General features: G+C 37.9%; 3 protein-coding genes and 2 long non-coding RNA genes across 7 annotated transcripts; 4 read left to right on the top strand and 1 right to left on the bottom strand.

Annotated features, from left to right (window-relative positions):
• Nucleotides 1-12,822: 12,822 nt before the first annotated feature.
• Nucleotides 12,823-19,668, bottom strand: LOC129454077 (uncharacterized). Of its 2 annotated transcripts, XM_073862146.1 has the most exons (4): nt 19,600-19,668; nt 13,973-14,082; nt 13,783-13,885; nt 12,823-13,603 (listed from the first exon to the last, which is right to left on the bottom strand). In XM_073862146.1, exons 1-4 carry the CDS (start codon nt 19,622-19,624, stop codon nt 13,497-13,499), a joined length of 345 nt encoding a protein of 114 aa, XP_073718247.1. In that variant the 5' UTR covers nt 19,625-19,668; the 3' UTR covers nt 12,823-13,496. The 2 variants fall into 2 exon arrangements, with proteins under 2 accessions (XP_073718247.1, XP_073718246.1); XM_073862145.1 differs by having other exon boundaries at nt 13,783-14,082.
• Nucleotides 14,182-15,927, top strand: LOC129445472 (uncharacterized). Its single transcript, XR_012366022.1, has 2 exons — nt 14,182-15,195; nt 15,632-15,927. It is a non-coding gene; the product is annotated as an uncharacterized lncRNA (long non-coding RNA).
• Nucleotides 19,669-26,154: 6,486 nt separating the features above from the next.
• Nucleotides 26,155-31,602, top strand: LOC141359531 (uncharacterized). Its single transcript, XR_012366023.1, has 5 exons — nt 26,155-26,212; nt 26,676-26,717; nt 26,805-26,844; nt 26,946-27,010; nt 30,848-31,602. It is a non-coding gene; the product is annotated as an uncharacterized lncRNA (long non-coding RNA).
• Nucleotides 31,603-37,677: 6,075 nt separating this feature from the next.
• Nucleotides 37,678-44,659, top strand: LOC129453017 (uncharacterized). The gene is made up of 9 exons (XM_073862132.1): nt 37,678-37,830; nt 38,359-38,685; nt 38,772-39,119; nt 39,308-39,430; nt 40,331-40,636; nt 40,804-41,118; nt 41,204-41,515; nt 43,345-43,650; nt 44,249-44,659. The coding sequence occupies exons 1-9, from the start codon at nt 37,791-37,793 to the stop codon at nt 44,338-44,340; spliced, it is 2,169 nt and encodes a 722-aa protein (XP_073718233.1). The 5' UTR covers nt 37,678-37,790; the 3' UTR covers nt 44,341-44,659.
• A 4,696-nt stretch (nt 44,660-49,355) lies between these two features.
• On the top strand, nt 49,356-102,622 carry LOC141359526 (uncharacterized). 2 transcript variants are annotated; one of them, XM_073862131.1, is made up of 12 exons: nt 49,356-49,524; nt 54,304-54,627; nt 54,718-55,062; nt 55,277-55,381; nt 65,742-66,050; nt 69,735-70,037; nt 70,356-70,652; nt 73,777-73,815; nt 94,044-94,349; nt 94,645-94,941; nt 101,336-101,368; nt 101,997-102,622. In XM_073862131.1, exons 1-12 carry the CDS (start codon nt 49,482-49,484, stop codon nt 102,071-102,073), a joined length of 2,478 nt encoding a protein of 825 aa, XP_073718232.1. In that variant the 5' UTR covers nt 49,356-49,481; the 3' UTR covers nt 102,074-102,622. The 2 variants fall into 2 exon arrangements, with proteins under 2 accessions (XP_073718232.1, XP_073718231.1); XM_073862130.1 differs by having other exon boundaries at nt 54,301-54,627.
• Nucleotides 102,623-131,069: the final 28,447 nt, after the last annotated feature.

Genomic DNA, 131,069 nt, shown 5'->3' with positions numbered 1-131,069 from the left:
ACTTCCCGCACTACGGTGTGTCGTTGTAATTGCCAGGTATGATTTGATTCTGTGATTTTATTATATTTACTATTGTTTTTAGGTCTTACATTTTATATGTGAATATTGATGTTTTGATTTGATGAATTTGAAAACTAAATGATTGATTTAAGTGTAACCTGCCTGGTATAATAAATTGTTATTATTGATTCATTTTAAAAAATGTATTGATTTATTTTAATTCTTTCAGAAATTATTATGACTAGTATATTAGAAGGAGTCTGATATTACCGCAAGATTATCCTGTCAGGATATGATACACTGGGGGTTTTGATGGTCGGATGGAGCATGGGGCACATTCATTAAAACTCTCAGATTTATGTCTATCACCTGCCTTAGCAAGTTGCATGAGAGCTAAACTAAAGTAACTATTTTTATGATCGGAGCAAGCATGGAGCGGCCAGACATAGAAATATTAGTTTTCCCGGCAACCTCTGACTAAGACCAGACTGACAATTTTGTGTCCGTGAGATATACGCAACGGCCGGCGTATACTCTGTGCGATATCAGGTCCCTAATGAACGAATAACTAAGATTATGGGAATTTGTAAATAATCAATATCTAAATTATGATCAACAGATAATTGGTATAATATACTAAATTATTACTGTATTAAATTTGAGTCAGATTATAATTTACCACAGAGGTCAAAGGAATAAATTAAATAAATGGAATTATTCTTCTAGAAGCGCTATGGAAGGAAAGAACACGTGTTACCTTCACCACACATTGGACTTCGACGTTGGGCCAATTGGGTGGCGTCTTACAGCTTGGTGATCCCGACGTGATACGTCATAGGCTGGGACGAGTGACGTGTACACCAGAAAGAGTGACGTGGTACTCCAGGAAGCTTTCCAGCGCGACATTTCAACCATAACAGAGGATTACATTCATCGCAAAACAGGAGGTTTAAACTTCTTCTTTTCTGTCTGCAGCTGTGTTGGTAAGTTGATTTTATTTGTCTATTAGAAATGTTGAGGGTGAGCATAAACGCACCCGCATATGTTGTAGAATGGGACGGTAAACTCAGTGGAAGTCCGGAGAAATCCGGTTAGACATAAAAATCAGAACACCGCTGTCAGGGATAATTGTGGCATTGCAGATAATTAAATAATATAATATATTCCCTCGCGCTCCGAATCAAACATCTTCTCCTGCATTTACACTCAGAAGGAGTGAATATTGCATGAACTAATGAACGTTAAATTTGAGTCTAAAAGTGGAAACATAGCCGTGGAGATTAGCCTATCTATTTGCTCGTTTGAACGATCTCGCAACTATATCGGAAACCCGTAAAGTATTAGCGAATATCCGTGAATAATAAAGTCATGTCGGATGAAATGAGAAAACTCCGTGTCCAAGTCGTTGCGTCGGTGTATGTAAACAAACCTGCACAAAACAGGCGATAATGGAAATAACGTTACACAGCATGACAGCAGTGTAGATGAGGATAAATTCCCTTTGTTAGCAAATCAAAGATCTTTTGTCTGTTAAAGCAACAAAAGGTAAACTTAAAATGGAGTAACATCCAAATTTTATTCTGGTTCTCAGCTAAGGGCAAATGTTAGAGATTAAATGTAACTCCTTTATATATGATTATTCATGTTGTCACATCACATGTGCAACACTTAAATAACAAGCTTCTCTAAGCAAGAATTAACAATTTAATAAAGGATGTTAGCTAAATGTAAATTACAGATTTGTATGTGAGAAGTGAAATTGGGAAAGCAGATTGATATAGCAATAGCACAAATAAAGAAACGGTTCATATTAGTCCTTTTTGAATCATTAAATGCTGCAAACATCAGTGTATTAACTATACCTGATGAGCTAAGGAGATACATGTAATTATGGAGAATGAAAGATAAATGGAAGTAAATAAATGATTGAAGGCAGCGTTGTTGGAGTTAGAGGTTCAGCGCATGCAGAGTGGAACTAAATGTTGAATATTAAGCATGTAAGGATTTAATAATGATTGTGAGTGAATCTCCTAAAGAACACTCAGGTTTGGATAAGTGTAGAATGGAAAAAGTAAATCTTAAAACTCCTAAATTATTGCAGGATTCCCTAAACGTTGATATGAGGCAGATTGAGCTAAAGCTTTAACTGATGCACAGAAAGATAATGATGAAACTGTTCTTACAATGGTCAATAAAACACATGTGATCTTATCTCACTGAGAAAGATTCACCACTGAGATTAAAAGGGCTTAACCCCCTCTCAAAAAATATGTGTGGTTCTCCTTGTTTCAAGTGAGATGTTTAGATAAGATTTAACAAATAAAATGCATCATTATTTTCTGTGAATCAATCAAAGTGCTATTTAAGTCTTTAATTAACATCATACATACAGTAGTACATACACACTGTATAGTCAGCACTGTTAAAAATGCTAGACTTAGTCTTTTCATTATGATGACTATTATTAATTGTTAAGAGCAATTTGTTGTCCAATTGTCTTAAGATAGTGAAATTCATAAAAATAAAGTGTATAGCCTAACCCTGAAATCATCACATGAATACAGAATTCCTGATTAAAGTGAATCGGTGGGAGCTAATAAAAGTATTTTACACCTCTATATGCCTTTAACTAAAATAAAGATAAAGCCTTTAAAATAGAAAACAGCATTTGTGTTTGCTCTGCTTAAATTCCTTAATTCCTTTTCCATATTAAAATAGAATAACATCTCAAGAACACTTAGTTAAATCTCAGCTAAAACCTGCGAAAATTGTGCCCAATTTCAAAAATTCCAGCTGAGGAAAGAGTTGAGTCTCTCAGTATGTGCTTGTGGTTTAAAACAACAGAGAGCTGTTGTTGTTAGTGAACATGTTAATGTAGCTGTTACCTTAGGGTCAATGTAGAGAAAAGTGTTCTTAATTTTGCAGATTTTAAAAAGTCCTACTAGAAGCCCTTGAGATCAGTTTAAAATTATTATTTTAATAAATATTATTTTAAGATAATGTAATTTATATTGTAATCACATTATGATATACATTATATTGTAATGGCCAGACAGGCCTCAGATTGTGAAAAGTGATAACACTTCATGCATTTCAAACTTATATGATTAAGACCCACAAAAAGGCCCGGGGAATATTTAGATTCAGATTTATTTTGGTCCACTATCTTGTGCCAAAACGGGGGTATGTGTATGCTTTTACTTGTTGCTTGTTTGTTTTGCTTTGTTTTTTGCTTTGCAGGAACACAGAAAATATTATGGCACAAAATAGTAAACCAAACAACTCTTTTATGAGTTTGAAACATCAACTTTAACTGAATCTGATTAGTCAATTTACTTTTATAGTTGGTTGAAACTGTGGGAAATGTTAAATCATCAGGAATTACAGTCCTACAGGTCACAAAGATGTGAAAAGTTTAAAAGTGTGTACCATAAACAGACATCACAGCAGTTAAACATATGAGCTGACTGTACTGAGAACAACTCAGAGTAAAGTCATTTAAATTTAAGATTAAATCTAAAATTAATCCAGAAAATTTCCCCAGCAAAAATGGGATTTTTTATGCTCACAGTTTAAATGCAAGTGCAGTTTATGGTGCTATACACACTCAGACTATACTGAAACAACATAGTCAAATATAACAGAAAATTCCCAATTTAATCTGGCCTCTGTAATTAATTTGCAGAAAGTAATACAAATCTTCTTAACAGGAAGAATTTACAACATAACGCTGTCATTGACAGCTGTGTGGTAGTGACATCATTGTAAACTAAAAATGATGCCATGTCTTAATGCAAATTGCTCAAAAGTTTAGAAATGAATGTTTCTTTGTCTGTTATCTTAACATCTTTCCTTTCAGTTGGATCTCTATGACTCCTTAAGAGTCCTGACACTAGAGACGTGTCTGAGCCCAAATACAGGCAGAAGCCTGAAATGCAGGAGGTGGGTGTGATAATGCTTTAAGGGGTCATACACATCTCACACTAATAAAATAATATATTCATTATATGACCTCCCGATGTAGCATCGGAACTAAAATTGTGCAACACAGATTACTTTAAGTTAGAATCCACCCACTCCCAGGCATGAACATTTAATGCACATATTTTCACCATTGCATCAACATAACACTGTTACCTGGTATAAGTTTTAAAACTATCCAGGCTGAAAACATCACACATATGTATGATTAATGACTAAGAATCCAAACTCTAAAGTTTGTCATACATGCAAAACCAACTAGCATCTCACACATAGGAAATCAAAGAACTACTCATGATGCTAATTTTATTTTTGGTATAAACACTATGTTTGCATTTTTCTTTTGAACTACGTAAAACGTTACAGTGTACGTAGGACATATACATGGTTATAGTCACAAATTAAGGTTTTTGTCTCTGATTGTATAAATAAAAGGTAAAAACTCTACTTGAAAACTCTAAATAAGACCTATTTGAGAATAAGATAAGTGAAGAATTAAGCCATTTGACGTGGTTGCAAACATGTCTAATGACATTCCAAACTTTCAAAATGGTTAGATCTGAAGTGCTGGCATTTCTATCGATCAACCACATGATTCTCAATCAGACACCTAACCATTGATTGTGACTTTGCCAATGTATATGTATAGAATTTGTGAACAATGGTTAAATAAGAAAGTCAAAATCTGTTTGTGTAAAGTTTTCTATGTATTTTTTATGTGCTTTACTGAAATTTTAGATTTACATGGTTAACTTGCATTTCAGTGTTCTGAACTTATAATATGGTTATTAAAACATAGTCATATATCATATAGATACGTCATATTATATATACCTTAGTATAAATATCTGTATTTTATATAAATATAAGTACATTTATTTGTATTATATTTGAATGCTATTGTTTTATATGCTTTAATGATGTATACCACTGGTAAATATGCCAGTTAAAAAACTTTTGCCACTCTTCCTTTGAAATACACAGATTATATCAAAATTCCACTCTATACAAGAGATGCATAGTAGAGAAGAAATTGGTATTTAAATGGGATCAATTTATTTGTCACTTTATGGGATAAATTACTTTGAAAAGAGAAATGAGACCTTTTACCATTCGCACCTACTATTATGAAACATCTAATAATGTCATATTTGTTTGTGTAATCTTTCACAACCATTTTCGTCCAATGAAGGTCAAGTTCTTCAGTGTTCAGCCATTGCATGATCATGTGTTTGATGTTCTTAAAATGTCCCACATACAGTGGTACACATTCTCAGTGTGAGGAATTCCTTCACCTATGGAGGTCTGACTATTCTACGAAAATCTACCTTCTGCCAATAGGTAACAGAGGACTTTTCAAAATGTCAGAGAAATATCCTGGGGAGGATCCCGCTAGACACATGTCTCTCCGTGGTGGGGAGACACTTTCAACGAACACAGCACACAGTCATTGACTGACACCATGAATTTGGTGCAACAGACGATTCAACAGACTGAGTATCATCTAAACCAGGCTCAGGTAGAAACAAACCTGGCCAAAGGAACAGCAAAAATTATGTCAAATTCATCTATTCACTCTGCACAGTATATGTACACTTGGTGGGACTGGATGTTTCGTGGGTGTGTGATTGGCAGTGGACTTGTGTTTATGCTTTCTTTGATTCAATGCTGCTATTTCAGGTCAACAATTCACTCTTTATGGACATCTGCCAACACTGCTTTCACCCTGAGTCCTCTACAAGTGCCCGCCATACAGAGACTGTTGCAATAAAAGAAAAAAAACGCACGAGGATTTGAATATGACCAGCAATGGCCTTTAGGGACTATTTTTCAATTGCCCCAAAAGGGCCAGGGGAGAAATTTGTAGTACAGCTGGTATATAATCAACTTTAAGTTTATTTATAAAGAGACACTATAAAACAATTAAACCTCAGGTGTTGTGGCTAACCCAAATTTGACTCTTAGGTGGAACTGGTTACAGACATGAAACTCTTGGTGCTCCTAATCTCTTCATCACAAAGGCTTTTGCACCGTTAGCCTTAAGGCTCATATCACTGAGTTTCTGCTGAAATATATGATGTATATAAATTATGTGGTTCTAAGATTGTAATTTTATATTCATGTTTGGTTTCTTTTTAAAGGTCATGGTGCGATGAGTAAAAAGGTCTCATTTCTATAAGTCTAAGATCAGATGGATTAAGGTTTTAGAACTTTGGATAGAAGATGCATTTCTTGTAGAGGTGGGGTTTTGCCATGATATTTCTGGCTAGTTTGACCAGTTGCCAAGATACTCCTGGCTAGTTTGACCAGGTGCTCTTTAGTATCAATTGGCACAGGTCAAACTGGATTTTGACCAGGTGTTCTTTAGTTTCACTTGGTACAGGTCAAACTAGATTTTGGTAGCTTTCTCAAGCTGTGTATAAAAGGTGGCCTGGCAAAATGTTCTGGGAGCCATTCTGTACTCAGAAGCTCCCACACGTTGTGTGAATTCAAACCTTATGGAGGCATCCTGTAACCAGGAGCTCCCACACTCTGTGTGTATTCAAACATCATGGAAGAAACCTTTAACAAGAATCTTCCTACACCATTTTATGTGTATTATATTCATGATGGAAGCATCTGTATTCAGACTTCCCGCACTACGGTGTGTCGTTGTAATTGCCAGGTATGATTTGATTCTGTGATTTTATTATATTTACTATTGTTTTTAGGTCTTACATTTTATATGTGAATATTGATGTTTTGATTTGATGAATTTGAAAACTAAATGATTGATTTAAGTGTAACCTGCCTGGTATAATAAATTGTTATTATTGATTCATTTTAAAAAATGTATTGATTTATTTTAATTCTTTCAGAAATTATTATGACTAGTATATTAGAAGGAGTCTGATATTACCGCAAGATTATCCTGTCAGGATATGATACACTGGGGGTTTTGATGGTCGGATGGAGCATGGGGCACATTCATTAAAACTCTCAGATTTATGTCTATCACCTGCCTTAGCAAGTTGCATGAGAGCTAAACTAAAGTAACTATTTTTATGATCGGAGCAAGCATGGAGCGGCCAGACATAGAAATATTAGTTTTCCCGGCAACCTCTGACTAAGACCAGACTGACAATTTTGTGTCCGTGAGATATACGCAACGGCCGGCGTATACTCTGTGCGATATCAGGTCCCTAATGAACGAATAACTAAGATTATGGGAATTTGTAAATAATCAATATCTAAATTATGATCAACAGATAATTGGTATAATATACTAAATTATTACTGTATTAAATTGGAGTCAGATTATAATTTACCACAGAGGTCAAAGGAATAAATTAAATAAATGGAATTATTCTTCTAGAAGCGCTATGGAAGGAAAGAACACGTGTTACCTTCACCACGCATTGGACTTCGACGTTGGGCCAATTGGGTGGCGTCTTACAAGCTGAAGAATAAATTACAAGAAATAATTAAATAGAATTAAAATCTTAAATCAGACAATAAATAATGTGAAATATTACTAAAGTTCTTCTTTACTCACCATAGACATTAATGTTGAATGATTTGAGTTGGGCGTTTGTGTTGGTGTTGATTAGTTGATAAAGTCCAGTGTGTGTGATGTTGGTGTTTGTGATGTTCAGAGATCCAGTGTGTTTGTTTAACTCTACAGTAGTCGGTTTTTAAATCTCCTATCAGGTTTATCATCAAATAATTTGACATTATTGTCCTCTCTCGTGACTCCCGCTATTCGAAACTCTTTTGAGTCCAAACTTCCAGGTGATTCCCTCTTTTATCTGTGATTCAGTGAGACTGACAGATAAAGTCACAGAATCTCCCTCCATCACTGACACAGATTCACTGCCAAACACACCTGGAAAATAAATAAAACAACACTTGCAAATGCACTTGATGTAAATGTGTTTAAGTTCCTGCAGTAGTTAATTTAAAAACAAACAGAGCTACAAATAGATCACGTGTCATGTTTCGCCCTGTCTCTGTATTTGAAAATGTGTTTTGGGGAGTGTATCCTGTACGTCCTGTATTGTGCTATATATAAATAAAACATTTAAATTTAGCTTAATTCAAATTTGCAAGCTTCACTTATCTGAAATTAACAGCACGTAAATATCTTTAGTTTAGTAGTTTTATTTTTTAGTGAAAGAACATCTCTGTTACATATGTAACCCTTATTCCCTTAAGTTAGGTAATGGAGACGTCATGTCATGACTGACGTATTGGGAACGTGCTTCGCGGGACCAATCAACTTTGAGAAACTTCTAAAAGACCAGTGAACTTGGCATGCAGGTATTTGCATCAAGCCCCTTACTGCTGATTGACTACAAGAGTGTTTAGGTACTCCGCCCGACTACCTTTTACAAAGTGTTTTCATGCACCCCACCTTTAAATCAGACTGTCAATAATGTTTAAGATTACAAAAGTTATTCAAAGTTCTTCTTTCTTCATCTTTCTGGTGATTAGTTGTTGATTGTATTGATGATGAACTTTGTGAAGAGTCTCTGCTGATAACAGCACCGGGCAGGCGAGCTGGAAAATAATACAGAATAAATTACATGAAATAATTAAATGGAATTAAAGTCTTATGCTGCGTTTACACCAGCCATGGTAGAGGCGTCAAGCGCGACTGATTTCAAATGTTAAGTCAATGTGAAGACGCGTTGACGCGCGTCTGGAGGTCAAGCGGCGCGGATGAGGCGTTTGGCGCGGTAGATGCAATTCCGTCTCGTTCGCACGAATGCGCGAATTGAGCGTATGGCACGGTATGCACGAATGGTGCTTTTTGTGCATTTTGCGTTTGACGCCCAAGTTGAAAAATTTCAACTTTGGCGGATTTCGCGCTGCATTAACCAATCAGGAGCCTGCTTGCTGCTGTGGCGGCAGCCCTGCCCGGAGTCACTCATTCAGCATGAAGGAACGCTTGATATTGTCCGTGAGCAGTCACCCGGATCCATACGACACAAGTTCTTATTTCTATAGAGAAAGGAATAAAAGGACCTCGCTTGGAAGAGTGTCAGTGAGGACATTGGGCAACATGGTAAGTTGTAAATACACATTTCACTTTTGAGTCACGTGAAGTTTATCCACCCTCGCCGTTTATTTTCCCCCTATAGTAAGGTGACTAAATACAAACCGGTAACTCTCTCGATAAATGCACAATCAACATCAGTCATCTTGCAAACAGACAATCGCATACCACTTGCCCCTCCCACAAGAAGCAGATTTTGCCTCTGACGCACGACAAATGCTTGCTTTTTCCCATGCCTACTTCGCTGTGAATGCAAGCAAACTGTTAAAAGCGGCAAACTAGGCGGGGTACACGTGATTTTGACGCCTGAAATGTGGTTGGTGTAAACGCAGCATTAAATCAGACAGTCAATAATGTGTAATATTACAAAAGTTATTTAAAGTTCTTCTTTACTCACCATAGACATTAATGTTGAATGATTTGAGTTGGGCGTTTGTGTTGGTGTTGATTAGTTGATAAAGTCCAGTGTGTGTGATGCTGGTGATGGTCAGAGATCCAGTGTGTTTGTTTAACTCTACGGTTTTTAAATCTCCTATCAGGTTTATCATCAAATAATTTGACATTATTGTCCTCTCTCGTGACTCCCGCTATTCGAAACTCTTTGAGTCCAAACTTCCAAGAGATTCCTTCTTTTATCTGTGATTCAGTGAGATTGACAGATAAAGTGACAGAATCTCCCTCCATCACTGACACAAACTCACCAAACACACCTGAAGAAATAAATAAAACGACAGTAGCAGATAGATATTCTCTAAAGACAGACCCTCTATGTTAAATTAAGAATAGGAGCTAAAATCTCATCTGAACTAACACAGACACTCATTCCTTCAGTTTATATATATGTGTAGTTTAGTTCAATTACTTGTTAGTTATAGTTTAATGTAAATGTGTGGTTAAGTTCATGCAATAGTTGTTAGGTTAAAAACAAGCAGACCCACAAATAGATCACATTGCATTTTTTAACCCTGTTTCTGTATTTTAAAAAGTTTTTTTGGGGGGAGGGGGGGTGTATCCTGTCTGTTTTCTGCTATCAATAAACTTTAAATTTCAGCTTAATTTATCTGAAATTAACTTCATGTGTATATCTTTAGTTTAGTAGTTTTATTCTTTAGTAAAGGAACTGATGTTATAAATTATTTAAAAAAAAAACATGAAATGCCAAATGCATATAGTCTCAAAACAAATATTATATACAATTTAACATGAAAATTGCAAATGCAAAATATAATGTAATTTTCCTGTTTTCTATAGTTTCCAACAAATGATAAGCACTTAAATAAAAAAAATATCCTATAACTTACCAGACAGACACCACAAGAGCCAACAGAAGAACGTCACAATAGTCATTTTCTACAACAGCTTGCAGAACAGATCCAGAAAATAACCGCAATACTGAAAGACTTTATAACAAAGCAAACAGTTAAACCGTTAAAACAATAGCGTACTTAGGGGCGGACGCAATCTGACAGCTTTTTTCAGCTGAGCACTTTGGTTGCTTCTGCTTTGTTTATCAGTCGTTGAATAATGCGCCGGTTGGTTGTTGAGATGTTTATCCTGTCCCTCCTCCACTGTGATTGGACGGCAGTGTGATAACTTACATTGACAAGCTGAGCTTTTCACGAAACGTTTAATATATATTTTTTTAAAAACCTGACCTCTGGCTCTCAGCGCGGAAAATAAACGACAGCTGCTGGCTTTAAAAAGTGCAAAGCTTCTATTGGAAACCATTGAAAACATATGCAGGCCTCCTGCAAAAAACGATTTGGTGTGCAGCTACCTTACACTCTTAAAAACTCTGATAAGTGTATTCTCCGCCCCCTTTACTCAACTGGTGGTAAAAAACTGATCTGATGTTGATAACAAATGAAAATTTGATAATCATAATCTCAATCTATCAGTGATATCTATCAGTCATTACTTAGAAGAGTGAAACATACAAGACGATTGTTTATATTTTGTGGTTAAGTATAGAGACAGCTGAGCATCTGATAAAACATACTGCAAGGCGTGTGAAAAAGAGAAAAGTTTGCACACTAAGGGATTAATAAATTATTACAAAATCTCATTTACAAGTGGTTTATATGGAAGAATTTAAACAGGATGATCACAACTGAGGTTGTTGAAACGATACTTAACTCTAGAGCTCCCTCCACCAGGAAACTGCATACATCATAGTGAAGAGTTTTCACTTCATGGTGTAGTGAAAGACATATTGACCCAGTTAACTGGCTTAAAATCTGGAATTTCTACAAGATTGATCATGCTATTTTGCTATCTTATGAGGTGTGCAGATTGCCTTCATATCTGCTAGTTACGGCACACTTTTCTAGAAGTATGGCATCTTCTCGGGCCTTTCTATAAAAGGGAACATCTCAATTATGCCTGTAACCAATGTTTTCTGAGAATGACGTTATTTCTGTTGGTTGATCATGTAAGATGCTAAGAATGAAATTAGTACAGTGGGGGTTAAAGGTGGTCTTCTGGTTGGTCAGATTGAATGTATTTTCAAATTAAAGGAACTTTATTGGCATGATTGCGGCATTATACATGGAGATCTCACCTTCACTGACAGCAAAACTCAACACACTGGAGTTTATAAGCTAAAAATCATCAGTAACAAACAGACCACCTTATACAAGACAGTGTTATTGTCAGGGGCGAGTATCTCAAATCTCAAATAATAAAGATTATAAATTAGCTGTTTAAATATTTCAGATCATAACATAAAAAGTGGCGATTACACAGAACGAGTTTATGGCATTTTAAGTTAATTTTTTATGGAAGTTAATTGTTTTCTATGGACAGTTTGTGCCCTCTTTTATACCTCATTTTGCCGCATACCACGCCACAAGTTATTGCAGGGGGGCTCGGAGTGCCCGAAGCTAAAAAAAGTCAACTCTGATTGGAAAAGTGCCCGATGTCCAATCAAATGAGGGGAGAGGCGGAGTGTCGTTTGTGGTCTGTCTCTAGTTTTCAAGCATTTACAACAGGTATACAGCAAAAAACTGATTTCTCTTTATGCTAAATACATTTTGTAGAAAGAAAAGATTATTTAAATATTTTTGAATTGGAAAATATATTTACCGTATTTTCCGGACTATAAGTCACTCCAGAGTATAAGTCGCATCAGCCAAAAAATGCATCATGAAGAGGAAAAAAACATATATAAGTAGCACTGGACTATAAGTCGCATTTATTTAGAAAATTATTATTCTTTTGGGGGGCATTTTGTTTGTCAAGTCTTTCTCCGTTATCTTTAAGTTAATGTTTCAGTTAACTGTTTATGTCAAGGGGTAGGCTACAGGAGCAACATATAGCGTCCTCTCGTTAGGAAGAATTAATTTTGACGTTTAAGTCGCACCTGACTATAAGTCGCAGAACCAGCCAAACTATGAAAAAATGTGACTTATAGTCTGGAAAATACGGTAGTTGTAGCCTTTATATATTAACATAAATTTAAAAAATGGATTTCAGGGGCAACCAACAACTTTCTAATTTCTGATATTGTTGTATGTATTTTAATTATTGTATTAACCCTTTGGTTTATCTTAGCGAAGCACTTTAGTCAGCCTAATTGCTATTGAAAATGTGCGATATAATTAAATAAAACTTGAAACTTAATTTTACAAACCATACAGCAAAAAGAATATATTTTTCTTTGCCAAAATATAAAAGTTTGTATAAAATGTATATACAATTACAAATACTAAGTAGAAAATTATAAGTATATATATATATTGCAATTTAATTTTTATTTAATTGTGTCGCCGCAGGGCTCCAACACAAGTTTAATCTCCAGAAAACACACCAATAAGAAACAAATATATTTATTTTATTAAAATGAGACTACTCTTAAAACAACAACTTTGTAGTTTGTTTGTAAGAGATATAGCGACCTCTGGGGGCCAGCACCTTATTACAACCTACAGGTTATGTTTCAATGTTGTTTGACTTGTGTCAGATGTGTAAAATAATTTTTTACATAAACATTGCAGTTAAGATGAATTTTCTAGACTAATGGAAAATAGTTAAATTTAAGATAATTTCTTTAAGGGTGCCACATTTTAGGCCATTAATTACAAGCATAAAGGTAAGATGCCTTGTTCTCTTTAAATGTCTTTTGAAAATTCAGTCCTGTCAATAAACCGCAGTACTGAGGTTAATTAACAGATTTATGCAAAAAATACCCATCTGATACATTTTTACAGCAGATTAATTCAGTGGATTTTTCATCCATGAACAACTTGAAAGGGTAGTAAATTAGCCTGTGGTGTATTGTTGGGTTTTTTATACATTTCAAAGCATTTTCTCAAATTGCCTGTTAACATAATATTTGTCAAAAGAAAGTTGTGAACAAATTAAGTCTCAACCCTCCAACATTATTTTCATATAATTCAACGGCACGTCGTCACTTATTCATTACATACATATCTTATGATAATAATACAAATTCATTTATTTTTTCAAATATCTGATCTCATTCGGTCCTGATGTCATAAACCAGAACAGCAACAGTAGCCACGCCCACCATTGCAGAGACAACCAATCGGATCACAGCTTCAGTAAAACCACAACAGCAGAAGTCTGTGTCAGAGACAAAATGCACAATAAAACTAAATTATCACCACCATTCAAACAAACTGCGTTAGTCATCCCAGATTAAGTTTAATGTTGTTTACGTGCATTTATATGTTAAATTTGATGTAGACATTTGACATAAACACAAACAAGGACATATACACAAACAATCCCTATAATCATACCTGAACACGACTGACAGACTTCATGGATGTTAAGATGTTGAGTCTGATTCCTGATGGTATTGTTGAGTACACAGTTGTATGTGTTGTTATCCTGATATTCAACCTCCAGAGGTAGAGAGAGTCTGATGTTGAGATCAGACACACTGATGATGGACAATAAACTGTTTCCTTTATACCAGGACAGACTCACATCTCTCACATCTTTCACTTTCAACACTGAACATAATAACACACAGTGATTTTTTCTTGATGATGAACTTTGTGAAGAATCTTTGCTGATAACAGGAGCGGGCAGACGAGCTGAAGAATAAATTACAAGAAATAATTAAATGGAATTCAATTCTGGTTTAAATCAGAAAATCAATAATGTGTCAGATTACAAAAGTTATTTAAACGCACCGGCCCGGCGGCGGGCCCTAGGGGGCGTTTTTACGTGTTTTTGTACTTTGTTTAACATCAAATATTCAATCAACAATCATAAACTTTGCATTATTTGAAAGTTTAAACACTCCAAATTCATGTTCTGAGCTTATTTTTGCAATCAATACACTGGTGTGGAAAAGATTAAATGAAATGCAGACGGAATGCATATAAAAAATTTTGTGGGTACTCACATGGCTTGCCATATGGTTCTGACAATTTCTGACAATTCCCAAAAACTTCAACGTACATTGCAAGGTAAGGGTCCACTCTTCAAAAAGCATCCCACGTTTTAATCCAAAACAATGAAAAATAGTGAGAAATCCAGCAATATCCTCCTTTGTTTACATCCGCGCGTCCGCTAAGTATGATCGATCATGTTTATTTTCTATCAAATATCGATTTTTATCAGTGAAAATCCATCTCTTCCTGCTTCGTTAGACTGTTCAGATAAATATCCCGCCCTATTTTTCTGTTTTGTCCAATCAGAAAAGGTTTGACAACTCAAAATCTCATGCGATCAATGATTTGCCTAGATAGATGTCTTTCAGCTTGCCATAGGCTTTTGACTGGATTACACCAAAACAAAGCCAGCCAATGCATAGTGAGCAAAGCTTTGATTGACAGAGGAAGTAACCAATCATGAAACGATTACAAGGATTCAACTTACGTCAGTAAAGTGTACTTCTGCGCAAATCTACAGAAGCGCATGGAGAGAAATGCCCACGCCCCCTCCGTGCGCGTTTGTTTGTTTGGGTAGCATAGCAGCCGGCTAAGCTCTCCGGAGCCGCTGAGAAACCTCTTCAAATGTTAGATATAACATCTCCATTGTGGATCGTGGACTGCAGATGCCTTTTTTGTGTTGAAAGTGTTTTGGAGAAGTTGATAAAGAGCATGATCGCGGATCAACAATGCAAGACTGGATGTAAACAAAGCGCGTCGTCGAGGAGAGATGGACCGGATTATGAGCTCAGCTGCGCTCGCTTGGATAAAGTAAGTGGATTCTTTTGTTGATTTACATTACATTTCTTGTTTCATGTTAGCTGTTTTGATTATAAAGTAACACTGGAGATGACTAATATACGAGTTTTACATGGTTTCGTTTTTGTATGACATGTTATATAAATGCATCATATTTATAGCTATATGAATCAAATGCACAGAATATACAAACTAAAAACTAGAAAATAAGATATGTGGTGGAAAATATGAGTATTACCAGCTGAGAAATATAGGTTATTTGGCAAACATAAGACATTTGTAATTATAAATAAATATATTCATGTAATGTGTGTGTGTTTGTGTATATGTATTATGTTCATGTATATTACATCATAGTTTCTCATACATATAGTTGTATGTCTCTAACTTTTGACTCAAACTAAAATCCTCTCTTGCTTTGTGTGTGATGTGATGTGATGTAAAACAGGACTTCAGCTGACACAGGAATACTGGAACCTGGAGTGCATTTATGAGCGACCATATTCAAAATAGCAAGTATTTTGTTATAATGTGCAAATGTTTTTTTCTGAAATAGTTTTTTCTATGTTCTTTGGTGGGCAGAGAAGTTCTGAATTGATATACATAATGTAATATGTAGTCCTGACTCATTTTCTTTTTATAATCATGTCATATTGTTATCATGTGTATATTTGGAGTTTCCAAGTGCACTTTTTCTGAAAGGACGCCTGGACTTTTTTGAAATAAAAGCTCACAGAAACAACATTTTTTGGAGTATCATTCTCAAATTTGAATCACAGCATGGTCAGACATTCAGTTCACCTATATGGTGTCCCCAGGTGTCTCACATGACCATTTCATACCTTTTTTGCTAAGTGAATGTTATTTAAAGAAAAACGGAAGTCATTTAATGTATATTTTACCTTGTTTTACTCTGTTTCTTTACTACTCTGAGTTGTTATGACTATTAGGCAACAATATGTCAAGTGTCTAGTTTCAAACAAGACCAGAATTATGAATATAGACCATAGGGTTTAAGAGCTGCAGATGTTTTAGTTTGGAGTTGTCGTTTTTCAGAAAATGCTCAAAAATATAAGTGCTAGCTAACAGGTTAAAAGTTCTTCTTTACTCTCCATAGACATTTATGTTGAATATTTTGAGTTTGGTGTTTGTCTTGGTGTTGATTAGTTGATAAAGTCCAGTGTGTGTGATGTTGGTGTTTGTGATGGTCAGAGATCCAGTGTGATTGTTTAACTTCAGTCTGTTTTTGAATCTCCCATCGGGTTTATCATCAAATAATCGGACATTATTGTCTTCTCTCATAATTCCAGCTATAAGAACTCCTGTACGTCCAAACTTCCAGGAGATTCCCTCCTCTCGCTGTGATTCAGTGAGATTGACAGATAAAGTCACAGAATCTCCCTCCATCACTGACACAGACTCATTATCACAAAAAACACCTGAAAAATAAACAACAACACTTATATTTCGGTCTTTGGCCAGCCAAAGTGTATGTCTAACACTTATCTATTCTATCTCCAACTGTCTCAAACACCGGAAGTCGCTAGCCACGGCCATCTTGTTGACATGACATCTGTCCTGCCCCTAGCTGCACGCAGATTTGAGTTGAGGGGAGCAGTAGCCTAATGGCTTCATCTCGTCTGTATTAAGAGAAGATGAGCTTGAGTATTGTGGAACAATATCAAATAGACCGAATAGCCTTAAGTAAAGATCCGTCCTTATTGCCAGCCGTAACTTATCCGGATATTTATAACTATATCGTTCATACAGTATCCGCATTCATCATACAAGCACTGAAGGGCCGTTCACATTATAACTATAACGATTACTATATCATCACCAAACAATAAGTTTATGCTAATTCGCTCACGGCACTCGCGCAAATCACTTGCCTTTAATATTGCTTGTAATAAAAACTTTTGCAGATGTCCTCAACACGCTGCGTTTCGCGTAACTCTAAACAGTGAATCTAATAGTTTGTGTAATCTCTTACCTTTTGCCATAACATTTTCACAGCAACTGGAGGTAATCTAATGTTATAGACCTCAGCAATGAGCTTCACTGTCATTTTAAGTGCTCGTGCACTTGAAGTTCAAATAGATTTTAATGCTATCAATGGTTTATCCTTAATCAGGTGGGAAAAATCGCTCAGAAAGTGATCCCAATGATGTTGTTCATTGTATCTGTATCGTTATAGTTTTGGTGTGAGCTCCGCTATTCTGTTTAATATAAAACGATTTTCAAAACTATGTGAACGGCCCTTAATTCCCTACCTAGTATCAATGCCAGACCTATTATTATGTTCATATAGTTATTAATACTAATTTAATAACGGTCTCAATTTATGGCAGCTTATTTGAAAGATCAGTTTCAGCCACTGCTTACAGCTAACCATATGTGATCAAATTATGGGGACAGACTTTGCTGTGAGGCATATATCCCTAACGTTACCTGTGGTAAAATGATGGGGACAGACTTTGCTGTTGGGAGTCTCTCCTTCGCTGGTTCAACTCCTCTGTCTCCTTTCATGTTTTCTGACAGTCGGTATCCCATAAAAACTAATTCCGGGGTTCTTTTTGCTGTTGTTAGAACATCCGTGTATTACATCACACACCATCGCGCGGTTTTAAAAAAATTACACCGATAATACCATGCATAATACCCACGCTGCCTCGCTTGTCAATTGACAGACTGACAGTTTTATGTCAACAATATGGCCGCCGCGAACATTGATGACGTAGATCGAATAAGCCCTATAAAACAATTCTTAATACTTCAATATCAATTACAAAATAATACAATAAAGCAAATGTTATTATGTTTTAACATTTTTGTACATAGGAAAAATATGCACCATTAACATTACAAACAAATGACATCCTGAGTCTTTAAAGAACCAAGATTTCAAAGTTAAAGCTGAATATACCCTCTCATAAAATAGCATATGAACAGTTTACAACTAATGTGTCCTTGCAAAAACTATTTTTAGGTTTGCTTTTATTTAACTGTACAGTTAAATAATTTAACAAAATATAAACCAAAAGCACACATCACCATTAAAATGTATATGTAATGTTTTTGGTGTGCTACTGGGGAAATATCCTTTATGATACAGACACATTTGATATCAATAAGTTTCTCAGAGGTACTAATATTCATTATTTAGGTATAAAGGATTATTTTTTATATACCTTTGTTTTTGAAGGTGTACAAAAAAAATTAAAAAACTACTAGTGATAAACTCACAGTCATGTTTCTGCTCTCTTTATGAGGGTGATCTATTCGCTGTTGTTGCTTTTCACTTCAGTTTTCCCATTACCACGTTTTAAACTTACTTTGTCCCTTTTCTGTTTCCCACCTATTAGTTCCTCATTAGTTTTTTATGTTAGTTTCACATGTTTAGTTTATTTATGTGTGGTTAAGATCAGTTCCCTGTTAGTTATAGTTTGATGTAAATGTGTGTATCAACACACTGTAAGAAATGTTTTGCTGTCTTGTCTTACATTTTTTGTTTAATCAACTAGTTTTTTTACAATTCATTTCAACTTACTGTTACTTATCTTGAAGAGAGATGAGTTGCTCCAACTTATAAAATGAAGTTGACATATTTTAATTATACAAGTTATAGCAACTCATCTCTAGTCGATATCTGAATTGATTAAACACCAACAATTTAAGTCAGCAAATAATGTTTTACAGTGCAGTAATCAAAAGTAGTTGTTTTAAAAAAGTTTAAAGACTTTGGCCATGTCTCTGTATTTTGGGGTAGTTTATCCTGTATGTCCTGTATTCTGCTATAAATAAATAAAACTTTTGATTTCATCTTAATTCTGATTTGCAAGCTTAAGGTATCTGAAATTAACAGCACAAGTAATATCTTTAGTTTAGTAGTTTTATACTTTAGTGAAACTAAATAAATTATAAAAAATTTATTAAAAACATGAAATGCCCCATGCTTATAGTCTCCAAAACAAATACATATACACTTTAACATGAAAAGTTTGCAAAACATAATGTATTCTGTATTTTATAATTCCCCCTGTTTTATTATTTCTATTAAATTAAAAGTGTTTAAATAAAATAAAACTTACCAGACAGACTCCACAAGAGCAAAAAGATGAAAGTCACATCGCTCATTTTCTTCAACAGCTCGCAGAACAGATCCAAATAACAATCGCAATACTGAATAGACTTTATAACAAAGCAACAATAGCGTCCTCTTAAAAACTCAGATCCGCCCCTTTTACTACACTAGTGGTAAACCACTGATCTGATGTTACATGAGACTTCTCATTCAGTAAAGCAAAGTCAGTTTAAGAGTTGTTTTTACACAGATTGTGTCTGAAACAGCTATTTATAAGCCTTCATAGGTTAAGTTAATAGTAAAATGAAAGTAAACAAGATCATCAGGCCTACTGTTGAAGGAGATTTCATTCAGCATCACAACACCGACTCCAGCCTCTTTGATGAACCATTAATCTGCAATTAAACAAAACAAGACAAAGGATCACACACATATCATCAGATCAAAAATCTGTCAACTAAGAGATAAGAGTAAAAAACACATTTAACCCTGTCATTCATAAACACAATACCTGCAAGCTCATAAATTCTGTGTTAGTTGGCTCAATATACATGGTAATACGACTGAAATAAAAACTACACACATCCAATTAATGTTAAATAGTCAATATAGCATTTCTACAGCCTAAATCCACCAAAGTTTTGTATATTAAACTCATATTAACAGAAAAAACCCGCGCTTTAAATTGGCGCGCGGGCGGCAACATTAAACAAACTCATCAAGACCGCTCGTTTCTAAAGCTTGATAAATGCGCTTCACTTTTAACAGAAAATCATATATATGAACTTAACCCAGATAGCAAGGTGACATTGATTAAATGTTGAAATTCCATCAGAATCATCATTATGGTCAAGGTTGAAATTTCACTGTTACATAACATTGAATCAATGTTGCTAATGTATTGCTTTCTCAATGTTGAATATCCAAACATTGAATCAATGTTTATAATAAATTTATTTTTAAATGTTGAAAAGCCAAACATAGACTCAATGTTGATTTTTGGTCAGCTTCATCTGCACACTTTAACACAAATCAAATTGGGTGAATTTCTGTATAATTTAGTGAAAATATTTACGATCCTATAAAGTCCTGTTCATTTTATGACCTAAAGACCTTTCCCCCCCAGGACCACCATCAGACAAGTTTTTTGCTTTTATACAGCAAGTAAAAATTATCTGGTCAGATCATCTCTAAATATGTGAGTGTTCAAGAAGATTTCAAATGTATGATCATTTTGGGGAATCAACAGCTATTTTAAATACGTTTAACAAAAATGACCTAAATGCCTTAGACAGAAATGCCTTAGTTTACCATCGTCAGAAAACTGCCAACTAAGTGTACATTAACAAACAACAATCATAAGTCAAAACATATTATTAATAATCACAAATCAATTACATTATAATTTTTATTTTATTATATTTTTTAATTTTATTTTTGCAGGAATTGGTAAAGTTATGAAATAAATAACCTAACATTAGTTTTGTTGCTCTTATATCTCTTATAGTGTTTGTCTAGCAAATTTGCATATAATTATGTAAAGTGTTATAGAAAAAAAATCGTGTGAAATTTAAATTAACTTTAAATTTCATTTATTGCTCAATTTTAATAGCCCAAAGAACACAGTATATAATAAAAAAATTCCCCCACTGACTATTAAATGCGCTACACCCAGTCCAGTAGGTGGCAGTAATGACCCTTCAGTTGCCAACCGCCACTCAGTTTAGAAGCGCAGAAGATTAGAACGTTAAGTTTGGAACGGTGGGCGAAGTAGGTGACACGGCGTGTTTGGTCGGAGGTCAGGTTAGTTGGCGGTTTGGCATAATCTGATTTGTGACTGGGTCTGGATAGTATAATGGAAGAGGAAGATGGGAATGAGGATTGGTTAAGAGGTCTAGAGGAGTGGAAAAATCAAGGATATGTACAGGGTAAAGGTAGAGGAGGAATAAATAATAATAGTAGGACTGAGGGAATGTGGAAAGGATCTTCGAAGAGGAGTATTGAGGATGTCGCTGATACAGTAGGTAGAGATGTGCGAAGGAAGATAAGTCAGGAAGAGGAACTGAAGGTAGTCGTCAAGTTTAAAGAGGGACATGATATAGGTGAAGTCGGATTGTTTTCCTTGACTAGTGGATTGAAAAAGGCAGTAGGAGACATAAGTATGGCAAAGGTGTTAAGGGATGGCAGACTACTAATTAAATGCAAGAATAATGAGCAAAAAGATAAGGCTATGAGATTACAAACGGTGTGTAAAAAAGAAGTGGGCGAAGTACGCAGCTTTGAAGGTACAAGAACAAAAGGGGTGATAGCTGGTATACCGATTGGGGAAAAATTGGATGATATTAAAAAGAGTATTAGGGGAGGTACTGTAGTGGATATAAAAAGACTAAAAGCAAATCGTAATGGAGAGAAAGTGGATAGCACTACGGTATTGTTGGAATTCAAAGAGCAAATGTTGCCAGATAAAGTGATGGTGGGATATTTGAGTTTCAGGGTGCGGGAGTATATTCCTCCACCAACTCGATGCTATAGATGCCAAAGGTATGGTCATATAGCGAAAGTTTGTAAAGGGAAACTAAGATGTGGGAAATGTGGAGGAGAACATGAATATGGAGAATGTGGAGAGGGAGTTGAGAGGAAATGTTGTAACTGTGGAGGGGATCATACAGCTGCGTATGGGGGATGTCCTGTAAGCAAAAGAGCAGTTGTGGTGCAGCAGATAAGGACAACACAAAACATTACATATGCTGAAGCTGTAAAGGTTGTCAATAAAGGAAAGAATGAGACACATGAGTCATCGGTAGCACAAGTTAGTGATGCTGAGGGCAGAAGGCCAAAAGAGGATGTGGTAAACTCAGAGAAACTGATATTGTTCATTGCCTATGTGGTTAATTGTTCTGATCAAGCTAAAACAAAAACTGAGAAAATAAAAATAATTGTTAAAGCTGCTGCTAGATTCTTAAATGTGGAGAATCTGTCATGGGAAAAGATACAAGCTGATCTAATACAGGGTGAAACAAGTGATCTATCATTGACACCTGTAGGAACTTAGTGATTTTACAGTGGAATGCAAGAAGTCTAATTGCCAATGGGCAAGAGTTAAAAGGCTTTATTTATAAATTAGAGATTAAACCAGATGTAGTTTGCATTCAGGAGACATGGCTTAAGCAGTCATTAGATTTTGTTATAAAGGGATACATAGGTGTTAGAAGAGATAGAGTGGAGGGAAGTGGTGGAGGATGTGCAATATTTGTCAAAAGAGGAATGCAGTTTAGAGAGGTTAAGAAGGGTGGGGATTTGGAATATATTGTAATTGAAATCTGGACAAATAGTGGTAGTATGGGTATCATTAATTTTTATAACCCATGCAGACTTTTAAAAGTTGAATATCTAGATGAAATGTGGGAGAACTTAAATAGGAAAGGTATTTGGTGTGGTGACTTTAATGCTCATAGTACTCTTTGGGGAGATAGGGATGATTTTAATGGAAATGTGATTGAGGAATATTTGGGAGAGAAAGAGCTAGTATGCCTGAATGATGGCACAGGTACGAGGATTGATGTAGCAAGGGGATATGAATCTGCAATAGATCTTACATTAGCTACAAAGTCAGTAGCTGATATATGTAGCTGGGAAGTATTGAGAGAAAGTACTGTAGGCAGTGACCATTTTCCCATTTTAATTCAGGTAGGAGTGGAATTGGTAAGTGAGCATGTAATGAGGGAAGGAAGATGGATATTAGAAAGAGCGGATTGGGACACATTTAGAGAGGTTAGTGAATACAATTTGGTGGGTATAAATAAAGATCAGAGTGTAGAGAAATTATGTAGGGAAATTAGCAACAGCTTAATAGGTGCAGCAGAAGTAGCTGTCCCTAAAACGAAAACTAAAAACGTCAGGAAAAGTGTACCATGGTGGTCTAAGGATTGCAGTGAGAGTATAAAGCATAGAAATAGGGCATTTAGAATTCTGAAGAGGACACACAGCTTTCAGAATATGATTGAGTATAAGAGATTGCAAGCAATAGTGAGGAAAACAATAAGAAAGGCAAAAAAAGAATATTGGCAAAAGTTCTGTGATTCCATTGGCAGAACCACACCAATACAACAAGTATGGGGAATGATTAAGAAAATGAGGGGTAATGGGAGAGAATATGAGTATCCCGTGATGATGGAAGGTGATAGAATTATTACTACCAGTAGGGACAAGGCAGAGGTGATAGCAAAGTCATTAGTAAAAGTACATAGTGAAACAAATTTAGACCAGGAAGAAAGGGAAGGAAGGGAAGCTACTATTCTAAGATATGGAGCTGAGATAGGTATTGATATTGAGGATGATGGTGTGGTAAATGATCTATTTACAATGAAAGAACTGAACTGTGCATTGAAGAAAGTGGGTAAATCTACACCAGGGAAGGACATGGTATGTTATGCAATGGTAGGAAATCTTACTGATAAAGGTAAGGAAGTAATAATGGTTCTGTTTAACAAGATATGGGTAGAAGGGGTAATACCATGCAATTGGAAGGAATCAATTATTATTCCTATCAAGAAACCTGGTAAAGATGCTAAATTGCCTAGTAGTTATAGGCCTATTGCACTTACATCTCAGTTGGGTAAAATCATGGAAAGAATGGTAAATGATAGATTGGTGTTCTTATTAGAATCTAAGGATGTGTTAAAGAATTACCAGAGTGGTTTTAGGAAGGGTAGGGGGACGATGGACCCAATTGTGCTACTTGAAGATGTCATAAGAAAGGCTCAAGTAAACAAAGAAACTGTATTAGCCATATTTTTCGATATCGAGAAAGCTTATGATATGATGTGGAAGGAGGGGCTTCTTATCAAGTTATATAAGTTGGGAGTAAAGGGGAGAGTGTTCAAGTGGATTAAATCATTTTTATCTAAAAGAAGAATTAGAGTTAAAGTAAATGGAGTTTTGAGTGAGGTATATGAGGTAGAAAATGGTACTCCTCAAGGGAGTATTATTAGTCCATTGTTATTTTCAGTAATGATAAATGACATATTTAAAAATGTAGAAAGAAATATTGGAGTAGCTTTATTTGCAGATGATGGAGCAATGTGGAAAAGGGGGAGAAATGTCTATCACAGTGTGAGTAAGATGCAACAAGCAGTGGATATAGTGCATAAATGGGCAATTGAGTGGGGATTTAGGATATCAGTTGAAAAAACTAAGGTTATTTTCTTTACTAGGAAGAAAATAAATCAGGAGCTAAAGATTCAAATAGCTGGTAAGGAATTGGAAAGAGTAGAGGTTTTTAAATATCTTGGAATGTGGTTTGATAAAAGAATGACATGGGCAATACATATTCAGAAGATGGTAGAAAAATGTAAAAAGGTATTGAATGTAATGAGGTGTTTGCGTGGGGTGGAATGGGGTGCAACTAGGAGTGCTATGCAAACAATATATATTGGACTTATTAGGTCAGTTTTTGACTATGGGTGTATTGTATATGGATCTGCTGCTAAGACTATTTTAAATAAACTAAATAGAATACAGAATCAAGGTCTAAGATTATGTTGTGGAGCTTTGAAAACTACTCCAGTGACAGCCATCCAAGTAGAGATGGGGGAGATGCCATTAGACCTTAGAAGGGACCAACTCAGTCTGGTGTTCTGGGCAAATCTTAGAGGTCATAGGGAAGACCATTTAAGTCAATCTACACTGGTAGAGAGTCAAGAGAGACAGAATGGTATGAAAAGCAGTTTTGGATGGACTGTTAAACAGAAAGCATATGAGATGGAAATAGCCTCATTGGATATAAGTCCTACAGTGGTAATTTCGAGAACTCCTATATGGACTCTTGAAGATCTTTCCATTGATCTTAATCTTTTGGAAGAAGCTCAGAAGGAGGATATAGATAGTAATGTGGTTCAGAGGTATTTAAGAGAAAGATATGGAGATAGAATAATAATTTACACAGATGGGTCAAAAAGGGAGGCAAGAGTGGGGGTGGCGTTTGTTATTCCAAAGTTAAAAATTGCATCCCAAAAAAGAATTAATGATAATTTAGCAGTCTATACAGCAGAGTTAGTTGCTATTGTATTGGCGCTTTCTTGGGCTGAAAGCAATAAGCCAAGAAGTTTGGTAATTGCTTCTGACTCAGCTTCAGCTTTGATAAGTATTCAGAACATTAATTCACAATCTAGGCAAGACATTGTTATAGAAATTGTCCAAATGGCAAGTAAATTAATTAAAGATGGAGTCAAAGTTGGATGTGTATGGATCCCTGCACATAAAGGAGTAGTAGGGAACGAGTTGGCTGATAAGAATGCCAAAGAAGCAACTGAATTGGAGAATATAAATTTAAGTATTAATTACAGTAAAGCTGAAGTTAAATCAATCATAAAAGGAAAGATAAAGGAGAAGTGGCAAGTCATGTGGGATAATGGTCATTCCGGTAGGAAATTATATAGTATCCAAAAAATAGTGGGGGTGAGTAGAAGTACTTGCAGAAATATAAATGAAGAAAATATAATTTCAAGAATGAGATTTGGGCACACAGGATTAAATAGTACATTAGTTTTAATGAAAAAACATGATAATGGGAGGTGTAGTGTATGTAACACACAGGATACCATAGAACATGCTATTGAGGTATGTACTAAATATAGTAATGAGAGGCAGCATTTAATCCATCAGCTAGAAGATGAAGAGATACCGTTGAAAATAAATGAAATATTGCAAAGGAAATCTAGTGATTTATGTTTTAAGTTTTTATTTTTATTTTTTAGGAAAACTGGTTTAATAAGGATAATTTAAGTGTAGGAACAATAGTATTCAGACCCACACTCCATTTCAGAAGGTGGCAGTAATGCAACCAGACGTTGTTTGCCAACTGCCATAAAATAAGAAGAAGAAGAAGAAGAAGAACGTTAAGTTTGGGCGCGAAAGGACAACGACAGTGCCAGCGGGGTTTTAGAGGTAAGTTTAAAATATTTATTCAGTTTTGCATAAGTTTCTTGCTGTCTTGTTTGTTACAGCTTAGTTAGTAATTACTGTTAGGTGAGGTTTGCAAGTTTATATCGTAGTAATGGTGTGGTAGCAGGACCTTGCGGTTTACAATGGTTTATTAATGCTTAATTTTTCGTGGGTGTTTTTGTAAATATGTCTTAATTTAATGTTATTGCACAGAACTGTTCAGTTTATTTATATTATTATAGCTAACCTTATAAAGCCTGTTGTTGTTTTAGGAACAGTAATAATACGAATTGTCTATTTAGCCTACTTAAAGAAGAGTATATATTTTAAAAGTTCTAATGTATTTTGACATTCCTTATAGCTTGACGTGGCTGAAGTCAATACTTCACCAAAATTACAACCAATGTTTGGCTCAAAACTTGCCTAATGGGAGTGTTTTTCCCTTTCATTATTTCTCTTTTTGTAGGCCCATTAGAGTGATACATAATATATTGGACTCTCACACATGGTAAGAGTGCCTTTCTGCCAGTTGATACATGATGTGACAGGTGTTGTTAATTATTACTTCGTTTATCTTTGTATTTTTTTATGAAAGGTCAGCGAATGGATTATCCAGTCACAGTACATAATGAAAGGTAAATGGCAATTAATTAAGTAATGTACAAAATGTATAAACTGAAGTGTATTCGCTAGCTACTAATCTCTATCATATTACCTCTATGACTCTTTCTAAAAGACTTGCCGAAGTTAGAAGAAGCTGAGTGAATCTTCAGAGTGATTCTTCAGAGAGAAGATGTTATGGTAATGTAAATCTTAAGTTTTTATGTTGTAGATTATATATATATAACTAGCCCCCCCCACCCATTCGGAACGCGTTTTAACTCGTACGATGGCCCGGCCGTGTCATGCCAAGGTTAACATGGCTTCCAGTAGCTACAAAGCAAACGCAATGAAACAAAATGAACAATTTGCACTGTCCTTTGCCTGTGATCCATCAAAGCACACAGATTTATGTTTAACTTGGAAAAAGTCTGATTCCGCTTAAAATCACATACAAAAAGCAACCATATACGTAGCTTAGACACTCCTTTTTCATCGACGTGAGGAAAAATATCCCGGGGCTGTTAAACTTTGTATTAAAGGCGGAGTCCACGATGTTTGAAAAACGCGTTGGAAAAGGAGACGGGCCGACTACCAAAACACACTTCTAGCCAATCAAATCAAATCAAATGCCGGTTTGCGTATGTGTGGGGCGGGTCTATCAACAGAAGGTCCAGATTCTATTGGGGTAGGGGCGTGTTTGTTTAGGTGATTTCAAATATCAACATTGGCTTTCAAACATCATGGACTCCGCCTTTAAGATGTGTTTTCGTCGATCAGATCACCAGTGGACGAGAGAGACACATTACGTTTACACTTGGTGTTTAAATCTGTCTCTCTTTGTCCATTTTCGACTGCTTTAATTTTTTATTTGTTTTTAGCCTTCATACAAAATTAAATGTAAACTCACTGTCAAATAATCAGACTTTAGGGCTCACCTTTAATATTAATAAGGTTCAGTCAGTGATAAATGCTGTAATGCAGGGCTCTAAAACTAATGGATCATTTTAATAACAAATTCTTCAATCACAGTATTAACTTTCATAGTGCCATCATTTTTATCAATTCACTATTAGAGTAAAATGTGGAAAAGTGTAAGTGACCTTAAACCTTTTGAATGGTAGTAGGCTATTTAATGATACATAAGATAGTTGGACAGAAACATTTATATCAAAGCTCTATTTGTAATTGCATAGCAAGCTACATAATATATTGGACACTAGCATACTACTTCATATAGACTGTTTCAGCAGTAACAACATAAACAAGCAGCTGTCGCGATCCGCACGTAACTTCCGGTAAACTCCGCTAAGAATAAATAACAACAAAGTTCTTTAAACATAGTTTATTTATATAACAAGCACAAAAAACAACACACAGATTACCTAGGAAACAAAAACATTTGTTATTTTCGACGAGGCATTTGTTCAAGAGATCAGTTTAGCAACAAGTCAGACCATCAAAAAAAGGAAACCGGAAGTAAGGTTCGGATCCAGACGTGTATCACGTGCGTCCGATGAAACCGTCTATACATATACTCATAACGAGAAGAATAGCTGCCTACATACTTTTATCGATTGCACGTTTCTTTCCCCCTTTTTAACACGTGAACCTGATTTTTCTCGTTCGTAGGTCAGTTTTTGTTGCATTACATCTCCTGTTCTCCCTCCCTGGTGTCACCATTGGAAGCTGTGACTTGACACGAACTAAAGCCGCACCTCCTTCTCATATTCTGAGTGATAGCTCTTCTCTGGGCGAACAGCAGATTCATTGATCTCATAATAACAATGATATGATTTGACGCAAGGCACAGATGAGAGTTTAAATTCGATCAGGCATTGTTTTCCGGAATGCACGGCTCATGGTTGCTTAGCTGCAAAAGACGCCACATGCTCTGAAGAAAGAAGCGCATTGACCGGCATTTAATAAGTGTTTTTACACCCCATTAAGACAGCCAGCGACCAGCAGTAAATCTCATTCATTTCAATGGAAATCTGACGACTTCCGCCGACACGAGCGAAAGTAACCGTTGGCGACTGTTTGGGCGTGTCCAGCGTAGCGAGAAAGTTAAGAAAATTTAAACTTTATGCAAATGTTGAGAGAATTTTGGGAGCGACTACCAATGAGAATGAAGCAGCGAAGTTCACATCATCCTTCTTTTGTCAGTTACTGGAGTGGATAGTACTCATTTGTTTATGACTACCAGGTTTAAACATGCCTCATTGAAAGAGACGAGCGACACACAGCGATAACGTTGCTGGCTGTCTGAACGTGGGAAGTGACACACAGCGATAACGTCGCTGGCTGTCTGAACGTGGGAAGTGACATGGGAACGGCAACGGGATGCAGTAATGTATATCGAAATATCGGAAATGTGTTTAGAAGCCATATCATTGAAAAAAATTATACCGCGACATATATCGATATTTAATTACCCTTCATTCAGACAGCCAGCGACGTTATCGCTGTGTGTCGCCCGTCTCTTTCGGTGGGGCGTGTTTGGATCTGGTTGTCATGGGCGGGTGAGTGCCGTCCACTCCAGTGGCTGCCGAGAGGGGGATGGCGTGAACTCCGCTGCTTCGTTCTCGTTGGTGGCCTCTCTCGAAGTTCGCTCAACATTTGCATAGAGTTAAACTTTTATTGACTTTCTCGCATCGCTGAACGTGCCGATACGGTCGCCAACGGTCGCTTTCGCTCGTGCCGCCGGAAGTCGCCAGGTTTCCATTGAAATGAATGAGATCGTGTCGCTCTGCTACTGCTGGTTGCTGGCTGTATGGGGCGTTATTGTCCAGCCCTATATCACTACCTCTATCTCGCATAATAGTTTTTGTACAAACACCCGTGGCAGTTGACACACTCTGCTGAGCCTGATTTAAGTTGCAGAAATGCCGTGAATGTTTTTGGAATATACAAATTTGCCCCTCACTAATTAGCTTTAAATTAAATGCCCATCACAGTTTTTCAAATGTATTAAGTTCAAGGTAGTGTTAAAGTGAAAATGCACTAAATATAACAAAAGATTATGTCTTGATAGACAGAATCTTGTTTTTAAATAAGTTATTTGTTTTGTAGGCTATTGAAGATATAGTATGCATTGTATTTTATATTTATGCAAACATAACATTAGAAATAGGCATACAAACAAGTATGAATATGCACAAACCAGACAAGGAAAATACCTGTATATGAGATCTTTAAATATGGAGATTATAAATATGAAGGTGCTATGAGGTAATGATCAAGGAGTCTGTTTAGAAGTGGTCTTGTCGCTTTTTACTTTCTTTGTTCAGTCTCTTTTTTTGTCATTCTGATAAAAGTTGTTGTCCTGTTAGCAAATGGATCGTCAAACTACATCGCTCAAGCGGCGTTCGCTGCTCAACATACAGTACAATGTTTCCTAAGTGAAAATGTTATTTACCATTTGTGCAGAATAGTAGATCGGATTAACTCTTTAACATTAACTCATTTATGTGACCAAATGAATCTGATCAGAGAAGTGACCAGGTGTAAAAAGGACATTTAATGACTGCTGTAATGTAAAAAAATGTTTTAAATAATGTAAACTAAATATAGTAAAAAGGACATTTTGAAAATTTTAATTGTGCAATCATGTTGAGAAAATTGGCAAAATAATTAGAAAAATATGTTTTTTTAAATTGTCAGCTTTGGACAAGAATTTTACTTTTGGTGCATCTCCAATGCTTAGTATATCTTTAATAGCCTACAAAAAAATAAATTATTCAAAAACTAGATTCTGTCTATTAAGACTTATCTTTTATTTATTTTTTGCATTTTCCCTTTAACACTAACTTATATTTTTAAAACTGTGGTGAGCATTTAGTTAAAATCTAATTAGTAAGTGGCAAATTTGTATATTCCAAAAACAATATAAACATAAAGCTGAAACACTCATATACTGTGATATATCTCATTTTGAACCACACTCTTCAATACACAATACTATGTTGTATAGGAAATATTTTCCCCATGTAGCCACAGTATGCGGTTCTAACTTCCTGCTTGTTTTTAATTCTTTAGATGTCTTACAAGAACCAATGAAATCTGTGAGACCTCAGAGTATGTCCTTGCTGTGACTGTGCAAAAACAGCTATGTTATGCCCGTGAATGGATTGGTGTATAAAAGGGCCTGCAGTGTTCAACAGTGTCTCTGTTTAATGTGAAGTAAATCCATCACATTTGCATCAGAGGAGGAGCTTCAGTTACTGAATAGTCCTAAACAATGAACTGTGGTAATGTTTCAATTTCTAAATGTTTCAAGAAGTACAGTTGTGTCTTTGAGTTTTGTATGGTACCTGTATCTGGTCATTAAGAATTGAATTGAAATTGAATTGCTTTTCCAAATTCATTTTGCTGATGTATGTTTATGATGTTGTCTTAATTTTCCAGAGTCCTCTAGTGGCAATAATATTTATAATTTTAATTTGTACTTTTGTATTTTATGGCAAAAAAATTTGAATCATACAATTGTATTTTACTATATATATATACACGTTTATTTGCTCGTGGTATTTAATTTCTTGAGTGTGATGTATCCTGTGTAAACTGTGTGGGTGTATTGCAAGTTAGTGACTTTTTGGTTTAAAGTATGTTAATTGTAGCCCTACATGGTCTCTGATTTAAAAACTAGTCAAAACAGACTTAATTTAGTAACATTGAATCCTGCAGTAGATAAAGCTTGTTTTTTTATATTGCTTCAATGTTGCTATATTGTTAATTAAACTATTGAAATGATGTTCAATAAACATTGATCTTATATCCATCTTGATTGATTTTCCATCATTGAAATAACATTATTCTAGGCTGCAAACATGATGAAAAATCAATGAAAAATGTCAACGTTGTTTCAATGATAATTTGGTTAATGGCATAAAAATCAATTCTATGTTGATTCACTGTTGGTCTGCTACCTTAAGTGATTGAATTTATGTTGAATTAAGATTGGTTTTGTAACCATTTAGATTGATTTTGCATCATTGAAATAACATTATTCCAGGGTGCAAACCTGATGAAAAATCAATGTAAAATTTCAATGTTGATTCAATGATAATTTGGTTGATGGATTAACATCATTTCAATGTTGATTCACTGTTTGTCTGCTATCTGGGAATACATCTTCATATCACTTCTTTAATTAATATCGACTCATATTTTTATTCTGTTCAACGTTTTTATTAATCTTTAGAGGGACGCAAAAACCAACCTGACTCTCTTCAGTCACTGGCTGCAGATCTGACTGAAAAAGTTTGCCGCGACAGCGTCACTAAGTGACGTCACTCAAACTTTAACTGCATATTTTTTACAAAACACGTTTTTTCCGTGCATATAAAAATAAAAAAATTATTATAAGATGGATGGATAAAAATACATTTTTCGAAAATATTTTTTTCGAAAAAACTATTTATTTAAATGTAATCTCTTTCAAAATAAAAGACACTAAAGTTTGCTGGAACACAAAACTGAAAACAAGTAAGTGAAAGAAGAATTGTAAATAGCACCAGAAAATAAGATAACCATAATCTCTATCAGTGATATCTATCAATCATTACTCAGAAACATGCAACAATGTTGTTTATATTCTGTGGTTAAGTATAGAGACAGCTGAGCATCTGATATTATATTGCAAGATGTCTGAAGAAGATGAAATAAAGTTTGTACAGAAGATAAGGAATAAATTATTAGCATTCTGCTACAAAATCTCATTTGTTCCACATACAGGGTACAGCTGTATGTGGAACCCAATTTACCCAATTGGTAGCAGCGATGCGCTTTTATGCTGGTTGGTAAACGTCAAAAGTTGTCAAAAAATTATAACCACTATGCTTTATAAAAAATAAATAAACTCTACAATGTCCACTTTCCTAAAGAGTTTAACTCCAACCCTGAACAAACTCACCTGTCTATAACTTTCTGACACAAGACACTAAGATTAAAAGAATCTGATGTAAAAACCAAGGGTGCCAAGTCAAAGCTTTTTCTGCCCCCTTGTGGCTTGCTGCAGTATATTCCTGCCTAACCACGCCCTCTCCATGTAAACAAATGGAACTTAAAGAGTACCTAAACAACTGGTCAGAGACTGACTCCTTCCACTGGCCATATTTAAAAATGCAAGAAAAGTGGGCATAGTGGGAGATAGAGGGGACGAACTGAGCTTGTACCAAGGGCGTGGTGAGATCGTATCAAGAGCGTGGTGTGCTTGAACCTGCTTACATAGGGTCGTACCGCTTACGTAACGTGATACCGCTACATCCAATAGGAAAATTCAACTGCAGTAGCCACCGTTCAATCTGAAGAGGGCAGCACTCAGACGTTTTTACACAATATATTGTGACATTGAAACTCTTTATACCCAAATGTCAAAAAAGTTACTCAAATCTATCAACAACACTAATAAAGCACCATTCATACAGATCATTAACAAAAAAAGTTGGTTATTGTACACTTTAAATAAATTTCCCCAGACGATGGTTTTAGTTATTTAGTCAATTGTGAGATATTGTCTACAGCCATCAGGCCCGGAGTGGGAAATCGGGAGAACCGGGAGAATTCCCGGTGGGCCGCTTCACTTTTGGGCCGGTCGAGTTTTTTTTTTTTTACATTTGTCACGTTAGTGAGTCTATCTTCTCTTAAATGACACTTCACACGTTTCCCATTGACACTGCAGCGCGCAGCCTCTGCATGGGTTGTACCATGTGAAGGAGTTTTCCCCTCCCCTCCCATAGAGTTGGTTCGGTCCATAGCACGTCTTTTCCAAAACTTTTCTCCGGTAGACTGGGCCGGTCCTACTGTAACAATACGGGTCTGAGAGGAGGAGGGCATAAAAAACAGGTTGAAGAAAAAAGCCATTGTAGGAGGATGCTGCCAAATGTGCCAAACTTACAGATTTATTTTCAAGAGGACAAACAAAAGTGACAACAGGTAACTTAAAGAGAAATAAGCCTAGAAATGGTTAGCATTAGCAACTTAATTATTCGGCTAATACCGTTTTTAAACTATTTACAAGCCAACATTTTTTTGTTAAAATATTAGCCTTTTGTGTATACATGAATTCATAGACTTTGCAAATATTATGCAAGCAGTTTCTGAGCAGCAGATAAGCCAGTTCGCCGCTAAAAACGAGGAGGCAATGAGTAAACAATATAAATTAAAGTTATTTAACCCTCAGGTTGTGTTCAGAACCATATAACACCTTTTGTGTTCTCAGTCAAAAATGAGCAGCCTAAAAAAAGCTTATAAATCACTTTTTATGCTATATATTTACCCAATATTGGATTTAATATTTTTTGTCAAACTGTTTTCTTTTTTAATTAGGACTGGGTTTTATATTTATATTTGCATCTGATTAATCATAGGCCTCATAGCATTAGCAATGCTAATAATTTATCAACCTTTCCTTGTGAAATAGACTCTAAACAGGGCTGGGTTATTTTCTACCCACAATGGGCAAATACTGGACAGAACACGCTGCCGGGTCAAAATCGACCCAATGCTGGGCCGTTTTAACCCAACTGTTGGGTTATTATAATCCATGGTTGCATAACAACAACCCAACATGGGGTTATTGTCACACCCCGGGGGCGGACCCAACTATGCTAAGGGTCACACCCCTCTCAACTCTTCCACCTCGAGGAGTTTCCCAAGACCACCCCAATGACCAGACAGACGAGTATACTATAATTAAAATAAACTTTATTAAATATTTAAAAGGGAAAGGGGGAAAGGGGAAAGGGCAATTTAAAACTAATGAGTCTTCTCTTTGCCTCCAGGGCCACTTGGAATGAGAACTGGGGACAGGGGCTCCTTTGGGGCTCTGACCCAACAATCCGTGGCGCGCTCCGCTTCTCCTGGAGGCAGAATCAAACAAAAGTCAGACAGAGGTAAAGTACTTCGTTGCCAAACGCTGTTCGTTCACCCAGGACCTTCGGCAGAACAGGTAAGTGATGATTGTACACAGGTCAAGTTCACTCCACAGGTTACGCTACTCACGGTGCTGAGGGCTCTTCGTTCACACAGAACTTCACTTGTACAGGTAGGTAATTGCTATAAGCACAGAACAGTTTTACTTCACAGGTTATGTTACTCACAGCACTGGGGATCTTCGCTCACACAGAGCTTCACTTGCACAGGTAGGTAATTGCTATAAGCACAGAACAGTTTTACTTCACAGGTTACGTTACTCACAGCACTGGGGATCTCCGCTCGCACAGAGCTTCACTTGTACAGGTAGGTTATTGCTATAAGCACAGAACAGGTTTACTTCACAGGTTACGTTACTCACGGCACTGGGGATCTTCGCTCACACAGAGCTTCACTTGCACAGGTAGGTAATTGCTATAAGCACAGAACAGTTTTACATCACAGGTTATGTTACTCACAGCACTGGGGATCTTCATACACACAGAGCTTCACTGGCACAGGTAGGTAATTGCTATAAGCACAGAACAGGTTTACTTCACAGGTTACGTTACTCACAGCACTGGGGATCTTCGCTCGCACAGAGCTTCACTTGTACAGGTAGGTAATTGCTATAAGCACAGAACAGTTTTACTTCACAGGTTACGTTACTCACAGCACTGGGGATCTTCGCTCGCACAGAGCTTCACTTGTACAGGTAGGTAATTGCTATAAGCACAGAACAGTTTTACTTCACAGGTTATGTTACTCACAGCACTGGGGATCTTTGCTCACACAGAGCTTCACTTGCACAGGTAGGTAATTGCTATAAGCACAGAACAGTTTTACTTCACAGGTTATGTTACTCACGGTGCTGAGGGCTCTTCATGCACACAGAGCTTTACTTGCAAACAGTGGATTTTCGCTACAGTGTTGGTGCACCGTGTTCCTTCGCCCATCCACTCCGGCTGTCCGGGCGTCGTAGGGACTAGTGGGTCCGATGACACGGAGCCGAACGCTTCCCAAACTCCCCCTCCTTCTTCCACGACCGGGGTCACGAGTTGGGGCGAACTTTCGTCGGGGCTCCGCTCACCACAAGCTTCTGTTGGAGAGGTCAGTACACACACCGCTGCAACCCACAGTCCGCACGGTACACTCTTGGTAATACTCACTGGGTTTCACCACTGTCTGCTCTATGGATGAACGAAGCTCTCGTGGATACACCCCGGGCACAGGGCTCAATTTTCTCGCTCTCCTTAGGACCCAGACCACAACGGATGTCGTCGTCTCGCGACTCGTCGAAGGTTAGGCAGTTTTAACGCTACAAGCACAGCATACACACAGCAAGTAAAGCGTAAACACCATCAATCAGTGAAACTCACCCACAGCACTCTTATACAACTTCACGTGGTTTTTAGGTCGCCCTTGCCACCTGGCTACGACGACCTCGAGAGGATGGTTGGGCGATACCTGAACCGCCAATGAGAGTGAGATGTGTGTTATTCACAGGCCCGGCGTGTTGGTTATCACTCCTCTGGCTCACCTGCGCTTCCTTTTTCCCACAGGGCCACTGTTCTACTGGTGAACGGTGCTTCCTACCAAGTGCTTCGTCCGTGCTTCCGGTCAACCCGCGGCTCGCCCACGCTTTCCTCTCCAGTGGGGCCAGGGACCTCAAAAACACAAAGGAACACACCAAAACAACTCTTCGTACAAATATTGCACAGATAAGTACCACAGCTGTTACTCACACTTTGTTGTCAACAACTGGTATTAGCTACACTCTTGATGGCTCTGTGTCCACTCTTTCTCTGATGAAACCCCTCGATATTCCTTCGTCAACTGACTGTCCCTTTCTCTCTCTTCCCCAGGAACATGATCCAACCAGCGTGGTCCGTCTGCAAAGCAGCAACACAGCGTATACAAAGTACACCACAAGCACCACCGTTTGATGTCTTCAAAGGTCTTTTTATCCACTGACTCTTCTCCTCGTCAGCCTACCAGCAACCGCTGTGTGAATTATTCCCACCTGAACGTGATCAGGCTTAATTTTGGTTTCGGGGAAACCCCGGAAATTCCGGTTTTCTAAGTGAAGCGTCCGGGTGGAACCATCGACGGGCGGAACCCGTCTTCCACACTTTTGGTTCCGCCCTCACAAACCGTCACCTGTGACATTATTTTTAACCCAGCATTTGTTCTGTCCAATATTTACCCATTATGGGTCAAAAATAACCCAGAGTGTAGAGGAATATTTTTGTTAACTTCTCATCTTAAGTGAAATATTATTTAACTTTTACCTTATTTGTTGAACCATGATATTAATAAAAACTATAGTAAGAGCTGAACTGTTGCTTTATTTATCCAATTTGAAAAAAGTGCTAATTTGGAATAAAACTATGGAAAAAGTGGGCCGGTCTTGGGCCTGAAACTCCCGGGCTGAAAAGTGGCCCCACTCCGGCCCTGACAGCCATTATTGAGAGATTTTGGCTTCATTTTACAGTGGAAGTCTATGAAGACCCATCGTCCATCTTAGTTTTACAGTATATGGTTACAACAATATGGATGTAAAGGGTATTTGGCAAAAGACACCCGCGATCACAGCAAGGTATCTGAGTTAATAACAGTATAAATAAAATGTGCTTTAGATATCCCACATAATTTTTCCATTCGGTTATGGCAGTGAATACACAGTAAGCATTCACCATTTAAAGTGTTTTACCTATGATACAAAATGTAACATCTGCCACAACTACACAGCATCCACTACAGTATATTCATCACAAATGTATGTTAAAGTATATAAAGTATAGTTTATATGACTCATACGTGTAGACAGATAACGCAGCTTTACGATCTCTCTTGTAGTACTTTATTGTCATACACCAAGTTGAACACACCCATTACTGAGTAATCTTGATGATCTGGTTTAGTTTTTTTATTTCTTCAGAACTCCAGAGAAAAGTAGATCCCAGATCAGAGCTGATAATCTTATGAACGAACACAGCTGATGGGATCTGTTTATAACCTCCTCTGAATCTTCATTTAATATTTTCTTATTGGAATCAACAGCAAGATGAAGACTTTCACAATCATTATTTTATTTCTTGTGTGTGGTGAGTGTTTTGTTTTAAAATTAATGCTTTCACTTTCACACTATTTGGAAACAGCAGAAACATTTACTGATCTTATATGTTACATTTATATTATCCAAGACAACTTATACATTAAATTCAAATGTGTATGTACAGCACTTTTTTACAATGTTGCATTGTTTCCAAGCAGCTTTTACCAGAAACTTGTAATATATAGTACATAAGGAATAACTGACAATGGGCCATTTAATAATTCTGTATGGTACTGGAATGCGGTCAACTGACCTGTAACATAGGTGTGCATTGACTGATACCAGATAAAAACAGCCCCTGAGAAATAATTAATTAAAACTTTGCATATTCACAAAAAGTTTTTACCTATGCTACTATGACACTCAGAGATTTAAATGATAAATTAGACTAAAGGGAGACTTTAAGAACAATAAACCATATACAAAGTTAAGTTTACCAAGTACATTTTAAAGTAGAATTAGTTGGATTATGTTTGATCTGTAGCAAATGTTTAATCTTTGAATTTGTGTATTTTAGGAGGTGTGTTTGGTGATGATGTGAAGTCAGTGACAGTGATGGCTGGAGATTCAGTCTCACTACAAACTAATCTCACTGAGCTACAGGAGGATGATGTGATCTGGTGGAGGTTTGGAGAAAGCGAATCTAAAAGTCTTTTAGCTGAAATTGTTAAACATAAGATCTGGTATGCACGTGGGAGATTCAGAGACAAATTGCAGATATCGGATATTTGGACTGGAGATCTCATTATAAAGAACATGAAGATTAAATACTCTGGACTCTATGAAGCAGAGATCAACATTGACACTGGAACACTATACAAGAGATTTAATGTTACTGTCAAAGGTGAGTATAAATATGTCTTGCTTTACAAATTAATTTTGATTTAAGCCTTTTTTTCTGTCTTTGAAATATTTCACTGTTTCTTGTAGAGTCTCCTCCTGTTATTAATGCTGGACCAAGTGAAGTGGCATCTTTTACAGTGATGGAGGGTGAATCTGTTACTTTATCCTGTAATGTTCAAACACAGAGAGATGATCTGATACTGTGGAGATTTGGAGATGAAAGTGTTCTCATAGCTGAAGTTGATATGGAAGATAATAAGATATCAGTATATGATGGTGCTGATGGGAGATTCAAAGATAAACTGATGCTAAATGATCAAACTGGAGATCTCATCATCACTGACAGCAAACCTAAACACAGTGGAGTTTATCAACTCAAGATCAGCAGCAACAAACAAACCACTTTATACAAGACATTCAGTGTTATTGTCAGGGGTGAGTATCTGAAATCTCTCATAGTAAAGATGTTTAAATAATACAGATCATATCATGAAGATTGGAATTTTATTTAAAATCTTACTTTAAGGGTTTAAAGTGAGACAATTAAACAACTAAAACATTGTTATACTCTTTTGCAAATTATCGCAGGAACACATAATGATTATTTCTCTATATCTTTACAGAATCAGGTCTATCGTCAGGTGTTATAGCAGGATTCTTTGTTTTCTTCCTCCTGGTTATTGCTGCTGTTATTGCTGCTGGTTTGATTTTGTATCGTTGCAGAGTCTCTGAACAGAGAGTCCAACGTAAGTTTAATATCCAGATAACACAGCAATAAGAAGCAAATATATTTATTGTATTAAAGTAAGACTGTCCTCCAGAAATAACAACCTAATAGTTTGTATGTGTAAGCAGCTTATTACAATGTAAAGTTGCAGATAAGGAATAAGTGCCCTCTGGCGGCCAGCAGTTTTACAACATGGTTACATTTGAATGTAGTTTGACTTATGTGTCAGATCAGTTTACTGATTCAGATCTCCCAATCTCGCTGATCAATATGAACAAATATTTTCTAGTAATTTTGTTCTTTTCGTTAATTTGAACAGGATTACGTGTTATTTTACAAATTCCCCCAGAATGACCACTTGGTCAATGGTGACATTTCTAACAAGAAATAGATGATACATAAGAATTTTTGTTTCTTATAATTTGTATTTATTAGCTCTCCACATATAAGCTTTGAAACAAAATCTGACTGAAACAATTAGCTCACCTCCTGAGTCCTCGTGTACAAGACATTTGTGCTTCTGTCACATGATTTAAAAGAAATGATTTGTTCATCTCCCGTCTTTGGGTATGAGTCAAGTTATCGTTTCAAGGGAAGTGTCGTCACGTTACAAAAAAATGAATGACTCAGACCCGAAGACTCGAGAGATAAACTAATAATTTATTTTTCCGGTAAATATAAGCCATAGCCCATTGGATTGTCACTTTGAAAGGAACAAACGACTTGTAAAGACTCGAGAGGTTAACTAATCCATTTTCTTTCTGGCAAAGAACCAATAGCACATGTGTAGTCAACACAAAATGAATGAATCAATCTTTGAGATGACTCGCTACTCCCGAGTAATATTAAAGATTCTTTCGAAATGAACAAATTTTCCATGAACGACCTATCACTAGTATGTTCTCTGTTTGTCTGATAGATGAAGACTGTGTCAGTGAGGGAAATTCTGCCACATTGAAAACTGGGATTATTGGAAATCACATAGATCATAAAATAATTTGGAAGTTTGGGGCCAATGGCCCCATCATCGCTCAGAACCATAGAAAGACCAATGATGTAACATATGTTGATGATGAGAGATTCAAAAACAAACTTCAACTGGATAGTGAGACTGGAGATCTCACCATCAATGATATCACAATAAAGACCTCTGGAGATTATCACCTGGAGATCACCAGAAGAGCCAGAATCACCCAATCTAAGAGGTTCAGAGTTGTTGTCCGAGGTGAGAAGACCAAATATTTTAAATTCTCCAAAATTGTACCAATAATATTTAGAAGATCAAAAAGTTATGTTGATGTCAATTGAAGATGTGTGCACCTGTTAAATATTTGACTCAGATGTTCATCTGCACATCTCTTCATGTGTCAATATTTCTTTATTTTTATAAAGTGGACCCACTAAAGGTCCCAGAAGGAGACTCTGTCAAACTACAGACAGGCATTCCTGAATTACAGGATGGTGATCAGATACAGTGGAGATTTAATGCCAAAGATCCCATTATAGCTGCAATAAATAGAAAGAGCGATGATGAGATCTCAATAAACTGTGATGATGATGCGATATTCAAAAACAGACTGATGTTGGACCATCAGACTGGATCTCTCACCATCACAAACATTAAAAACTCAGACTCTGGAGTTTATGAACTACAGATTAAGAACAAAAATACAACTTCATATAAGAAATTCAATGTTCTCGTCTGGTGTAAGTATAGCTTAAATAAAAAAATAAAAAAAATGATAATGTGATAAACGTGAAGTTTACAAATGCACTGTGTTTTCTAATGCAGTCAATACACTAAAATGCACAGTGGGTGATCCTGTCACTTTAAAAACTGGTATCTCTGAGCTAAAGGACGACCATCAGATACTGTGGACATGTGGAGATAAAAACACTCGTATAGCTAAAATCAGCAGAGCCAGCGGTCAGACGTCTGTATATGATGGTAATGATGAAAGATTCATAGACAGACTGACTCTTAATAAACAGAATGGAGATCTGACCATCACAAACATCAGTAGAGGACATTCAGATGTTTATAAACTCCAGATCAACAGCAAATCAGAGAGCATGTGCAAAAGTTTCATTCTTATCACAAAGGGTGAGTCATGTGAATCTAAAGTGGCTAAAGTGCTTTTGAAATGAAATTTTCGACAGATGTTGGTAACAATCCATTTAATCCACATATTTAAAGAAATCAAACCATAGATGTCCATAAATTAACTTTCTTTTCGAGCGGACTCAACGCTGCATCATGAAATTAAACTTTGGGAATGCCATCAGCGTTTGTGCATGTTAATAATTATTTTTCTTCTTTAAGCTTATTGGCAGCTCATATTCTTAAAGAGCATTACCATTATCAGAGACCCTATAACCTTATTTTCTAGACCATTCAGGACTTAAGCTTTTAAATGTTGCTGCATATTTCAGCTCCTCCATCTATGGCCCAAGTCCATCTGAATAATTTATGAAACTAGTCTGTCTTATAGGGGACGAGAGATGACATCACGAGTATAAAGGCATAACTCAAAGTCAAACAGCTCATTAGAGCTTCTGTCTTTCAGTCGCACTCTGGGTTGACATGTGTCTCTTTCAAGATGCCAAATAAAAAAGATCAGCTTAAAATAGTAATTGGCTAGCTAGAGTTTTAAATAGTGTGTTGTTTTTTACCCTCGACTTCAATGACTTGTTAAGACTCGTACACGTGTGTTTTGTTTGTGGCAGAGCACTGGGAGCTCTCGAGTGAGTTGTCTGTAATCAAAGCTTTCCCTCCCGTCAAGCTTTATTTGATAAAGAGAGCAATATTAGAATTCCTCATGGTTCAGGACCCATGTCTGCTGAGGCTGAACAATGTTTTTAATTGTGGGGATCGTAGCTTTACAAAGGGCAGAGACTATGTGAGTTGGGCGTCATTGTTTGACAAATCAGACAATGATCACATGTTTTGTGGTTCGGGATCCACGCCTGCTGAGGCGGTACAGTGTATTCAATCATGGGGACTATGCTCTATGCAATGTTCTAACTCAGAGAAGATAAATGTTGTTAGTAAACGAAGCACAGCACAGAAGCACAGCAATTAAGAGAAAACGCTTTCTTACCCAAAGCGAGTTTTTTTCTGGCAATCCATGTTTCCACAATTATCCACCAAATTGCGCTCTTACCCAACTTATAAAACCCAAGCAAACCTAGGTCAAACAGTTCAAACACAGTTTATGTATTGATTATCACACTGAATCTGATCTCTAACAAAAATCCTTTACAAAATTGTAGTTATCTTTAGCTGTTTGCGAGAAATTATGTATTTTTGAAGAAACCTACCTCTATTTGAGAGGTGATAAAAAGAGAACACATAAAGGTAGGATGATTTTTTTGTTTGAAAGCAGAGGGTCTGTTCTTTAATTGTTTAGTATGTTTATATTGTGTTTATATATTTAAAGAAGAATTTTTTTGGAAGGCATTGAACTAAAAATCATAGAAGAGCACCACAAAACTTTCAGGTTTTAAGCAGTGTTTGTGTGGAAGAATGAAAGGGTCAGAATTACACCTGACAGATTCAGGCATGCAAATAGTTTCTCGATATATGAGGCATCTTGAAGCTTTCATTAACAACAAAGGCTTTTGTACAAAGTATTCAATACTTTGCAGTAAGTGTGTTCAATACTTTATCCCTGTGTCATTTTACATGATTACACATAATTTAATTTATGCACATGATTTGGTTTCTTTGAATGTGTGCATTGCATTGGTTGTTGCCAACATCTGGTGAAAATTTCATGTTAATAATACGTTTAATAAAGCAATGGTGACGTGTTCAATTCTTATTTTAGCCGCTGTATGACTGTAATTAAACCAGTTGAGCTGAAAATGATCTTCATTAATGTTTATGTTTGTCTGTATTTTTGTATGTTGCTGTGCTTAAACAAAATTAAGAAAAACTGGAGTCAGTGATGGAGGGAGAATCTCTCACACTACACACTGATCTTACTGACATACAGAGTGATGATGTGATGATACTGTGGATGTTTGGACCTAAAGACAGTCTCATAGCTAAAGCTAAGAAGATGAAGATGATGCTTTATGATGGTGCTGATGGGAGATTCAAAGACAAACTAGAGCTGGATCAGACTGGATCTCTCACCATCAAAAACATTAACAGTAAACACACAGGACTTTATAAACTACAGATCATCAGCAAAAGAGAGACCAAATATAAGAAATACAGAGTTTCTGTTTGTGGTGAGATGTTTAAATATTTCACAAAAATTAACATCACAAACTAGCACTAAACAAAGTTTAGTTTTGCACATAACAGGTTTTTAGTTTATTGCTTTAAATTGTCTTTCGGATTTTTCTTCTGTACATTTTAAATTAATGCATGCAGGTGTTTTAGTGCAGGAGAGTGGAATTCAATGCAGTTCATGAAAAGTTTTGATATTTAGACCATTTAATTCTGCATTTTAAACTTCAGGAAAATAGAAGTGATTTGTCTCCATTAATCACAAATGTGGATTTTTTTGTGTGATAGTGTAATAATATTGTCTGGATGGCTTGTCAGATATTAGGGTTGTTCGACTTCATGCGGCGCCGTAAGAACCTTCAGCCGGATGACGTCAAAGTACCGCGAGAGCGAATTGCGAACTCATACGGAGGAATCTCCTTTAAATCGCTCTTGCGGTACTTTGACGTCATCCTGCTGAAGGTTCTTACGGCGCCGCATGAAGTCGAACACACCTAACATCACATTTTTTAGTATCGTAAAATGAATGATTCTGTTCATTATTGCGAAATGCAGGTGTAATATCAACATTGTGGTTTTTATCTGGTTTTCTCACAGGTAATCAAGAAAGAGATGGTACTGGAGATCTTACAGGGGTTGCATCAGAGGAGATTCCTTTACTTCCCATACAAACCCCACAAAAACAGTAAAATAAAAACTGATAAGAACTTTAAATGTTTGTTAATAAAGGTCTAAGCTCTTATATTATTGATGTTGATTTGTTGTAAATGATAGTCACCATTCACATGACCAGTGTTTTTGTACATGAACCCTGTTCAGAACATTTTATTGTATTTCTCCCCACAGTACTGACAATGCATGTCAAATACATGTGTTTCTGTGGAGAATTAAGTTATTCAAGGGTTGACTTAAAGTCATTCATGAATTTTGTGTTGTAATACCATTTTAACACCAAAAGTAATATAAAGAAATTAAAAAATAAATATATTTAGAGATGGAGATGTTGGACACAGCAATTGATATTACAAATGAAATCAAATTAAAATTAAGTTTGAACTTTGTATAACTTGGAAACTAAAGACTACTAATCGCAACTTGATTTGTCTGCTACTCCAACTAAAGGTTCTACGTTAATACAACTTAACCTGTTTAGTTTCACCCTGTGTAAAAACTAAAATGATTTAATCCAATGGGTTTCTTCACAAATCTCTACTAATATCAACTAATTTGGATTAAGATTGTACCAGCCAAACTCTGTATTTCACTGAAATATTTAGGGGTTGTACAGACCAAAACTTTTAAATGCGTCCGAAAATGCCTGGACAACGCCGAATGCCAGCTGTTTTTCAGCTGAGTCCCAGCTTTCTTCAGCTAAGCGCTTTGGTAGCTCTGATACGTCAGCTGTGAGACGGTTGGTTGTTGTGATACTTGTCCCGCCCCTCCTTCACTGTGATTGGACTGCCGCGTGAGAACTGACATTGACGAGCGGAGTTTTCATTCAAAGTTAAATATTTTTAAACTCTCGGTGCTCAGCGCTGAGGTCGCCGGATGCTCGACATTGGAACAGTCCTTCGACAGATGTAGATGACTTAGCATCCTGGAAATACTGGCTACCGAGGATCTTTCCTTGACATTGAGAAACAGCTTTTGTACTGTGCATCTTGAATGTGTTAGCATTTAGCCTAGCCCCATTCATTTCTTAGGATCCAAACAGGGATGAATTTAGAAGCCACCAAACACTTCCATGTTTTCCCTATTTAAAGACTGTTACATCAGTAGTTTCACGAGCAAGTATGGTGGCACAAAATAAAACATGGAGATAAAACATGAAACTATATTGTATGGGGGATGAAGACTTAGTTTGCAGCACTTGGACCTCGAGCGCAGTAATAATGACGGAAGTTTGAGCGAGAGGAGTAGTCATGATGTTACCGAAGTCGAAGTACTGAATAAACTGAAAGTGCTCTTCTGATGACCAAAAGATGATTTAACTTTTCACTTTACAGTACACTTAAAAAATTATTCATTGAATTTAATCAATTTTTTTAAGGTAAGTGGTTGCAATCAATTTATTTAAGCTACATTTAAACAAAAATGATTAGTAAAGCAAAATAAAATATAAAACTTTTGTTTAAATGTAGCTTAAATAAATTGATTGCAACCACTTACCTTAAAAAAAATTATTAAATTCAATGAATAATTTTTTTCAGTGTAAATTACACATTTTCACTTAAACTGTAAAAATGTAAAGTTGGATCAACTTAAAAAATTACTTCAATTGGTAAAACCTAAAATATCTTTAAGTGGAAAACACTTTAAATAAAAAATAAGTTGAAATAACTCAAACATTTTGAGTGTTACCAATTGAAGTACACTGAAAAAAATGATTCATTGAATTTAATCAATTTTTTGTTTTTAGTGGTTGCAATCAATTTATTTGAGCTACATTTAAACAAAAAAGATTAGTAAAGTAAAATATAAAACTTTTGTTTGGATGTAGCTTAAATAAATTGATTGCAACCACTTACCTTAAAACATTTTATTAAATCCAATGAATCATTTTTTTCAGTGTACTGTATTTTTCTAAGTTGATCCAACGTTTCACCTTTTACACTGTAATGTATTTATTTTGATACTCTGCTATTACAAAGAGCTTTACAGTATGTCATACACCATAAACACGCCCACTCCTGAAGAATCTTGATAATCTGGTTTAGTTGTTTTTTGAATATCTGCAGAACTTTAGAGAAAGTAAATCCCCGGGCTAGAGTTGATAATGATATAAATACAGCTGATGAGATCTGTTCTCAATCTCCTCTGAATATTTTAATTTAATCTGCTCTTATTGGAATAAACAGCAGGATGAAGACTTTCACAATCATTATTTTATTTCTTGTGTGAGGTGAGTGTTTTGTTTTAACATTAATGCTTTCACTTTCACAATTTGGAAACAGTAAAGATTTACTAATCTTTACATATACATTGGGGAAAACACATTTTATAGAATTCAATGGGTACCGACAACTTACAATCATTTATCAAAATATATTTGTTTGTGTTCATCAGAAAAAGAAATTCATACAACTTTAGAACAACATTAGGATGAGTAAACTATGACATACTTTTCATTTTTGGGTGAACTATCACTTTAAATATGTAGCACACAGTACACATGGGATTATTGCGAGTTTTATTTTCCTCATAGAAAGATTGTACAATACTATTGTACTGAGACGATAAGACATTTAATCAAATATTACCTTGTCTGTGAAAACCCATTTAAAGTTGCTTGTTTGCGATTTACTGTACTACATAAACTCATTCTATAAGGTAAAGAACATTTTTTGAAAATATCATCTTAATATCTTAAATATTGACTAAGATTATATCAAAGATTGAAATCAAACCAGCCTTAAGAACAATAAACATTATACAAATTTAGGTATACCAGGTAACTGACATAAAGCAGGAATAATAAAGCTAAAGAGTAGTGAATTGCCTCAAAGAGGTTTTAAAAAGTAAAAAAAAAATAATGGAAAGATAGATATTTCTTGAAGATTGTGGTGGACTCAGCAGCTCATTCCACCAGTGGGGAACAGAATGAGTAAACGGTGCCTTGCTGTGATGGCATAACCAGGTATCACTCCGTTACTAAATGTAAATTGCTCTTTTTCACATCTAACATAACATTTATTTTAGATCTGTACCAGCTGTCCAAAAGGTTTAAAGGTCCACTGTGTAGATTTTGTTGCTTCTTTCTTTAACGGCTTCTGTTTGTGAATTGCATCAAGAAGCTCAGTCCACAGATCACCCCTCCCTTTCGAAACACAAAGAAATGCTTCAATAGCCGCCACAGGACAAACATGTCATCCTCTGAGACAGTGTAGTGACGAAATGTGCTCTATATATAACAATTTGGGGTACTGTAGAAACATGACAATAAAAAAAACGAGTTTTGGTTATAAAATTATACAGATCATTATGTAAGGTCTTTACACCACTGATAATATAGTGATGTATATTACATCTCCATCTAGGGATCAGTGGTGGCCAGTGACTTCGGTGGTGAGGGGCACAATGCGAAGTTCGTCACAACATGTATGTAGCCCGTCATGTTTGTGGTTCTTCATTTCAAAATATGTGTTTGCCGCATCCTGGCCAGGATTTTGGCTTTCGTGTCATATTTGTCAACTGCATACGTTAAAGAGGATTATTATTATTATTACAGAAAAGCAACTGTTCGATTTTAAGGTAAGAATGAAACTACGATTGTATGTCTTATGTTTTTAACTGAATGGCGAATGCGGTCAACAAATACGACGAAGAACCATACACGTTTTCATGTATTTTTATGATAATAAATGTATAATGATTATGTTTGATGAGTGTTGCTTTTTTAAATGCATGTTATAAACGACTCAAACCCACAATGATTTCAGATTGATAAGGACTTACTAATCAAAAACCGTAGTACATGAAATAACGACTTCAGAATAGTGACCGGCCACGTATTATTAGTGTATATCGGCATATATCAGTACACTCCTAAACTGAATATAAATCAATAAATGCAATGGTTCTTCATTGAATATAATATAAACAGATGTAGTATTTCTCTCATAAACACTCAGATATGTAGCAAACGCAACAATTATCTCTAATTAAAACACATACATTGACAAATGCAATATAATGCATATTAATAGTATGCATATGTGTCTCTTTACATATCATCACATTATATTCAGTTAATCACTTAAACAGACATGTGCACAACGATTCACATTAACCATTGTTCATTACTTTTACACCAGTCACTTAACACATCGACTAATGTTATGAACACAATCTAAAAATACTGATCAATATTAACATTGCATTGCCATAACCTTAATATAAACATCATTCAAAATAATAATTTAGACCACAACCATTAGTTAAAGTTAGCGTCACATGGGGGGGATTTACGTGTGCCATGCGTGACCTACTTTTCACAAGACAGTTTAACATTACTTTTTAACCAATAAAGTGCACAAATCAAACCCACAACAGAATCACCTGAGGTTTTATTGATTTACAGTGTCTCTTCATAGATACACTTAAAGTTTATTGCATACCAGCTTTGCCCTTTTCAAGCTCAACAATGAGCTGATAAGGTGTGATTTGTCCTGCAGATACCTAAGGAATGTTTTTGATGAGACCATATGAAAAGCTGGTAGCTGGTTAAGGTGGCAGTATCTAGTTTAAGGTGGTCCTCCCAGCCTGGTTTAGCTAGTCAAGCTGATGGGCCTGTAAAAACATTTATGCATGTTTGTCTCCTCTTTTTGAAACCTTTTTAAATAACCTGTTTTTACATGTACAATTGGCTTTCTATAACTAGGCTAGATTACCTATGACAAGTAGAGATGTTTGGTTTGTTATTCATACATCTGAATGAATCACAACTTATTGTTTAAACCATTTATATTTGGTATCAAACTGTTTACCTTCCAATTTCTATTTAGTGCTAGATATAGTATGATGGTAGGACATTTCATTCTCTTTATTCAATTATCTAGACTGATATTTTGCAAAGGAGCCCGGAGTTGCAAAAGTTAACGGGACAAACAACTATCCCCCGCTCAGCTCTGATTGGTTGATTCAAAGGGCATGCCCTTCTTGAAGGTTAAATATTGAGAACTTATCTTATCTGTTGCCAGTCAATGGCAAGCTCTCCCAGCAACTCCTGCTAGAGTTGATAATAATATAAATAGACACAGCTGTTGAGATCTGTTGTTAATCTCCACTGAATATCTTCATTAACTTTGTTCTTTTTGGAATCAACAGCAGGATGAAGAAGACTTTCACAATCATTATTTTATTTCTTGTGTGTGGTGAGTGTTTTGTTTTAACATTAATGCTTTCACTTTCACAATTTGGAAACAGTAAAGATTTACTAAGGTTATACATGGGGAAAAACTATTTTATAGAATTCAATGGGTACCGATAACTTACAATCATTTATAAAAATATATTTGTTTGTGTTCATCAGAAAAAGAAATTCATACAACTTTAGAACAATATTTGGATGAGAAAATTATGACATACTTTTGTTGGGTTAACTATGTAGCACACGGTACACATGGGATTATTGCGAGTTTTATTTTCCTCATAGAAATATTGTATTAAAATACTATTGTACTGAGACGATGGGACATTTAAAATATTACCTTGTCTGTGAAAACCCATTTAAAGTTGCTTGTTTGTGATTTACTGTACTACATAAACTCATTAAGGTAAAGAACATTCTTTGAAAATATCATCTTAATATCTTAAATATTGACTAAGATCATGTCAAAGATTGTAATCAAACCTAGCATTTAGCCTTAAGAACAATAAACATTATACAAAATTAAGTATACCAGGTAAATGACATAAAGCAGGAATAATAAAACTAATGAGTAGTGAATGGCCTCAAAGAAGGTTTGAGGTTATGTAAATAGTTATGTATATATCACATATCTATCTAGAGATCAGTGGCAACTGGTGACTTATTTTCGAGGGCGCACAATGTGAAGTTCATCACAACATGTATGTAGCCCGTCATGTGTGGGGTTTGTCATTTCAAAATATGTGTAAACCTGTGTGCATCACGTCTTGTAAAAATAGGTGCCTGCTGCAGATGTGTCTTAAAGGGTTTATGATAAAAAAGACACTTGCATTTGCCAGCCCTACTGAAAAATCCAGCTAAGACTAGCTTAAGGTGGTCCCCCCAGCTTGGCAAAACTGGTCAAGGTGGTGGGTCAGCTGGTCCTCCAGCCTGACCAGCAAAGTCCAGCTAGACCAGCTTAAAAGGTGACCAAAACAGAGCTAGACCACCTTGCTATACCAGCAAAACCAGCTCACCGGTTTATGCTGGTCTTAGCTGGATTTTTCAGTAGGGAGATACTTGCATAATCTCGTGCGTAATCAGAGTTTAGTGTTAAGGGAATTCTCTTGAGAAGCATCTGGCTGGTGTGCCATGACTTTTGGATCTGATTCAAGATTGCATTATGATTTCATAACTAAATTTCCCTCTTAATCTCCTAATGTCTCCTCTGTTCTTAGTAGGGTCAAACGCCCAGCAATCTCATTTATGGCCTCTTTTAAAGCTCAACAGAGAGCTGATAAGGTGTGAACGGTCCTGCGGAGACGTAAGGAATGTTTTTGATGAGACCATATGAGAAACTCTTTTAGGTCTTGTCTGTAAATACATTTATGCATGTGTGATGTATGTTGGTCCCCTCTTTTTGAAACCTTTTTAAACTCTCGACGGCCACTAATTTGTGGACGGGATGACGTCAATTGTTTTTACACTGGTAACAATATCTATAAAGCCTACTGTCTACAAACATTAATAATATTAACATTACTATACATCGTTTAAATGGTCTACGGGTTTAGATACAGATGCTCTAGCATCATAAATGTAGTATTTTGTGACAGAAGTCCAGATGACAACATGCAAAATATCAACTGGACTTTTTACCTTTGTGTTGATATAACGATCGTTGAGTCTAATCCAGTCTGTTTCAGATGTGTGAATAACCCATGAAAACGGTCTAATAGAATTCATCAAATGACCATTTTTGTCCACAAATACGTATAATCCATGAAATATAGATATAAAGTCTGTTGTTTACGTCAGATTTTGCATGAACGTCTTGTAATAGAATATAATATCGCCTACAATCTGAGGACTATTTACGTCATAACACTGTATATGAGATTACACTTTAGGTTCCGCTAAACACATAAACCCGCAGTCAAACTTTGTTTTTAAAAGTAGGTGGGAGTATAATACATAATATTCAAACAGCGCTGTCAAATATTGTGACGTCATTTGACTTGCTCGTTGATGCAATGACTTCATGGAAAATAATGATAGACAGAACGTGTAGCCAATTAGATAACAAATCCAACGATCTTTGTGTGACGTTTTATTTCCTGATGTGGAAACTGCATTTTATATGCTAACATAAGGATAAATAATACAGGGTTTCTCGCAGAATATTTGTTAGTTAGGGTGGTAGGGTTGGGCGGATGGTCGGGGCCTGGGGGTGTGGCAATCAACGGGGTGGTGCGTACGCATCATGATGAAAAATTTTTATTAACACACTCAAACAAAACTTAATTTTGAAGAAGCTACATGACAGAAAATAAACAAATACTAGATTTTTAATGAATTAAATGTTTTTAACAGATACCTCTAACAGGAGCTGCGTGATGAAGTGAAACTAAAGGGTTAATAAACACAAACTGAAGCAGATGTTGTAGAACAACATACTTGTATTGATGAAAGTGAACCGTCGCATGACTCTTTCTCTCTCTCTCGTTCGTTCGCTCACTCGCTCTCACTCACTCTCTCTCTCTTGCACTAAGGTAAGGTTAATCCTTTAGAACATTAATTCAACCTTTAGAAAGTCCATTAAAACTACAAGTTATAAGATTGTAGGCTACTGTTTGTGTTTGAGGGAATACAAACGCGTCGTGATGTCAGTCATTCTTTCTCTCTGACTCTCGAACTCGTGAGGCTGCATCATGGTTGGATAGCGCAAATGAAGGGGTGGTATCATTATAATAAGATCCCCTTAATACGTCATGGGGGGAGTGAAATCCGAATTACCTATATATTCACATGCTTGCAAAGAGAGCCTTACCAAAACAAAGTTACAGGGTTGCTATTTTTCATATTTTCTGGGTTGGTAGAAGCACTGGGGACCTGATTATAGCACTTAAACATGGAAAAAGTCTGATTTTAATGGAATGTCCCCTTTAAGTAGGGTCAGTAATAAAATAATAACAAATAATCTGATTATTATAAATAGCACAAAATGAATGTGCACATGAAATACACAGTGCTTTTTTTCTAGGTGGTCTATCAGTGTTCAGGTTATAAATGTAAAATAACACTGCATAGTCTACACTGTGTATGTCCAATATGGATTACTTATTAATTGATAAAGTTACAAAAGTAAATCATTCACCAATCATCCAATGACATGTGCATTTTATTTCTCAACTGTTTACAAACACGTGAACAAGAATTAAAGGCCATGATGTTTGAAAGCCAATGTTGATATTTGAAATCACCTAAACAAACACGCCTCTACCCCAATAGAATCTGGACCTTCTGTTGATAGACCCGCCCCACACATACGCAACCCGGCATTTGATTTGATTGGCTATAAGTGTGTTTTGGTAGTCGGCCCGTCTCCTTCTCCAACGCGTTTTTCAAACATCGTGGACTCCGCCTTTAAGTGAGCGCTGTCTGAGATCCGTCTTTTTGGGCGAGTAGAGACGCGCAGGTCAAGAGTGTTTGTGAAGTTGCAGTGACAGAAACAGTGACATTCCAGTTAAAGTTTGAAGAGTAAGCCTGTATTTATGCTATTAAGTAAATGAAGCATAATCTGTCCAAAGAAGAACTTTTGTTTAATAAATAAATGTTAATTTAAAAGCAGCATACTGTTAGCGTATCATGTTACATGCAGATCAGCTATAATGTCACCGAATCTGCAGATATAAGTCAAAGAAAATTATGGTGTTTCATTATTAGTTTGACCTGTGTTTAATTATAGTTTGGTTCTTACACCTGATCATTGTTATGTTTGATTAATTACTACCCTTTATATTCTGTCCTTATGTGTTTATTCCTTTGTCGGTCGTTAAACGTCAATGTTATGCTGTTACTCGTCTTCGTTGTGTGTGTTTGAATAAAGTTCCAGAGTATATTAAGAATCCTATTTCCTCGTCATTGTTGGTATTGTGTAAGTAGAAAGAGTTAGATACGTGACACATAAATTTAATGCAGCAGATTCTGGTGACGTTTAAAGCTGATCCGTGCATCTATAGAGAGCATGTTTCAAATGTGCTTGCACATAATACTTCTCACAACGAATGCGTTCTCCTTCGAATTAAATTGGCAAGGCTTAAAGAGTGAAAGTTCTGCAAACTGTCCTGGGTGGCGTTCACGCTGGCAACAAACCATCAGGTTCAGACAGTTTCTGGGATTTTTAAATAATTATTCCCAACCCGCGCATCTCTAAACTCACCCGGAAAGACGCATCTCAGACAGCATGCACTTAATTCTTAACTCAGCGCATCCATGGGTATACTGTAATGCAAGAATGTTGTGTTGAGGACCTGCATGGGCCCCGCCTGTTGGACGGGCCGGCCCTGAATAAATATGCATATTCATCCATGGATGCCTCATGATTAAATTCAAAGTCACTTTCGATCAATGCTACCTCATGCTCAATGTTTCTTAGAATTAATTTACAATTATGGATATATATATATATATATATCATTTTCCAAAATGATGATTGAATGATGAAAGCCCTTAATTTGCTACACTTGTGTGTATTTTGTGAACGAGAGCGTCTCTTCTATAATAAATGGTTTTGACGCGTGTGCAGCAGACACTTATTTTGACAAAACACGTAATGCACATGGTTTACATGACGCAACAAACACATATTTTGAAAACACAAGCAACACACATAACAATACAAACTCATATTTTGAATTTGCGCCCCTCAAAAGAGCAGTCACGAGCCGCCACTGCTAGAGATGCAAAGCACCTTTAATCTCTGCATTTGTGTATCTCAATATTAATCTCTATATTTCAGCAGGTGTGTTTGGTGATGAAGTGAAGTCAGTGTCAGTGATGGCTGGAGATTCTGTTGCACTACAAACTGATCTTATTGAGCTACAGGAGGATGATGTGATCTGGTGGAGGTTTGGAGAAGGCGAATCTAAAAGTCTTTTAGCTGAAATTGTTAAACATAAGATCTGGTATGCACGTGGGAGATTCAGAGACAAACTGCAGATATCTGGCAGTCAGACTGGAGATCTCACCATCATGAACATGAAGATCAAATACTCTGGACTCTATGAAGCAGAGATCAACATCAACACTGGAACAGTATACAAAAGATTTTTTGTTACTGTCAGTGGTGAGTGTGAATATATTTTGTTAAGATGTTTGCTTCACAGGTTAATATTAATAAGCTTCCTTAATATGTCTGTGTTATTGTTTCTTGTAGAGTCTCCTCCTGTTATTAAGGTTGGACCAAGTGATGTGCCGTCTTTTACAGTGATGGAGGGTGAATCTGTTACTTTACCCTGTAATGTTCAAACACAAAGAGATGATCTGATACTGTGGAGATTTGGAGATGAAAGGGCTCTCATAGCTGAAGTTGATATGGAGGACAATAAGATCTCATATATAGATGCTGATGGGAGATTCAAAGATAAACTAATGCTGAATGATCAAACTGGAGATCTCATCATCACTGACAGCAAAACTAAACACACTGGAGTTTATCAGCTAAAGATCAGCAGCAACAAACAGACCACTTTATACAAGACATTCAGTGTTATTGTCAGGGGTGAGTATCTCTAATCCCTCATATAGTAAAGATGATTAATCAATTGTGTTTAAATAATTCAGATCATATAATGAAGAATCACCATTTAAGGGTTCAAAATAAAAAGATTTATTAAAATTTAAATTTAAAACTAAATATTTTATCAAACTTTTCTGCAAACTTGTAGCAAGAATATGTGTATATTTAATCGAATTGTCTCTCTTTATTATTACAGAAGCAGGTCTGTCGTCAGGTGTTATAGCAGGATTATGTGTTTTCTTCCTCCTGGTTATTGTTGCTGGTTTGATTTTGTATCGTCGCAGGATCTCTGAACTCCAAAGTAAGTTTAATCTTCAGTTGATACAGCAATAACAAACAAGTGAAGAGCTCAGATGCAAAAGTCGCAAAACGGAGCTCCATCAAAAATGAGAAAATGATAATTCTTGAATCAAAAGATGTGCAGAATAGACAATTGGACCAGGACATCAGAAAGAATTTTACGAGACTTTTGAACATAAAACACACAGACACAAGATGTCAGGCTGATAAACAGACAGAGAGATCCCAGAGCAGGTTACAGAAAATGTTTATTGAAATAATGATAATAATAATAAAGTCACTGAAACATCCGCTGTGCGTTGACAGGGTGAGAGATGCAATAGGCGAAGGATGACTGAGATCCACTGCTTGGAGACAGGGTGAATAATTAATATGCCGTGGAGATTTAACCAGTCTAGCTGGACCACGGTTGCAAACCCTATATAGGTACGCTGGACAGCGCCTGGACATCCAAGCAGCCGAAGCTGCCGTGCAGAGTGAGAAGCCAACCTCTTGGAGAGATCAGAGTAGTGGGTGACCTGTCAAATAGTGACAGCAGTCCTTGAGCAGGCAGATGGAGATAACAGTCTTTAAACACTCAGCGATCTCTGATATGAGATTCTGAGCATAAATCCTGAGCAGCAGAGGGCGCAGATTAACGGGGCAAAAACAAATAAACAGGCTAGAGAGTAACGACAAGACAGGACAAGAAACTAGCTGAGCTAGTAGCTGGCGAGAACAAACACAGATGAACTTGCAAAGACACACTAAACACACAGGGATTAAATGCTTGAACCGATTGGCCATCAAATGAACTGCAGCTGTGAGTGACGCAGGTGGAGACGATCACATTGATTACACCCGTGAGAGAGACACGCACGTCTGAAGCTGTCAACACAAAACACAGAGAAACCAAAATACAACAATCAATAAAACCAAAGTCATGACACAAGAAGTGCAAGTTGCTTCAAGCTTGTTTTTTCTTGTCAGCTTATATAGGAAGTCTAGGGTGTGGTGGTTTTAAATGCAGAATGTGTGTGACATACATACCAATAAGGCAAGAAGGTTTAAGGTTTGCTCTTAAAGAAATGAAGGCAAATGGGTGGTAACCTCTTTGGAAAATTACAGAGAAGATACTCAATGCTTAAAGTCTGTGTAAAGTCCAATATTCTCAGCTTATGACAACACAGAAAAATGTGATATTAACCATACAGCCTAATTTGAATGACAAGGCAAGTAAATAAGTTATCTCAAGCAGTAGGGGTGTGTCCACTGTCTACGCTAAAACCACACCCACTTGCAGGAAAGCTGCCGTCTCTCTCAAATCATAAATAGTGCTGGATCCTGAATGGATGTTCACGATTGTGTTAGGGTCCAGTGCTTCATCAAGCCATTTAACAGCACACAAATAATCTCAGAAACAAAGAAAAATGGTGTAATGGTGTACTGCAGAGTTCAGCCTTTGTAATGTGTTTCAGCAATACATATAAAATGTGTTTAGAAACAATTGTCGGAAATGACTTTACCAGGTCTGTAAGGGGTAAAACTAATGCTGTAACTGATGTGAGTGAAACATGTAATCACAACAGTGATATTGACCGAATGCGGATTTATTATACTTTCATCAAATACTTTTGCTTAAAATCCACTTAATCTCAGCTTTAGTCCAATTAGAAATAGATAAAGGCAATAGGTGAAGGCAAACCATGGACCTCATATGCTAAAGAGAAAGCTTCTACAATCCACTTGCTTATAGTCTGTTTGGAGGCAGGTTGATCCCTATTTAAATTGCCCATATTATGAGTGCTTTTCCACAGAAGTTGTTTGCTCGAAATGGCTTGTAGGAAAAGATTGTTGCCCATCTCTAGTAGCCTCTGTTTCAGTGCCTTTCAGATTGTGCCATTTTGAGGTGCTCATTACATATTTATGAGCTGCTGCTCCTTTGGCCATGCCCCACTACTAACGTCATGTGCGCATGCGCAATGTTATCGCGAGCAGTGCAGACCATATACTGTATGTTATTATATATTATTATTAACGGTTTATGTATTATTAGGCCAACAGAAAAATCACGCAAAAAAGTATCCCTAATAAGTACACTCCAGGAGAAGAAACTTATTACACATAATGATTGGCTTTGAGTGTAAATTGTGATATGATGTAGCAGTCTCAACAATACACTCATTTTGCCCTGGACAACGCTTACATATTCCCATTTCTGAAACATTTTCAAATGCATTATTTTTGCGAACAACAGAAATTTAGACCCAGCAGGGGGATATATACTGCTTGTGGACAGCATGCTAAATGCTAGAAGCTAGCAGGAGGTCCGCCATATCTTGGGAAAGTGATAGAGACTCGGGGGTAGGCTCGTCGGAAAGGCCCGGACGGTAAGGCCCGGTCTTGGTTAGTTTGGCAAAACACTATTACTTAGTCAGTTAGTTCATGTAGAATTGTAAAATAAAGCAGTTAAATATTTGTTATAACTTTCTAAAAGTACGATAGCTGGTCACTGGCTTTGCAGGAGAAACCACGCTGCAAACTAACTAACATAGCGGTCAGCCACTTCGTTCTCAATGGCAAATGACTGCTAAAACACACACACAAGTTCACCCCCTCGACGTGCACCAATTCGTGGGCGGGATGATGTCAGGGTTTTTTGGGTTTAGTGTATATCAGTGTATGGCCTCTGTTTTGAGATACAGATGCTCTAGCATCATAAATGTAGTATTTTGTGACAGAGGTCCGGATGACACCATGCAGAATATAAACGGGACTTCTTACCCTTGTGTTGATATAACGATCGCAAATCTAATCAAGTCTGTTTCAGATGTGTAAATAACCATAAAAACCGTCCAATAAAATACATCCAATTACCATTTTTGTCCACAAATGCGTACAATCCGTGAAACATAGATATATAGTCTGTTGTTTACATCAGATTTTGCATGAACGTCTTGTAATAGAATATAATGTACGATCTGAGGACTATTTACGTCATAACACTGTATATGAGATTACACTTTAGGTTCTTGTAAACGCATAAACATGCATTAAAACTTTGTTTTTAAAAGTAGGCGGGAGTATAATACATAACATCCAAACAGCGCTGTCAAAAAGCGTGACATAATTTGACTCACTCGCTCCTCCAATGACTTCATGGAAAATATTGATATACAGAGCGTATAGCCAATTAGATAACGAATCCAACGATCTTTGTGTGACATTTTATTTCCTGGTGTGGAAACTGCATTTTATATGCTAACATAAGGATAAATAATAATAAGGACAAACGTGCATGTAAACAAAAGACTTTCATTTTAATTCCGTGAGACATGATAACAATATGTAGGATATCAACGATGGCTCCAAAGCAAACCAAAAGTTGGTCAGATCTTTTCCATAGAGAAGAGCTTCTTACATACTCCTCTAATGCCCTAACAGTACATAATGTCACGACAGGAGCAAGGATCCAATTGCAGATAACTCAAAGTTTAATAAAGACAAAATTATAGACAGAGAAAAACAACTGGGCTAGCCAGGGAGCAAATACTGGAAACACACTCGGGGACTCAATCCACTGCTGTGCCGGTCACAAATAGTCCATGAAATAGTCCAAAGCTCTCTGCCGCAGAGAGGAGTTGATGATAGAAGTCACAGACGTGCACTGGAGATCGCGCGCCCAGCACGATGTAGGGAACCACCGATTCGAATCGGGGAGATGAGTGATGACAACCCGGCAATACAGCCGGCTGAAGGCTGGACACCAAACGATCCGTCACCGTGCTACTGGACAGCAGGAATTACCAGTACTCTGGACAGCGCACAGCATGTAGTCCGGTAGATACAGCAGAGCGGCGGAGAGGAGCTCACACAGTGCAACAGAGCCACGGCCACACACGAGAGACAGCAGGGCAAAAGACCGGCAGGGCAGAGAGAGGTATAATAATCCACAGAAACGGAGAGGAAAGGAGGTGCTGATGTCCTAATGAGAGGTGTATAAATGTGTATGAATCGCCGATAAAAATTTGCAAAACCCAGAAATCGTTGAACCTCCTTACGCGAGTCCGGGGTTGGCCACTCGACGACCGCTTTGATCTTAGCCGGATCAGGACGAATCTCCCCTATGGCAATGACAAAACCCAGGAACGAAACCGATTTCCTATGAAACTTGCACTTCTCCGCCTTAACATAAAGCTGATTTTCCAGTAAGCGTCGTAAGACCCTGCGAACATGCTGAGTGTGTGCCTGCATAGAAGGGGAAAAGATGAGAATGTCATCCAGGTACACAAAGACAAACTTCTTTATCATGTCTCTCAACACGTCATTAACCAGAGCCTGGAAGACGGACGGAGCGTTCGAGAGACCGAACGGTAAAACGGAATATTCAAAGTGTCTGGAAGGGGTATTAAATGCCGTCTTCCACTCATCGCCCTCTCTGATACGCACCAAGTGATAAGCGTTGCGCAGATCTAACTTGGTGAAGAAACGCGCTCCCTGCAAAAGCTCAAAGGCAGTAGACATTAAAGGTAAGGGGTATCTGTTTTTAACAGTAATGTCATTTAAACCTCTGTAATCAATGCATGGACGTAAGGAGCCGTCCTTCTTTTTAACAAAAAAAAACTGCTCCAGCGGGAGAGGTCGAGGGACGAATGAGACAAGCACGCAAACAATCACTAATATAACGGTACATAGCCTCTCTTTCGGGACCAGATAGAGAATAAAGTCTACCTTTAGGCAGAGAAGTGTCTGGGAGAAGCTCAATAGCAGTCATAGGACCGATGGGGAGGTAGGGAGGTGGCCCGGGCTTTACTGAAAACCAGAGATAGATCAGCATACTCCGCCGGGACCCCGGTCAGATCGACCATCGAAACCTGAGAAACAGAAAGAACAGAACCAGAAGGAGCAGAACCAAGACAAGACACGTGACAAGACTGAGACAAAGCTAAAATAACATTACGCTGCCAATCAACGTGAGTGTAGTGCTGTGCCAACCATGCATGCCCCAAAATGATGGGTGAAAAAGAAGCATGCAGGAGGTACAGCACAATCTCCTCCTGATGATTACCAGATATTTTGCAAAATAACGGGTGCAGTGCAATGGGTAACCTGTGCTGTCTGCGTTCCCTTCAGAGTCTATACAGTTAACGGAACCTTGAGAGGAACGGCAGGAATTCCCCACTTTCGTGCCAAATCGAAATCCAAAAAATTGCCCTCCGCTCCAGAATCGAGAAGAGCTCGCGAGGAATGTTCCATACCATCAAAGGATAAAAGGACCGGAAGAAGAGTGCTAGAAACAGAGGAGATTTCATGAACGGCCGTGCCCACCAGGACTCTTGGATTCACTGATGGGCATTGTCTTTTAGTGAACAGTTCCATGCCTGATGTCCCGGTTTGCCACAATACAAGCATAATCCATTAAGCAACCTCCTCTCTCTCTCCTTAGATGTCAGCTTCATTCTTCCAAGCTGCATAGGTTCACTCAGCACAGGGGAATGGACAGATGAAGAATGCGAAGATGAATCGGACGCCTCGTCCTGCAGAGCACGATGACGTATTGGCGGCGGTGGCGATAATGCAGAAGACGATTCTCAATACGCAGAGAGAGCTCAATAAGACCATCGAGAGAGCGTGGAAGATCATGAGTAGCAATCTCGTCTTGTATCTCATCTCTTAATCCCTCTACAAACTGAGCTCGAAGAGCCGTCTCATTCCAACCACACACCGCCGCTAACGTCTGGAATTGGATGGAGTAATCCGTGACAGTGTGATTACCCTGCACCAGACGGACCAGATGAGCTGCAGCCGCTTCTCCCTGTGCTGACCGATCAAATAATTTCAGCATCTCCAAACGGAAATCCTCAAAAGTCTGACAAAACGGAGCTCGGGCATCCCAGACCGCCGTAGCCCACTCTCTAGCCCTGCTGGTCAGCAGAATGATGACGTATGCCACTCGCGTCTCCTCTGCGGCCTATCTGAGGGGTTGGAGAGAAAAAATCAATGAGCACTGGGACAAAAATGACCGGCAGGCATTAGGATCTCCATCGTATGTGGGTGGATTGGTGACATGGGGCTCAGGATCAGATGAACGGTGAGGAATGGAGCCCTTCAACCGCATGCATTTGAGCTGAGAGTTGAGATCGGAAACTCGAGCGGCAAGGCGTTCCACCTCCCGTGATGTAGTAGAGAGCTGAGCATCCTGCTGCCCCAGCCATGCCCCCTGTTGTGCCAGAGCAGAGCGTACGTTGTCAGCATCCGCTGGATCCATCAGTGGCGAGTTCGTCTGTCAGGACTGGATGATAAACACACTGAAGCAAGGATCCAATAGCAGATAACTCAAAGTTTAATAAAGACAAAATTATAGACAGAGAAAAACCACTGGGCAAGCCAGGGAGCAAAATATTGGAAACACACTCGGGGACTCAATCCACTGCTCTGCCGGTCACAATAGTCCATGAAACAGTCCAAAGCTCCTGCCGCAGAGAGGAGTTGATGATAGAAGTCACAGACGTGCACTGGAGATCGCGCGCCCAGTACGATGTAGGGAACCATCGTTTCAAATCGGGGAGATGAGTGATGACAACCTGGCAATACAGCCGGCTGAAGGCTGGACACCAAACGATCCGTCACAGTGCTACTGGGCAGCAGGAGTTATCAGTACTCTGGACAGCGCACAGCATGTAGTCCAGTAGATACAGCAGAGCGGCGGAGAGGAGCTCACACAGTGCAACAGAGCCACGGCCACACACGAGAGACAGCAGGGCAAAAGACCGGCAGGGCAGAGAGAGGTATAATAATCCACAGAAACAGAGAGGAGCGGAGGTGCTGATGTCCTAATGAAAGGTGAATGATAGAAAGCAGACAGAGCAGGGAGAGCAAAAATGACAAAAATACAAAAAGGTAAAAAAAAATATAAATCCAACAAAGGCGGCGAACACGACATGACAAGACTGAATCAACATAAAATTGACAAACTCGCAAGGAACAACTAAACACAGAGAGCTTAAATACCAAACGAATGGGGAGACAAATGAGAAACAGGTGATGTCGCAGGTGAATGAAATCAGTGCTGATGAGATCGCTCCAGTGGCAGACGCGCACGTGAGAGCTGTCAAAACACAAAACACACACACAGAACAAAACAAAAGAAACAGAACAGTCGAAAAGACCGAAGTCATGACACATAATAAGTGTAGGTTTTGTTGCTCTGCTGACTCATGAGGGGGAGGATGAAAGGCTTGGAGAACTAGTGTCTTAACCAAATGACTAGGTACCTTGGGCATATCCCCACCTTTAATCTTGCCAGGAGTGAACTCCAGACATGAAGGAGAAACAGACAATGCCTGAAAGTCACCTAGCCTCCTCAAAGAGGTGATGGCCAACAGAAATGATCATTTGAATGACAGATGTTTGTCTGTACTGGATTCAATAGGTTCAAAGGGTGCTGTAGTCATCCCTTCTAAAACTACTGTAAGATCCCATGCTGGAACTCTCATTTGACTAGGAAGCCTTATCCTCAAAGTGCCACGCAGGAAATGAACCACTAGACAGAGGGGAGTGAAAAGCAGCTATGGCTGCTGTATATATTCTTAGAGTTGATGGCATAAGACTTGAAAAAAATCTGTCTTGTAGGAACTCCAGTACTGAAGCCACTGGGCAGTTAAATGGGTTAATGTTTCTCTCATTACACCAGAGAGTAAAAACTCTACAATTTAAAGTATATAGTTTCCTGGTGGATGGAGCTCTAGAATTAAGGATGGTCTCAACAACCTCAACTGAGAGACCCTGATTAATGAATTGATCTCCTTCAGGAGCCATACCCACAATTTCCACATTTCCAGGCGGGGTGAAATATGGCACCCCCGGCCTGCATTAGAAGGTCCCTCCTCAGAGGAATCTCCCACCTACTAGGAGAGCTAAGAGGTCTGAGAACCATACTCGGGCTGGCCAGAACAGGGCTACCATTAGGAGGGTGATACCCTCCCATCTGACCCTCTCTCCCGGGAGCAGAGCGATTGGGGGGAAAGCATACAAGCGTAGCCTCAGCCACGTCTGTACCATAGCATTCAGCCCCAACGGCTGGGTGTGTAAGGGAAAACCATAGTGGACAATGAGACATCTCTTGGGACGCAAACAGGTCTATCTCCGCTCAACCATATTTGGTCCATATCTGTTCCACCAACTCGGGGTGGAGTCTCCATTGCCCAGGCCTTAGCCCCTGCCTTGACAGAATGTCTGCTCCCACATTCTGGGTTCCTGGAATATGCATGGTCATGATGGACAGAAATATCCCATAGGAGAATCTGATGCGCCAGTCTGTTAAGAGGGCATGACCTCAGACCTCCCTGGTGATTGATATAAGAGACCACAGACATGTTGTCCATCCTGACAAGAACATAGTGGCCTCTGAGAGCTGGGAGGAAGTGTTTCACTGTCCGAAGCACAGCTAAAATCTCTAGGCAGTTTATATGCCAAAAGAGATGCTGCTCTCTCCAAAGGCCTCTCGCTGAGGGCCTTCCACTACCGCTCCCCAACCTGTGAGGGACGCATCTGTTGTAACTATTTTCCTGCGACATTGTGCCCCCAAGGTCAGACACTGGTTGAGAAACCATGGTTTTCTCCATATTGATAGGGCACGAAGGCATTTGCTTGTAACCCTTATCATAATGAAACGGATTCCCCCTTGGGAAAAACCCTTTCCTTTTGAGCCACCACTGAAGAGGTCTCATGTGCAGCAGGCCAAAAGGAATCACATTGGATGCTGCCGCCATCGCCATCAGTCTTTGAAAAAAATTCACTGTGAAGGCAACCTGTGAACACTACAATGAACCTCTGTTCTTCAGAGTAGTAGTCTTTAAGGGGTTGAATAATTGTGTCAATTCACAAAATAAACATTTACTACTGTATTACAAAACCAATTGATGTCAATTTAGTTGCATATGGTTCTTTAAGAAGTCCTTGTAGGATTTCATTCTGAATACAATTATAAATGTACACTAAATTCCCTAAAACCATTTACAGCATTGGGGGGTTGAATAATTTTAAACACAACTGTACAGTTTGACACACTATTGACAGACAATTTACATAGAGCGCTCGCTGAATGACGGGTAGCTGTAATGACAGGACTTTATACCTTCCAGTTCCGTCGCACTCATGATGTCATCACTCACCGCCTATAAGATAGACTACTTTTACAGATTATTCCCCAAAGTGTCATTTCATGACACAGCATCAAGTTACCTCGAAAGGGAACATGTCAGACCCATTTAGAGGGTTCTGCATCTGAACTCTTCAACTTGTAGTAACACTTTTGTCGCCATTGACAGGTTATCCCGTCATTTAAGAAAAAACGCCACCACCAGGTGGTGCTCTTCCGCAACTTATAAATCCCAGAAGTATCGCCCTAGGGCAAGCAGCTGCATGTCCGTGTATTATTTGAGGATCGCTCTGAATCTGATCTCTATCAAAAGTCCTTCACAAAATGGAATGATCTCAGCTTTTTGCTAAAAATCTGGTGCTTCTGAAAAAACCTACCAATATTTAAAGGGTGATAAAAAGAGAACTAATGAAGGTCAGATGAAACGTTTTTTATTTGAAAGCAGAGGGTCTGTTCTTTTTTATTTGATATATTGTATGTTTATATATTTTAAGAAGAACATTTTCCGGAAGGCATTAAACTTTTGTGAAAATCATGAAAAATGCTGCCGCCAAAATGGCACATTTTTGCTAACACCTACAAAGTGGCAAATTCAACATCTTATAATAAATTATCTATATAATATTTTGAGCTGAAACTTCACATATGTACTCTAGGAACACCAAAGATTTAATTGACATCTAAAAAAGGCTTGTAAAAATGTCCCCTTTAAGGTAGTTAGAGGTGTAATGTTCATTATCATGGTCAATATTTTAATTTAAGTTCTGCTTAATTGATTTACTGTAGAAGTATATTAAATCTGTGGATGTTCAGTATTAAGCTTAAACTTTTTTAGTCTGTCAAACACGTTTTTGTTACTTGTTGAAATGTTGTAAATCAGGTTTAGTTTCTTGCACAAACCTATGAATTTGTTGGCTTTATAAAACATCAATCTATCGTAAGATGTTGCAGGAATCTTGTATTGCCTGCATATTTTTTTACTTTTCAAAGACACAGCACCTGCACAGTTTTGAAGGATTTTGTTAATGTGCTGTGGAAGTGTGGAAAAGGATTTTCGTTAAATATCTATACATTAATTGTTTTGTATTAGTATTGTGTATTGTTGAGTTAATTGTTAATTTTAACTTAAAAAGATGTTAATTAATTTGAACAGTTAATGAGAACTAATCACTATGTTTATATTTCTCTGTGTGTTTCTCTCTTCTATGTGTTGCTGTGATAGATGAAGTGAAGTTAATGTCAGTAGTGGAAGGAGAATCTGTCACTTTACACACTTATATTGAACTACAGTCAGGTACTGTAGTAGAGTGGATGTATGAAAATGATAAATTCATAGCCAAAATTGAGGACAAAAAGATCACTATAGATGATAAAGCTCTTGATGAGAGATTCAGAGGCGTACTGAAACTGGACAATGAGACTGGATCTCTTACCATCACTAGATTTAACACTACACACGCTGGACTTTATGAAGTAAAGATCACCAGCAGCAAAGGAACATCAATCTCTAAATTCAATGTTTATATCAGAGGTTAGTAGCTCAAAACTATGTAACAATAATAATGTTTGTGAATCTAACACAATCAGCAATTTATACATAATTTACATGGCGGCTAATTTGTATTAATTTGTACAACCATTTTCATATGTTTTTGTTCAATTCGCTTTTGCCCCTGTGATGTTGCATTGTGGTAGGGGTTAGGGGAGGGGTTTCATCATCTTTTTTCTAATATTCATACATTTTTGTTTGATTATCTTTGTACAAATGTATACTAATTAGACAACTCGTAAACTAAGTACAAGTTCCTGTGAGATCAGGCTGGTAAATCAAGTGATTTACTGGCATTACTCATATAGCAGACGACTCTGGATCTGCGCTGAAGTCGGCAGCTCCCATGAAAATCTGGCCCGGAGTTGTCTGGGATACAGTGGCAAGAAAAAGTATGTGAACCCCTAGGAATGAACTGGTTTTCTACAGTGATTTGCCATAAAATGTTATCTGATCCTCATCTAGGTCACAACAATAAACAAACACGATGTGCATAAGCTCACAAGACATAAATAATTCCAGTTTCTTGTGTCTTTTTTGGAAACACCCATTAAACATTCACAGTGCTGGAGGAACATGTAAGTGAGCCCATGGACTAATTACTTTATTGAAAGCTTTTTTGTCAGAAGCTGACAAACTGGAGTCCAATTATTACAATGAGTTTGAATGTGTGGTTTAGTGCAACTTTGATTGATATTAAGACACTCACACATTTTAAGATTGCTGTCCTTAAGAAGCATCAGCTCTTCTGAACCATGCTCTTATAAAGATATCTGATCAAGAGATGTTGCACTCCATAAGGCTGAAAAGGGATACAAAACCGTCTCAAAATAGAAGTGGGCGCACAGTCAAGATGACTCCTAAGACACCATGCAGAATAATCAATGAAGCTCTGTTCCTGAGTCTACCATATGCAAGTCTTTGGACAGGCACGGTGTCTATGACAGTGCACCACGGAGGAAGCCGCTGCTCTCCCGAAAAACATTGCTGTGAGCCTGAAGTTTGCAAAAGGGCACCTTGGCAAACCCCAGTGCTACTGGGAAAATATTTTATGGATTGATGAAACAAGTTGCATTTTTTGGGAAAAATGTTATGGCACAAAATGGGCACAGCTTACCAACATCAAAACATCATCCCAACAGTGAAGTATGGTGGAGGGAATATCATGATTTGGGCTTGCTTTGCTGCCTCATGGCCTGGACCCACTTGCCATCATCGAGGGTAAAATGAATTATTAAAGGGGAGGGGGGGGGGTTAATGGTATTTCAAGCATTCTGACTTATTAAAACAGTTATAGAGTTGTTTCCTCATGCTAAACGTAGGCAAAGTGTCAAAACAGCAGTTGGACGTGTTACAGAGTATTTCTGTGCCGAAAGCACTTCGCCAGCCCTTACGAAAATTAACCATGGTTTTACTACAGTTAAGACCAAAAAACCATGGTTACTGTAGTAAAACCATGGTTACCACAAAATAACCATGGTTTTGACAACCATGGTTTTCAAAAACCATAGTTAAACCATGGTTAGTGTAGTAAAACCATGGTTTTGCTCATAGAAATCAATTGACCAAAAAATCATCGTTACTACACTTTTACCACAATAAAACCATGGTTAATTTTCGTAAGGGAGGGTTCGTACAAGTTTCGGCTAGTTTTTTTCGATTACAGTTCTAACTGACATTTCAGGGGTTTTCAATACGTATCACTTCTTTATATGGGCTTCCACCGGAAAACTTCCCCCCGGAAAACCCCGCCCAGCCGTCAGTCAGCGGGAGACGCTAGAGCTTGCTAACAGCTTATCACGCCACTCAGCTTTGTTTAATTATAAAAGTCAACAATGGCACAACAAGAAGTGTGTTTTTGGATGTAAGGAGAAGACATCCAGCCTTATGGAAACAATGGATATAGTTTATTATCCGGGGTAGCAGTGGAGTTTTGTGTGTGTGTTTGATGCGGTGGATTTTCAGAACCGGGTCATGACGGGTTGCATGAGTATGAGGCGTGTGTATATTATATAAATGACATGAACATGTAGTGAATCATAAGTAAAAACAGTGTTGTATAGTGTTGCATGACTCGGTAAAGCTAATCTTTCTTTTATAAATCTGATTAAACTAAAGACTCTTCAGAGATATAAAGGATGTCATACTACTCTATAGGTACTCCAGATTAATATCAGAAATGCAGAAACAGCGTGTGTTACGTGAGCTTTAAGTTAAAAAAAATCCTTCAGGATAATGTCAGGGTGGCTGTCCACCAGTTGAAGCTCAGTAGAAGTTAATTGATGCAACAGGACAATGACCTTAAGCATTGTAGTAAATCCACTAGACTGGGTAAAGAAAAACTAAATGCACCATTTGGAGTGGCCTAGTCAAAGCCCAGACCTTAACCTGTGGAACGACCTCAAGAAAGCGGTTCACACCAGACATCCTACAAATGTGTCTGAGTTAAAGCGGTTTTGTAAAGGGGAATGAGCAAAAATTGCTTCTGAACGATGTGCAGGTCTGATTCAGAACTACTGAATCACTTGCTTGAAGTATTTGCTGCCAAATGAGGCTCAACAAGCTGTTAAATCCAAGGGTTCACTTACATTTTCCTCCAGCACTATGAATGTTTAATGGGGGTTCTCAAAAAAGACACAAGAAACTAGAATTATTTGTGTGTTGTCACCTTATGCTCATTGTGTTTGTTTATTGTTGTGACCTAGATGAGGATCAGATCACATTTTATGGCAAATCACAGTAGAAACCAGTTTATTCCTAGGGGTTCAAATACTTTTTCTTGCCACTGTATAAACTGCTATAGAGACTTCTAGATATGCTGTGCTATTTTCATTTTTATTGTAAATATAACCTGTGTTGTTCCCATACCTGTTTTTCCCGGGAGTCTCCCGTATTTCACACCTATCTCCCGTCCCCCTCTCGTTTTGTTATTTCTCATTATACAATCACATCACTATATTATTCCAAGGTTGTCCAGTTGCTAGATCTTGTATGAAATTAATCCTACTCACACAAAAGACACATCATACAAATTTGAATACATTGTGACCGCTGCCTGGCAACCTACTGTACAACTCGGTTGCGCTGTTGATATCTGTGCAGGTAGACGGGGGAAGTTGAATAACTAGGCCACGCGTTTGCTGCTGGATTGTGGGTCAACGGCGCTGCCATATTAGTGGTGGCAACGTTTTCGTTAATACCATAACAACTGGAGGTAAATGCCTTCATGGCTCCGTCGTGTGCAGTTTGGAGGTGTACAAACTTTCACAGACCTCAAAAAGAGTCTCGGGAATTACCTTTCACATGTAAGATATTAAATTGTCCGTCTTACTGTAGTTCGCTGGTTAGGGTTTCCTAAATTGAAACATTGGAGGCATTGGGAGGTTGCTGAAAATATAGAATGGTTTTCCTCAAATAAATCCTCAAATAATTAATCCTTATGTTCTCAATCAGTGATTTCCATATGCTATATACTTATTATACTTATTATTATGATATAATTTAGGTTCTGTAAAAACGAATGCAGACTGTCACCCCCCCGAGATCTCCCGGTTTACGAAAACTAAATGTTGTCAGGTATGGTTGTTCCCTAGTACATTGACTTGATCTGAAGTGATGTTGATCTTCTGTGTTTTTCTCATCTATGTGCTGCTGTTATAAATGAAGCGAGGGTCAGAAAAGGAAAGACAGGAGAATCTGTGACTTTAGACACTTGTGTTACTAAAATACTGAAAAATTATGAGATACTGTGGATGTTTGGAGATATACATATAGCTCAATACACTGAAGGCAGTAATGAATCTACATTATATGAAACTGATGAGAGATTTAAAGACAAACTGGAGGTAAACCATCAGACCGGAGATCTAACCATCAGAAACTTCAGAACTGAACTCACAGGAGTTTATAAAGTACAGATTAAGAACAACAGCGAGAACAAAGAGAGAAAATGTAATGTCGCCTTGTATGGTAAGTAGATGAGTTTCGGTTTGTTTGTAAGAAACACAGTTCTTATTAAAGAAAAACCCATTTTCTGATAGCAAGATGCTTCAAAAAAGATGAACATGCATTTGTAAATAAAATGTTCTTTAATGTTTATGATCTATATTAAATGTATTTGTATGTTTTAAACTACACCTGACACGATTACTCATAGTACCTGGATGAGGGTGTGGTATTAATTTCAGGTGCTTGTTTTTTGGGGATATCGCTCCTGGCCAATCAAAATCAAGCATTCCTGAATGATGTTTTCTGTTTGCTTACATGTGTGTTTGTTGATTTAAACAGTGCAAGCTATGAAGGGAGGATTTGTTACTCTATCTACTAAAGTTAAAATACAAGAAGGTTATGCGGTGGAGTGGACTTCAGAAGATAAAAGCACTCTTGTAACTGGAATGAATGGAGACGACAGTGAGATTTCATATAAAGATGATGAGAGATTCAGAGACAGACTGCACATGAACGCTCAGACGGGAGATCTCACCATCAGAGATATCAGACAGACAGATGAAGGAGTTTATACACTAAAGCTGTTCAAACCTGATGGAAAAATCACATACAGAATATTTAATCTTGATGTCATTGGTGAGTAACTCAACACTTCTGATATAATCATTCACTCCATCATATATCATCATTCACTAGAGTAAAACTGATTTTTAAATTAATGTAATGTGCAATAGTTTAAACAGCTCAGGTGAGTAAAATGTTTGCTTTCATTTATATTAAAAACAATTAAACTAGACATATTTATGCTCTTTTGTAACCCTGTATCACAAAATCAGTTGTATGGGTCAATTTTTTGAAATTGAGATTTAAACATAATCCAAAAGCGAAATAATAAGCGCAGATGCAGTCTATTTTTGGCTTTTTCTACAAATCATGGGCGTCGGAACCATTATAAGTGGGTGGGACAGGACCCACCCACTTTTTAAGACCAATGATAATGGACCCACCCACTTTTTCTCTAAAGCCCTTTTCACACAGAAATTCCCTAAAATACACGGGATAGGCATCCTGGATTTTTCCGGAATAGCTAGATTTTTTTTCATTCACACTGCCAAGTTTACCCGGCATGTGATGGTCCCGGAAAGACACGTGACCTATTGAAAGTCCCGCCCTCTCTTCTACGCAGCATCTGAAGTTTGCATATTACATATTATTTCTCTCTCCTCGCGTGCGTTTTTGTTTATGATAAGATTATAAAGGAGCGCGTGACGCGCCGTTCTAATGCTGGTGAATGATCTCAGCTTCAGAGTGGATATTTGACGAGCTCCCTGATCTCTGCTTTAATACAGTTTTCAGACATTTCTCATCGTGATTGTTTATATGCATTTAAAACCCGCATTTTGAGGAGCTGAACGATATATCTTGTTGGGATGACGCACGGGTATTTTTCTTTATTATAGCTCAATGAGCATGTGACGCGATATTCTTTTATGCTGCTGAATGAAGTGACGAGCTAACTTACCTGATATCTGATAGGGTCCAGTTTGCTGACATTTCTCGTCATGAATGTTGTAAATCCCTCATTTTAAAGAGTTGAACCAACTTCATGTTGCCATGACACGCGCGTCCACACTACGGCACGTGCGTCATTGTTTATGCGTCTCATTTATCATTTCCTGATAACTGCGTCAATCTAGTTTGCAACATTTCTCGTGGTAAATGTTTATATGCATGTTATCTCTCGTTTTAAGGAGTTGAACCATAACTTTTGTTGTGATGATGCGCGCGTCCTCACTACGACACGCCCATTACGGCATTCGTCCGGCTTCTTGTTCACGCAGAGGATTACCCGCATATCTTACTAGGTCCTCTTTCCGGCAACGATCCCAGAAGATTACGGGACGAGTTTTTGTTCACACAGACGCTTGTCTGGCAATTTTACGGGAATTTTCTGGGACCAAAGGTCTGTGTGAATGGGGTTTAATTTAGCGCATTTGTCTGTTCACTTATCAAGGCGCTGTTAGTCAAAATCCATTCCATTAGAACAGGGATCCTCAACCCTTGCTTTTTTAACGCGGACCAGTTTCAGCTTTTAAAAAAATTCGCAGAGGGAGGGGTCGCTGAGTTGCTGTTCGAACAAAGCGCTGAAAAACATCCTTTGCAAAATGTATAACGTTTTAAACCAGGCCCGGATTGGCCATAGGGAGGACCGGGAGGATTCCCTGTGGGCCGGTCTGTTTTTTGGCCACGAGGGCCGGAGTTGTCATGCCACCGGGTTGAAGGTTGCTGCTGCACTTATTCAGCCCCACTCGCGTAATTTGCCGGCTTTAAAAATGTTAGCGCAAGACGCACGGGTTTCTTCTGCTTTTCAAAGCGCTTGCCTGTGAACACGAGTTTAGATTCAGATGCGTTTATATGTGAGTGCGCTTGCCGCGCGCCACTTAAAGGAAAATTGGATAAATCGTCATTTTTGAAAATCTAAGTCATACATGTAATAATGAATGGTCTATGAATAGTCATTATTATTCGTTATAAAAAACTATTTGATGCAAAACTCATCAGTTTATTTGAAACGTTTCATATGAATATAATGTTTTCTTAAGTAAAACAAGTCCATTAAATATTTGTTCTTTTATGACACAAGATATTTGGCAATGTACATGATTAAGTCCTAAAAATTAAGATAAGTATTTTTTTATTTTTCCACCCGTAACGAGTTTGCCTGCCCAGTCTTAATAATTAACGGTAAATGAACTTAGCTTGCTGTTCTTAAAGGCAGCTCGAACCTTAGGTCGGACTCGAGCCCCAAGTTCAAGAAACAAGAAAAACGGAGGAGATGAGGAGGAGAGATATGAATTGCGTCTGTGCGCGGAGGCACGGAGACGTTTAGCATATGCTTTTAATGATAAATGACACAGGTTCCTTTCAAACATACGTTAAGTGTATGCTACTCTTTAAAATAATATTACTGCAGTAAAATAGTTTATTTTGATTATGGTGCCACGACCACTGGATAATTGTAAAGTTTTTTTACAGAAGCCTGCAATTTCTTTTCATGCAATTATTACAGAGATGAACGTCTTCACGTATTAACATTATTTGCGAGGTACATTTGCAAATTATTCATAAAGTCATACCTCTGCAATTGTCTAATCGATTGTGTTTTAGAAGTACACATGCTCAAACTCTTATGACAGCATTGTTTCCCGACGGATACCATTAAATACATTTATCTCATTTCCAGAATCTCACAATTATATTTCTCTAAGAGAGAGAAAGAGAGATTGGGTATAAAAAAAGGTATACAAAAATTGTACCAGTTTACCTTAATTCGTTTTTCTTACCTGTTATTTCCTCAAAATAAAAAAAATAAACATTGTAGCCTACTGTCAGCAGAGTAGAGAAAAAAATGTCACAGAGAAAAATAAATAAAATATGACATCTGTCATTATTTGCAAAATATTCAAAGGGCTATTACCAGAATTCTGACCGCAATACTGTCTTTTATTTAGTAAACGCAAATGTTCAGGCTAATTAAAAGGAAATTGTCGTGGGGACCCACCCACTTTTCATTTGCTTCCGACGCCCATGCTACAAATATACTCATGCAAAGTATGAATGGTTTGTTGTCCAGGGTTACATTTTACATTGCTTGATCAAACAGATGTAAATACAGCCAGTGGAAAACCTAAATTGTACAACGAATATGAACATTCACAAAGTAACTGTGTTAAATGATGGTGATTTTTGTTTTTAACAGCCAAAGTTCATGGAAACTTTCTGAAGCAGCAGAACTCAGGTAAGATTCAGTACACCTGTCAATCTATAAATCTATATGACTCACAAATCAATCTGAATTGATTGTTAAGAATTATTTTAAAAATAGATCTAACAGCTGAGCTAAATAATGTACTGTGGACTAGAGCCCTGCGTGGGACTGTTTTTTTGTAATTTTTACAGAAGTTTCACAAAATGCATTCTAGAAAAAAAATTCTTCTTAAAATATATAAACATACAAATACATCAAATGAAAGAACAGACCCTCTGCTTAATAAGAAAAAAAAGCCGGGGAGGGGAGCCGTTTCATCCTATCTATATCATTTCTCTGCTTAAAAACTCTTAAATATGGGTTTTTTCTTTAAACTTTTTTTTCAAAAAACTGAAATAATTGCGTTTTTGTGGACGAATTTTGTCAGAGATCAGATTCAGAATGATTATCAAAACATACACAGAGTTTAAAATTAGTAAAAAAAAATTGCTTCAGTTTTTTATAAATTGGTTCAGTGGATAATCTTGGTATTACAGATGAACATAAAACCCCATTAGGAACACCCAGCTAGCTTCAACTTTAACTTGTTAGTGTTCTTCACTCTAAAACCAACATCCAGTAACATGTATCGTGCACTACATCGCCCTCTACCGGTTAAGCCGTAACTCAATACACAACATATTTCCCCTCTTGTTTAGGAAGCTTACCAGCAGGGGCGTCACTAGGCCCTTTTTAGGGGGGCTTCAGCCCCCCTAAATTTCAGCCCAGCCCCCCTAAAAATTATTTGATTCATTAATTTGTGATCGCGTCAGTCACCTATAAAAACTCTTTAGAAAAGGCAGCTTGCTGCGTCAAGTTTCGGCTCCTCCCCTGATCTGAGTCAGCATGGATTTAGCGCGTTTTTCAATCCGCAGGGGGGACGAGCAGAGCGAACACATCAGTAGTACAAGGTGTGTGCAAGGCGGACTGGCGGCTGTTCTGGCCCGCCGTGCAGTCAGCACAGGTTGACATGTGAAAATAATATGACATGAATGAATGACGGACCTCTTAAAATCTACGAATCAGGCAATCGCGGTGCGAAAATGCCAGCACATGAACTAACGGCAGCAACCCACTGCCTTTTTGGCTTTATCTAACAAATATGCAGCGCAAAGGAGAAGCAGAGAGAGAGACAGACGCAGCGAGATGCTGCAAAATCACAGAAATATTCGCCAAGAAGGGAGCAGGTCAGTCAAGTTACCAGTAAACGCACACATCTATATATTATTATTGCTGATTAACGTTACATGTTTTAAAGTCAGGTGCTGGCGTGATGCATTGCTTTATGTACAGTTGCTCTTAACGCATCAAGCAGATAATTTCATGCAGCAAAACAAACACCAGGTGATTGTGAAGTTTATCATTTTTTAAAACTTGTTTTTTTGTGGAAAAACTGGATCAAAAGTGCAAATCAAGCTTTTTATGGCAATTTCACCTTATATTTGCAGTTCTTTAAAATATCTTTTTTAAATCTAATAATATAAGTAAAGTATAGGTTATTAAATATGTTTGTTTCATTTAAAATATTAATATTTCAACATTTGAACTCCTTCCTTTTAAAAAGTGTATGCCACATGTGTATTTGTCTGTGGTATGGTAGACTACATTGTGTATTACTAGTAAGTTTTTGAGGGTTCACCTACTAGACATAGGGGCTGTTTCCCAGACAGGGCTTAAGTCTAGTTCAAGACTAAAATGCCTGTTTACAGTAAGTTTTAGTTCTTAACTAAAAGTAGCTTGCACTAACATATCTTAAAATACATCAGTCACATTGTTTTGTCTCAAGATGCACACGTGTAATATTTTTGTAAGATATGCTTGTAAAAACTACATAAACATCATAATATAACCAAGGCCTAGTCCTGGCTTAATCTAAACCCTGTCCTGAAAACCACATCATACTGCATCTTGACAACTCAGTATTAAGGTAGATCACTTGTTGGTCAGTCCCCTTTTCTATATTTTAGATCTGTATAAATTTGTTCCCAGATTAACACAGTGTCTATATCAACAATTAATATTAACCTTTAAGATAAATTACAATAAAACAGTAAAAACAGTAAAATGATGTGTTTGTACTGGAAACGTGTGTTGTGTATTTGCACAGTGAATAATGAATCAGGAAGTCATTGTAAAAAAATCTCCATTCCCAACTGAAAATTTTCTTGTCCCATTTATGAAACACAGGGAATACAATGGAATAGTGGATTGCAATAAGGTTGGTAGTATACAACCCTACCGTAATAGTAAAATAATATTTTTTTAAATCATACCCTTACTGGGGGCTGAGCCCCCCTAAAAGGAAAATCCTAGAATCGCCCCTGCTTACCAGGTAAAGTAAAAGTACGCCGTCTCTTAAATCACTTAGACCACGGCTGTAATATGATGCAAACTTAAATGTTTCCTTACTTATACTTAACATTAGCCTTCTTTTTCTTTTCAATCATTGTAACAATTTAACAGTATAGCATGCAACATTATGTTGATCACACTTCTAACAGAAGTGCTAAACTTAAGCTGAATTTAACAAACAAATTCACAAGCAAAACAACATTCAAATTATTATTTTTTTTAAACTTGAATGTCATTCCCTCTTCGTTTTCCCCCCAAACGCCATGAGAAGGATTACTGTACGTCATCATTAAGCCATGCAGGTTTTTTTTCTGACCCTGGCAGGCATCGGCACATTACCGGAAGGCTGTGCAGATCCGCACTCAGATACTGGGGCATCCAGCATTTGTGCAGGTCCAAGCACAGGTACCGGAACAGAACTGTCAATGATATCTTTTACCCTGTCAGGAACCAGGGAGAGATGAGTAGCTTTCCAAGTGCGTCCATCTTCCAACACATACACCTTTGCACCAGCTTTCTGTACCACCCTGGCAGGTCTATGGAACTTTGACAGTCCTTTCTTGACATGGAAGGGTTTCCGTACTCTTACAAGACTTCCCTCTTTGATCTTTGGTATTTGTGCACCTCTCCTCACATCTGTGTAAGCTTTTAATGCATTTTGTTTAGAGATGACACAGTTGCGCAGTTTCTTCTCTGTCAGCAGAGTAAATTAGCTTGCTGGACCGATGTTCACCTTCATGCGCATTTTCCTGTTGAACATGAGTTTGTTTGGTGACACTCCTGTGGTACTGTGTGGAGTTGCAAGGTATGTGAGCAAGAAGGCCTGCATAAATGGTTTCCACGATTTCCTCTCCTGCTCACCAGTAAGAAGTGTTTCTTTGAGAACGCGGTTTCAGCATTCAATGGCTCTGTTTGCTTGTGGATAATACAAAGACACTTTCCTGTGTGTAATATCTCTCACTGCCAGAAATTCGGTGAACTCCCTCAAGTTAAACTGTGTTCCATTGTCACTAATGAGTTCTGTGGGGTTACCGAAATGGGCAAACACAGAAGACAGGAAGGTAGTGACAGCCATAGTTGTGATTGAATGTGTAAAAGCCACCTCCGGCCACTTTGTATAATAATCAATCAGAGTCACTGCATAGCGGCTGTCCCACTTTGCTGACTCAAACGGTCCGATGATGTCAATTCCTACTTTCTGCCATGGGTCATCTGGCAGTGAAACTGGCTGAAGTGGAGCAGCATGCGTCTTAGCGCTTTTATCATTCATCTGGCAAGTTACACATGCACTAATGCTGTCCTGCACCAACTTGTCCATGCCGGGCCACCAGTATAAGTCACGCAACACCGTGGTGAGTTTCATGTGCCAGGTCCACCAGCTGTTTTCTCTGGGGTACAGGCACTAGCCGTCGGTGAGGGCCCCTGTATATTATCACATCTTGAACGGAGAGTTAATCTCTCGTAGCAAAATAGGGTTTGAGCATTGCAAATAGAGACCTTGCTGTTTCAGGCCACCCCTTTTTCATCTGTGCCCTGATTACAGTAAGCTCTGGGCATGTTTCACATGCCGCAGCAAAGTCCTTCACTGAGAGAGCTTTCAGTTCTGTGTCCAGCAAAGCTACAAGTTCAGGCTCAGTCACTGGCTTTGCATTCTCTTCTGATGGTAGAGGCAGACGGGAGAGACAGTCAGCAGCATAGTTTTGTGCTCCTGCGCGATACACCAGGTCATACGTAAAGCAAAGTAGCCTGGCTGACCACCGGGCAATACGCATTCCCGCGTGCCCATGTCCTATGGTGTGTAGCCGTATGGTCAGAGCCTGGTGGTCTGTACGCAGTGTAAATCTTGTCCCCCATAAAAACGTCCTCCACTTTTCCACACTGGCTAACGCCTCCTTTGCTACAATGGAATATTTCCATTCCGCAGGGGTAAGAGAACATGAGGCAAAAGCAACTGCGCGCTCCCTGTTATCAGAGTGCATTTGTGTCAGTATGGCACCCAGGCCATAATCCGAAGCATCTGTAGACACAATTGTAGGAAGGGCGGGGTCAAAGACGGATAGCGCTGAACTGGTTACAATGCGAGTCTTGACAATGTCAAAGCTTGACTGTGCTGCTGCCGTCCACTGAAATGTGCCATCACGCAGGCAGTCTCTCATGAGCTCCACCAGAGTTGCAGAGTTTTGCACAAATTTTGCATACCATGCTGTGAGCCCCAAGAATAAGCTCAGTGTGGTGGCGTCCCTAGGTGCTGGAGCAGCTGTAATAGCCTTAAGGTGATTTTTGTCTCGCAGCAAACCCTGGGCTGAGATGGTGTTTCCAAGGAACTGTAGACTGGTCTGGTTGAAGTGGGATTTTTCATTGTTGAGCTGGGGGCCCGCTTCCTTTAACCCAGCAAGCAACATCTGCAGGTTATGATCATGCTCCTTCTTTCCGGTGCCAAAGACTATGATGTCATCCAGATAGTTCTGGACCCCCTTGAGATCTTTCAGCACCAGAGACATCATTTGGAGAACCCACTTGGGGCTGAACACAGTCCATATGAAACCCGATAAAACCTGAACAGCCCTTTGTGGGTTATAAATGCAGTCATATCTCTGCTTTCCTCTTTGCTAAATCAATGGTGGAGAACACAGTAGCTCCACGCATTTCAGAGAAGAGATCATCCATATGGGGAAGTGGGTGACTATTCATCACTACCACCTTGTTTGGTTCTCGTATGTCCATGCACATTCTCACTGCGCCATTCTTCGTGTGACAACAATGGGTGATACCTGTGGAGATGCGTCAATCCTCTCTATCACATCAATTTCTAACAATCTCTCCAATTAAGCTGAGACAGCTTGTTTAACAGACAGTGGAAGTCTCCGCAATTTTTGTTGAACCAGATGGACATCTTTCCTGACTTTTACACGCTGAATGAAACGTTTAGCAAGACCTAGCTTCTCCCCAGTCACAGATCTGGCTTTGATCTCTCTGATCTCTGTCACTGGACCCGCAGGTGAGAGCATGCTGTTGTTGTCAATAGAAAGTCTCAGTGCTCTGAATAAATTAATTCCCAGCAGGTCCGTGCCTGTCTTCACGATGTACAGTGTAGCTGATACTGTAATGCTTGCATACTGCACTGTAGTTAACATACAACCTAGCACTGGAATGTCAGCTTTGGTGTAAGTCACTAACCTTTTTTCTGGCTCAGCAATCTATACACCACTGAACCATGGGGCAGAATTGGTGTTTGGCTTAATTTTCTTCTTAACTTCATGTGACTCTATTTCTATTACATACAAAAATCCAACTGTGCCCCGCGGGTATCCTGCAAAATGTTCTGACTGCCCACTTCCACCCGCTGCAAAGGTGAAACTGCCTGCTCCCGTGAGATTTGCCTTGCCAATGCAGCCCTCTACAGTGGACTGAGTTGTTGGTTGCAATTCACATTGTCACCAATAGTTGTCACTAAAATCTACACTTTAGAATTACATATTTTTTTATCATAATCTGGGTCAGTATCTATAAAGAAAATAAAAACCTAAAAATGAAACTGATGTTGTCTTTTAATAGTTCTTGAACATCTGATGTGGATTTACTGTATGTTTTCAGTCAGAGACCAGACAGTAAATCTTGTCTTTGTATTTAAACTGATGAGTAAAATCTTCTGAATAATGGAGTAAATATAAACGATAATGTTCTCCAGTGCATTGACTTGTTCTGATGTGATGTTGATCTTCTGTGTTTTTTCATCTATGTGCTGCTGTTATATATAAAGAGATGATCAGAAGAGTAAAGGTGGGGGAATCTGTCTCTTTAGACACTTGTGTTGCTGAAATCCAGAGAGATGATGAGATACTGTGGATGTTTGGAGACATGCCTATAGCTGAATACACTGGAGGCACTAATGAATATACATTATATGACTATATTGATGAGAGATTTAAAGACAAACTGGAGATTAACCATCAGACCGGAGATCTCACCATCCGAAACATCGGATCTGAACTCACAGGAGTTTATAAAGTACAGATCAAGAACAGCAGCGGGAACAAAGATAGAAAATTCAATGTTGCTTTCTCTGGTGAGTATCGGAATGTATCTGAAAAGATGTGGTTATTATAAGGGATAATCATGTACATATTTCAGTTCAGTTGTTATCAGAGAATAAATCTGACAGGGTGATCAGGACCTTAATGTTAAGTTAGGGTGACCAGATGAGATTGGCTGAAATTCGGGACGGGGGGCAGACGTAACGGGGGGGGGGGGGGGGGGTCATCCAATAATAGTTTTTTTTTATTAATTTTATTTAATAATAAAAGACAATTCATTTCAAACTGAATCAATCATATTAATATAAGTACATATGCATATAAATAAATTGATATAATACGTATAGAAGTATTTCTTACTTTATACAATAATAGTTAGATCATCCAATAATAGTTTTCTTTTTTTTACTTAATAATAAAAATAAGGAATTTCAAACTGAGGTTACTGAACTAATCATATTTTTATTAATATAAGTACATATGCGTATAAATTTATATAATACGTATAGAAGTATTTTTTGAACAAAGTGCCTTGCCCTCGACCAATCTGACTCCTTCACGCGACTGACTGTCACTGCCTGCACTTTCAACTGTCCTCGCGGTTGCTGCAACTTTCGCTCTCTTAATCAACTATATAAAACAAAAAGGTCATATTGTCTTTGTGCATATAGATGAATTAGATAAATTAATAGAAACAATACAACGTCAGCATATTTCGCGGAGGTTTTAACTGCTGCCAGCACAATGAGAGCCTACAGTATAAAAACAAGATGCTGCAGCCAATGAGCAGCCGGCGGCGGCTGGCTGCAGCCAATGAGCAGCCGGCGGCGGCTGGCTGCAGCCAATGAGCAGCCGGCGGGGGCTAGCTGCAGGATGACTCAACCTCCTCGCTCATGTTTTATCAGACAACTACTTCTCAAGATTTTGCTTTAGTATAATTTTCGGGGAAATTAAAGCGGGATTCGGGATTAAGATTTAGCTTCAGTATGATTTTCGGGACAATTAGAGCAGGATTCGGGATTCGGGACAGCAGCTTAGATTTCGGGACTGTCCCGAATTTTTCGGGACGTCTGGTCACCCTATGTTAAGTAGAGAAAAATCCCTGCTGACTGTATATAAGTGTTAAGTTTCTCATTACACTTCCTCATAATTAAAGGAGTGAATGTGTCGTGAATGTGTTAGCATCTAGCCTAGCACCATTCATTTCTTAGGATCCAAACATGGATGAATTTAGAAGCCACCAAACACTTCCATGTTTTCAAGTAAATATGGTGGCACAAATTAAAATGTGGCTATTTTTTTTTAGCATATACCGTATAACTTCAAATAATAGCCTGGGCTTTTATTTTCCCAAACCTATCATCACACCAGGCGTCTAAAAGAGACAGGCGTCTATAAGAGACAGGCTTTTAATTTAATTGTTCCAGCATGATAGCAGGAGGTTACCACATATTACGTTTTATTTTTAATTTGAATGTGTTTAACAAATTAGTTTGTGTAATAACAACAGTCTTAAATTATTGGCAGTATAAATAAAGCAAACAAGGATATGTTTTTTTATTGCTTGTTGCGTGAAATCTTACCCAGATACAACAGTGCTATTTTCTGATTGGGTATTGTGTAGCCTCTTTCTCTTTTTTGTATTGGCTCGCTCGACTAGAACTCTAGGGAAGACGGGCTTGATAGAGAGAGAGGTCAGTGCGGCCAGATACATTTTGGGCGCTGCAGCATATTAAATATGATAAATAGTGTTTACGCGTGAGAAATACAATGTGTGGCGGGAGTGCATGCATGACAAAAGACTGAAAGCCCGGCTATTATTAGTGGCCTCAAAACACTACCGGCCCACCGGGAAAAGTCCTGACTCTCTCGATTGCCACTTCGCTACTGTCATCATCACTTCAATCCTGCGACGAAGCTTGTTGTGTTGTCATAGTGATGAGTAACGGAATGACTGTGTCTGTCACGTGACATCTACCGGTAAGCAAAAAAAACTTTAGCGTGTTCAATCTGCACCATAGAACTGTCTTAATCAGACTATCTGACGGGTTTTAGGAGATTAAATACAACCCGAAACTAAAAAACAGACCAGGCCTTTATTTGAGACAGGCGTTTATTTACCCAAACCTGTCGTCACGCCAGGCGTCTAAAAGAGACAGGCGTCTATTTGGGACTCGGCTATTATTTGAAGTTTTACGGTAAAAACGGGAACTGTATTGTATGGCGGAAGAGCACTTAGTTTGCAGCAATACGACCTCTGGTGCAGTAACATCAGCACTCCTGACTACTCCCCCCTCTCACTCAAACTTGGCGAGAGGGGGTGTGATGATGTTACTGCGCGCCGAGGTCTAAAGTCTGTGACACCTGAATTATTACTACTTATTTATTGTGTTAAATTTATGCTGTTGTTATCTGATAACCTATTTGGAATATCGCCACTGGCCAATCAGAATCAAGCATTTCTAAATGATGTGTTCTGTCACCTTACATGAGTGTTTTTTGATTGAAACAGTGCAAGCTACAAAGGGAGAACCTGTCAATCTATTCACTAAAGTTAAAATACAAGAAGGTGATGAGGTGGCGTGGACTTCAGAAGATAAAACCTCTATTGTAACTGGACTGAATGGAGACTACAGCAAGACTTCATATACAGATGATAAGAGATTCAGAGGCAGACTGAAGATGAACGCTCAGACTGGAAATCTCACCATCAGAGATATCAGACAGACAGATGAAGGAGTTTATACACTAAAGCTGATCAAAGCTGATGGAAAAATCACATACAGAATATTTAATCTTGATGTCATTGGTGAGTAACTCAACATTTCTGATATAATCATTCACATCTGTACACATCTTACATCATCATTCTCCAAAACATTAAAAAACATATATGTGACCCTAGACAACAAAACCAGTCATAAGGGTCAGGTTTTTTTTAAATTGAGATTTATACGATAAAATTAGCTTTTCATTGATGTATGGTTTGTTAGGATGGGACAATGTTTGTCTGAGAGATACAACTACTTGAAAATCTGGAATCTAAGGGATACAAATGATTCAAAATATTGAGAAAAACATTTAACTTTAACCCCCTGGGGTCCAAAAACGCGGCACTGCGTTTTGACGTGTTTTCTCTTTATCATAGCAGAATCAACTTAAAATACTCCATCATTAATAATCATACACTTACGTGTTTGACATCATTTAAAACTGTAAAGGGTCCTCTTTAATTTGTGTACATTCGTAATAACAACAGATCTTTGTGTTTTTGTCAAATAAAGAAAATAAACAGGGTGAGCATTCAGACATTTCTGTCTCTGCCAGCTGTCTCTCAAAACACGTTACAAAAATCAATTGAATACTCTTCACACAAACATGATACACATATCCAAAGAAAGCTTGAAATGTTTACTTTTAAACAAACTTATTATAATCGAAAACAAATATTGCCTGTTTATATAATCTGCGTTGAAGTTAAGAGAGTACTGTTTTTCCTGGCTGATTTCGTTTTCTTTAATGCAGTCACGCCCACAGGCGGTACCCACTGTTGACATGGTAATGAAGAGACGAGCAGTTCAAACCATAACTAACAAAGCATAAAGTTTTCTTCAAAAACTTTCACATTGTTTACAAATAGAGACAGAGCGCAGCGCGTCATAACCTGAAAACCACGCCCACCGAGGGGGAGAGCAATCCAACCGTCTCCATTGACTTTGTATTGCGAGAGGACGCCTCCTTGTCATTTCTGGCTTATAACAAAAAACTGAATAATGCCTAAAAGCTGCTGTGTGACAATATGTACAGCTAACAAGCCAAAGAACCCAGAAATAAGTTTTTATAAGCTGTCGAGCCGTAAAACCCAGCCTTTAGGAGAATAAAGTGGATCGCCGACTACGTTTCCCCCTATTGGACGCAGTTTTACTAATAGGAGTACTATGAAAAGTTGCCTGTTTCCATTTCTGTGTTTTTAAACGCTCGTTTTTTGAAGTCGAAAGCGTATGAAAACGTATTTTTTTTGTTGTTGTTAGATGTACACCTTGTCACACAGCAGCTTTTAGGTATTATTCTGTTTTTAAGTTTAATCTGTAAATAAGTTTTTATAACCTTTTGACCCCAAAAAACGAGCGTTTAAAGACACAGAAATGGATACAGGCAACTTTTCATAGTACTTCTATTAGTAGAACTGCGTCCAATAGGGGGAAACGTAGTCGGCAATCCACTTTATTCTCCTTAAAATCTGGGTTTTACGGCTCGACAGCTTATAAAAACTTATTTCTGGGTTCTTTGGCTTGTTAGCTGTACATATTGTCACACAGCAGCTTTTAGGCATTATTCAGTTTTTTGTTATAAGCCAGAAATGACAAGGAGGCGGCTTCTCGCAATACAAAGTCAATGGAGAAGGTTGGATTGAATTCCCCCCCGGTGGGCGTGGTTTTCAAATTTGCATAACTGCGCTCTGTCTCTATGAGGACGCGTGAAGTCACATAATGGCGGATAACTGTTACATGCTGTACAGTGTTAAACACAGTTATTTACTTTCGTATCCTTCATGGCAACTTTCAGTAAGGCTGCACTGCAGGATCTTTTAAGTATGTGCTGTAATATGATTCCATATATTGTTTACATGCAACACAATTCCATACATTGCGCTTTACTCACGACACTGTTTTTTCATGAACGCCGCGTTGTTTACACGGAGACGCGAGTTAACCGGGTTATCCCTCTGGGGTCCGATCATTTTGAGACACTGGCAGAGTAAATGATGTTAATGCATGGTTGGTAAAAAAATAAAAATTAAAGTTGCTGAAATAAGGCCAAGGAACACATCCTAAACATTTGTTCACAAACAATAAAGTTTTCTACTCTTGAAGAGTTGAGAATTTGCTACAAAAAAGAAGAAAAAAAAATTTCATCATCATCATCATTTAGTTTTATTTGAGCATCTAATACATAAAATCAACATAATAACAAATTTCATTACAATACAAGTAAAAAAAAGAAAGACAAAAAGAGAGAAATAAAGAAAAAATAGAAATGATGCTCAAAAGGGGTAGGTAGAAGCTTAAGCTTATTAACACCTACCCCCTTTTATACCATTAAGCCGCAATTACATTTATTAACCAATAAGACAGTCGTCACATGTTTATGCTATCCTGTTCCAGTGACTGTACAATCAACAATAATTGCTCACAATACTTCTATTAAGACATGAAAGAAAAGAAAAAAAACTCTTCAATAAGTACAAAAAAGATAGAGAAAGAAAACATTGCCTGTAATAGTCACTAATCTAGCTCTATAACGTATTCCACTTCCACCCTAAGGCCATTCTTCCGTCCTATACTTAGACAATATTATTTGTTTATACTTTGCTTTAAATTGATGAATGGATGGGCACTGCTTAAGGTGGGAGCTCAGGGTATTCCAGAGTCTGGAATCACACACAGACACACACATACTTTTCCTTGTCGTTCTAAAAGCAGGTACTTTAAAATGGGCATAACCTCTCAGATTGTAACAGCTATCCCTTTCTGTGAATAATTTTTGAATATTCGCTGGTAAAAGAACCCGATTTGCTTTATATCCTAATTGAACAATATAAAAATCAATTAAGTCCATAAATTTGAGCATGTTACTTTGTAAAAACTAAATATTTGTATGTTCTTGATAACCTGCCTTATGAATAACTCTGACTGCACGTTTCTGGAGTATTACCAGGGAATGTAGGGAACTCTTATAATTAATTCCCCAAACCTCAATTCCATAAATTAAATATGCCTTATAATTTAAATAGTACTTAACTTTATTTATAATTGCAATATTTTTTGATATTTTTCTTTGTATGTGTCCAATGTGTGATTTCCAGCTCAATTTACCAAAAATTTTATTTCTGTTACTTTTTCTATTCTAATACCAGTTATGCTTATCAGTAATTCAGGATTTTCCTTGTATTGGCCAAACATAATCATTTTACCCACTTATTTAGATGAAACAATACGTTGATATAACTTTTGTAAGACACTTTTTGCTGTGTAAAGGCAATAAACAAGGGAGAGTCAATGATCATGAATATTGATGTGTTTCACTTCTGAGGAGACCCCACCCACTAATGGCTCAGTGAGGAATGTTGGGACAAAAGAATGAATATAGGGAGACTTAGAGAAAACCATTTGCTTGTAGTTTAATGGGTTGAGGGGTAACATGTTTAAAGGGGTCATATGATGAAAATGTTAGCACTGCCACCCTGTAGGTGTGAGCAAAAACAAGTCATTGAAATTTGGCTTTCATTATGATGTCATAAGGATATCTTATTAGAATAATACCGCCTCCTTAATCTGAACTCTCCAACCACTGCACTGCCGTTAAGTGCAGAGAGAAAGAGAGAGAAAAGAAGGACTTGACAGCACAATTGAGTTTCAATTACAACAAACCACCATCATTGTGATCAGTGTTTGCACTTCATCCGCTCATTTGCATTTTAAAAAACACACCCAAAACGACACATTTTTGCTCAAACCTACAAAGTGGCAATGCTAACATTTTCATCATATGACCCCTTTAATCCTGATGACAGCAAAGCCACTGGTGTGTTACAATGACATTTTGGACCTCTGATAGGATTTAATTAAGTTTTAGCTTTAAAGCTGTGCCACATGTTGACACAAACTTTAAAACCTGAACTTTAAATTATGCAAATTTATGAGTCTGATGAGTCACATGTCATTATGCACAATTGATCAAAAGAAGGAAGTATAAGAATCAACCTCCTTGATTAATTCTAGGCATAAGATACCCAAAAATACTTAATGAACATGAAAAACAACATACAGCATTATGTCTTATAAATTAGCCATAGAGATTCCCTGAGCTGGTCAGAAGTTAGGTAAACATTCCCTATAGTTAGGTTGTAATTGATTTGTATAATCAAAATACATTATTTTATTAAACTATACAACACGTTGTATCCAGTTATCTTAAAGACGCTGTATGTAGTTTACAGCGGCCTCTAGCGGTGATGTTTCAGATTGCAACCAAAAGTTTACAAGCGCGTGCTTGAACTCATGAGCGACGGCCAGACTGAGATGTAACACACCGGAGAAAGCATCACACAACATGCTGGAAACTCAGGAAACTCCCACTGCAATGTTAAATTGATGTTATGTGGTGTTACGTAGGTACATTTACGGTAAGATAACGAAAACGATTAGTGAACTACACTGAACACTTTCAGTATAACAGTAAAGCCCGGTATTTACTGTGCTATTTTAAATAGTCCTTTAGGATTGTTGCTTGCCACACTGTGCGATCAATATCGCAGTTAAGTCCATGTCACACTGTATAATCTCAGTTTCCATCAATGTCAGACTGTACAAGTTTAAAGACTTTTAAAAAGCGGACGCACGCAAACAAACGCGTCTGCAGTTTTACGTCATCGATCGACGACGGCTGGGCGAACAGACGCTAAAGCGAAGGCCAGCAAACCGAAACAACATCTAAAAAACTAAAGCACATAATCGAAATATATTTGACATGCTTTGTAGTAATGTTACCTTACCTGTCCAATAGGATGAAAGCCAACTCCGGATCCGTTTTTATACCCAAAACAAAGCGGAGGTTTCTCCATAATTCAAATCCCTGCAAGTAAGCTTACGATGGGCCTGTATGGGCATAGCCTAAGGGCCCCGCACAGGTTTGCTCACTGGCGAAACGTTGGCCCCTTAGCGCTGGCCCAGCATGGGCAGCCCTCACTTAGCCCCCAGGAAGCCCTCACATAGAGAAATCCCCAGAGTTAAATAAACACTGCTGGATGTATATATTGTCCCAATCTTACAGAGTGTTAAAAAGTAACAATGAAGCAGAATTAAAACCGCTGTTATCCTCTCTCTCAACATCTCTGTCTGAAACCTAAAATTGCATTTTACATCTTACTTGTAGAGTCATTTTCTTACTTTAGGTTGAGATTTTGTTTCATTTAAAGTCACCATTATTGTGATCAGTGTTTGATTTAGTTAAACTTGACTCTTGAATCTTGCCTTGTTCAGTCTTTTGATTGCTATAACTTTGTGTGTTTAAAACATGTTTGTTATGGCAGCATGTGATCCTTTGGTGGTGGTCAGATCAGAAAATAAAGTCTGAACATCATCATATAAAAACTTATGTATTCATTTATTGTTTGCACGCTTAACAGAAGGATCTTTCTCTGACAATGTGATACTATAGTATGAGATCGAGCTCTCTCTTAGCAGTTTGTCTTTCTGAAGAATTTTGAAACACTGACACTTAAAATTAACTGCTCTACAATGTAGACACACAAATATCAAGAATCAGAGTATGAATCACAATGATGGTGACAATAAAACGAAAAGCTTCATGCTGCAATGCATGCTGGATATCAACAAATTACAAATCTCATCCAGAACTCCCAGAATGCACTGCAGCATGAATAAATAATGACCTTTTTTTTACCATTTTCTTTGTCACCATTGTTGAGATTTATACTCTGATTCTTGATGTCTGTGCATCTACATTGTTCAGCGGTTAATGTTTATGTGCAAACTATCAAAATCCTTCAGAATGATAAACTGCTATGAGAGTTTTGGACCTTATACACTGTAGTATTTCATTATTAACAGAAAATTATGCCTCTGATGAGTGGGGAAAACTATTTTAATAAATCTGTTCATTAAATGATTATGTTCGACAATGTTTATGTATCAACCAGCAATATTCAACTACTACTGCCTTTTCTTTGCTATAACATGTGTTTTAAACACACTTAGATACAGCAGTTAGAAAACACCAACAAGCCAACGGTCAAGAGCCAAAGTCCAACCAAAACAACCACCGATCACAACTATGGCGACCCCAAATGAAACAGCCAAAATCTTAACATAAGTTAACAAAACGACTCCACAAGTAAGATGCAAAATGCAATTCCATTTCCCAGACAGAGATGTTGAGAAAGAGGACAACAAAGCCTTCAATTCCGCTTCATTGTTACTTTTTAACACTCTGTAAGATGGGACAGTATATACATCCAGCGGTGTTTATTTGACTCTGGGGATTTTTCTGTGTGGGGGCTTCCTGGGGGCTGGGTGGGGGCTGCCTGCGCGGGGCCAGCGCTAAAGGGCCAACGTTTTGCCAATGAGCAAACCTGCGCGGGGCCCTTGGACTAGCCCTAAGTGGGCCCATGGAGGGCCATTGTAGGCTTACTTGCAGGGATGCCCCTGCCAATGTTAATCCGTGTTTTTGTCCTTAGTTGATCCGATTCACGTTTGGCCTTACGAGCTTCAGCAGATAACTTTTCTTCACAATATGTGGAGTCTGTGTTGTGCTGGGAGCAGGTCGTTTCAGTCTGTTATCAGACAGTGTCGTCGCTGTTGAGCGCAGTAGACGAGGCGAGAGGCTCGATTAGTTGAATATGGATTAGTTTAAGTAGAAACGTTACGTACAGCACCTTTAACATATTGTAATGAGATGAGTGACAGGGATATACATACTTTAATACTTTGTTTTCTAGACTTCTGTTAAGTTTTTGATGTGGGCACCATTCTTACCTCTCTCTCTCAAAACACATTTCTGAGTACAATCGCAAGTGAACATATAGTTTAAATGAACAATATATGAATAATAAAAATATAAACAAAACAAATTTCTAGTACAGGGTCCCAACAGGATATTGTGCCCAGGGGATCTTAATCTTGGCCTGGGTGAGGTAATGGGTTAATTTTATTTACATTGAATATAACTAAACTAGACATATTTATAATAATTTTTACATTGCTTAATTAAACAAATATAAATTAGGGCCCTGCAAGCCCGTTGGGGCCCGACAGGCTAAGCCCATTTGGGCAGGGCTCTGGTTGTTTTTTTTTACAGACCGGGCTCGGGTCGGGCTTATTTTAGCGTCTCCCCTCATTGTGTGTGTGTGTGTGTGTGTGTGTGTGTGTGTGTGTGTGTGTGTGTGTGTGTGTTTGTGTGTGTAGCAGAGAAAGCGCGCATCTGAGAGTGCGCATCCGAGAGAGAGAGCACGCATCAAAGAGCGCACGTGTCAGAGAGAGCTTAAAAGTGATTGATATTGGTCTCGGGTCAGGTTGGGTTCGGGCTGAAAAAATTGCAGGCATTGTTGGGCTGGGGTCGGGTAGGGCTTGAACACTACAGGCCAGGGCCAGGTTAGGGCTGGAGTTTTTGGCCCGTGCAGGGCTCTAATATAAATAAAGCCGGTGAAAATCAGAAATTGTGTGACGAATATGATCCTTCACAAAGTTACCGTGTTAACTGATTGGGTGATTTTTGTTTTTAACAGCCAAAGCTCAGGAAAACATGATCCAGCTGGACTCGGGTAAGATTAAGTACACCTGTCAATCTTTAAATCTATAGAGTTTTAAATGACTTTTTATGAATAACTTTAAAAATGGATTTGACAGCTGACCTACAGAGTTTTAAAAAAATGAGTTACTGCCAAAATCAGTATTGTATCAGGTCAGTATTAAAAAGTAAATTCTTAATTTTACGCAAAATCTGGTGTTATTCTGTCATCTTTTCTTCCCTTTTTCCCAAAACGCAATAAAAGCCACTCCTCCTTTTCTGCAAAATGCAATAAATCCACTTTTTGCTTTTAACAGCCACAGATGATGAAAACATGATCCAGCAGGACTCGGGTAAGATTTAGTACACCTGTAAAAAAAAATGTGAAATGACTTTTTATGAATGACTTTAAAAATGGATTTGACAGCTGACCTACAATATATTTGTATTGTACAATTGGTAAATGTATACCCCCCCAAAAAAAGGTTACTGAAATCAATAAACTCTTCAGCCAAGTGAAAATCTGAAATAGTTTGATGAATATGATCCTTCATCAAGTAACTAATTCTGATGATTTTTGTTGTACAGTAACAGACAAAGGTCATGGAAACATTCAGAAGCCGCAGAAGTCAGGTAAGATTCAGTTTATCTGTCAATCTCTGAATCTCTATGACTCACAAATCAATCTGAATTAAGTTTGATTTTTAAGAATTATTTTGAAAAGAGATTTGACAGATGTCCTACAAAATGACTGTTTTAGTGCGAAAAGTATTTGTTTCTATATATGTTGAGTAAGACAGCGAAATCTTTGTCCTGTGTCGGCTATGTGCTTTGAAAGAAAAGGATGAGCTGTGGAATTTTAACCGCACCTGTTAAGATGACTCGCAGTACCCGAATGAGGCTATATACTCATTTTTACATTGCTTAATTAAACAGATGTAAATACAGCCAGTAGAAATCAGAAATTGTGCAACAAATAGGATCCTTCACAAAGTAACTGATTGGATGATTTTTGTTTTTAACAGCCAAACCTCGAGGAAACAAACAGAAATCGGGTGAGATGCAGTACACCTGTCAGTCTATAAATCCCTCTTATTCACAAATTAATCTGAATTGAGTTTGATTGCTTTTTAGGAACCATTTAAAAAACAGTACACTGTTTTTGTACTGTAGACTGAGCCATTGTACTGTGGATTTATATTTTCAGTCAATGACTGAGACTCCACTTTAACAACATAATTTATTTATATAGCATATTTAAAACATTGTATGCAACTTTAATAGAAAGTTTCTCTCATCTATGTAAAGCCCTGGATACACTGCACGATTATTGGCTGTCCCAGACGAAAGATTGCCATTGTGAAACAATCGTCGCGATTTCTGTGATCGGGGCTCTTCATCTGTGATCCTAAGTGGTACAATGAGAGAGGTTCAAAGACGGCCATTTTCCCGGTCTTGCGTCCAAAGATAGCCTACGATAGTTTTTTAACAGTGTCAGAAATTCGGCATGATCACCGCAGTGTGTTTGCTGCTACGACCTGCGCGCCCAGAGGCGCGGGAAGATATTTTCGGTAGGGGGTGCTGGGGTGCGGATGGGGGGGGGGTTACAGTTATAGAATTCTAAAGTTGTTCACAAGCTTTTTATTCTGCAGACCACTCTACCTATGTTTTCTTTTAAAAACTCACTCGCAACTCCCATCCATAATGTACAGCTGAGCTGACGGTGCATACATACAAACTATATATTGCAACATATTAGAGTTTAGATTCTCTGCCAGGGTCCTTATTTTCTGCTACTATCCTCTAGCCGGCCGGACCGTTGATTAAGCATATTTTTTAATCATTACTTTATTAGCCTCATTGGGTGGGGAGAAAACTATGCCAAATAATCAGAAATATTATATATAGACTATATTTAGGCCAAAGTAACAAATGTGTCCAAAAAGTTACACAAACTACAAAATGATTTGTAAAAGTTACAAAATGCAACGCGAGTCATGTGCGGAGTCTCCTCTGGCATGCATCACGCACCGGGTCTGCTGTTCGGTATGGTGTAGTTTAAGTGCAATAGAAGTTTGAAGATGTAAAGAAAAACAGGAGAATTCACTTTCAGCAAGTTTGGAGGAAAGTGGGAGGAATGGAACCAGTTAAACATTCTCACTCGTGCCAGTAGCCTACGCCGCCTTTGTTTCTTTTGCTTAAGTTTAATATTTATACATTTTAACATGGAAACTTTATTGACATCCCTCAAGTTAAGGCAATTAGTGGACCTTTCAATTCACGGGTTTCATTTAATTCTATTTTTTAAACGTAAATGTAATATTTGTGTGTTAAGTTTTGTTTCAGTTTGCCATGCCTCCTGCACGGCGGTGTAAAAATAAGATATTTTTCGACTTTAAAATAAAAGATTGTCCTAAATTATCCTAAATTGTTGGAATATATTCCATATGTATTAATTTGGATTTATAGATGTTTAACATTAAAATCGATGCATGGGAATAATTTATATTAGTTTTTTAAATACCCAACACTCTTAAATGCGCATATTCCTTATTATACATCGAGGCTTTACAATTTAGTTCCTTTCATGTCGTTTTAATAATTTACTTCAATCTTTTTTACTTTAAATGTTTACTTTAAATGTTCTTTTACATTTACATGTGCATTAAACACCACGAAACAATTTGGCTATATTTTTTAAATAGTTTTTGAAAAGATTACCTTTTTCTGATATGTGAGTCATTTGGACAAATAACGCTAGTCCTTGGGACTTTTGGGCTGTGTTACTAAAAAAAATCCAAAATTGTCTTCTGAGACATTACGAAGCTGATAGATAGGCTACAGATAGCCTAGTAATTCGTTCTATGTGGCTGCGAGTGTGTGTGCTTGTGTGTTATGCTTACGTATACGCAGCTTATGGGCTGAATCGCATTCACGTTGTCAAAACAAATCTGATTGGCTAATACACACTGAAATAAATTAAATCATTTTAAAATTACTAAATTAATCATTCTCTCTTCATCACACAGCCCAAACATGATGACATACAAAATGTTTTGGAACATTAACAAACAACAATCAGAGACATTTATAAGCTATCATTTTATGGTCATTGCAGTTTTAAATCTTTGCCACCAGCACCCCACTTCCCGCGCCCATGTGCACGCCGGTATTTGTTTTCCACGTACACATGCTGGTGACGTTGCGCAACGTGTGACACTGCTGCCGAAGCTTCCCTGTCATCATCGTACAGTCTACATGCCTTTCGTACCCGAGTTTAAACAATACATGTCGCACAGTGTGATAAGGTAATGATCTTATAGGAGGGCAAAAATCGTGCAGTGTATTCCGGCCTTCAGAGAACAGACAGTAGATCATGTCTTTGTATTCAAACTCATGAGTAAAATCCTCTGAAAAATCTTTAAGTTGTAAATATAACCTGTGTTGTTCAGTACATTGACTTGATCTGAAGTGATGTTGATCTTCTGTGTTTTTCTCATCTATGTGCTGCTGATAAAAATGAAGAGATGATCAGAACAGGAAAGGTTGGAGGATCTGTGACTTTAGACACTTGTGTTACTGAAATACAGAAAGATGATGAGATACTGTGGATGTTTGAAGATACGCCTATAGCTCAGTACACTGGAGGCAATGATGAATCTACACTGTATGATTATATTGATGAGAGATTTAAAGACAAACTGGAGATGAACCTTCAGACCGGAGATCTCACCATCAGAAACTTCAGATCTGAACACACTGGAGTTTATAAAGTACAGATGAAAACCAGCAGTGGGAACAAAGAGAGAAAATTTAATCTTGCTTTCTCTGGTGAGTAGATGGGTGTATCTGAAAAGAAAATGACTGCAGTTATTATAAAGGATTATTAAGTACAGTCATCCAGTTGTTATCACAGAATAAATCCTGATGGGGGATGAGGAACCCAATCTGAAGTTAAAAAATCCTGCTTACTGTATATGAGTGTTAAGTTTCTCATTACACTCCTTGTGAAACCTGAATTAGATGTTATTCATTTTGTAAATTTCAGGCTGTTGTTATCTGCTTACTTATTTGGAATATCACAACTGGCCAATCAGATTCAAGAATTAATGTGTTCATTCAACAGTGCAAGCTACAAAGGGAGAACGTGTTGCTCTACTCACTAAAGTAAAAATACAAGAAGGTGATGAGGTGAAGTGGAGCTCAGAAGATAAAAAAAATCTTGTAACTGGAATGAATGGAGACTACAGCAAGACTTCATATACAGATGATAAAAGATTCAAATCTAGACTGCAGATGATCCCTGGGACTGGAGATCTCATCATCACAAATATCAAAAAGACAGATAAAGGAGTCTATACACTAAAGCTGATCCACACTGATGGAAAAATCACAAACAGAATATTTAATCTTGATGTCACTGGTGAGTTACTCAACATTTCTGATATAATCATTCACTTCATCATATATCAGCATTCTCTACAGTAAAAAACAAAAATATATTCAATTCAGAAAACTGTTCATTATACATTACTGTTAGGGTGTACCGGCGGTGAAGGTGTAAAGTTAATGACAATTAGTGATGGTCGTTTTCGAAGCACTGCTTCATGAGGCTTCGAAACATTAACAAATCTTTTGTTTCGAATCAGTGGTTCGGAGCGTGTTTCAAACTGGCCCAAGTCATGTGATTTTAGGAAACGAGGCTTCATTACGTCATAACTGTTTCGAAAAGTTTCGAAAATCCGATGGTTCACCACTAGGGGGAGTTGATCGCATGACCAGTGTCTATATATGTTTCGGTGAACTCCGGTCAGTTTTATTATAAAAGTTCATAAAACATTTATCCTTCTGACTAATAACACTGCCATTTTGTCTATGTTTTGTTTATAGACAGATTTAATGACAAAAAAATTTGCATAATTAAAAGGGTAGTTAGTTTTAATGATTTGTTTGCCCTAAATAAAACTAAAAACACATAATACACTTTTAACTAGTCTTAATTAAGTTAAATCATTTTTAAACATATTTTAATAAAAATCTTGCTATTATTTTGTAAAAAAAAGTGTAAAATGTTTGGACATATCTGCTTTTGCACTATTTTGACCAGCAGGGGTTGCCAGCGTGTGTGGTGTTTCAAACTGCTTCGAAAAACTGAATTAATTTTCGAAGCAATTGGTTCAATTAAGCTTTGTTTCTCCCATCACTAATGACAATAGAAGAGTATATCCAATCCAGGTCTTTATTTTCGTGCAAAAATCGTGGTTCCCAAGCAAATTGAAAAACATAAACTGACAAAACTAAGCAAAGCAATAAAGAAAGAAAAATAATATATATTTATATATACATATACAATACGTGTGTATTTTGACTGCCTGTATTTAGGCACAGAAACACAGTACTTTCATATACAACAAAAAAAACGCACAAAATGGCTACCAGAGGCATTTTATAGAGTTAGGCTCCTCCCACTTCTGGAACATATCATGTGGTAATTTATAAAACATCATAACTACACAAATACACAGAATAAGTAAGGGATAATGTAGAGGCAGCCGGTAGTTATTGGGAAATAAGCCCCGACAGTGTGATCAGGACCCGACGCGAAGCTTCATACTTGTCTGTCTCCATTTTTTTCTCTTTTAGTCAGTCTTTGAGAAGTTTTAATGCCCTTCTTGTTTTTTCTTTTTGTGTTGGCTTCGTAGCTGTCATGCTCTATTTTGTCAAGTTCAGTCTCAGTAAGCTCTCTGTGTCTAGTCGTTGTTCGTTCTGTAATCAACCGGGCTGTGCGCTCAATTTTCAAACATGTTCATCACACTATATAACTTTAGAAATTTGTTGAAAAATATTAGACACATTTACAAGTGAACAGTTTAGATTTAATTAAGGTTATATAGGTGCGGTTTCCCGGACAGGGATAAGACTAGTCCTAGACTTAAACACTTTTAAGAGCTGTCCAAACTGAAAACAACTTTCACTTACATATCTTAAAATACATCAGTGCCCTTTGTTTTACCTCAAAATGCACACAGGTAATGTTTTTAGTAAGGCATGTTTGTTAAAACTAGTTATATTTCCTAATTAAACTAGGGCCTAGTCCTGGATTAAGCTAATCCTGGTCCGGGAAACCGCCCCATAGAGTTCAAAGTTATATATTTTGGTGGAACACTGCCCCACCTACCCATACAGACAAGCTGCTCCTGGTTTGATTGACTTTACAGATGCAGGTTTTCATTTTTTATATCGAGGTTTTATTTTACTTGAAACAGTCCTGTCATATTTTAATTTTTCTACAGTTTTTTTAATGTTAAAGGGGAATTTGCACAAGCTCACCAAAATTGGACAGTTGAAGACTGGAAAAATGTTGCCTGGTCTGATCTAATGAGTCTTGATTTCTGTTGAGACATTCAGATGGTAGAGTCAGAATTTGGCATAAACAGAATGAGAACATGGATCCATCATGCCTTGTTACCACTGTGCAGGCTGGTGGTGGTGGTGTGATGATGGTGTGGGGGATGTTTTCTTGGCACATTTTAGGCCCCTTAGTGCCAACTGGGCATCATTTAAATGCCACAACCTACCTGAGCATTGCTTCTGACCATGTCCATCCCTTTATGACCACCATGTACTCATTCTCTGATGGCTACTTCCAGCAGGATAATGCACCATGTCACAAAGCTCGAATAATTTCAAATTGGTTTCTTGAACATGACAATGAGTTCACTGTACTAAAATGCCCCCCCCCCCCCAGTCACCAGATCTCAACCCAATAGAAGGCCTGGCAAACTCGACTCCTTTTAAGGATCCGGGTTATTGTGAGTCACTCACTAAAGTGATCCGGGTTGTGTGAGTCACTTGAATCACTTGAGTCAGTATTGCTAAATCGCCAAGAAACTTAGTACAGACCCACTTGTAACCGGCTGACCCACGCGACTCGAGATTCTCAGAGCCAGAAACATTGCAGACTCGCAGACCATGGGACTCACTCTACAGATCCACTAAACGGCTGATTCGCGTGGATCAGCTGGAGCCAGTTAGTGGATCTATAGAGCGACTGAAGTCTCCTCAAAAGCAAATCCACAACAAAAGCCTTTCACTTCCGAGATAACATGCTTATAGGTTTTAGGTTTGGTGTGTATGGTCGACCATTTTAAAAAATAAGCCTAATAGTAGCATAATAATATAGAAAAAACTGTGTCCTGCTTATGTAGTCCCCAGAGCCGGAGAGACAGTTCGCATGGATCAGCCGGTTACGAGTTGAGAGATTCTCGAGTCAGAGCAGATTCGCAGGTCTCTCGAGTTTGCAATGTTTCCGGCTCTGAGTGAGAATCTCCGGTCAGTTCACGGCTCACGCGGATCCGCAGGTCTCACGAGTTTGCAATGTTTCCGGCTCTGAGTGAGAATCTCGGGTCAGTTCACGGCTCACGCGGATCCGCAGGTCTCACGAGTTTGCAATGTTTCCGGCTCTGAGTGAGAATCTCGGGTCAGTTCACGGCTCACGCGGATCCGCAGGTCTCACGAGTTTGCAATGTTTCCGGCTCTAAGTGAGAATCTCAGGTCAATTCGCAGCTCGAGCGGATTCGCAGGTCTCTCGAGTTTGCAATGTTTCCGGCTCTAAAGACAGAATCTCGGATCAGTTCTCGCACAGATCAGTCGGTTACGAGTGGATCTGTAGTGTGAGCGAAGTCTCATCAATAATGTTGAAAGAGGTTTGTGTGTGTGGTGGCGCTGTTTATGGTTATACATTGAATTGTAGTAGGACTCAACTGATCCGGGTTAATGACACTAGAGACTCGCGACTCATGAGTTAATTGAAAGATTCGGGTTAAAGATCCAAGTGAGTCACAACTCAAACAGGTCTACCCAATAGAGCATCTTTGGGATGTGGTGGAACGGGAGCTTCGTGCCCTGGATGTGCATCCCACAAATCTCCATCAACTGCAAGATGCTATCCTATCAATATGGGCCAACATTTCTAAAGAATGCTTTCAGCACCTTGTTAAATCAATGCCATGTAGAATTAAGGCAGTTTTTAAGGCGAAAGGGGGTCAAAGGTGAGTGTACGTCTCCACTAGTGCATCCGAAAATGCATCACTGTTACCCACGAGAGTGGCATACAAATATGATCACACTGGTATGTTGATAACCATAGACTTTCCCTCGGCAGCTGGAGGTCAGGGTAGCCATAAAGAGGGTCTTGTCTATATGGTGATGGATATGGATGATCCTTTATCCAAGCACTCTGTTTTTTGCATTGCTTCTAACGGCCCATTCAGACAGCCAGTGACGTTATCGCTATGTGTCGCCTGTCTGTTTCAATGAGGCGTGTTTAAATATGCCTGTCATAAACAAATGAGTCCCGTCCACTCCAGTAACTGACAAGAGAAGGATGACGTGAAGCCCACTGCTTCGCTCCCATTGGTAGTCTCTCCCAAATTTTTTTCAACTCCTAGGGAGTCAGCTGACATTGGCTTAACTTAGCACTGTTTTTTATAGTTAAACTATTACCATGCTCGCTAGTACGGTTTAATCTTAGCCGCTGTACTCTGCTGCTTATGTTGTCCATCGATTTTCCTGTGTTTTTCCCTGCATATTTTAATGTAAAGCTGCTTTGAAACAATTAAACAATTGTTTTGAAGCGCTTGAAATACCTAAATATGGCACCACCTGCTGGTGAAAATGTTGTAAAAACAACAAGAGATGCGTTCGACTTGATGCAGCGCCGACAAAACGGCAGCCGCCTGACGAATGCAATGCATTTTGGTAAGGCAATTTGTCTGACTTTCATTTTCGCTGCAGCCGCCTCATGATCACATGTGGCATCAAAGGAGCACGAGAGCAAAACCATACCACCCACCTAGGTCTGGTGCTGCAGTTGCCCTCAAACCGGCTGTGAAAGGCTTAATGACAACACACTTTATTCTTATTGGCCAGACTCCTTGACAACAATCACATGCGTTACAGGTTTATCCTTACACCTTTAGTTCCACTATGCTTATGAATTCATATTTCTATAAAAGTAAAACTCTGTTCATATAACTTTAATACAGTGCCACATTAGTATACAGAAGTGAAAAGAATAGTCCTTAATTTATTAGTATTTAATAATATATGCTTATCTGTAACTTCATGTTATTTCATACAATATAAAGCTGTACGTGGCAGTATGTGCTCAGATGACCAGTCCGCCATTAAATAAAAAGAAGATGAGTCTTTAACAGGGGAACATAAGAATAGGATTGTGAAAAAAGTGTGAAATATCCTATGTCGCTGTACTGTAATCAGTGTTGGGTGTAACGCGTTACAAAGTAACGCGTTACTGTAATAATATTACTTTTTTCAGTAACTAGTAGTGTAACGCATTACCCGTCTGAAAATGGTAATATTATTACAGTTTTCCCGAGCTAGTTACTTGCGTTACATTCGCCAGTAGCACCTTCATCACACAAAGGCACACAACACAGAGAACAAAAGGGAAGTGGAGGAGGGCGTGAATAGAACAGTGATTGGTCTAAGTTTGGCATGAGGTATCATTTACCATCACCGATTGGTCGACACCCGGCAGCCGGCAGCAGAGCGGCACACTCAAAGACAGATCGGGAAAATGGAAGCGTCAACAACGGCAAGCTTTTTTTCAGAGGAAGGTTCGCTAGTTTCGACGGGAGGAGATTCAGTCATTATTTTATTATGTTCAACGGAAGGAAAATAACTTGACGGTGAAGTGCACACTCTTTAATGTTTCTCCGAACGCTGTGCCCCACGTCCGGTAGCGGGTAAGGAAGCCAGCAGTAATTTTTATGTTGTATTAAAATGTGGTGTATTTACGGTGGGTTTTCTCGCCGTGGAGACCTTGATGAATGTGAGGTTATGCCACGGTCCCCCGACGCTCATTTTATTGTTTGTTTGTATGTAAACAGGGGTTGCGTGCAGGTTGTTTATCCCATCAATTTTGTATATCAATTTTACCGTAATTGACGAAGGCTGTGTCTTTAGCTTGAGTGATTTTAATGATATTTATTGAATTGATTGTGTATTTATTACTTTGCGGTGTTAAATTGATATATTTATATGTTTGGGTGTTGGATGAATTTGCTGTGCATTGCTGTGTATAGTGGGTGGGTAAATAATGTGCACTAACATCATGGTATCCCCCTGCTAAGAATACAGAACTCTTGGAAGTCTTAATCAGGAAATAATTTATTGTGAACCGTCATTATTTCATCAGCTGTCCATTTAAAGGTGTCCATCTAAAAATAATTGCAACCTGTTGTCATCCCTGTATTTTGAATGAGTGAATTGTTATCAAATTTAATCTAATAAAATTTTAACTTTTTATTGATTTGGGAGTTTTATGTTTGGATGTTTTCTTGGCCGTGGCTTGCCCAAATAAACATTCTTGTCCAGAAAAAAATGTAACTAGTAATATAACTAGTAATATAACTAGTTACTTGCTCCAGGGAGTAATAAAGTAAAGTAAGGCATTACTATTTTTGAGAGTAATATGTAATAAGTAATATATTACTTTTTTGAGTAACTAACCCCAACACTGACTGTAATAATTCAGTTGTTGTAGACTTGAACACTTCTGGTATAATAATTCACTTAATCTTATATCAGCATTCTCTAAAACAGTAAAAAACAAATATACATTGAATTCAGAATACTGTTATTTCTACAGTGTTATTTTACAGTTTATTTGTCTCAGTGCATCAAACATAAATGAATTACTGTAATGTGCCATAGTTTATGCAGCTCAGATGAGGTGAATGATTGTTTTGTTTACATAAAGTATTAATGATTTTTGTTTTTTACAACCAAAGGTCATGGAAACATTCAGAAGCAGCAAAACACAGGTAAGATTAAGTAAACTTGTCAATCTATAAATCTCTCTGACTCACAAATTAAGAATTATTTTAAAAATAGATTTGACAGCTGACCAAAGCTTTAAATGAAAGGGGTGAGTGATGGACTGACTGAGCCATTGGTCACAATTTGCAACCGCGCAACAAGACGACGCTGAAATCTATACACAGTCCACCTTTAAGACATAAAGATGGGCTGATATATTTCAGTGGCATCTAGTGGTAAGGCTGTGAATTGCATCTTAAATAAGAGGTTAAAATATTTAAGACTTGACTCAAGCACAAGAAGCACAAAATCAAACTCTGATACTCCAAATTTCATTATTAGATTATGAGACTACAGACAGGGTCACATATTTCGTCTATACATTTATATTAAACATACAAGTATGCATGACAACCGCATATATGAATAAAACACATCAAAATAAGATTTACATATCAAAATAAATGACTGTCTTATTGATGATGCTCATTGTTTAAACAGAATGCAAATGTTATTAGTAGATGTATTTTGATGGTAAATTATTGACATTATTTTTGTCAGTCTTTTTCTCCAGTAATACACAACTTTATTTCTCTTTTTAATATCTGTGATTTCATGTGTGTTTCCTGACAGATTCAGCAGATAACAGTGATGAAGTTAAGATACATTTACTGGACGAACCTGATAGATGCTCATCATCATCAGTGTAACATCATCATACTTTACAGTAACAAATCTGTTTTACTGCCTTCTGTTAAAACAAGAAATTAACCCTCTGTGTGTTGTTGAGCTCACGTTATTGAAGTTTATGATAAACAGAGACAAACTTTCATTTATTTGCAACTTAATGTGTTTGGGGACACTGATGAAAGAAGAGGTGGGAATTTTCAGTTCATGTATCCTGGACGTCTTCAGGTGTGCAGTTGTACAGAGACTTTGTTGACATATTTTGTGCCTTTTTTTCACCACACATTCTCATCTGGAGAGACGACAGGACTGCAAACAGACTAATGGGCTCGTTATAGTCGTGCGTAGGTCCTACGGCGTAGCAGCGACGGCGTAGGTTCCGCGTCAGGCTACGCAGAGCTACGCACAGGCTACGGATAGCCTACGGCGTAGAACCTACGCACGACTATAAATCGCCCTTAATTCAGTACCTGAACCCTCTGCTCTGCTTATATACAAGAATTATCCTCAGTTTTTAACTCATTCTTTTATTTGTTGACTGTTTTATAAATGAATAAAATAACTAAATAAAATAGTGATGAGTCTGTTTTATGTTTAAACTCTAGAGGGCGCTGCAGTGTAATCTGTCTTGTACATTAGGAAACACAGCCGAACTAATCACTGATAAAATGTGGTAAATAAATAAACAACTTTTAATATAAAGATGAGGATGTGTATGTAAATAAAGACATCTTTAAGACTTTTGATGATTGAAATATTACTTTGATGATCACAATGAAACTCTTTTATACTCACATAAACTGAATTAACATAAACATACCACAAAAGCAAAACTCTGTCTACTGTGAATTGAATTGAGACATTATAACATGATGTTGAGCATGAAGATGAAGGAAGTGACATCACACATGTAGTTTATCTATATCACATGACTCTTATATAAGAGCTGTAAGTGTGATGAGGTGAAAGGTCAAAGACTAAAGGGTTTATATAAGAGCTGTAAGTGTGATGAGGTGAAAGGTCAAAGACTAAAGGGTTTTAATATAGTTTTGTTATAGTATAAATGTATGCACATTTCCATTTTGACACTCAGCATTAGGGATTTTAGTAAACATCTAATTCTATGTAATAAACTTTTGACTGAATTGACTGTGATCTTATTTGACCTGGGCCAGAAAACAACCATCTAATATCCCAAAATACATAAAAAACCATACATAACATCCCAGTAACCCCACAGCAACACAATTTAAGTAAAGTTGATATCATTTGAGAATACAATTAGGTGTATAAGACATAAGTGTGAATAAATGTCCTCATTCTAGAGTTGCTGTCATAGCAACCGATCTGTAAGATGAAACCTGCTCGGGAGCAGACTTATTTCATGTAAACAAGATTAGATCGGACCTTTTTATGTGGAGGTGAAACGGATGGTCTGACACAGTCATGCATTTTTTTTACGCAGATTGAGCTTGTATAATAGAAATGATAGATTGAATCTTTTAGCGATGTTATTAAAAAATATATAATATAAAAAAATCTGTGCAACTTGTTTTTGTAGACCAGGTGTTTTGATTATTATTCTTAAACGAATGACAAGAGAAACCGAATTAGCGAGATCATAATTAGCGAGATCTGAACATCTCAGATGTCTCACTTGATCTTGGATGTTTTAAGCGACATAAAAGAATTGACTTTTATTTGTGTTTTTGTAATCATTATAGTACAAACACAACAAGGGATGAGCGTGGACAACTTATCAATACTTCATGTTTGTTTACAGGCGCCATAACTCCTTCTATTTTGTTTGTGAAAGCAGCACAAAGGAATGTCTGGCGTGTGACCTTGCTTGTAATTAACTTGATGTGCAGAGACAGACGTGAATAAACAAAGTTTTAGATGTGCTGTTTGAAATCGCGTCTTTCATAAGAATACCACAAAGAAATTACTTGTGTCTGGCCAGGCCTTCATCAAAAATGCTGCATTCCTTTTTTTTGAATTTTATTTATTTAAAGAAACAGGGACAGCATACATTAAACATTAACCTCAAAAGGAAAGATGCATAGTACCAGGTTATAGCTCAAGAGCTAATTTCCACCCTTAGTCCCGGGCAGGCTGTTGTTATGTTAAAATACATACTACATCATACATACAGGAGTAAAAAATTTAAATTGGTAAAAAAAAGTCAAGACTTCACATGCACGACATCCGTTCACATGTGAGTACAGATCCCATTTGATAAAAGCCATTTCTTTGCCAGGCCACACAAGAAAAAGCAAAGTTTCCAAATGCTGTCCTGCGTTTGGGGATCCTACATTCGCCTCGCACTATAGATCTAGTGGCTTGAGCTGTTGTTTCAGAGCCTAAAGATATAAAGTCTTTTTGTCATGGAGGATCTTATACATCAAAAACAGATTTGTGTGAATTATCAAGTTTTCAAAACTGAGAAATTTGTATTTTACAAGAATATGACGAAATCAGCTGCCTTTCTTATCATGAATCTTTAAAGAACTTTTAAACAATGACTCAAGTGGCCTAAGTGCAGATTTACAAGCCTGTGACCAACTTGTCATACAATAAAGAAAATGTGGAACAATCATAGATTTAAATAGGCTCCTAAGGCCTCGATCGTAAGAGAATTTCGAATGCATTCAAACTGTGCCATATTAAATTTGATTGTATTTGATAACTTTTTCATATGCTTTTAAAGCCTAAGTTTGGTTCCAATATGATACCTAAATATTTCACCTGCTCTGAATTTAAAATAATTTGTCCATCAATTGAGTTTTTCAGCCACAAATCATTTATGTATAATGTAAACAGCAGGGGGCCCAGAATGGAGCCTTGTGGCACTCCCATGCTGCAGAATCTTAAGGGTGATTTTGTATTATCTACCTCAACACATTGTTGTCTGCCATTAAGATAAGATTGAATCCATGCTATTGTATTTGTGCACAACATTAAGTTTTTCAATTAGTACAAGCTGCACTGCTAATAAATTAATAACTTGTCCAATTTTGACTATGCAGTCCTGTCTCCATTTTGGATGGAAACCCAGCTAGTGACACACATAGGCAAGTAAATAAGGATTTAGATGTCATGTTTGCTGCACTTGGCTAAAACAACTCAGCACAGCAATGAATGGAGAAACTGGATCAGGGATTGACTGTGGGTGAAAGCTATGCATATTGATGTCTCTGCTTTTTACTTCAGTGGCGAAGGGCGTGGCGATCTCAGCTCATTTCAGTGATGAGGTAACAGGAGAAAGACGGTATGTCTCCCTCTTCTTATACAGTTAAAACCGAATGAGAATATTTGTTTATGATTTCACTTAGATCATTTAAAAGTACACATTCCAAGCATTATGTAGACATTTGTCATTCTGTTCTGAAAGAACAGAACGGGCATCATGTTTTTTTTTCTTAATTTTGCGAAAAGCACAACATTCTGTTTTTATTGGGAGTGGACACACAAAAAAACTAGACAGTACTATAGAAAAACTACAGATCATCAGCAACAGAGAGACCAGACAAAAACAATTCAGAGTTTCTGTCAGTGGTGAGATATTAAAATACTAAAACATAAACTTACACTTAACGTACACTGTAAAAAATTCCGTAGAAATTACAATGTTATTGCAGCTGGGTTGCCGTTAACTTACCGTAGATTTAAATTTATGTTATTTACTGGCAACATTTTGTTCAAAGTTAAATGAATATTAAACATTTACAAATCTTTATCTTTACAGAATAAAACTATACAATAGCAGCCTCATGCAAAGCATTCTGGGAACCAGAAATCATCATCAACCTTTTTCTGTTTTTTGCTTCAGATTTTTTCCCCAGAATGTTTTGCTTGATGCTGTTTTTTTGGTTTTGCTCTGTAAAGACAAAGACTTGTAATTGTTTAATATTCATTTAACTTTGAACAAAATGTTGCCAGTAAATAACATAAATTTAAATCTACGGTAAGTTAACGGCAACCCAGCTGCAATTTCTGCGGAATTTTTTTGCAGTGTTTATATTTAAAAAGATACAATCTCCAAATAGCAAAGACTGCTTAAGTCAGTTACCCCTCTTCCCCCCTAATAAACAGAAGTTATTTGACTTCTGTTGGTTTTGATAATTTCTTTATTCATCACAAATATACAGAGTTTGCATGTATTTGAACACACAGTAAACAAACAGTACAGTGATGTGTTTATCATAAACCCTTTTCACACAGACATTACCGAAAATACACGGGAAATGCATACGGGATTTGTCCCAAATCATTATATTTTTGGTTCACTCACACTGCTAATGATTTGCCGGAATCTGTGTGTGCACACACATACCATAAATATCTCGAAAAGATACGTGGCGTGTTTAAAGTCCTGAACTTGGTAGGTTTTTTTCTCCGCAGACTCTGAAGTTTGCTTATTATCCTTAATTCTCTGGAAAAATCATATTGTTAAAGGAAAACACCACTGTTTTTCAATATTTAAAAATAATAATTAACAGACTAATTAATTCATACCTATCTTTTTTCAATATGTGCACTTTTAGTCTTTGTACAGCGTGTCGTGAATGTGTTAGCATTTATCCTAGCCCCATTCATTCCTTAGGATCAGCATATTTACTTCTTATGTAACAGTCTTTAAATAGGGAAAACATGGTGTTTGGTGGCTTTTAAATTCATCCCTGTTTGAATCCTAAGGAATGAATGGGACTAAGCTAAATGCTAACACAGTCACGACATGCTGTACAAAGATTAAGTGCATGCATAAAAAAGATAGGTATGTATTCATTCATCTAAGTTGAGGTAAGAACATATATTGAAAAAAATATTAAAATATTGAAAAACGGTGGCGTTTTCCTTTAATGTGCATTTAAAATCACAGTTTTAAAGAGCTGAATGATATATCTTGTTGCGGTGACATTTTTGTTTATTATAAGCTTATTATAAACTCTGATTACGCATGAGATCATGCAAGTATTATAAACCCTTTAGACACATCTGCAGCAGGCACTTATTTTGGCATGACACGTGATGGACATAGGATCTCTCAAAGCGCACAACACATATTTTTGAAATTTCGAACCACACACATGATGGGCTACATACATGTTTTGACGAACTTTGTATCGTGCGCCCTCAAAAAAAGAAGTCACCGGCTGCCACTGATTTCTGGGTATCTCACGGCATTGTTACTAGGTCCTCTGTTCGGGAGCAATCCTAGAACATTTACGGGACATGTTTGCGTTAACACAGAAGCCTGTCTGTCAATTTTATGGGTTTTTTCTGGGACCAAAGTGCTGTGTTATTGAAGTCAAAGAGGTGCTATAGGTTCTCAGGTCAGTGTCCGTATCAAATGCATTTCTAATGTTTGTTTTTTAAAGTTAATTTATTAAATTTGGACACAGAAATGAGCATGCTGGTTTATTGAAGTAATGTGTGTTGATGTATAAATATATTTTATATTTTTATACCACAGGTCTGTTGAATTCTTTATTCTGATTGGTTGAGAAATGTTCCATGGGTGTTGAATATAATTTCTGAAACCGCACACCTACCTCATTAAATGTCTTAAAAAATAACCACCAGAGCAATGTTTGTGGTAACCGTGGTATAAGAGGAATAATTGACTTCGGTCCTTTGAATTGAAAATAAAGCACACCCGCAGTGTAACAGCACTCCGTGGCTACCACATTGGCACTGCATTATTTCCAAATAATTCAATGGCCCGTTGTCAATTATTCCTTACATATATATCTAATGATAATATTACAAATTCATCTGTAATTTCAAACAGAATCTTTGATCTCATTTGGTTCTGACGTCATAAACCAGAACAGCAACAGTAGCCATGCCCACCAGTGCAGAGACGACCAATCGGATCACAGCTTCAGTAAAACCACAACAGCAAAAGTCTTGTGAGAGACAAAATGCACAATTAAACTAAATTAATTATCACAATCTTACAAACAAACTGTTATAGTCATTCAAAATTAAATAAGTTTAATATTATTTGTCTGCATGTATTGTGAACTTTGTTAAATTTGATGTGTGTGGTTTCTGCACCAATAAAGGACATAAACACTAAATATAGCTGCAAGCAGCAATTACCGGGGTCAAGCCAAAAAGGGCACAGAATGAAGTAAAGTTGAGTTTGGATAAGCAGACTAAAGAACCTATGTAAACCTAATGATTTCAGATGAAAAAACGCAAAAGTAATCAACAAAAATAATCTATGTTCTTGTCTACTGCAATCGTCCTTCTGTTATTGACAATCATGGAACATTAGATCACTGAAAAACATGTGAGTGGTGTTTGCAGTGACAAAACGTGTCACAACATGTTACAACAACTTAAATGAGTGAAAAGAGACCATCGCCATGTCTCTCTGATGTTCTGATGCAGAGAAAAAGCTTTTGCAAAAATGGTTAATAAAGTATTCTCATTGGTTGCTAGAGAGTAAATGGACATTCACCAGTGATTATAGTTCAATCCTTGAAAGGAATAATCCATGAAGACTCATGGTTTTAGATGTGTTGTTGCAGTAGTTTTAGGCAAAAATACCATATTCTATGTCAAAACCAGTAGGTGGCGCAATGAAAAAATTGTGCATGCAACATCAGGTCATGATTGTGTTACATCTAGCTAGTTTTATGACAATACACTTTAGTTTAGTTAAGAAACAGTTGTATGACCATAAGGCTGGCTTGTTATCAAAGGTTTTGTTCAATTATAAGGCCATCTAGTGGTGCAAGCACACAATTTTTTTTGTGTAGCCTCAGAATGGGCTCATGCATCAGCGTATCAAATCTGGTGAAAAAATATGTTTTCGTTACGAAGTTACAACCATTTATGTTTAAAAAACACAAAATTTGAAGGTAATTTTTCGTTTTTTGCAATTTTCGGCCATTTCTGATGAAAATTTTAATATAACGCCAATAGAACTTTTTGTTCAGAAGGTAAGGTTAGTTTCTTCCTATGGTATTTTCGAGTCGATCGGAAAAACGCTCGCGGAGATATTCACGCGTGTTGTTTAAGCGCTATTTTGCTGCGCAGGGTTAACCGTAAGGCGAATTCTGGCATGTTTGGTATCGTTGGACTCGGCAACTATTCAGAACTCCAAAGAAACAAGTCCCGTGAAAATACGTCAATCGGAGCCAAAGTTATAGGCATGTAAAGCATATGTCTGACCACTAGGTGGCGCTGTGACGAAACTCTGCATGCACCCTTAGTTCCTGACTGGCATCACAAGTACCAAGTGTCATGTCAATAGGCCTAAGTTTCACGAAAATACAGCCTAAAATCTGTTTTTTTGCGCTCTACGTAAAATTCGTTAAGGCGGTATACAAGAACGGATTGATGTATCGAAATTCTTTTGATAACTTTTTGCCATGAGTGTCTCTAGATGATACATACCAATTTTTGTGGCAATCGGACAAAAGCCCTAGGACGAGTTCGAAAAAGTAGAGTTTACGAATAATTCAAAATGGCGGAAAATTTTCATGACGGAAAATGACGCCATAGGGTCCAATCAAATCGTCTTGAGCCAATGAATAAGCGAAAGCAAGAATTTTGTTTCTAGGACTTACGGATCAGAAGTTATAAGCAAAAACATAAGTGCAACTTTGGACTGTTGGTGGCGCTAGCGGGTTAGAGATAGAGACTCCAAATTTGCTGTGGGGACACATTGGACTGTCCTTTATCAGTGTGCCAAATTTCATAACTTTCCTACGTACGGTTCTATGGGCTGCCATAGACCGCAATGGCGGAAGAAGAATAACTAATAATAAATATAGCTGCAAGCAGCAATGCCGGGGTCAAGCCGAAAAGGGCACAAAAGGATCTAAAATTGAGATTGGATGAGCAGATTGAAGAACCTAGGTAAACCTAATAATTTTAGATGAAAAAACAAAAAAGTTATCAACAAAAATAATCTAAGTTCTTGTCTACTGCAATCGTCCTTCTGTTATTGGCAATCATGGAACATTAGAGCACTGAAGGACATGTGAGTGGTGTTTGCAGTGGTCACATCATGTTACAACAAGTTTAATTAGTCAAAAGAGACCATCCCCATCTCTCTACGATGTTCTGATGCAGAGATATAGCTTTTGCAAAAACGGTTGATAAGGTATTCTCAATGGTTGCTAGGGAGTGAATTGGCAACCACCAGTGATTATAGTCAAAGCCATGAAAGGAATAATCCATGATGACTCATGGTTTTAGATGTGTTGTTGCAGTAGTTTTAGGCAAAAATACCATATTCCATCTCAAAACCAGTAGGTGGCGCAATGACAAAATTGTGCATGCAACATCAGGTCATGATTGTGTTACATCTAGCTAGTTTTATGACTATACACTTTAGTTTAGTTAAGAAACAGTTGTATGACCATATGGCTGGCTTGTTATCAAAGGTTTTGTTCAATTATAAGGCCATCTAGTGGTGCAAGCATACAATATTTTTTGTGTGGTCTCAGAATGTGCTCATGCATCAGCGTATCAAATCTGGTGAAAAAATATATTTTCGTTACAAAGTTACAACCATTTATGTGTAAAAAACACAAAATTTAAAGGTAATTTTTCGTTTTTTGCAATTTTCGGCCATTTCTGATGAAAATTTTAATATAATGCCAATAGAACTTTTTGTTCAGAAGGTAAGGTTAGTTTCTTCCTATGGTGTTTTCGAGTCGATCGGAATAACGCTCGCGGAGATATTCGCGCATGTTTTTTAACCGCTATTTTGCTGCGCAGGGTTAACCGTAAGGCGAATTCTGGCATGTTTGGTATCGTTGGACTCGGCAACTATTCAGAACTCCAAAGACATAAGTCCCATGAAAATATGTCAATCGCAGTCAAAGTTATAGGCATATAAAATATTCGTCTGGCCACTAGGTGGCGCTGCCACGAAATTGTGCATGCACACTCAGTTCCTCACTGTCATCTCAAGTACCAAGTGTCGTGTCAATAGGCCTAAGTTTGACGAAGATACAGCCTAAAATCTGTTATTTTGCGCTCTCCGTAAAATTCGTTGACGCGCTATACGACAACGGATTGGTTTATCTAAATTCTTTTAATAACTTTTTGCCTTGAGTGTCTCTAGATGCTGCATACCGATTTTCGTGGCAATCGGGCAAAAACTCTAGGACGAGTTCGCAAAAGTAGGTTTTACGAATAATTCAAAATGGCGGAAAAATTTTCATGACGGAAAATGACGTCATAGGGTCTAATCGAATCGGCTTGAGCCAAGGAATCAGAGGAGACAAGAATTTCGTTTCTAGGACTTACGGTTTAAAAGTTATAAGCAAAAACATAAGTGCAACTTTGGACTGTTGGTGGCGCTAGCGGGCTTGAGATAGAAACTCCAAATTTGCTGTGGATATTATTTGGACTGTCCTCTGTCAGTGTGCCAAATTTCATAACTTTCCTATGTACGGTTCTATGGGCTGCCATAGACCGCAATGGCGGAAGAAGAAGAAGCAGAATAATAATTATTATAAATATAGCTGCAAGCAGCGATACCGGGGTCAAGCCAAACATGGCAAAAAATGATTCATACGTGATGACTGTCATGATTTAAGATCTAAGTTTGCATTAGTTTTATGAAAAAAATAGCAATTTTTTTTGTATCTTGAGACCACTAGGTGGCGCTTTGCCGAAACAATAGATGGTGCCTCAGGTCATGACTGTAATGACACATACCAAATTTAGTGTAAATCCAATAAAGCAATACAGAGATATAGCCTTTAATGACTTGACCACCAGGGGGCACTGACCAAACAATAAATTGTGACTCAGGTCTTGATTGTGATGACACCCACCAAATTTGGTGTAAATACGATAAAGAGATGCAGAGATATAGCTTCAAATCTCTTGACCACTAGGGGGCGCCGAAAAGTTTACAAGTCCTCCCAGAACATGTTGCTGATGAACCATACCAAGTTTCATAACAATACGCAATTGCGTTTCTGAAATACTTGAACTTAAAGAAAAAATTCAAAATGGCCGACACACAAAATGGCCGACCAAAAACCATTTGGTATCGTTTGACTCGGCATGCCTTCCGAAATCTAACAAGACCAGTCTCATAATTTTACATTCAAGTTTGCAGTAGTTATAAGCAAAAATAGACATTTTTTATATCTCGTGACCAGTAGGGGGCAGTGTGACGAAACAGTGCATGCACCCTCAGGTCATCACTGTTATGACATATACCAAGTCTCATATTAATACGCAAAAGTTTTGCGAAGATACAGGCTCAAACACATTTTGGCGTGCTCGCCCTCGCATTCTTTGATGCGTTATACGACAACGGATAGGTCTACCGAAAAGCTTTTGATAACTTTTTGTCTGGAGTGTCTCTAGATGATGCGTACCAAAAATCAAGCCAATCACTCGAGCGCTCTAGGAGGAGTTCGAAAAAGTAGGTGTTCAATATAATTCAAAATGGCCGACAGGAAGTAGGTTTGACTCAGGCATATTTGGTACAGTCGGACTCAGCATGAGCCAAGGAATCAATAGAGTGACGTCTTATGTCATAGTGGCAATTTAATCAAATGATATAAAGATTTAAAAATTTTTTTTACATATCCTGACCACTAGGTGGCGCCGTCCTAAAGATTTATTGTTGCGCTCAGAACATGTCACTGATGAACCATGTCAAATTTCGTAGCGATACGCCATTCTGTTTGTGAAATACTGAACTTAATGAGAAAATTCAAAATGGCCGACACCCAAAATGGCCGACCGAAAACCGTTTGGTATCGTTTGACTCGGCATGCCTCAAGGAATCTAACAAGACCACCTTCATGATTTTAGACTCAAGTTTGAAGTAGTTATAAGCGAAAATAGGCATTTTTCGAATCTCGTGACCACTAGGTGGCGCTGTGAGGAAACGTTGCAGGCACCCCCAGGTCATGACTGTTATGACATATACCAAGTTTCGTGTCGATACAATAAAGTTTTGCGAAGATACGGCCTCACGTCCGTTTTGGCGTGCTCGCCGCCATATATGTTGTCAATTTATATGAGAACGCATTGGTCTATAAAAAAGCTTTTGATAACTTTTTGTCTTGGGTGTCTCTAGATGCTACATACCAAAGGACATGCAAATCGGACAAACGGTCTAGGAGGAGTTCGAAAAAGTAGGTTTTACGAAAAATTCAAAATGGCGGAAAGATGTGCATGACACAAATGACATCAATGTGTGCAATTGAATCATCATGAGCCAAGGATTCAGGGGAAACAAGAATTTAGTTTCTAGGACTCACGGGTCAGAAGTTGTGAGCATGAACATAAGTGGATTTTTGGACTGTTGGTGGCGCTAGAGGGTTTGAGTCAGACATGCCAATGTTGCTATAGTAACTTCTGAGACTGTCCTCTACATGTGTGCCAAATTTCATAACTTTCCTATGTACGGTTCTATGGGCTGCCATTGACTTTCGGCGGAAGAACGAGGAAGATAAATAATAATAATAATAAGAAAACTAACAATAACAATAGGGTTCTACGCCCCTTCGGGGCTTGACCCCTAAATATAGCTGCAAGCAGCAATTACCGGGGTCAAGCCAAAAAGGGCACAGAAGAAAGTAAAGTTGAGTTCGGATGAGCAGTTTAAAGAACCTAGGAACATCTTTTGATTTCAGACAAAACAATATAACAGTTATCAGCAAAAGAGCTGTGTTCTCATTTAGTGAAATCTCCCCCTCTCTTCTCAACTAGCATTGATAACTAGAACACTGAAGGAAATGTGAGTGGTGCTTGCAGTGGTAATACTCAACTTACAAAATGTTACAGTGGTGTTAATGAGTCAAAAGAGCCCATCCCCATGTCTCTACGATAATCTGATGCAGAGATATAGCTCTTGCAAAAACGGTTGATAAGGTATTCTCATTGGTTGCTAGAGAGTAAATTGACATCCACCAGTGATTATAATCCAAGCCATGAAATGAATAATTCATGATGACTTATGGTTTTAGATGTGTTGTTGCAGTAGTTTTAGGCAAAAATACCATATTCTATCTCAAAACCACTAGGTGGCACACTGACAAAATTATGCATGCAACCTCAAATCATAACTGTGTTGTATCTAGCTAGTTTAATGACTATACACTTTAGTTTAGTGAAGAAACAGTTGTATGACCATAGGATTGGCTTGATATCACAGGTTTTGTTCAATTATAACGCCATCTAGTGGTGGAAGCATACAATTTTTTTTGTGTAGCCTCAGACTGTGGTCGTACATCAGCGTATCAAATATGGTGAAAAAATCTCTTTTCGTTGCGAAGTTATAAACATTTATGTGTAAAAAATACAAAATGTAAAGATAATTTTTCGTTTTTTGCATTTTTCGGCCATTTCTGATGAAAATTTTAATATAACCCCAATGGAACTTTTTGTTCAGAAGGTAAGGTTAGTTTCTTCCTATGGTGTTTTCGAGTCGATCGGAATTACGCTCGCGGAGATATTCGCATGTGTTTTTTAAGTGCTGTTTTGCTGCGCAGGGTTAACCGTAAGGCGAAATCTGGCATGTTTGGTATCGTTGGACTCGGCAACTATTCAGGACTTCAATGAAACAAGTCCCGTGAAAAAACGTCGATCATGTCCAAAGTTATAGGCATGTAAAGCATAAAACTGACCACTAGGTGGCGCTGCGACAAAACGGTGCATGCACACTCAGTTCCTGACTGGCATCTCAATTACCAAGTTTCGTGTCAATAGGCCTAAGTTTGGCGAAGATACAGCCTAAAATCTGTTTTTTTTGCGCTCTACCTAAAATTTGTTGAGGCGCTATACGACAACGGATTGGTTTATCAAAATTCTTTTGATAACTTTTTGCCGTGAGTGTCTGTAGATGCTACATACCGATTTTCTTGGCAATCGGGCAAAAGCTCTAGGACGAGTTCGCAAAAGTAGGTTTTACGAATAATTCAAAATGGCGGAAAAATTTTCATGACGGAAAATGATGTCATAGGGTCCAGTCGAATCGTCTTGAGCCAAGGAATCAGAGGAATCACGAATTTCGTTTCTAGGACTTACGGGTCAGAAGTTATAATTGAAAACGTAAGTGCAACTTTGGACTGTTGGTGGCGCTAGAGGGTTGGAGATAGAGACTCCAAATTTGCTGTGGAGACACATTGGACTGTCCTTTATCAGTGTGCCAAATTTCATAACTTTCCTACGTACGGTTCTATGGGCTGCCATAGACCGCAATGGCGGAAGAAGAAACGGAAGAAGAATAACTAATAATTATAATAAGAAAACTAACAAATACAATAGGGTTCTACGCCCCTTCGGGGCTTGACCCCTAATAATAATAAGAAAACTAACAAATACAATAGGGGTCTTCGCCCCTTCGGGGCTTGACCCCTAAATATAGCTGCAAGCAGCAATTACCGGGGTCAAGCCAAAAAGGGCACAGAAGAAAGTAAAGTTGAGTTTGGATGAGCAGTTTAAAGAACCTAGGAAAATCTCTTGATTTCAGACAAAATAATATAACAGTTTCCAGCAAAAAAGCTGCGTTCTCATTCAGTGAAATCACTCCCTCTCTTCTCGAATATCATTGACAACTAGAACACTGAAGGACATGTGAGTGGTGCTTGCAGTGGAAATACTGAGCTCACAAGATGTTACAGTGGTGTTAACGAGTCAAAAGAGACCATCCCCGTGTCTCTATCTTGTTCTGATGCAGAGATATAGCTTTTGCAAACACGGTTGATAAGGTATTCTCAATGGTTGCTAGGGAGTGAATTGGCAACCACCAGTGATTATAGTCAAAGCCATGAAAGAAATAATCCATAATGACTCATGGTTTAGATGTGTTGTTGCAGTAGTTTTAGGCAAAAAATGGCATATTCTATTTCAAAACCAGTAGGTGGCGCAATGACAAAATTGTGCATGCAGCATTAGGTCATGATTGTGTTACATCTAGCTAGTTTTATGACTATAAACTTTAATTAAGCGAAGAAACAGTTGTATGGCCATAGGGCTGGCTTGATATCAAAGGTTTTGTTCAATTATAAGGCCATCTAGTGGTGCAAGCATACAATTTTTTTGGTGTGGCCTCAGACTGTGCTCATACATCAGTGTATCAAATCTGGTGAAAAAATCTTATTTTGTTGCAGAGTTATAACCATTTATGTGTAAAATACACCAAATTTAAACGTAATTTTTAGTTTTTTGCAATTTTCGGCCATTTCTGATGAAAATTTTAATATAACACCAATAGAACTTTTTGTTCAGAAGGTAAGGTTAGTTTCTTCCTATGGTGTTTTCGAGTCAATCGGAAAAATGTTCGCGGAGATATTCACGCGTGTTTTTTAAGCGCTATTTTGCTGCGCAGGGTTAACCGTAAGGCAAATTCTGGCATGTTTGATATCGTTGGACTCGGCAACTATTCAGAACTCAAAAGAAACAAGTCCCGTGAAAATATGTCAATCAGAGCCAAAGTTATAGGCGTGTAAATAATAAGTCTGACCACTAGGTGGCGCTGTGAAGAAACTCTGCATGCACCCTCAGTTCCTGACTGGCAAAAGAAGTACCAAGTGTCGTGTCAATAGGCCTAAGTTTGACGAAGATACAGCCTAAAATCAGTTTTTTTGCGCTCTAAGTAAAATTTGTTAAGACGGCATACGACAACGGATTGCTGTATCAAAATTCTTTTGATAACTTTTTGCCATGAGTCTCTCAAGATGATACATACCAATTTTCGTTGCAATCGGACAAAAGCTCTAGGACGAGTTCGAAAAAGTAGGTTTTACGAATAATTCAAAATGGCGGAATAATTTTCATGACGGAAAATAATGTCATATGGTCCAATGTAATCGTCTTGAGCCAAGGAATCAGAGGAAGTAAGAATGTTGTTTCTAGGGCTTACGGATCAGAAGTTATAAGCAAAAACATAAGTGCAACTTTGGACTGTTGGTGGCGCTAGTGGGTTAGACATAGAGACTCCAAATTTGCTGTGGGGACACACTGGACTGTCCTCTATCAGTGTGCCAAATTTCATAACTTTCCTACGTACGGTTCTATGGGCTGCCATAGACCGCAATGGCGGAAGAAGAAAAATTTACTAACAGAAACAATTGCCAATATAGCTGCAAGCAGCGATACCGGGGTCAAGCCAAACATGGCAAAACATGATTCATACGTGATGACTGTCATGATTTAAGTTTGCATTAGTTTTATGAAAAAATAGCAATTTTTTCGTATCTTGAGACCACTAGGTGGCGCTGTGCCGAAACAATAGATGGTACCTCAGGTCATGACTGTGATGACACATACCAAATTTAGTGTAAATACAATAGAGCGATATGGAGATATAGCCTTAAATGACTTGACCACTAGGGGGCACTGACCAAACAATAAATTGTGACTCAGGTCTTGATTGTGATGACACCCACCAAATTTGGTGTTAATACGATAAAGAGATGAAGAGATATAGCTTCAAATCTTTTGACCACTAGGGGGTGCCGAAAAGTTTACAAGTCCTCCCAGAACATGTTTCTGACGAACCATACCAAGTTTCATAACAATACGCAATTGTGTTTCTGAAATACTTCAAGTTAAAGAAAAAATTCAAAATGGCCGACACACACAAAATGGCCGACCAAAAACCATTTGGTATCGTTTGACTCGGCATGCCTCACGAAATCTAAAAAGACTAGTCTCATAATTTTACATTCAAGTTTGCAGTAGTTATAAGCAAAAATAGACATTATTTATATCTCGTGACCACTAGGGGGCGCTGTGACGAAACGGTGCATTCACCCTTACGTCATCACTGTTATGACATATAACAAGTCTCATATCAATACGCAAAAGTTTTGCAAAGATACAGGCTCTAACACATTTTGGCGTGTTCGCCCTCGCATTCTTTGATGTGTTATACGACAACGGATAGGTCTACCGAAAAGCTTTTGATAACTTTTTGTCTGGAGTGTCTCTAGATGATGCATACCAAAAATCAAGCCAATCACACGAGCGCTCTAGGAGGAGTTCGAAAAAGTAGGTGTTCAATATAATTCAAAATGGCCGACAGGAAGTAGGTTTGACTCAGACATATTTGGTACAGTCGGACTCAGCACGAGCCAAGGAATCAATAGAGTGAAGTCTCATGTCTGTGTGGCAATTTAATCAAATGATATAAAGATTTTAAACAATTTCTTTACATATCCTGACCACTAGGTGGCGCCGTCCTAAAGATTTATAGGTGCGCTCAGAACATGTCACTGATGAACCATGCCAAATTTCGTAGCGATACGCCATTCTGTTTGTGAAATACTGAACTTAATGAGAAAATTCAAAATGGCCGACACCCAAAATGGCCGACCGAAAACCGTTTGGTATCGTTTGACTCGGCATGCCTCAAGGAATCTAACAAGACCACCTTCATGATTTTAGACTCAAGTTTGAAGTAGTTATAAGCAAAAATAGGCATTTTTCGAATCTCGTGACCACTAGGTGGCGCTGTGACGAAACGTTGCAGGCACCCTCAGGTCAAGACTGTAATGACATATACCAAGTTTCGTGTCGATACACCAAAGTGTTGCGAAGATACAGCCTCACGTCCGTTTTGGCGTGCTCGCCGCCGTATATGTTGTCACGGTATACGAGAACGCATTGGTCTATCAAAAAGCTTTTGATAACTTTTTGTCTGGGGTGTCTCTAGATGCTAGATACCAAAGGACATGCAAATCGGACAAACGCTTTAGGAGGAGTTCGAAAAAGTAGGTTTTACGGAAAATTCAAAATGGCGGAAAGATGTGCATGACACAAATGACATCAATGTGTGCAATTGAATCATCATGAGCCAAGGATTCAGAGGAAACAAGAATTTAGTTTCTAGGTCTCACGGGTCAGAAGTTATGACCATGAACATGAGTGGATTTTTGGACTGTTGGTGGCGCTAGAGGGTTTGAGTTAGACACACCAATGTTGCTATAGTAACTTCTAAGACTGTCCTCTACATGTGTGCCAAATTTTATAACTTTCCTACGTACGGTTCTATGGGCTGCCATTGACTTCAATGGCGGAAGAACAAGAAGAAGAATAATATAGCTGCAAGCAGCAATGCCGGGGTCAAGCCGAAAAGGGCACAAAAGGATGTAAAATTGAGATTGGATGAGCAGATTGAAGAACCTAAGTAAACCTAATAATTGTAGATGAAAAAACAAAAAAGTTATCCACAAAAATAATCTATGTTCTTGTCTACTGCAATTGTCCTTCTGTTATTGACAATTATGGAACATTAGAGCACTGAAGGACATGTGAGTGGTGTTTGCAGTGGCAAAACATCACATCATGTTATAACAAGTTTAATTAGTCAAAAGAGACCATCTCCGTGTCTCTACGATGTTCTGATGCAGAGATATAGCTTTTGCAAAAACGGTTGATAAGGTATTCTCAATGGTTGCTAGGGAGTGAATTGGCAACCACCAGTGGTTATAGTCAAAGCCATGAAAGGAATAATCCATGGTGACTCATGGTTTTAGATGTGTTGTTGCAGTAGTTTTAGGCAAAAATACCATATTCTATCTCAAAACCAGTAGGTGGCGCAATGACAAAATTGTGCATGCAACATCAGGTCATGATTATGTTAGATCTAGCTAGTTCTATGACTACACACTTTAATTTAGTGAAGAAACAGTTGTGTGACCATAAGGCTGGCTTGTTATCAAAGGTTTTATTCAATTATAAGGCCCTCTAGTGGTGCAAGCATTCAATTTTTTTGTGTGGCCTCAGAATGTGCTCATACATCAGCGTATCAAATCTGGTGAAAAAATATCTTTTCGTTACAAAGTTACAACCATTTATGTGTAAAAAACACAAAATTTGAAGGTAATTTTTCGTTTTTTGCAATTTTCGGCCATTTCTGATGAAAATTTTAATATAACGTCAAAGGAACTTTTTGTTCAGAAGGTAAGGTTAGTTTCTTCCTATGGTGTTTTCGAGTCGATCGGAAAAACGCTCGCGGAGTTATTCACGCGTGTTTTTTAAGCGCTATTTTGCTGCGCAGGGTTAACCGTAAGGCGAATTCTGGCATGTTTGGTATCGTTGGACTCGGCAACTATTCAGAACTCCAAAGAAACAAGTCCCGTGAAAATACGTCAATCAGAGCCACAGTTATGGGTGTACAAATCATTTGTCTGGCCACTAGGTGGCGCTGTGACGAAACTGTGCACGCACCCTCAGTTCCTGACTGGCATCACACGTACCAAGTGTCGTGTCATTAGGCTTAAGTTTGCCGAAGATACAGCCTCAAATCTGTTTTTTTGTGCTCTACGTAAAATTCGTGAAGGCGGTATACGAGAACGGATTGATGTATCGAAATTCTTTTGATAACTTTTTGCCATGAATATCTCTAGATGGTACATACCAATTTTTGTGGCAATCGGGGAAAAGCTCTAGGACGAGTTCGCAAAAGTAGGTTTTACAAATAATTCAAAATGGCGGAAAAATTTCATGACGGAAAATGACTTCATAGGGTCCAATCGAATCGTCTTGAGCCAAGGAATCAGATGAAGCAAGAATTTTGTTTCAAGGGCTTACAGATCAGAAGTTATAAGCAAAAACATAAGTGCAACTTTGGACTGTTGGTGGCGCTAGAGGGTTTGAGTCAGACACACCAATGTTGCTATAGTAACTTCTGAGACTGTCCTCTACATGTGTGCCAAATTTCATAACTTTCCTACGTACGGTTCTATGGGCTGCCATTGACTTCAATGGCGGAAGAACAAGAAGAAGAATAATATATAAATATAGCTGCAAGCAGCGATACCGGGGTCAAGCCAAACATGGCAAAAAATGATTCATACGTGATGACTGTCATAATTTAAGATCTAAGTTTGCATTAGTTTTATGAAAAAATAGCAATGTTTTGTATCTTGAGACCACTAGGTGGCGCTTTGCCGAAACAATAGATGGTGCCTCAGGTCATGACTGTGATGACACAAACCAAATTTAGTGTAAATACAATAAAGCGATACGGAGATATGGCCTTAAATGACTTGACCACTAGGGGGCACTGACCAAACAATAAATTGTGACTCAGGTCTTGAATGTGATGACACCCACCAAATTTGGTGTAAATACAATAAAGCGATACGGAGATATAGCCTTAAATGACTTGACCACTAGGGGGCACTGACCAAATAATAAATTATGACTCAGGTCTTAATTGTGATGACACCCACCAAATTTGGTGTAAATACAATAAAGAGATGCAGAGATATAGCCTTAAATGACTTGACCACTAGGGGGCACTGACCAAACAATAAATTGTGACTCAGGTCTTGATTGTGATGACACCCACCAAATTTGGTGTTAATACGATAAAGAGATGAAGAGATATAGCTTCAAATCTTTTGACCACTAGGGGGTGCCGAAAAGTTTACAAGTCCTCCCAGAACATGTTGCTGACGAACCATACCAAGTTTCATAACAATACGCAATTGTGTTTCTGAAATACTTCAATTTAAAGAAAAAATTCAAAATGGCCGACACACAAAATGGCCGACCAAAAACCATTTGGTATCGTTTGACTCGGCATGCCTCACGAAATCTAAAAAGACTAGTCTCATAATTTTACATTCAAGTTTGCAGTAGTTATAAGCAAAAATAGACATTATTTATATCTCGTGACCACTAGGGGGCGCTGTGACGAAACGGTGCATGCACCCTTACGTCATCACTGTTATGACATATACCAAGTCTCATATCAATACGCAAAAGTTTTGCAAAGATACAGGCTCAAACACATTTTGGCGTGTTCGCCCTCGCATTCTTTGATGTGTTATACGACAACGGATAGGTCTACCGAAAAGCTTTTGATAACTTTTTGTCTGGAGTGTCTCTAGATGATGCATACCAAAAATCAAGCCAATCACACGAGCGCTCTAGGAGGAGTTCGAAAAAGTAGGTGTTCAATATAATTCAAAATGGCCGACAGGAAGTAGGTTTGACTCAGACATATTTGGTACAGTCGGACTCAGCACGAGCCAAGGAATCAATAGAGTGAAGTCTCATGTCTGTGTGGCAATTTAATCAAATGATATAAAGATTTTAAACAATTTCTTTACATATCCTGACCACTAGGTGGCGCCGTCCTAAAGATTTATAGGTGCGCTCAGAACATGTCACTGATGAACCATGCCAAATTTCGTAGCGATACGCCATTCTGTTTGTGAAATACTGAACTTAATGAGAAAATTCAAAATGGCCGACACCCAAAATGGCCGACCGAAAACCGTTTGGTATCGTTTGACTCGGCATGCCTCAAGGAATCTAACAAGACCACCTTCATGATTTTAGACTCAAGTTTGAAGTAGTTATAAGCAAAAATAGGCATTTTTCGAATCTCGTGACCACTAGGTGGCGCTGTGACGAAACGTTGCAGGCACCCTCAGGTCAAGACTGTAATGACATATACCAAGTTTCGTGTCGATACACCAAAGTGTTGCGAAGATACAGCCTCACGTCCGTTTTGGCGTGCTCGCCGCCGTATATGTTGTCACGGTATACGAGAACGCATTGGTCTATCAAAAAGCTTTTGATAACTTTTTGTCTGGGGTGTCTCTAGATGCTAGATACCAAAGGACATGCAAATCGGACAAACGCTTTAGGAGGAGTTCGAAAAAGTAGGTTTTACGGAAAATTCAAAATGGCGGAAAGATGTGCATGACACAAATGACATCAATGTGTGCAATTGAATCATCATGAGCCAAGGATTCAGAGGAAACAAGAATTTAGTTTCTAGGTCTCACGGGTCAGAAGTTATGACCATGAACATGAGTGGATTTTTGGACTGTTGGTGGCGCTAGAGGGTTTGAGTTAGACACACCAATGTTGCTATAGTAACTTCTAAGACTGTCCTCTACATGTGTGCCAAATTTTATAACTTTCCTACGTACGGTTCTATGGGCTGCCATTGACTTCAATGGCGGAAGAACAAGGATGAATAATAATAATAATAAGAAAACTAACAATAACAATAGGGTTCTACGCCCCTTCGGGGCTTGACCCCTAAATATAGCTGCAAGCAGCAATGCCGGGGTCAAGCCGAAAAGGGCACAGAAGGATGTAAAATTGAGATCGGATAAGCAGATTGAAGAACCTAGGTAAACCTTATAATTTTAGATGAAAAAACAAAAAGTTATCAACAAAAATAATCTAAGTTCTTGTCTGCAATCGTCCTTCTGTTATTGACAATCATGGAACATTAGAGCACTGAAGGACATGTGAGTGGTGTTTGCAGTGGCAAAACATGGGTCACATCATGTTATAACAAGTTTAATTAGTCAAAAGAGACCATCCCCGTGTCTCTACGATGTTCTGATGCAGAGATATTGCTTTTGCAAAAACGGTTGATAAGGTATTCTCAATGGTTGCTAGGGAGTTAATTGGCAACATCCAGTGATTATAGTCAAAGCCATGAAATGAATAATCCATGATGACTCATGGTTTTAGATGTGTTGTTGCAGTAGTTTTAGGCAAAAATACCATATTCTATCTCAAAACCAGTAGGTGGCGCAAAGACAAAATTGTGCATGCAACATCAGGTCATGATTGTGTTACATCTAGCTAGTTTTATGACTATACACTTTAGTTTAGTTAAGAAACAGTTGTATGACCATAAGGCTGGCTTGTTATCAAAGGTTTTGTTCAATTATAAGGCCATCTAGTGGTACAAGCATACAATTTTTTTGTGTAGCCTCAGAATGTGCTCATGCATCAGCGTATCAAATCTGGTGAAAAAATCTCTTTTCTTTACAAAGTTACAACCATTTATGTGTAAAAAACACAAAATTTGAAGGTAATTTTTCGTTTTTTGCAATTTTCGGCCATTTCTGATGAAAATTTTAATATAACATCAATAGAACTTTTTGTTCAGAGGGTAAGGTTAGTTTCTTCCTATGGTGTTTTCGAGTCGATCGGAAAAAGGCTCGCGGAGATATTCACGCGTGTTTTTTAAGCGCTATTTTGCTGCGCAGGGTTAACCGTAAGGCGAATTCTGGCATGTTTGGTATCGTTGGACTCGGCGACTATTCAGAACTCCAAAGAAACAAGTCCCGTGAAAATACGTCAATCGGAGCCAAAGTTATAGGCGTGTAAAGCATAAGTCTGACCACTAGGTGGCGCTGTGACGAAACTCTGCAGGCACCCGTAGTTCCTGACTGGCATCACAAGTACCAAGTATAGTGTCAATAGGCTTAAGTTTGCCGAAGATACAGCCTCAAATCCGTTTTTTTGCGCTCTACGTAAAATTCGTTGACGCGGTTTACGGAAACGGATTGACGAATTGACATGAATTCCATAACTTTTTGCCGTGAGGGTCTGTAAATGCTACATACCGATTTTCGTGGAAATCGGGCAAAAGCTCTAGGACGAGTTCGCAAAAGTAGGTTTTACGAATAATTCAAAATGGCGGAAAAATTTTCATGACGGAAAATGACGTCATAGGGTCCAGTCGAATTGTCTTGAGCCAAGGAATTAGAGGAAACAAGAATTTAATTTCTAGGACGTACGGGTCAGAAGTTATAAGCGAAAACGTAAGTGCAACTTTGGACTGTTGGTGGCGCTAGCGGGTTAGACATAGAGACTCCAAATTTGCTATGGGGACACATTGGACTGTCCTTTATCAGTGTGCCAAATTTCATAACTTTCCTACGTACGGTTCTATGGGCTGACATAGACCGCAATGGCGGAAGAAGAAGAAGAAGAAGAAGCAGAATAATAATTATTATAATAAGAAAACTAACAGATACAATAGGGGTCTTCGCCCATTCTGGGCTTGACCCCTAAATATAGCTGCAAGCAGCAATGCCGGGGTCAAGCCAAAAAGGGCCCAGAAGAAAGTAAAGTTGAATTCGGATGAGCAGTTTAAAGAACCTAGAAATATCTCTTGATTTCAGACTAAATAATATAACAGTTATCAGCAAAAAAGCTTTGTTTTCATTCAGTGTAATCTCTCCCTCTCTTCTCGAGGAGCATTGACAACTAGAACACTGAAGAAAATGTGAGTGGTGTTTGCAGTAGCAATTCTCAGCTCACAAAATGTTACAGTGGTGTTAATGAGTCAAGAGAGACCACCCCCATGTCTCTACGATGTTCTGATGCAGAGATATAGCTCTTGTAAAAAGGGTTGATAAGGTATCCTAATTGGTTGCTAAGGAGTTAATTGGCATGCACCAATGATCTCCAAGCCATGAAAGGAATAATACATGATGACCCAAGATTTTAGATGTACTGTTGGAGTAGTTTTTGGCAAAAATACCATATTTCTATCTCAAAACCACTAGGTGGCGCAATGACAAAGTTGTGCATGCAACCTCAGGTCATAACTTTGTTACATCTAGCTAGTTTTATGACTATACACTTTAGTTTAGTGAAGAAACAGTTGTATGACCATAGGGTGGCATGATTTCAAAGGTTTTGTTCAATTATAACGCCAACTAGTGGTGCAAGCATACACTTTTTTTTGTGTGGCCTCAGACTGTGGTCGTACATCAGCGTATCAAATATGGTGAAAAAATCTCTTTGCTTTATGAAGTTATAACCATTTATGTGTAAAAAACACAAAATGTAAAGGTAATTTTTCGTTTTTTGCAATTTTCGGCCATTTCTGATGAAAATTTTAATATAACGCCAATGGAACTTTTTATTCAGAAGGTAAGGTTAGTTTGTTCCTATGGTGTTTTCGAGTCGATCAAAATAACGCTCGCGGAGATATTTGTGCGTGTTTGTTAAGTACTTTTTTTGATGCGCAGGGTTAATTATAAGGCGAATTCTGGCATGTTTGGTATTCTTGGACTTGGCAACTATTCAGGACTCCAAAAAATCGAGTCCCGTGAAAATACGTTGATCACAGCCAAAGTTATAAGCATGTACAGCATTCGTATGACCACTAGGTGGCGCTGCGACGAAACTCTGCATGCCCCCTCAGATCCTGACTGGCATCACAACTACCAAGTGTGGCATCAATAGACATAAGATTGGCGAAGATACACACTAAAACCTGTTTTTTTGTGCGCTACGTAAAATTTGTTGACGCGCTATACGAAAACGGAATGGTTTATCAAAAATCTTTTAATAACTTTTTGCCCTGAGTGTCTCTAGATGCTACATACCGTTTTTCGTGGCAATTGGGCAAAAGCTCTAGGACAAGTTCGCAAAAGTAGGTTTTATGAATAATTCAAAATGGCGGAAAATTTTTCATGACGGAAAATGACGTCATAGGGTCCAATCGAATCGTCTTGAGCCAAGGAATCAGAGGAAACAAGAATTTTGTTTATATGACTTATGGATCAGAAGTTATAAGCAAAAACATAAGTGCAATTTTGGACTGTTGGTGGCGCTAGCGGGTTAGAGATTAAAACTCCAAATTTGCTGTGGAGACTTTTTGGACAGTCCTCTATCAGTGTGCAAAATTTCATAACTTTCCTATGTACGCTGCTATAGGCTGCCATAGACCGCAATGGCGGAGGAAGAAAAAGAAAAAGAAAAAGAAAAAGAAAACTAACAGATACAATAGGGGTCTTCGCCCATTCTGGGCTTGACCCCTAATAATAATAATAAGAAAACTAACAATAACAATAGGGTTCTACGCCCCTTCGGGGCTTGACCCCTAATAAGAAAACTAACAATAACAATAGGGTTCTACGCCCCTTCGGGGCTTGACCCCTAATAATAATAAGAAAACTAACAATAACAATAGGGTTCTACGCCCCTTCGGGGCTTGACCCCTAATTAGTCAAAAGAGACCATCCCCGTGTCTCTACGATGTTCTGATGCAGAGATATAGCTTTTGCAAAAACGGTTGATAAGGTATTCTCAATGGTTGCTAGGGAGTGAATTGGCAACCACCAGTGATCATAGTCAAAGCCATGAAAGGAATAATCCATGATGACTCATGGTTTTAGATATGTTATTGCAGTAGTTTTAAGCAAAAATACCATATTTCTATCTCAAAACCACTAGGTGGCGCAATGACAAAATTGTGCATGCAACATCAGGTCATAATTGTGTTACATCTAGCTAGTTTTATGTCTATACACTTTAGTTTAGTGAAGAAACAGTTGTAAGACCATAGGGCTGGCTTGATATCAAAGGTTTTGTTCAATTATAAGGCCATCTAGTGGTGCAAGCATACAATTTTTTTTGTGTAGCCTCAGAATATTGTCATGCATCAGTGTATCAAATCTGGTGAAAAAATATATTTTCGTTACGAAGTTACAACCATTTATGTGTAAAAAACACAAATTTTGAAGGAAATTTTTTGTTTTTTGCAATTTTCGGCCATTTCTGATGAAAATTTTTATATAACGCCAATAGAACTTTTTGTTCAGAAGGTAAGGTTAGTTTCTTCCTATGGTGTTTTCGAGTCGATTGGAAAAACGTTCGTGGAGATATTCACGCGTGTTTCTTAAGCGCTATTTTGCTGCGCAGGGTTAACTGTAATGCGGATTCTGGCATGTTTGGTATCGTTGGACTCGACAACTATTCAGAACTCCAAAGAAACAAGTCCCGTGAAAATTCGTCAATCGGAGCCAAAGTTATAGGTGTATAAATGATTTCTCTGGCCACTAGGTGGCGCTGCGACGAAACTGTGCATGCACCCTCAGTTCCTGACTGGCATCACATGTACCAAGTGTCGTGTCAATAGGCCAAAGTTTGACGAAGATACAGCCTAAAATCCGTTTTTTTGCGTTCTACGTAAAATTCGTTAAGGTGGTATATGACAACGGATTGCTGTATCAAAATTCTTTTGATAACTTTTTGCCATGAGTGTCTCAAGATGATACATACCAATTTTCGTGGAATTCTGACAAAAGCTCTAGGACGAGTTCGAAAAAGTAGGTTTTTTAAACATTTCAAAATGGCGGAAAAATTTAATGACGGAAAATGACGTCATAGGGTCCAATCGAATTGTCTTGAGCCAAGGAATCAGAGGAAGCAAGAATTTTGTTTCTGGGACTTACGGATCAGAAGTTATAAGCAAAAACATATGTTCAACTTTGGACTGTTGGTGGCGCTAGACAGTTGGAGATAGAGACTCCAAATTTGCTGTGGAGACACATTGGACTGTCCTCTATCAGTGTGCCAAATTTCATAACTTTCCTACGTACGGTTCTATGGGCTGCCATAGACCGCAATGGCGGAAGAAGAAGAATAATTATTATTATAATAATAATAATAGGAAAACTAACAAATACAATAGGGGTCTTCGCCCCTTCGGGGCTTGACCCCTAAATATAGCTGCAAGCAGCAATTACCGGGGTCAAGCCAAAAAGGGCACAGAAGAAAGTAAAGTTGAGTTCGGATGAGCAGTTTAAAGAACCTAGGAAAATCTCTTGATTTCGGACAACATAATATAACAGTTTCCAGCAAAAAAGCTGCGTTCTCATTCAGTGAAGTCACTCCCTCTGTTCTCGAATATCATTGACAACTAGAACACTGAAGGACATGTGAGTGGTGCTTGCAGTGGAAATACTCAGCTCACAAGATGTTACAGTGGTGTTAATTAGTCAAAAGAGACCATCCCCGTGTCTCTATCTTGTTCTGATGCAGAGATATAGCTTTTGCAAACACGGTTGATAAGGTATTCTCAATGGTTGCTAGGGAGTGAATTGGCAACCAACAGTGATTATAGTCAAAGCCATGAAAGGAATAATCCATGATGACTCATGGTTTTAGATGTGTTGTTGCAGTAGTTTTAGGCAAAAAATGCCATATTCTATCTCAAAACCAGTAGGTGGCGCAATGACAAAATTGTGCATGCAGCATTAGGTCATGATTGTGTTACATCTAGCTAGTTTTATGACTATAAACATTAATTTAGTAAAGAAACAGTTGTATGGCCATAGAGCTGGTTTGATATCAAAGGTTTTGTTTAATTATAAGGCCATCTAGTGGTGCAAGCATACAATTTTTTTTGTGTGGCCTCAGAATGTGCTCATACATCAGTGTATCAAATCTGGTGCAAAAATCTCATTTTGTTGCAGAGTTATAACCATTTATGTGTAAAAAACACCAAATTTAAAGTTAATTTTTAGTTTTTTGCAATTTTCGGCCATTTCTGATGAAAATTTTGATATAATGCCAATAGAACTTTTTGTTCAGAAGGTAAGGTTAGTTTCTTCCTATGGTATTTTCGAGTCGATCGGAAAAACGTTCGAGGAGATATTCACGCGTGTTTTTTAAGCGCTATTTTGCTGCGCAGGGTTAACCGTAAGGCGAATTCTGGCATGTTTGGTATCGTTGGACTCGGCAACTATTCAGAACTGCAAAGAAACAAGTCCCGTGAAAATATGTCAATCGGAGCCAAAGTTATAGGCGTGTAAAGCATAAGTCTGACCACTAGGTGGCGCTGCGACGAACCTGTGCATGCACCCTCAGTTCCTGACTGGCATCTCAAGTACCAAGTGTCGTGTCAATAGACCTAAGTTTGGCGAAGATACAGCCTAAAATCTGTTTTTTTGCGCTCTATGTAAAATTCGTTGACACGCTATACGACAACGGATTGGTTTATCGAAATTCTTTTAATAACTTTTTGCCGTGAGTGTCTCTAGATGCTGCATACCGATTTTCGTGGCAATCGGGTAAAAACTCTAGGACGAGTTCGCAAAAGTAGGTTTTACGATTAATTCAAAATGGCGGAAAAATTTTCATGACGGAAAATGACGTCATAGAGTCTAATCGAATCGTCTTAAGCCAAGGAATCAGAGGAAACAAGAATTTCGTTTCTAGGACTTACGGATCAGAAGTTATAAGCAAAAACGTAAGTGCAACTTTGGACTGTTGGTGGCGCTAGCGGGTTTGAGATAGAGACTCCAAAATTGCTATGGATATTATTTGGACTGTCCTCTGTCAGTGTGCCAAATTTCATAACTTTCCTACGTACGGTTCTATGGGCTGCCATAGACCGCAATGGAACAGGAAGAAGAATAATATATAAGAAAAAGAAAAAGAAAAAGAAAAAGAAGAAAACTAACGGATACAATAGGGGTCTTCGCCCATTCTGGGCTTGACCCCTAAATATAGCTGCAAGCAGCAATTACCGGGGTCAAGCCAAAAAGGGCACAGAAGAAAATAAAGTTGAGTTCGGATGAGCAGTTTAAAGAACCTAGGAAAATCTCTTGATTTCAGACAAAATATTATAACAGTTATCAGCAAAAAAGCTGTGTTCTCATTCAGTGTAATCTCTCCCTCTCTTCTCGAGGAGCAATGACAACTAGAACACTATAGGAAATGTGAGTGGTGCTTGCAGTGGCAAAACTCAGCTCTCAAAAATTTACAGTGGTGTTAATGAGTCAAAAGAGACCACCCCCGTGTCTCTACGATGTTCTGATGCAGAGGTATAGCTCTTGCAAAAAACAGTTGATAAGGTATTCTCATTGGTTGCTAGGGAGTGAATTGGCAACCACTTGTGATTATAGTCAAAGCCATGAAAGGAATAATCCATGATGACTCATGGTTTTAGATGTGTTGTTGCAGTAGTTTTAGGCAAAAATGCCATATTCTATCTCAAAACCACTAGGTGGCGCAATTAAAAAATTGTGCATGCAACATCAGGTCATGATTGTGTTACATCTAGCTAGTTTTATGACTATACACTTTAGTTTAGTTAAGAAACAGTTGTATGACCATAAGGCTGGCTTGTTATCAAAGGTTTTGTTTAATTATAAGGCCATCTAGTGGTGAAAGCATAATTTTTTTTTTGTGTGGCCTCAGAATGTGGTCATACATCAGCGTATCAAATCTGGTGAAAAAATCTCTTTTCGTTACGAAGTTACAACCATATATGTGTAAAAAACACAAAATTTGAAGGTAATTATTCATTTTTTGCAATTTTCGGCCATTTCTGATAAAAATTTTAATATAACGCCAATAGAACTTTTTGTTCAGAAGGTAAGGTTAGTTTCTTCCTATGGTGTTTTCGAGTCGATCGGAATAACGCTCGCGGAGATATTCACGTGTGTTTTTTAAGCACTATTTTGCTGCGCAGGGTTAACCGTAACGCAAATTCTGGCA

Source organism: Misgurnus anguillicaudatus, chromosome 23 (assembly GCF_027580225.2).
Source record: "Misgurnus anguillicaudatus chromosome 23, ASM2758022v2, whole genome shotgun sequence".
In the NCBI taxonomy this organism is placed as follows: Eukaryota; Metazoa; Chordata; class Actinopteri; order Cypriniformes; family Cobitidae; genus Misgurnus; species Misgurnus anguillicaudatus.
This window is presented reverse-complemented; position numbering and strand designations above follow the sequence as displayed.

Bases quoted from the DNA above. Each gene is read 5' to 3' on its own strand.
- LOC129454077 (XM_073862145.1), bottom strand. From the start codon at position 19,624: ATGCTGAATGAAATCTCCTTCAACA. The intron at 14,083-19,599 runs GTAGGCCTGATG...TTTATTCTTCAG, and splicing joins GAATGAAATCTCCTTCAACA to CTCGTCTGCCCGCTCCTGTT. The intron at 13,604-13,782 runs GTATGATTATAG...TCTCTGACACAG, and splicing joins AGTCTGTCAGTCGTGTTCAG to ACTTCTGCTGTTGTGGTTTT.
- LOC129453017 (XM_073862132.1), top strand. From the start codon at position 37,791: ATGAAGACTTTCACAATCATTATTTTATTTCTTGTGTGTG. The intron at 39,431-40,330 runs GTAAGTTTAATA...TTTGTCTGATAG, and splicing joins CTCTGAACAGAGAGTCCAAC to ATGAAGACTGTGTCAGTGAG. The intron at 43,651-44,248 runs GTGAGATGTTTA...GTTTTCTCACAG, and splicing joins ATACAGAGTTTCTGTTTGTG to GTAATCAAGAAAGAGATGGT.
- LOC141359526 (XM_073862130.1), top strand. From the start codon at position 49,482: ATGAAGAAGACTTTCACAATCATTATTTTATTTCTTGTGTGTG. The intron at 55,063-55,276 runs GTGAGTATCTCT...TTATTATTACAG, and splicing joins ATTCAGTGTTATTGTCAGGG to AAGCAGGTCTGTCGTCAGGT. The intron at 94,942-101,335 runs GTGAGTTACTCA...TTACAACCAAAG, and splicing joins ATTTAATCTTGATGTCACTG to GTCATGGAAACATTCAGAAG.